The sequence below is a fragment of the Pithys albifrons genome, chromosome 5, assembly GCF_047495875.1.
Source record: "Pithys albifrons albifrons isolate INPA30051 chromosome 5, PitAlb_v1, whole genome shotgun sequence".
In the NCBI taxonomy this organism is placed as follows: domain Eukaryota; kingdom Metazoa; phylum Chordata; class Aves; order Passeriformes; family Thamnophilidae; genus Pithys; species Pithys albifrons.
The window spans coordinates 12350240-12492444 of NC_092462.1; the positions used below are offsets into that span (position 1 = coordinate 12350240).

The 142205-nt window shown below is 42.7% G+C and overlaps 5 protein-coding genes across 9 annotated transcripts; 3 read left to right on the forward strand and 2 right to left on the reverse strand.

Annotated features, from left to right (window-relative positions):
• Positions 1–217: 217 nt before the first annotated feature.
• Positions 218–40023, reverse strand: NAA15 (N-alpha-acetyltransferase 15, NatA auxiliary subunit). The gene is made up of 20 exons (XM_071555724.1): positions 39652–40023; positions 25150–25234; positions 24217–24321; positions 23083–23240; positions 20503–20637; positions 20177–20330; positions 17825–17944; positions 17091–17186; positions 16851–16957; positions 16361–16433; positions 15507–15676; positions 14831–14983; positions 13071–13199; positions 10296–10509; positions 8959–9152; positions 6794–6902; positions 5805–5903; positions 4910–5053; positions 4379–4476; positions 218–1694 (listed from the first exon to the last, which is right to left on the reverse strand). Exons 1-20 carry the CDS (start codon positions 39703–39705, stop codon positions 1494–1496), a joined length of 2598 nt encoding a protein of 865 aa, XP_071411825.1. The 5' UTR covers positions 39706–40023; the 3' UTR covers positions 218–1493.
• A 56-nt stretch (positions 40024–40079) lies between these two features.
• On the forward strand, positions 40080–43407 carry NDUFC1 (NADH:ubiquinone oxidoreductase subunit C1). 2 transcript variants are annotated; one of them, XM_071555725.1, is made up of 4 exons: positions 40083–40359; positions 41462–41565; positions 42456–42538; positions 43246–43407. In XM_071555725.1, coding segments are annotated over exons 1-4 (249 nt in total). In that variant the 5' UTR covers positions 40083–40298; the 3' UTR covers positions 43247–43407. The 2 variants fall into 2 exon arrangements, with proteins under 2 accessions (XP_071411827.1, XP_071411826.1); XM_071555726.1 differs by lacking the exon at positions 43246–43407 and having other exon boundaries at positions 40080–40359; positions 42456–42539.
• A 1025-nt stretch (positions 43408–44432) lies between these two features.
• Positions 44433–73950, forward strand: MGARP (mitochondria localized glutamic acid rich protein). Of its 2 annotated transcripts, XM_071555728.1 has the most exons (7): positions 44433–44629; positions 46169–46272; positions 47326–47428; positions 51902–52207; positions 65738–65896; positions 66602–66650; positions 68507–73950. In XM_071555728.1, exons 1-6 carry the CDS (start codon positions 44545–44547, stop codon positions 66646–66648), a joined length of 804 nt encoding a protein of 267 aa, XP_071411829.1. In that variant the 5' UTR covers positions 44433–44544; the 3' UTR covers positions 66649–66650; positions 68507–73950. The 2 variants fall into 2 exon arrangements, with proteins under 2 accessions (XP_071411829.1, XP_071411828.1); XM_071555727.1 differs by lacking the exon at positions 65738–65896 and having other exon boundaries at positions 44442–44629.
• A 5866-nt stretch (positions 73951–79816) lies between these two features.
• ELF2 (E74 like ETS transcription factor 2) lies at positions 79817–119163 on the forward strand. Of its 3 annotated transcripts, XM_071555730.1 has the most exons (9): positions 79817–79945; positions 87515–87680; positions 88596–88761; positions 110379–110492; positions 111456–111629; positions 112907–112993; positions 115940–116132; positions 116510–116863; positions 117450–119163. In XM_071555730.1, exons 2-9 carry the CDS (start codon positions 87609–87611, stop codon positions 118075–118077), a joined length of 1788 nt encoding a protein of 595 aa, XP_071411831.1. In that variant the 5' UTR covers positions 79817–79945; positions 87515–87608; the 3' UTR covers positions 118078–119163. The 3 variants fall into 3 exon arrangements, with proteins under 3 accessions (XP_071411831.1, XP_071411833.1, XP_071411832.1); XM_071555732.1 differs by lacking the exons at positions 79817–79945; positions 88596–88761 and having other exon boundaries at positions 87596–87680; XM_071555731.1 differs by lacking the exons at positions 79817–79945; positions 87515–87680; positions 88596–88761 and adding an exon at positions 103675–103851.
• A 7323-nt stretch (positions 119164–126486) lies between these two features.
• NOCT (nocturnin) lies at positions 126487–133848 on the reverse strand. Its single transcript, XM_071555733.1, has 3 exons — positions 133572–133848; positions 128291–128560; positions 126487–127427 (listed from the first exon to the last, which is right to left on the reverse strand). The coding sequence occupies exons 1-3, from the start codon at positions 133753–133755 to the stop codon at positions 126592–126594; spliced, it is 1290 nt and encodes a 429-aa protein (XP_071411834.1). The 5' UTR covers positions 133756–133848; the 3' UTR covers positions 126487–126591.
• Between the last annotated feature and the right edge of the window lie 8357 nt (positions 133849–142205).

Below are 142205 nucleotides of genomic sequence, written 5' to 3' on the forward strand. Positions count from 1 at the left end.
GGAACTTAAAAGCCAAGTAGCAAAGCATTCTGTTATAGGACTTCCCAGACATTCAGTATTTACATGTAAAGTATTTGCACTTTATACTTGATGACCACCCATCAGCAGTGACATTGCTAGCGTGACTGGACAGCACAGTAAGCCAACCCTGAGCTGCACTCCAGCAAACCCATTCATTTTCAAAGTACAACACATATTGGTTTAAATATTCACACAATTGTTTTTCAAAACGTTTTATTGCATTATATTTGGTACCTTATGTCTGACAAAGGAAATTACATCTGTAACTGCAGGAATAAGAAGCTGGTCTGTTATTGAAAAAAAATTTTGGGCCCCTTAAAAGTTACAAAGTCTTGGGCTTGCCTGAAACAACTGAGCAAGAAATATATTCTTAGAAATGTAGGGCTTCAAGTATTACAAACCTGTGACACTGTGGAAAAGTTCCAGAGGTATCTAAACTGCAGCACTTTTTTATTTTTTTTTCTGCATAACATGAACAAGGCCTGCTGAGGTTTTAATCTATTAGTCTCTTGATCAGTCAAAATGGTATTCAGGAGTTTTCCTCTTTGCAACTTCAAGCCATAGTATGTTCTCATTTTGTTTTCACTCTACGTGAAAAATGCATGCGATCTTTCTAATTAGTTGGTGCCACATCACAGTGCATAATTTTATTTGGTTCTTGCATTACAGTTTTAAAGTTTGGCCAACCCACACTGACAGGTTCATCTCCAGAACAGCAACCTTGATTCTCCCCTCCCCTCCCCAACCCACAAGTTTAATTCCAAGAGAGACCGTTTTAACTGGTTCCTTCTGTTAAAAACTGTGGTGCAAGAACACCAAACTGATCGTGTACAGTGAGTTTCAGAGACACAACAAGCTTGTTGAACACACTATGTTTCTTAATTCTGCTTGATATCCAATGTCCAAGCACCCTCAACATAACAAGTATGTTGTAGGTTTCTCTGTATATTCTGATTCACATTGCATACTTCCTATGGACACAATCATCCCCCGTATCAAATCAGTCAGATGCTAAAGCCCCATCAACTCTTTGTGCTCAGTGAAAGAATCCAGTGCTAAAACAGCAGTTTTGCTGTCTGAGATAACAGTAATCTCACAAGACAAATTTAAAGTTAATATTTCTGCCACACACCTGCTCTGAGGGCCACATCCCTCCAGGTCTCATATAAATTAGTTTAAAAACATGAGTGGGTGGGTAGGAAAGGAGAAGGCTTGTGTTTTTTTCTTTTTTTTTTTCAATTTTAGCAGCTTTTAATTTTTAAGAAACCGAACAACCTATAACCAGTAATATGTTAGATATTTTATATATATACTTTGTCAGCAGGATAAAAAAAAAAAGTAAAACTATTTGAAGGCAACGGGGTTTTTTTTTCCTTCTGTTCTTTGTGTAAGTTAGAACAATTCAGCAGGTGCGTGACAAAAATATTATACACCAGATATGGTCCAACGTCATTTTTTTCCAATAAAGTTGTTCATATTTCATTGGCCAGTTCTTCAGGTTCTGCAGAGCTATCTCCATTTACTGTGATCTTCATATCCTCTTCATATCCAGGGGGCATGAAAGCCAAAGCATAAGGGAAAAGCTTATGACAATTTGCTCTGTAAGTTTCAGATGCTTCTTTACAGTCTCCAAGGCTACCGTCACATAAAGCTTCTAATACCTCCATACAAGTCTAATTAAAGAGAGAAATAAAGAAGTGTTATGTTTTTTTAAACATTCAGCTGAACACTCACAAACCAGAAACACAGTATTACAAAGAAAACAAACTCCAAGTATTGTTTACAGGTTTCAAACAGAGGTTTTGCTGTCTGAGATAACAGCAGTCTCACAAGACAAAGTTAATATTTCAGCCACACACCTGCTCTGAGGGCTACACACCTCTGTTCAACAAGTGACATTTTAGACACAACATGAGATGCCAGTGTAGTCTAATTTAAAATAATGCAGTTGACATAAGGAGTTGAAAATCAGCTATAAATTTTGACTGAAAAATTAAAGTACTCATTTGTCACCTGTTCCTTATTTTCCTAAAAAAATTTGTTCTCACTAGATGGCAACCACAAACTCCATCAGTCTTGGGATACACTGACCATTTCAGCAATACATAACATACCTTTGAATTTTAGCGTTTTCAAATAAAACACTGAATACAGAACATATACTATTATTTCCTAGTAATGATTTTTGTGAACTGTGAAATGTAACTTAGATATTAAAACAGCATTAGCTGAATAACCATAATTAGATGTGAAAACAATTCTGGTTGGGAACCCCCCCTCATTTTTACATGTTAGGATATGTGACTTACTGAAGTGTGTCTGTAACTAGTGAATTAAACCAAATTACTCTGATATTATCACATCCTTCACATATATGCAGTTTTCTATCCATTTTTGTTCATAATTTAGAAGAGAAAAAGGAAATTTCCTGTGGGTTTTTTTTCAACCTGCATTCCAAACTTGAGAAAGCAACAACCTACTGAGCCTCACTAAAGCCTGGTAGCATTTAATCTCTGCCTGTGCTGTGTGTGCAAGCTTTAGTACAGCAAGTCAAGTCTTTTCCCACTCCTCTGACATTTGGCATAGCTTTTATTTCTTCTGTGTGTTGAGATTAACTGCTCTGTCCTTCTGCTGTGGGGTTATAAAGTTCTCTTCAACAACCCCTTTTCCTCACATTTGCTCTTTGCTGGTCTTTAACTAAAATGAAATGTAATAAATTTGATCTCTTTGCACACAGAAATGCCTTTCAACAAATGCTTAGACTCCTTTAGAGTATCAATTTTTAGGGCACTTTCAATCTGCCATCTAAAAGTTCAGAACTCCAACTCTCACTTTATGTTAGCACTCAGAATTCAACAGTTTCAGCTTTATCACAAAGCAGCAAATAGTATGTTTATACACTGCTGAGTTGGCAAATGCTTCCAGTCCTACCAAGTTAACACCTCCACAACGACCAGGCATTTTTAATTACATTTTAATCCTTCCCCAGATTCCCAGAATCCCAATCCCAGACAAAAATCAGCAAAAATAAGACTCTTGAAGGCAAATTAAATTTTATTCTCTAAACCTACTGAGAGCTTAAGCTCTTTGAGACCACTCAAACAGTCAGAAAAAAAATCCTAACCCAAAAAATAACACAACACAAATTTAAGAAAACTGCTAAGTATGTATTTAGGATATAAAAGACATGAGTTTCTGTCCCATACCACACCAGCTAGAGTAGAGAAAGAATCTGAACTCTTTAACATCCTAAAAAAGTATATAAATCACGGGAATTTGTCTGCTACTGTCTCTTTTTCCCTCCCTCTGTCTAGTCCAAAAATTCTACTACGAACTTAAAATCCTTCACCACTAAAGTTCTATTGAACCCAGTGTATTTCCAAAGAGAGTTTTTCTTTTAGAAAATGCTGATTTTTGCTCAGAGGAGAACAATTTTACAGTAAAGTTCACCAATTTTACTTGCAATAGATCTAAAAGATTCTTGAGTGCAGAGACACAGAGAAGAAAATAAAGAAATATTTTCATAGCCTGCTAAGGAGTCTCTCTAATGAAATGGGCTGGATTCTCTTAAAGTGATGTCAAAGGAAACTGTTTGTCTGAGATACAGGAACAGTTTATAAAAAAAGAGAAAGGACATTTTATTCCTTCTCTGTCAGGTATGGTTCTTTGTCAGGTAAGTATGCAGTCATAGGAAGAAAAAAAGACCATGTTTAGTAATTCTTTATAAGCAGCATTAAAATTACCTTTTTAAAATACTATAAACAGCAAGTCAGAACCAAGAGTCTTCCCAGATGAAGGTGGGGCAGTGGTACAGGTAGATTATCCCGTGACCACCAGAATGGAGCAAAGATGCAGAATTTGGTAAGCTTTTCATTTAACTACATAATAAGGCAAAAATGTGCACATGCACCTTTTATTAAGCTTAAGGTACTTCCCACAGCTTGCAGGAAGTTGACTATGGAAAGCCTTCCCAGTCTGGGCCACTCCTAAGTCAGTCTTTCTCTTGTGAACAGTTGTCTGTGTGATGGCCAGAGCTCACACAGAATACTGTCTTTTCATACTGGGGAGCTTTAGCATCTTTTGCCATGTGAATTATCTCGTATGTAGTAAGTGTTCCCATTACCTGTGGCAATAACATGGTTTCTGCTGCTGCTATTTTCATGTTATCTCAAAACTAAATTAATTTAAACATGCAAAAAGGATAATAAACATTTAAATTCAGATGAACCTGACAGCCCTCTCTCTCGCAACTCCACCTCCTTACCACAAAGCATTTCCAGCTTCCTCTTACCTCCAAAATTTGCATAAAGCTCTCACAGACACACCAGAAATTGTTTAGAACTTATAAATATGTTACCTGAAGATTTCTGTTAATAAGGGATTCATCCAGAGTCATTGCCAGCTCCACTGCCCTTTTCTGACTGGAAGGATCTAAATAGTACATCATTTTGGCAGCTACAGGAGGAAAAATAAGACTCATCACCCAGTGGATGACCAAAAATGTCTTATATACAAACATAAAGTAGATCTAATATGACCAAGCATAGGACTGAACTCTCCAGCAGTAGTTAGAAATGGAATCCCTTGGAACATAAAGCTTGACACCTAGTCAGGCAGATAAAGCACTAAAACAAACATTAAGCAGACATCAGGAATTGTAAGACAGGGCAGAGAGATCCAAACATTTGTATTTCAGCAGCACTAAGAAAATTAAAGGAAACCACAGACAAGCTGGCAGTCATGTTGTCAGAAAAACACAAACCCAGTGAAGAAAAACCTCCTGAGGAAAGAATGATTGTTACATCACTGGGGCTGACACTGAGATAGCACTGCCAGGTAACCACAGAAAATAGAGAAGCAGGGCAGAAGAAGGATAAAGACAAAATACCTGATAACCTATGTGGCAGTGAGTCATAGTTCTTTTTAAGGAAAGCTTCATTGAAGTTCTTTGGATTAGTTGCTCCAAAAAGCCGATTCATTTCTTGGTTTAACACTGTTCTAACAGCATCAGGCAGATCCTTACTTTCAGACACTGCTCAATTGGAAAAGAGACGTTAATTAAGGTAGGCACAGGTAATCACAGTAAAATATACTTCACGTGTTTATTTTAGTATTTTTCATGTTTACATTATTAATGAAATTGGAAAGTGTCTCAGAGGAAGATGAATGAAATTTGAAAAGGTAAATAAAGGTAAATAAGGTAAATTGTGGTTGGAAAAAGCTTAACTGTGACAGTTTTCTGATGCTTAGAAAAAGCCAAAGCTTGTTTACACTAATACAGTCTCTCCCTTACCAATTAAAATTTATTAGGCTCAAAGATTCTTGTCATACAAGCCTGTTCTGTATCATGTTTATAGCCCCCATCAGAAAGGGTGACATTTGGAGCAAGGAGAGAGAATCCTTCCATCCAGCCTTTTACTAACAAAGGATAGAATTCAAAGCCTTCTCCTTGCATGCTGACACAGGCTGCCAGCAGACCAGCCAGGTTCCTCACTCTGCAGTTTCCATTTCTTCACTTTTTCCACTCTTTCAGGCTTCACCATACAATTCACAGTACTGACAAGTCTTACTAATACTTGAGTAACTCCTAAATCCAGCTGCAATCATAATCAACATGCTTAATTTTAGCATGAATCAGTTGCATAAAAAGCTTTCTAATACGTTTATTAAATATTTTGAATTAATTGTGATAACAGTCTCTAAACAAAAAATCCATGACTGCATGTGGGTTCAGCATCACCTGGAAGTGTGTACAGATGAAGTCCTACCAAACAGAAACATACCACTGCTGAAGAGATGAATCATACACTCGTGAAGCCAAGGATGACTAGAATCGATAGCAAAGGCTCTTTTCACAGACTGAAGCATCAGAAGGAACTTCTCTGGAAAAGAAAAACCAAAAAGTATTGGCAAATTAAAAACCTGTGGTGGAAACTCACTAAACTGTGCTGCAGCTGTATTCATGTAATGGTTTGACCCATGGCTTCCTCAGTAACCACTGCATCTAAGGAAGTTACAAGTATTCCACACATGTCTTCCACATAGCAGGTGGGGAATGGTTTAGGTTTTTTTTTTTTGCTTCCTTGGTCGGAGAGCTCGTGGGAGGTGGTTGGAGTCCTGATCCCTCCAGTTGTTGGTGGTTCTCCTGTCCTGGGTGAGATTGTTTCATTCTTGTTCCCCTTCCCTGAGGTTTTTTAATTGTGTTTGTTTTGATTTATTTGGTTTTGTTAGGTTGGGTTTGGGTCTTCCCTATTTTCTGGTTAATCAGTCCCCTTTTTCCCTTCCCCTTTCCCCTGGGGGTGGGATCCTATGTACTGTGTATACAGTGTGGTTTGTGAATGTTAGAAAATATAATTTATTCTTTTTATTCAGTTCAGTTTCTTTAGAGTGCGTTTCTTTTCAGTGGTTTTTTCTTTCCTTTGCTGGAAACGTTCTGGGAGAGGGAAGGGGGGGCCAGTCCAGGGTTGGCAACAGCTACGCCAAACCTGCGACAATTCAGAATCTGAAGTTACAGTAATCACAAGAAATTAAAGCTGAGTGTACTGCAACAGCTACTTTTAGTAACACGTGTGTATTTAACTAGTGAAGTAAATGGATAATTGCCAAGTGTTCAAACTGTGGTTTATCACAGACTGCTCCTGGCTCGGGTGTCAGCCCAGTAAAAATCTGTGTGTCTTCACAGTGACTGGGTCTTTGCATCTCATAAACATTTTTTTAAAGTTTAATACACACCTCTATGAAATCTCTTGCTTTCATCAGTTTTCTCACCTACCTTTTCGAAAATAAATCTCGAAGGCAAAAAGATGCGTCTCTATTTTGTTCTTCACTAAATTTTTCAGGGGTGTTAAAAATTTAATGGCTTCTTCCAAAGGTGCTTCAACCTACAGATTGAAGAAGTGACACACAACTAAGTCAAAGCTTAAACCTAGTGACTCTACAGCAACAAAAATTAGCTACTGCTGTGTCACATCAGAGAGTTACTCTCCTAAGGCAGTGCATAAGATGCTTAGAACCAATTCTGTTACAAATTTTGCATATTTCACTCAGTATTACTGTCTAAACACAGAATACAAAGTCTAACATGAAATTTGCTTTGTGATGGTTACAAATCACATTTTCCTACTGAGATACAAGTCTTTGCCTTCTATCACACATCAGTAGTGAACACAGCTGGAGCCAAATCTGCTCTGAAATGGACAGTAGGACTGCCTATGACAACCTACACACATGGGCCCGAGGTGATGGCAAATGACTAATAAATGACCATGACATTCTGCTGATTCTTCAGACAGGCTCCTGAGAGCTGCCAGGTCATGGAGACATTCTCAGCCAAGATACCAACAACCTTGAAGCAACCAAATATTGACCAAGGTCACCCGGTCTTAGTTAGTGCAAACAAGCAAATGGGCAGCTCTAACACAAATTAATTCTGTGCAAGGATTCTTTATAGACTCGGGATTACTCAATGTCTGTTGTCCTTCACGTTTTTGGTTTTATGAACATAAGCTACTCTCTAACATACAAAACTGCTATATGCTAATAACAGTTTAGTAAAAGTTGAAGCAATACAATTAATTGCAATTAACTGAGTTGAAGACAAGAATGGACACCTTACTGCTAAACATACACTGCAGCACATTCCATAAAAACAACTGCATCTTTTCTGTGTGCACATAAACTATTTGGAACCTACAATAAGCCAGATTTCAAAGCTATGCCTTTAATGCCAAAGCTACACCCCCAAAAAAGTCCAGGGGCAACTGTTTCAGGAAACCTGTTTGCAAGTGACCAACTATATCAGAAATGGTCTTCTGGCACCAGGTACCACCTGCATTTGGAAGTGTCTATATCATGATTCTGATACTGATTTTTGAATATATTATATAGATATCTATATTTTAAACACATAACTAGATTTGCCAAAGGAATGCATTATACAGCTACAACTATTCCCTATAATCTTAGGGACTGCTTAGATTTTTCTGGGCTATCCCATGACATCCCTTTATTCCAGAACTCAATTTCAATACACACCACTGAGACCATTTCAATCTTAACTAGCACTGCAATTAGTTCTGCTTCTTGCAACCAGTGAGCTAAAATATAGAACACCACCAATATTCTTAAATAACTAGTCAAATTTAAGTCACTTCCTTCCTGGCTAGAGTGAAGTTCACTGACTCAACTTCAAGTATCATCTCAAGTGCAAATAATACTCACTGCATGTGTAATGTGAAAATAATGAATACTGTATCAATCAGAACATGGATTCTATACCTAGTCTCTGGATTTTCCTTACCTTTGTCCCACATTTTTCCAGTGTCTTCCTGCTCCTTACAGGTATAATTTCTAGCAAAAGAACAGTGTTCTGGGTCACCTCCCCTTTACATAACTCTACAGTTCTTAATCCAGATCTCAGAATCCTTCTCAGTCTAGTCTACTACTACGTACTACTACAGCTTCTTTATTCCTTTCCCCCTCCCCCATTCAAAACAAATACAGACAAATCCAGCTAAAGCATTCAGTGCTTCAATGGTTCCTCATTCACAGGCTGACTATGCTTAATAAACAAAAAATATTAGGGGACATAAGAGCAAATGATAATCACCTTACATACAGAATAGAAAGACTTCCATCCGAACAACTAGAAATAGGGTACAATCAACAAGTTAGTGCAATATACATGTGAAAATAGTTCCACCTGTAGAATATTTTTGACTTCAATCACTGTCTCGAAATAAAAGCTGTGATTCCCACAATACTGATAGTGTATCTAACAAATTGTCCCTACAAAAGAATGTTTTTCAACATGCTGTCTTGTGAAGATAAACTATACCAAAAAATAAACCGGTTATCTGAATGGCTTTCAGTTTTTATCTGGGCTCACTGCAACTTCTGTAGCAATTTCTATGACATTATTATTACATTAGTAAGCACCTTTGCCAGTTTCTCAGGGATAAGTTCTTCTTTCGGTCCTCCAATTTCTTCATCATCATCATCTTTCTTCTTTTTCTGATTCCTCTGTTGCTTCTCCTTCTCAGCATTCTTCTTCTCCTCCTCCAGCTGTGCTTTCTTCTGCGCTCTTCTCTGCTTATTTCGTAGCTTCTTTAGCTCCTTGTCAGACATATTTGCTGTACACATGCAAAGGGCAAAACCAGATGTTTATGTCTAATATTAACAGTCTCCATCAGCTGTCGGACACCATCATCTTCTTTAAACTATACCTACTAACAAGCAGTGCTGCCATTAGCTTTGTAAATGGTGATTTACCACCAATAATTATTTTACAGTCTATGCTGCTGCTGCTTCACAACTCAAAAATTCCTTAGTGGAATCAGGGAATAGGAAAGAGAACAACAGCATAACATGCTGAAGTGAGATAAGTAATTACTGTGTGACTTCACACATCCGGTGCCAGGAGTAAAAGTGCACACCAATATCCATGGATTTATTCCTGAGGCATTACACCTGTTTAATGCAGTAATTAAATGGCCTAACAAAACCAAGGTGAAATAGCCACACTTTGGCACAGACAGTTACAGCTTCACTTCTGATGCCCTACAGACATCTCGTATTTGATTTATGATCCCCTCTTCCCTCCAATTAGAACACAGAGAATTAATTTCAAACACATCAGAAGTGGCTGCAATGAATTCTATTACACATCCACTTGTCTTAATTTGAACTGGAAGGCCCACAAAATAACTGAGATAAAAAAATATTAAAACTTGACAAATTCTGCTAGAAGGATTCATGAGCCTCTATTTGTACCAGTTGAGGTGCCCCAACCCACTTGAGCTGCTCTCAGAATCAGAGATGAGGGGAAAAAATAAATTGATGGATTTAAAAGTAATTTTTCCATCAGAAACCAGATGGTAAAATTGAAGTTGCTACCTCGTGAATTTTTGCATACTGATAAAATGCTTAGAAAGAGCCACCACCAAGCACATCTGCTTCAATCTGTTATTTCACTGACCAACCACCAGAAGAATTTCATGTTTTCACAGCCACTCCATAACACAAGCACATTTGTACTGAAGAGTTACAACTTGCAATACAAATGCATCGTTGGTTCCCAATAACCAAAATAAAAATATGTATTAGTTTAACTTTCAACAGAACATATACCAGTACATGCATTCAAAGTTACAATTCGCCTACTTTGAGTTGTGTAAAACTGATTTTTGGTGACAACAGCTGACAACCATAAGAATGCTAGATCTTCATAAAATACCCACTTAATGTGAAATTAATAAATCCTGAGTGTTGAATACCTGTATCAGCCTCGTGTTCTTTATTTTCATCTGTTAAGGGATTATCATGAAGTTTCAAATATATCTCTATGGCAATTCGTGCTGCTTTGAAGTAGAAGGGATGCTGTCGAAGCACATCTTCTAGTTTTAACAAGTCCACATAAGACCTAAGGGTGATCTTCCTCATACAGTAAGTGTGAAAGTCAAACTGGTCGTCCGTGATTTCTACAAAATGCTAACACAACGTAACACAACATTATTTAGCCACTATTAACAATCAGGTACTAACCTGGACTTTTTAAATAAGCTTTCCCCAAAGGACTAATTTAGTAAACCCCTGCTGTTTGACAAACCCACCCTAACTAACATTAGAAATGTTAACAAAACCCTCCGAAAACAAAGTCGTGGTGAAAAGAACTGAAGGCATCTCAGGTCAGAATCAAAATTCACCCATTTCACAGTCTCTGAACAGTAACCAACCTCTGAAAATTTGAGGTTTAAGGGGCAAAGGTCCTACATTCATTGTATTTAAATAGCACTTGAAGAGTTTTTCTTCTGTGATCTTTGCTAATTTTTTTCAGTCAAAAGTATAATTTTGACTTCTACTAAATACATGGCAATGAATTCCATGCTTAAATCACTTGTGGCGTGAGAAAGCACTTTCTTTTGTTCAAGCTCTGCTTTCCTGATCATCACCTAGTAATCTCTTTTCATTTCAGAAGTAGTGAAAAGTCATTCCCCTCTAACTTCTCCACATACTTACATCGCACAACTTCATCCTCAACTCAGCTGTTACTTGTCAAAGCGGATGAGGAAACAATAAGCCTGACAATCTAATTAGTCTCCTTGTTTTGAAATTACTCCATGGCCTGTATTTTACCAGCATGTTTTTAAGGAGGTGTGACACTTAGATGTACACAGAATGACAGATTTACGTGACTGCAGAAGTGTCTCTAGTCCCTTAATTCCCCCCACATGTCCTTTAGTCTGCTGCTCCACACCAATAGACAAGTTTTTGCTGCACTGTTTATAGTGGTTTCGGGATTTCCTTCCTGAGCAGGATAATTAATGCAAGACCTTTTAGTACTTATTCATAGGCACAGAATTCTTCTTGCCCCTCACTCACTATGTTGTTGAACATCACATTTCATGGGCCCTTTTTAGTACTAAGACAGTGCAGGTTTTGCCCTTGCTGTGGTAATTTATTGATACATGAAACAATGGAGATTCTACAGAGATGACTTAGTAATCTCTATGATAAATTCCTTCTCTTGCAAAAGTTGATTATTTATTTCTACTTTGTTTTCCAAGCCATTACTCAGCTTGAATTGCACGAGATCAACTTCCCTACTTTCTGAGACAGTTTGGATCCTTTATGGAGCATTGGATGACGTCTAAAGTGTTTCTGAAATCCAGAACACATTTTATGCTACACCTTCAATCAATTAATCAAATAAATAAATTAAACACAGTGACTTAATTCCTTAGAAATTTTTTTTCAGGATGGTCTAGATTAGCACTTCATTTGCTGACCTCTTCTGGTAACCAAGGCAATTTACAAGACTAGTAGTTTCTTACACAAATTCTTTTACAAGAATCTTGTACTAATTTATTTAAAGGGTTTATGTGAACAAAATATGGTCCTGCAAATCACAGAATGGTTTAGGTTGAAAGGGACCTAGAAGTCACACATTTCCAACCCTCTGCCACAGGCAGGGACACCTTTCACTAGGCCAGGTTACTTTGATAATTTGTTCTAACCTGAGAACATTGCACAGGCAAGTCTCTGCAGAAAAGCAGCAGTGCTGCAACCTCCTAAAGTCTGTTTGCAGAGGCACAGTTCCTGTTAAATTCTGCTCTTTCAGTACTTCATTTACACTCTCTGCTGTCTGGTCTTCTTTCTATTCCCTAATGTGCTTTAAAAAACTCAAACCCATTCTTTTTTTTAAAGCTGTGAATCCAAATTTTCTTGTTTGCCTTACTATGGACCTACAACTAATACTGCAAGTATTCCCCATTTTGTAATACAATTTCTACTTCAAGAAGTCTTTATATCTTCAACACCTTCTTTTGAACTGAAGTTTAGTGTTTAGTATAAGAAGATAGCTAAATTTTTGATAGTTTTTTTATGGTTATTGTCTACCACTAAAACAGTTCTTCAACAGTTTTTAAAACGACATCTTTCCTTTAAGGATGGTTTTGACTCCCAGGCACTCAGCAATAGGACAAGGGGGCACAGTCTCAAGCTCTGACAGGGGAAATTTAAGTTGGAGACCAGAAAAAAGTTCTTCAGAGAGAGTAATCAGGCATTGGAATGGTCTGCCCAGAGAGGGGGTGGATTCACCATCCCTGGAGAATTTTAAACTGAGATTGAACATGGCACTGAGTGCCATGATCTGGTAAAGGGACTGGAGTTGGTCCAAGGGTTGGACTTGATGATCTTGGAGGTCTCTTCCAACCCAATCGATTCTATGATTCTCTGACAGCTCAGCCATGTTATTTTTGGACTTAAAATGCACTTGTACCCAAATACCTATTTTTTATGCACACTGGCAAAACTAGATTATTTTTGAAAGTTTTCTTCTCTCTTCAGACTCTTCTAATAACTTCACAATACACAGTTAACAACGGCATTTTTAGGAGGAAATGTAACTTTATCAACTTGCCAGTAACCAACATGAAGCAAAACCTCTCCTGGAGCTACATGAAGTATACTCTTACTGCCCAGTAAAAGAAACATATCAGCACAGTGAAGTCAAGTGTTTCCCAAGGCAGGCAGCTTAACTGGATACGTACTCTCTCGATTTCATGGCATTTTTTAAGTGCTTCTCCGAATTTGTTCATCGCTTTGTACGCTTGGGCACATTCTGTCTGAAACCACATGCACTGCATTTCATTCAAGTTCTCTACTGCAGAGGTTCCTTCCTGAAAGCAAAAACAGCATTATACAAAACAAGTAAGTCTCATTTGATTTGTTGACTGCTATTTCTCTTTATCTTGTCCTTAAGTACAAGTAAAGATGCTATCAAAAGAATGCTAAATCTCAGAGATGGAGTCCTGAAAAATCAGAAATGCCACAGTTAAGATGGACTTTCTTTGTTCATTAATTTAAGAAAAAAATAAAAACCTTTGTTACATTTGTTGGAAGAGTCAGAAAGACATGATGAAAGACAGGCAGTGACCATTTAACTGTGACAGTTGCTCAGCTTTAGGATAGATGAGACCTTCATTCAGCATTTTTAATGCCGTGTGCACACGGATAACACACTGCAGCATGAAAAATATGGCAGGGAAGTCCTACTACAGGCAAGAAACTGACAGCAGCAGGAAATCCTGCAGGAGAATTTTTTGTTTCTTAACTAAAGTTGCCATCTATATCTTCCAGAGAACTGCTGATTCAGCTAAGCATATTAACTGACAGCAGTGGGAGATTATTCCTTATGCCATCAGCACTAGAGAGCAGTGGCAAGGCAAAAGGAACACTGCTAACTCTGACACCTCCTGGTTCAAAAAAGGAGATTACAGTTGCCTTTCAAATCTGTTATCTAGATATACTTGCACAGATCATCCACAGAACTTAGCAATGAAAAAGAGAAAGGCAGTGTTCAAACTAGTCTGATCTAGGCAGCTAAAAATGAGAAAAAAATGTCAGTTCCATTTTCATTATGCTTAATTTAGTGTCCTTTTTTTTAAACTAAGAAGCATGTATTTGAGGACTAGACAAAGTCAAAAGGAGATGAAAAATATCACTTGATGATGGTTTCTCTGTTGTAATACTTTTTTAAGTCCAGTTTTGGCTATCTGGTATACTTGCTCTTTTGACATCACCTTAAAGCTGCTTAAGGCATTGTGGGAGGTCAAATAACCTGAGTTTGTATCAGGTTTGCATTAAAAAACCCTACATAAAATTGTTGTTTTTATAGAACAGGACTTTCCCTCCTCTTATGTTTGCCCACACACATTTGACAGAGATCCTCCAGATTTCCCCTTACAAATTACTGCTCCTCCTCCTCCTCTCAACCTATCCTACTTCAGGTTTCTTCCTCTCTTAAGAAAGAGGAGAAAAATGAGACACAAATAGAAAAGACTTGCAGGTAGATCCCAACACACAGAAAGCCTCTCATCTGGTAGTCACATAAAAATTATGTTCCAAAGTAAGTCTGAATTCTCTAACTTACTACCATTAGACAACAAACTTGTAAGAGACATGGGCAACTTTACCAGATCTTTCAAGCATTCTACAGAATCAACGTCAAACACCCCAAAAATTATTTTCTGAGAAGTTCTCTCTGAAACAGGCATGTTGGATTTTTCCTACCTGGCAAAAATAATTAAATCCAAGCTTTACAGAGTTTTCACCTGATACTATGGAATTATGCTTATCCAAGATTAATTCAAATCTTGCCATGGACTACAAATGAAGCAAGCACTAATAGTTGCTTTGAAACAGAACTTAAATACTACTGTAAAGGTGAGTGCTAAATTAAAACACCAAGTTATTCCACAAGGGATTAGGCCCACATTATCCAAAAGAGCTGAACTTAAATGCAACAAACCCGTGTAAACTTAGAACACATTTCTTCTGCTTCTTTAATGGAGTTTGCTTTCAACATGTATTTTGCACATTTGGAGTTGATAAATCTGTCTGCTGTGTCCAAAGCCTGAGCCTCATCCATCCACCTTGCAGCTTCTTTAATATTTCCAGCATGCTAAAGAGATAGAAATTCAAGTAATATTCAGTGATTATAAAACACACATGTTCTGTGTACTCACAGTTTAATAAAATTGGTTAACTTTTTAGACATTTTTAAATAAATAGCTTTCTTCAAAAGCAACAGATCTTTAAAGAAAAAAAAAGCAGTAGAAATACTTTTCCTCATAGAAATTACTGGTCTTTTATCACTAAATGCTTTTCCTGAAAATGCTTAAAAGATCACTTTGGATAACCCCATTCTGATATAGCATCATAGTGTAGTTGAGAAATTGTATTCAAGCAGTTAAAAAATCCAGTGTAAGAAGAAAGACTTAATCAAATTTATCAGTGTGATTTTTTAACCGAGAATTCCATTTTTCTGTACATTTGTCCTTTATTGACTTAAAAACCTTCAGAGGGGCTTATTCATATACAGCAATAAATCACCAAGTAGCTAAACAATATCCTTATCTAGAAACCCACTAAAATTCACATTCATAACAAATAACCTCTGGTCTCCAAGAATAAACCAAACTTACCTTATAGATTTTTGCCTTCACAAGGAAGAGTTCTATCAAAGTGGGAGTACTTTCTATAGCAGCATTTATATATTCTAGAGCCAGGGATGGCTGTCCAATTTTATCATAATGTTGAGCCAAATAATACTGGACCCAGAGTAAAGTGGTTGGAGGTTCTTCTTTACCATCATCTGGAGGAAGTAGAATGGAGAGAGGGGTTTTTGTTCCGTTTATTAAAACAACGTGCCAGAAGCAGAGTGGTATAACTGCAGCCACTGAAGTCAATTCTGCCTCTGCATCAGACTGCCACACAAGACCTGATTTCAGGTAAGTAAATTAGCTTCTAGGTCTAGGCAAGACCTGAGCAAATACTGTCCCCTTCTCATTCTGTGGTTTTAAAGAAAAGGGAGTTAGTGGGTCAGAGGGGAGCTGCATTTTAATCCAAGCAGTCCCTTACTCAGGGAAGACAGATGTGCAAAACTTTGAAGAACACAAAACCCAGTCTTCACCAAAAGCTTCAAAACTACTTTTCCATGGTGCTACCAGTACATAATCTTTTTTGACAGTCCTGTAATTAAAGATTTGACACAGCTTTCAAATCTCAGTGTCCTGAACAGTGATAAATTCAAGTTCAAAATAGAATAATTGAACTTGAAACTGCAAAGAGATGACCAAGTTCATAGAGCCATCAAAAAAGTTCAGAACAAGTGACTTTACATCTGACAACTACGGTTCAGTTCTGTGTTAGGGGAACAAAGAGAAAAACCCCCACGTAATTTTTATTTCTTCACTCCCTACTATTTTCCCACCTCTGCATGGACACATAATGCTTACACCTGGCATTACTTTCATGAAACAACAGTCTTGACACTCACCATTTGGGTTAAATAACCTGCAGCTTCTTAGAGAGGTTTCATACCCTATCACGAGCTCTTCTATGATTGCCACCTACACACACAAGACAAGACACAAAAAATGGGCCAGATGGTATTTTATTTCAACCTGAGCTACTTGGTGTTACCCAAACTAATTATTTTTGGTAAGAGAATTCTGCAATGTCCTGAATTTCATTACATATGGGAACATACTCAATCTCACCTCTATTTTCAACAGATTAAGACCAAGCCTCCTTTGGTGCATACTTACATAGCTTAAAATTAGTAAATCTTAGTTTTCTACATCTACAAACTAGGTACAAAATTACATATACTTGAGGCATTTATGTACTTAAGTTTTTTACTAGCTATCCCAGGCCATAATATACAGCAGTGCTGATGGAGTGAACACTGAAGAAAAGTTTCCTCCATCTCTGCAATGCACCTCAGCTGTGAGGCAGACCATGCAAGAAGTGGTTAAAACTCTTACCTTCTCCTTGTCTTTATACAATGACCTCAAAGTATTGAAGACTGGTGGGCAACCTTTGCTGAAATTCATCCTTAGAAACTTGTCCAGACATTCCTTAAACTTTTCACCTTGAGAGGAAAAAGACCTGTTGATTTTGTTTTACCAGACATTACTCATCAATTGCAGACTATTCATGCTGTTAAAACAGCATCTCAGAAACACAAGTGTTGATCACTACCTGCTCAGCAAAAATGCACTTACCAGACAAAAAGTTTAATGGTAATCTTCTTGGAACTAGTCCCCTTGGATATTTAGTCCAGGCCTCTTCATAGATCTTTAGCCTCTCCATCATATTAGCTGCAACAGAATTTTACAGTTTACCTTTCCCTTCCTTTTTGGCAAGAAGGGAAAGGGGAGCAAGGAAAGTGATTGGTATCTGGCTAAAAATAGGATCAGAATACAAATATCAGCTAAAGGCTTTATGCTTCCTAAAGAACAACAATTTCCTCCTTAATGTTCTTTAAACTGATTTACTGAATGACTCCAACGTAATCAGTATCTGTAAATTCCTCTTCCTCAGACTAACTGCTTATCTCTCATCTTTCAGGTCCTGCCTCATCACTGTGCTAAAATCTTCAAAGAAAGTTACCCAGTTGTATTAGCTACAGCATAAGATTATGGTAACAGCAAAACAAAAACTCTAAATTAAAACTGTCTTCTAAGAAATAATTCTATTCTTTCAAACACATACACAGACTACTGCAGTTTCTTGATTCTATGATTTTAGATGGGACAAGGTAACAATCCCAGAAATATTTACAGTCTGTCTTTAAAAGAAACCAACATTATCACAGTATGTACACACTACAAGTCGTTACCAAAGTTTTACCTTTTAAAGTAAGTTTCAGCATTTAAAGCAATACAAGTTTTACATAGGTATATGAATTTCAAACATGCAGAAAAAGCTTATTTACTTGAAGATATCAAATCATTACCTGGCTTAAGTGCCTTTTCTAGGCCTTTGTAGTAAGCCCAGTTTTCAGGATTTCTTTCTTGCAGTCCTTTGTACACTTCAACTGCTTCTTCAAGTCTGCCAAGCTGAAGCAGAAGTTCTCCTGTGTGAAATTCAGTAAGTGTTACATTAAGGTAACAAAATACTGAAGCAGCATAAAATTAATCACTCTATGGTAAAAGACCAGATAATCCTTAACTCATGTAGATTCCAATTTCTTAGAAAAAATAACCACAATGGCATTACAAAATAGCTGACAAATATGTTTTGACAACAGGTGCAATTACAGTAAGATTTTACAACCCAGCCCGTAACTCCTGAAATGTACTTGAAAATTTAATGTTAAAGACAAGATGCACATGGGTGTTTTTCTCACTTCCTGAAGTGACTGGTTACTTTAAGAACGGATTTTGCTACAGAAGGCAATTAAAGGCAGTACACTGTATTTAACATCTGAAAACCAACTTGAAATTGCAGAGCTGCAAATAAAAGAATGGTTATTCAGTCTGCTGTTTCATAAAACTAACTTCAGTGGTTTTAATCAAGACACTGATTTGATGAATGAATTCTCAAGACTTTGCAAACAAGTTTCCTTTTAATGATACTTCATTATAAGATAAAACTGTTAAAAGTAAAGTCTAGCTCTAACAACTCTATAAAGCATCTTTGCTATGCTGGAATTGCAGGAGTCAATTTCCCATTTCACAGTGGAAAAAACCCATATTTTACAACATTATGAGACTGGCAAATGTTCGGCACAAACAGATCACACCCAGAGGTGAACAGTATCATTCTAGATTAAGGTTAAGATTTTCTCAAAATGTTTCAAGAGGAAAACTCAAGTCAGCATTACCCCTTTTTGTCCTACATCAGACAACTGACATGCAATTTTGCAAAGAGATTCTTTCCCACAGTTAGGATAACTTGAGGACTACTTGCCCAGGAAAACATCAGTAGTTCACCCACTGAGAAGACAGAATTGGGAAAATAAACCTTAACACTTTCTCCAAGGTAAAAGTTCATTTTTTAATATGCAACAGTAGCAAATGCCAACACAGTGTTTCTCAGCTGTACTTAATCCACAAGGGGTTTTTTTATGTGCACTTACAATTTGCACATAGCACTTATTTACCAGCAGTGGCACACACAGCAGGTAGGCTGGGCCAAAGAATACAGCAGGAGCTGTGCCCCAAAAATTAATCTGTTGCACTCAGTTTAAAGCACACACACTGCAAAGAGTATTTACACTCTGTTTTTATGGTAACTTGCTTGGAGATTTTGTGTTTTGGTTTGGTTTTTCGTGTGGGGTTTTATTTTTTATGAAGTTCTATCTGAAAATCCTGTTTCAGTACCAGCCTTGGACCTTCAAGCACTTAAGAACACAGATTACATGAAAAGATCTTTCAGACAGAAGTCATAAAAAACCACTCCCACCCCCAAAAGTCCTGCTACTGTGTTTCAAAACTGGTCTGTGATAGTGTAATCTCTACATTCATTTCCTATTATTTGCAAACCAATATATTTAGCACCCATGGAGTCACGTGCAAACATTTATCTTGAGGAATTACCACACACCTCCCATAATACCATCACTCCCAGGTTCATTTTGCAGGACAGTGAGATTACCATGAGCAGAAATACATCTATAAGAACAATATTACAGAGCAAAAAGATTTCTTCTGTTTGCTTCAAGCAATCACCCAACTAGAAGTTTCACAGAAAGACTGTACAAGCATGAAGCAGAAGAGGAAGAAAGCATTTTTTAAGAAAGCGCACCTGTTAATAGAGTTCTGAGAATGAAGTTCTATCACTCTGCAATCCAGCTATGGAATATAAGATACACTATCATATTGATCTGCTATAGTATTATACACTAGGTGCATAACAACACAACAGAAGGCTATAGATGGCATCCCAACAAAGAGCCTGTTTCTGTCCTCTGCAAGGGTGACTGAGTACAACTAAAAGCCTCCTACTGTGCCAAAGATGATTCTTCCCCTTCAGCAAGTGCTACATGCCTGTCAGGACCACTATCAAAGCTGTAACAGAATGGGTCTGGGTACCTCAAGACATGAATTCAGGATCATCCACCAGAAATGCTTGTTAGTTTACACGTTTCAGAACAGCATGTCTGTACTCTGCTGATGTCTTACCAGCCTGGGAGAAGAGCATGACAGGGACTAACAGCTGCAAGACAAGCATCCTTTATAAGGGCAAAATGAAATAAATAATCTAAAACCAAATCAAAGCTGAAGTTACAAAAGACAGGAAAAGCTGAGACTACAGACATCCCACTGTATGGCAAGTCTTTAACATTATTTCAAAAAGTAATTACCTTTAGTTTCCTCGACAGCCAGTTTATCACAAATCTGCTTTTCATAGGTACAAAGATGCTCCAAGGCTTCTTTATATAGTCCTGCCTCCCGGAGGACTTGATTTTGATAGAGCAGCAGCTCACTGTACTCATAGTCCACTTTATCAGGTGATGTCTACACGGGTAAGCAAGACACATGACACAGTTCAGCCTTCTCATTCTAGAATTTGGGGTCAAGTTCATTTGACTGAAGAAATTGCATGCAGTTTTCACATCATGAAAGGAAGCAGAGTTTTACATTTAGCTTAAGCAGCAATCAACACAGGAATGTAATGTTCTCCTCTTACCTGCTGTGTCTTCCTGAATTCCTCTAAAATTTTTGCTGCCATTTCATAGTCTTCCAGCAGATGGTAAGCAATAGCATAACCAATCCATGATGCTCGTTGTGCAGGTCGGAGCTGAAGCAACTGGTATCTTGTTTCCTGCAAAAAAGTAGGTACTAATTTTCCTGACTTTATTCTGATACTCTGTACAATCCATATAGGCAATAACCTGTCTTCAGTATTCTAGTATTTAAGGAAGTCACTAAAAGTTAGTTTTCTACATGCATTTTTTTAACCAAAAGAAAGAATCAACTTTCAACTATGATGGTCTTCACTGAACAAAAAAATAAAACAGCACACAAAATAACACATCATGTCTGACCTAATCCAGATGAGTCAGACTGACTTTGTTAATGCATGACACACGTGCTTTTCCTGTCCTGCTGCTTATGAACAGAAGGTAATTAAGGATACTTTGGGTTGTTGAGTTGCAGGAACATTTATTTACTGGTGCTTCAAATTCACCTTGAAAGTATGTATATATTAAATCATTACAAGTTAGGCAACACAGGTCATGCAAACACATCCCTGTTCTTTGGCAAGAAGTTAATTACAGACAGAAAATGCATCAGATTTTCTTGGCATCCGGCAGCTTTAATCTGAGGAAAAAGTTATTACTTCTTTTGTTACAGACTCCTGAAAGGCATCTTCAAGTAATTAAAAACAAAGGAAAGAAGTTACTATCTACAGAAAAAACCAAACTGCCAGAAGTAGGTATTAGAAAAAAGCTAAAACTAGTTACAGCTGTTTGACTAGAATGATGATCAGTCTAAAGTAGGAGAGTGTAGAAGTGAAAGCAAAGAAAAAAACCCAACCTAAACCACAACATTATTCCCAGTTTTGAGAGTAAATTCACATTCTTCAGAAACCAGCATACGATCAGTCATGAATTACTGATTTCTAAGCATCTTAACACTTAATCCTTAATGCATTCTATAACCACGTGTTACTTGTATGTTTAGAGATGATGAAATTTGTATTTACATTTATCCAGAGGCCAAGAGAATGTGCATTTGCAAATGCATTTTGGCACCTATGCTAAGTTTTATCTTGTCTCAACGAGAGAGGAATCCCATTTCCACACTACTAATAAGAAAAAAAAAAATCAGTGACTAAGAATTGTCCTGACTCAGGAGTAAGTTCACTGAGGACCTGTGTTTGCTGATGATTTCACACAGCTCTGAGAACAGAATTTGCTCTTGGGATACCTGTGATATAAATACTAATGTTACCCTAATCTGAATAGGAAATAACCTATGAAGAGACCAACTAATGTTTTAACAACCAGTTTTAGAGGAGCAAATGACACTTGAAAAGATGCAAACTTGAACAAAACAAAAAGATTCAAGGGCTCTCAGATAAAAATCTCAATTTCTTTTTCCCTTTTCAGAGAAAAGGGGATACTACATTACACCAGTCTACCAGACAACTTTTCAGGCACAAAAGTGTAATTTAGGAGGAACTACAGAGGGTTTTTTTCCTGTTTTTTTTAATGCTCGAGTGATCATTGTCATCTTTCCCTGGATGGCACAGTAAGAAACAAACACGTCTTCTACAGTTGCTGTTCTAACCACGTGAGCCACACACTGAGCATGGGCTGGAACCAGAACTCAGCCTGAACCACATCGACATCTCTGCAAAATGCATAACTAAACAGCAGCTGCTAATTTTTTAAGAGTAAGGGTATTGGCACACATCAACTCACAATTCAAGGTGACAGAAAAAAACCACTTGCAACCACATCAGGAATAGCATTTGCATAGGAGAGAAAAGAAAAGTCTGTGTTCTTTACAGAAGTATCACTGCCATGTAAAGGTTGGGTAGCATGAAACAACATCTCACATGGCAAACAAACAACTGACACGAGGCAGCAGATAACTGGGTGCTGCAGTAAAGGCAGGAAAAGGGTTCCAGTCTAAGCTACCAATCTGCATTCAGCTTTACTAGAAAGCAAATAGGATAAAACAAGACAGTAATCTAAGCACTTTGAGAATGAATTGAGAAAGAGGAGGAATTCTCAAGAGTTCTGATCCACAATCTTACAGCTCACAGGAAGCATTCAGACCCAAAGGAGCTGTCAGTAGTACCCAAGCCACCTGGCAAGCAAAGGATGATGTTTCATGCAGCACACTGCTTGCCTTGCATTATCACCCACTGCCAAGAAAAAACTGATGGTCGCTGATTTAAAGGTGGAGTGATATAACTATTAAAAAACACAAACTCCTTTGCCTGAGTAACAGTCATCTTCCGAACACACTGACTTTTACCTGCAGAAATCCTTTCAAGAAAATACTAAAAAGACTGGAGAATGTCTACACTTGGATTATACAGCATCAAAGAAAAAAAACCAAACAATTTTGCACTGAGCTGAAAATACATAATTTAACATGCCATTAAATCCGTATATTTTACAGAAATTGCATTGAGTGGCACATGGTTTCCCCACTCTGGATCTAAAGTATGTATTTTTTAAGTGTCATTAAGGAATCAGACACCTTTGCTGCAGTTCTGTAGATGATGATTAAATGCAGTATGTATACTTACCCTGTAACCTTCAAGATCCCTCATTTGAATCTGCAGCAGAGAAAGATCTCTCAAGATTTGAAGATTGTCTTTGTCCCATTTCAGTGCATTTCTATAGCATTTGATAGCTTCATCATACTTCTTGTCTGACCTCTGAAGAAGGCCATAGACATGCCAACCTAGAAAACTCTGTTAAGGCTTCCACTGAATTTGAGCAGGGAGAAAACAGATCCAACACAGTAGTGACAGAACAGTAGAACAAGCTCTCAAGCTGTTTTATAAATGGACAGGAACATTACAATTCTTTTCATCAGAGAACTTTGACAGCTATATGTATAAGGTTCATACAATGTGCTGTAAAGTTTACTTTTCACATACTGGGAGAGGAAATAAACTAAGAGGATCTCTGAAAATACTGCTAGTTTTACTTGAACTTATTTTCACACAACTGAAATGTCTGCACTTCTTGCACTCTGAGTATGTGTGTGTATGGGCCAGACTTCGTGAACGCAGATTTGGGCAGGGCTCTCCCCATGTGGGTGTGCCCTTCCAGCCTGTGCAGTGGATGTTTTAGGTGAGGCACAGCGTGCGCAGAACTGGCCCCACCGTTTAAGTCCTGAGGTCCATCTGCCACGGCCGAGCGAGCTTGGACAGGGAAGTCCTTGGGACTGTCACAGCACCTGGTACTAACCGGGGCTGACCCTGCTGACGGGATGGGATGGCAGGGAGGCATTGAACTGCCAGGGGACATTCCCCACTGAGACTCGAACTCAGGATCTTGGGATTCAGAGTCCAGAGTGCTCTCCTTTACACCATGGGACTTCCCTGCACTCTGAGTACACGACAAGTCTTTAACAATGTAATGGCAACCACTAAGGTTTTTAGAGCAAATCACATGCTTAAATGACCGGCACAAGTTTAGAGTTGCAGCTTCATGATAAAAAACCACGAAACACAAGCCAGAGTAATATTTGAGCTAACTGTGACTGTAAGGCTGCAAAGCCCTTTGCATAGCTTAAACAAAATATTCACTGGAAACCAATTTGAAAATTCTACACTTCCAGTTTGAAGCTCAGTGGTTCTGGTTACTCTATGAATCAAGTAGTTGTAGAAATAAACCTTTTAAATTCATAAGCCCTATTTTAAAAAGGATACAGACATGGCTCTTCAAGTCATTCCTTAGGCCTCTACGCACAAGTTCATAAGCTTCCTCTTTCTTCCCTAGGCAGTTTAAGGTTAGTCCTTTCATTGCCAAGGTTTCTAAAAAGAAAAAAAAAACAGATGAAATAAGTATCAGTTATTAATTTTCACAGGTTCTAAGCTTAGCAAAGCAACTCTAAATATATTATTGCATTCAGTTATCAGCACCAAGATTTCACAATCTTTTTCTTGTGGAAAACTACACTGTTGGATTATTCATTTAAGTATATCATACTTGATAACCAACTTTATATATAACTTTCCCCAAAACATAACATTTTATTTTAAAAGCACTAAAAACTCTCTGCTCTACAAACATTTGGAGAACTTTTTTTTTACGTAAAGGCATCTTATAGTACTCTAGTATTTATTCACAACCCTGAGACTTCCACACATTCAGCCAAAACAATTCTGAACAGTGAAAACGAAGTTTCAACTCTGTATTAAAAACTAACTAAAAATACACCAAAGGACAAAACCCTTTTTCTTCTTTTAGAATAAGACTATTCCTTCAGAAAAACAGGAGACCACTGAGCTGACAGACATCCCATGCTGAACAATATTCAGCCTCTTCCTTTTGTCCTTCACTTCTTTTTGAGTGAATACCAATTTCTCCTGAAAAGTCATTTAAGCCATATATACTTGTTTTAAGACACTTGCACCATGCTGTAACAACTTCTAGACTTCAGGGTAAAGAATGGCAAGCTATGACTGCTGTTAAGATCAGACTTTAAACATATCTTTCCAATGGTGACTGCTTAATATGCAGGTTTCTGGACCCTTTTAAAGTTTTGTGGGGAAAAGGTTAGCAGCAAGTGCTATAAAAATTTGAAATTATTACTGTACAGTACAGGGCAAAAAGAGAGCACATACCATTTGAAAACTTACCTCCATGTTCTGCAAACTTTGGGTTGGAAAGGATCTGTTTACAGAACTTCAGCCCATTTCTATACTGCTTATGTTCGTAACACCTCTGTTGAAAAAGAAGAAAACATTTATTAAAAAAATTTAGAGTGAAAGCATTTCTGTACCTCTGAGATTAAGCATCAGTGCAGTTAGGGATTTTAGTAAATGTACTAACATTCTAATGAACCCTGTTTAATCATAGAATCATAGAATTGATTGGGTTGGAAAAGACCTCCGAGATCATCAAGTCCAACCCTTGGTCCAACTCCAGTCCCTTTACCAGATCATGGCACTCAGTGCCACGGCCAATCTCACTTTAAAACCCTCCAGAGATGGGGAATCCACCACCTCTCTGGGCAGCCCATTCCAATGCCTGATTACCCTCTCTGGAAAGAATTTTTTTCTGCTCTCCAACTTAAATTTCCCCTGGCAGAGCTTGAGCCCATGCCCCCTTGTCCTATTGCCGAGTGCCTGGGAGAAGAGACCAGCCCCCACCTGGCTAGAACTTCCCTTCAGGTAGTTACAGAGCTCCCTGTGTTTAAAAAGTCTTCCCATTGCCAGAAAAAAAAAAAGAAGAGCATATGTCAGTGAACACCACAAGTTTAAATGTATAACTGAAGACACATCATACAGCAAACTCTCTGGTTAAGACATCACAGGAACCACAAGAGCCTCCAGGGATTCAACCTTTCTTTAACATAAAAGCAACCCTTATGTCGTAAGCATTCAACTCATTTTGACTCAATTATCTCTCATAGTAACCCCACCAGACAACCTCCAACAACCATCCAAGCAGGAAAGAAAGAAACACCATTGCAACTTGGGTTAAACTATCTCTGAAGGCAACACAATCAGCTTGAATATCACGTATATCCCACATACACCCAAACTTTCAGAACTACTATATACCAACATCATCCTGCTGTACTGGAAATTTAAACATTCCTCTACAGTTTTATTAATCCCACTCTAATGACTTGCTTTTCTGTGAGTCTCATTCATCGTGCAAAGTGACTGCAATGCACAATGAATGACTTGCAGCAAGAACTTTCACAACCAGTTTTGGTATTTTACTTTTCTCAATCCGCTTCCTGCACTCATCCTTAAATATAAGCCAAAGAAGGAAGAAATAATGCTACAAACACCAATTCATCCACTTTAAGTCACTTCAACAAAAGCTAGGAATTTCTTACATTTCATTTACTGTAATGAAGTAAACATTTTTAAGTACAGGAGCAAAGGAACACACACTGCTTGAGCAACTGTGGCAATTACAAAGTCATTCATAACAGGACCTCACTGACTCTGATCTGTTCTGGTGGCAGGATGGCTGACAGGGCTGTAAAAATTTGGTACAGCTGACAGCTTCCAAGTCCTCCTAAATAAGTTACTGCTCAGGATTCCACACTTCCTCACACTGCTCCAAAGTAATTATCCAAGAGCATTCATAAGCACATATGGGCACCATTTGTCCTTTAAGAACTCCCATAAAAATTTAGGAGGGGCAGACCCAACAGGCCTTCCCTTCAAGCACAAAGTTCTAAAAATAAAATTTTAGATGCAGGTTAGGGAAATGCTTAAAAAAGAAAATGGCATATTTATAACTTCTCTGTTTTAGGTTGCTTTTCATAATCAAAGGTGCTGTTTAGTGTCCAGTTTTCTCGTTCAAAGCACAGATGGAAACACCAATGATAAACTTCAAAGGAAAACATTAAGTGGATGTATTATTTTCTAAGTACTGAAGTCACATAGCTGAAATAACATGGTTGAAGACCAAGATGCACCACAAACCAAGGATCTTTATTCCCCCTACACTGTCACCACCCTTCGGAGAAAGGCAGTCATGGAAATGGAAAAGGGGGAAGAGAACAAGGAAGATGCTCAAGACAGCAGGCAGGATGTACTCAAAGTGGAACAAAAGAATGGTAGAATGGCTTGGATTGGAGAGGACCTTCAAAGATCATCCAGTTCCAACCCTTTCCACCATGGACATCTTTCACTACATCACATTGTTCAATGCCCCTCCAACCCTGACTTCGAGCACTTCCAAGAGACAACTCCCTCTATTACCACAGACAGGAAAAGGCAGCAGTGCAACCACACAGCAAAGGAACATGAAGGTAGGAGAATATCTGTATAGGCAGCCATTTTTTTTATTAGTATTATTACTAAACTTGACTGGGTATTATACCTTTCAGTCATTACCTGCTTTCACGTAGCTGGCTGAGTCACTGTAATGGGCCGCTGGCCAGAGCTAACAGAGCTCACAGGTGGCAACACCACAGGATCCAGCCCCCCCCTCCCCCCCCTTTTTTTTTAATTGAAACCATCAGTCATAAAAGTTACACCCAAGCCTCCTCCCTGAAAAGTAGAGCTGCCATTTGCCCCCACCCAGGTAGTTGTGAAAGCAGCAAAACCTGTCACAGATGTGGTGCAGCCACAGGAACTGAGGAAAGTGTCTCCAGTGCAACTGAGGCACTGCCACCAGCACAAGGGGCACTGTGGGGTTGGCAGTTTGGTTTTAAGAACAACTGTTCAGATGCTGGCTATGAATACAAAATCTTAATCTGTGAGTGATTTCATTTAACATACTCCAACAACCAGCCTTTCAAGTTTAAGCAAAGTCATCCAAGAGGAGATATATGCTAGAGACAGGAAATATTTAGACCTAAAATTTTCTCGGGGTGATACAGAACTTAGGACAGAAAGTAGCTTATAACAGAGCCAACTCACTGGGAAGTCCAACAAATTCTTTCCTTAGGCTTCACTATGCAAAAATTCACAAGTTTATATCCATTACATCTTCAGAAAGGTTCCCATTAGCCCAGAGAACACATGGATAGGACCAAGAAATTACCAGGAACTGATCATACACTTGCATCTCCTGAATCACAGACTATTCTGAGTTGGAAGGGACCTACAAGGACCATTGAGTCCAACTCTTAAGTCAATGGCCCACACAGGGGATTGAACCCAGGACCTTGGCATTATTGCAACCAAGTTTTAACCAACTGAGGTAATCTCAGGGTCACAAGTACCAAATGAAAAACTAGCCACAGGTGTGTATATTCCTCAGTGAAGCATCACAGGTCTCCATTTTCAGGTATTTCTAGATCAAGACAAGTTGGAGTGATTTCCTGGATACAATTTCTCCAACCTTTCAAGTTCATACTTCAAGGCTATTCCACTGGAAATGTTTCAATGGAAATATTTCTAATTGTGTCATTTTATGACTTGCTTTATTCTATGCATGTATTCCATGTACACACTGTATGTTTTGACAGTGGAAAGAGGACAACAAATGAAACTGAGGTCATATTCCATCGTTCTTTAGAAGAGACAGGTTGCTCAAAGTGGGCCCAACAGCATCACTGAGACTCCACTACTTGAAGCCACACATATAAACTCATTCTCTGAAGAGATTACAGTCTAAGAAGCTTAAACGAAGCTGTGAATGAGAAGGAAGCCAGGAAAGCAGCATATCCAACCATGGCTGGTACAAGCCTCGCTGAACCTGTGGTTTCAAGGAATAAAAATCTTTCAAGAAAAAGGAGACAGAAAATATTGAAAGGCAGAACAGAAGAACAGAAAGAATAACACAAGGAAAAATGAGTGTGAGTAATACACAGCCTGGGAGAGAAAATCTTTAAAGTCAGTAGTCTTTAAATAAGAGGAGAAAAAAGAACCAGCAGTTTAAACTGATGAAAAAAATCACAAAAGAGGGAATGGTGACATCTTAAGTATTCTTGGGACATAAAAAGACACAGGCTGCAGGAAACATACTCATCTGGGTAGTTTGTTTCCTCACACATGAATAGTTTGTAGCAGTCATTCCCATGCCTTCAACCCTTACTTTGGGACAGCTGTTCTGCAGAAGCCACATATTTCTCTGTTCCAGAGATGACTAAAAGAGCACAGTTGCCTCCAGTAAGCTGAATTCTGGCACAGATAAACTACCAAAGCCAGCAGTCAGAGCCTGCTTATGATGCTGAACAGACAAGTGCTGCAGCCACAGATTGTGACATCATGCAATGAGAAAACATAAAAGCTAAACTTCTAAAAAAGTGAGGTTAAGGATAATGTGTTAGAAAACAGAATCTGACTCACTGTCAGTACTGAATCTATTACACATTTGCTGTCCTTCTAAGTTTTTCTTTTAGTAAGTTACCAGACTTTATAAGGTATCTAACCAGCTTTTCTATGCATGCTGTGGAAAGAATTACAACCTATTCTAAACGCATCAAGATTTCTATCTACACCCCTGAACTAATTTTCTTTATAGCCAGGAAATAACATTTACTTTAATGCAATTCTACAAAGAATTAATAAGATGAGGCAGGCAAAGTATGACTCCTTCAAAATCACGCAAGAGCATAGCAGGTAGGAGAGAATTTTTATTTGCACTGCTTCCCCCACCACCAACTATTTGTTTGATGAATCTGAATGCATAGCAATTACCAGACAGACAGTGACTGCAACAAGGCTGGTGAAGGGACTGGAGCACAAGTTCTGTGGGGAGAGGCTGAGGGAGCTGGGGTTCTTTAGCCTGGAGAAGAGGAAGATCAGAGGTGACCTCAGCATTGTCTAGAACTACCTGAAGGGAAATTCTAGCCAGGTGGGGGTTGGTCTCTTCTCCCAGGCACTCAGCAATAGGACAAGGGGGCATGGGCTCAAGCTCTGACAGGGGAAATTTAAGTTGGAGATCAGAAAAAAATTCTTTGCAGAGAGAGTAATCAGGCATTGGAATGGGCTGCCCAGAGAGGGGGTGGATTCCCCATCCCTGGAGGTTTTTAAACTGAAATTGGATGTGGCGCTGAGTGCCATGATCTGGTAAAGGGACTGGAGTTGGACCAAGGGTTGGACTCGATGATCTTGGAGGTCTTTTCCAACCCAATTGATTCTGTGATTCTATAATTACAAGGAACAGAGGAAGCCCATATTCTCCAGAATCCCAAGTCTGAGGTGTAAGGAGGCATTTCAGATCTCTAAGTTGTATTAAGGCATCTGGCAGAGTCAGTCTCTGGCCAGCAGATGCCTTGGACACACACACAGCTCACTGTGCCATGTGTGAATGAATCCCTCCCCATTTCTTCCTTGATGGCTGCCATGAAGAAAGGTGAAAAGACTCCATTACTTACGGCTTACCTACACCCAGACAGCTAACTGTTGTATGGAGTTTGTCATCCCCCTTGAACTAGTTTTCCAGTTTTGAATCTTCCTCCCATCTACTCTCTAAATCTTGTCACCAATTCTACAGTTGGTGAGTAAGACTGACATGGATTCTTGGAACTACTCCAGGCACCCATAAGGTTATGAACAAGGGCCATGCTACTGATTATAGTAGCACTAAGAGCTGCTGATAATGACAGAGTTAAACTTAATTCAACACTGTTTTCTTTATATACCAACCAACACAGTGTCACAAGTGCACTTGAGAAATTTTACATTTTTGCAATATACACAACTAAGCTCTTTACTTGTTTGCTACCTGTAAGCAGTCAGCACATTTTACCTCTCAAATAATTCTTCCCTCTCAAAATAGAGATTTTAATGGTCAAATATATGTTTTCAACTAAAAACCATGGATAAAAGTCAAGTGCATGACTTTGACATACAGGTAGGTACCTCAGCATCAAATACACAGCACATGGCAGACCAGACTGTCATTACACATGAAATGCTTTGCTCATATTCACATCCAGGGGTGCAAATCCCCTTTATCACAAAGCATTCTTCACATCCTGCAAGCATTTAATAACTAAGCAAAATAATTTAATAGCCATCCCAACTTAAATGTGTTATTTGTAAGACATTTTTAATAAGTACTCTGCAGATTAAAGTGTCTTGTATGGTCAGTAACATCAACAGTTAACAACAGCTCTTACTCAGAACAATGCCAGGAGTTACCAGAGGTCTTATTAGAAGCTTCATAGTGAATTTACACTCCCACCAAGTATAACTCAAGCTATGCAAAGAATCACCTGAACCACAACACTGAAAGCAGAGAATTGCCTTTCATTGCCTTTCCAGCAGGGACACTTCAGAAAACACGTATGTTCCATCTGACTGATTCAAGGGTTTTAAAACCTGTTCTGCAACAATAAAACGAAGAAGGCTCATAATAATCCATCCAGGCTGGATTTTGCAGCTGATTAAGCAGATGAGAAGCAGACCCAGAAGCGTTTCATGAGTAAGGTGAAGATAGTCAAAGGAAACCAACATAAATGAGAAGCTGCTTTTTGGCTTGTCAGCTGGAAGCACACAAAACTGAAGGGTTTCCCTCCAGAATAAAAAACAAAGCAAAGAGGGTACTGTATTCTCCTCAAGCTCACAAGTGGGAACACTGGGGTGTTATTGACTGCTTTCTTTTTACTCTTACTTGGACGAGCAGAGCTGGTTGTAAGAGCAGGGTGAGCCTTAAAAGGATATAGCAGACCCAGGTGGGTGGGATGGGATCACATTCCAAATAGTTATGCCCTTTGGAAACTGAACAGGAATAAACCAATAGTGTATAATTTCTATTAAAAAGACAGAATTTTACAAAAAACCAGATAGAAGAACTTCTAACTGTTTTCTCTTCTAAGACTCTGTATTTTCCCAGGTCAGACTTTTAATTCCAACTTAACACCATTATTTTTAAATTCCCGTATCTGCAAATTAACTGCAGTAACATGAATGCAAAACACCTAATGCCCTAATACTTAAAAAAACAACCAATCCAAACCAACCAACCAAAACCCCCACAGGAAATCACTTATCACTCACAAAAGGCTGCAAAAGCAAGTACCCTAATTTAGGCAATGCTATAATAGACTACCTAAATAATATTATTTTTTTTCACTGATAAGTGCCAAAATTGGATTCAGATCCAAAACACAGCAGAACTGCAAACTTAACTTCTTGTTACGGGTCCACTGTACTCTCTCCCTCAGCAGTGCCATTGTAAGAGGCAACACAGTGCAGACTATTCCCCATCATAAACAAGAGATACCAGGACAGCTGATCTACACATGGGCACAGGTGAATGTATTTCACTTGCATCTGAAAGCCCCCAGGAGGAAGTACAATGGGGAATGGGCTCCTAAGCCAGAACAATTCATGGATTTGACACTGTTACTCTCTTCCCTAAGGGTCTGTAAGGTTAGGGCAGAACCAACATGGACAAGGAGTTGGACTAGATGACCTTTAAAGGTCCCTTCCAACCCAAAGTATTAAATGACTCTACGACAGATCCTTTCAACTACAGCAGGGTGCTCCTTAGGGGACTCCAGTCTCTCCCAGTAGCAGTCACGGACACACTTGTGGCATCACACAGCAATGCTGGCAACTACAATGCCAGAAAACCTTCGGCAGCAGAAAGTGTCGGCATCCTTGGCCTTCACATAAGCCAAGGCTGCACTTCCAGCACGACATGCACGTCTGCCACTCACAGCCCATTTATTTCTTCCAGTGCAGTTCAGATCCAGCACTTAAAAGACAGCAAGTCCAGGTGCTGTGCAGCTCAAGGCTGTTTTCTAGCACAATTACTCTCTCTACAGCTGGACTAGATCAGGTCAAGTCACTAAGGTGCACTAATTCAAGCTAAATGTAGTAAAGAAGATTCTGAAAGCTGGAAGCATTAGGAGCTACTACTCACCATGAATTTTAGTGGGTCTTCTGAGCACTAACCATATCAAAGAGCTCAGCAGCTCCAGGCAAAAGCTTCCACCACACTGATTTCAGTTTCATGACAAATGTAAGATGTATAAACCCACAGACTGGCAAAATCCACATAAACCTTACAGACACTTTAATGATGAAAAACTCTGGAGCAAACTTGCACAATTTTTTTGCTGTCAAACTGAAATCAACTATCCTCTTCACTGCTCTGTGGTGTTAATTAACTGAACTGTTCTGTGTAAGAAGCAGCTTCAGCAATTGCCTAGTTCAAAGGACTAAGAAATGCTCCTCAATACAGGATGGCTTACTTTTTTGCAAATGACTGATACCTTCCTAACTAGCAGTGCTTGGTAGAACAGAACCAGAGGAATAGAACAAGTTTTAACTCAAAATGGTTAGGAAGGAGGCAAGAAACATGTGCACCTTTTAATCCAACACTGAGTCAGAAAAAAACCCCCAAACCTATGCTATGTCTACACTTCTGATTGATCTCATTCCTTTATTTAACAAATCCAATTGGAAATGGGGGCAGACAGATAGTTACAGCTCTTCTAGAAGACCAGAAATTCCCACTTACTGAAGATAAACTTGCTTGAAAACCCATTACTCAACATCAGTTCTGGAGGCCAGTACTTGGCTTACTTTAATCTCTTCTTTTTGGGGAGAATTACCATGAATCTGGCCATATGAATTAAAATCAGCTGATTTCTGTGCATGACCCTGGAACCCCTATGTTAAGGCTTCACTAGAACTCATCAAGACTGTACCTCAGAAGAGATCCAGCATGCACAGGATATGTTTTGTTTTTAAAGATCACCTGAAACAACAAGTATATAAATTCAAATTCCAGGATACAGCATGAAACAGACTGAAGGAGCTCAGGTTGTTCTGGAGTCAGAGCTGAGTTGAAATGTGTGTGTATCTCATGAAACAGTTCAAGGTACATGGTGAGGCTACAGACATTTTCTGCCCCTGTAATGTGTTCAGAGCACTCTCTACCCTCAGCACTGAGGGATGGGACATGTAGTCTGAGCCATTGCGAAATAGTTAAATGTGTCTATTAAGATAAGAAAGGTTGTTCTTCAGCATTACAAGGTTTGCTGACTTGACTGTGTGGGATCACAGAAGGAAACTGAAATCCTTGTAACACATCTCACTGACCTCAGTTTTAAGGGTGGCAACGAATAATTGTTGATTTCCTCTAAATTCCCCATCAGCAAAAGCAGAAAATACGCAATTCCTTATCTTATCCCCCCTCCTGCTGCATTGACACAGGGCTGCTGTGGACAAGATTTAAACTTGGGATGCCCAGAAAGGGCCATCAGCAAAAGTTTATCAAGAAAACCTTTCCAGAACAGGAATAAACATGACTTGATCAAATTTTAAGCAAAATAAAGGTAGTACCATATAAACAGAATTAACTCCACTGCTCTAATTAAGATGAGTTTCAAACCATTATAAAAACCATTTTGGGTTAAGAGTATCTACAGCCGTAACAATGCAAGACTGGCTATAATCTTAAAACTGTGAAGAAATTAGGACGTGTTTCTGTTAATAAGTCTTATTTTCACCACTGAAACAGGAAAAATTATGCTGCTTCTCATGAATTTACAGCTGGGAATCATGTTCTTATGATTTCTGACAGTCCTGATGACAACAAATAGCCTAGTTTGGTGAACAGCAGTATTGCCCAAGTGAATCCTTAATGGCATCCTAAAGTCTCAAGCAGTAATTAATTTCTTTAGCAAGTTTGAGAAATAGTTCTGAAAAACAAGATCCGTGATTCTGCTTAAAGGAGAAGGTCTCTTCTTTACTTCCATTCCAGTGTTTCAACCAAGACAGAATTTTTACTTTTACTACTGGCCAAGCAGGGTATTCCTCTTGGCAATGAAAAACCAAGGGACTGACATCCCAATAGCCAAGATATTGGACAAGTCTTGTTAGGAATTCCATATTTCAACTGAGAGGCAGGACATGGCAAAATTCCAGTGGTGAGCACACTTCATTACTGTACTGTCAAGCAAATGCAACAATGATTGCAAACAAAATGTACTAATTTAAGTGATTACTGGTAAAAGTGAAATTCTGGATATTAAGTATTTAATCTTGAATGAAGATCACTTATGAGATTTCCAAGTCAGCACCTGAACTTCTACAGACAGAACATTATTTTTAAAGGACTGGTGCTGGTGAAAGTGTTAGTAAGGGAGAAGCACTGGTCTGTCTAGTTTGAAAGTGGAGGGACAGGGAGCAGATTCTGGGATGAAGAAAGAGGAAGATGTCCCAACAGGAGGGACTTGGCATATTTACAGTTGAGACATGGAAGAAATGCTGTTCAACAGACTTTTTTTATCATTAGGAAGTTCCTGTATCTTCTAGTAGGACACTTGTCAAAGCCAAAATGGAAAGGAAGACCACCAGCTCAAGGGCAATACCCTCAAGCACAGCAGTGTAAAGGTAAAAATGATCATCTAAAGGTGCAATTCAAATGCTCCTCCACTGCACAGACACCCTGGATATTCTAATGCCCACTGGAGAACACAGGCTCTGGCCATGCCAAATCAAGCCTGTCTAGCACATAAGGTAACCAGTACAGACATGAACGATGCACAGCTCTCCATGCACATTGTGAGGACCACTGATATTCCCCAGTCCTGAACAGAAACTGTGATCTCCATACAGTGCAATATAGAATCATAGAATCGACTGGGTTGGAAAAGACCTCCGAGATCATCAAGTCCAACCCTTGGTCCAACTCCAGTCCCTTTACCAGACCATGGCACTCAGAGCCACGTCCAGTCTCAGTTTAAAAACCTCCAGGGATGGGGAATCCACCCCCTCTCTGGGCAGCCCATTCCAATGCCTGATTACTCTCTCTGCAAAGAATTTTTTTCTGCTCTCCAACTTAAATTTCCCCTGCCAGAGCTTGAGCCCATGCCCCCTTGTCCTATTGCTGAGTGCCTGGGAGAAGAGACCAGCCCCCACCTGGCTAGAACTTCCCTTCAGGTAGTTCTAGGCAGTGATGAGGTCACCTCTGAGCCTCCTCTTCTCACAAGCTCAGACCAGCAAGGCATCTTGCTTCCTCAGCAGGCTACTTCTAGAGCATGTACTAGAGCTATAAATCAGTAACATTGTTTAAACAAGGTCTGAACACACTTAGTTCCACTCTTGAATTGCTTGTTTCCAACAGAAATATTTCTCTTCTTAAATACCTGGACTTTTTTCTCTTTGCTCCAATCATATTCAATTAGGGGTTAAACCCATCAGCTCTGGTGAGAGGTATTTGCATCACCTTACTTTGCTAGAAAATCATGACTCCAAGAACTTTATCCTCTGTTGCTTAAAGGGACTGAAAAACTCTTCCACACAATATATGTGGCATCTCTAATAGCTTGGTATTTGGTATTCCTTCAATACATTTTCAACATATGTAAATAAAAGTTAATTGAATATGATCTTTGGGATTTGTGAAATAAAACTGAACACCATAAAACTTGGTTGCAATAATACCAAGGTCATGGGTTCAATCCCCTGTGTGGGCCATTGACTTAAGAGTTGGACTCAATGATCCTTGTGGGTCCCTTCCAACTCAGAACAGTCTGTGACTCTGTTATAACTTGAATCATTGATGAATTGTACCTGAATGATTTGGCAAAATGCCAGGAATATTCACCTGTTTATACTTAACAACAAAAAAAGAAAAATCAGTCAATTTTACTTCCTACAGCTACTAGTCCTGGACGTGACAGCAAGGAGGGTTGAAATGGAGCAAACTACTTTTCCCATTACTCCATAGTGCATTCAGCCTTCTGTGTACCAAAAAGCCAACTTCTTCATTACTTTGCTGTGTTTACTACTCTGCCCCTTCTTCTGTCTCCACTAGAATTCTGCTCCAGTAATTTCTGGACTGTCTGGAAATTATGTGTTTTCAAAAGAATCATATGGACTCAATTATTTCGAAAGTTCAAATGTTGAGATCCACTTTTCTTCTGAGTTCCTCAGAACCTCTGAGCAGAAGAACCGGAACATCTACCTGTAGATTTAACAGCAAACAGTTAAAATTAGAAAAACTACATAAGCAAGACACTTTCTTCAAATGGAAGTGCAAGTTTAAGTAGAACAGTGATTCCTAATCCTGTGGGTGGTTTTTTTATTCAAACTCATCACACAGATCCCCTTCCCGTTGTACTACAGGAGCTCTACATTGTAAAATGCCTTTCAAATGGAAAAATGTTTCTATCAGAAACTCCACATACCTGTAAAGTGACTAGAAGAGGTTAGTCTAGTTACAGTGTGTTGGAACATGCAAAGGCAAAGTGCACACGCTCCTGAACTCAGAATTTGTCAGTTAAGTGGAAATGCTGCCTTGTGAGCAAATCCATGGGCATAAGAAATGTCCTGATCATGCAGGATGTTTACTACTAAACAAAAAGAAAGCCAAACTCTGAAAGTCAATGACTGCCCTTTGCTATGGGAAGCTGGGCAGCAGTTTGGTGAAGAACTTAACCTGAAATGTTTGTGTTACAGGTATATTTCTTAAAAACACCACAGAAATAAGGCTTCAGGAACTGAAAACACAATCAAAAATCAGGTTGCTTTTTTCAATTTTATGCTTGTTGCAAAAATGTAAGGCTGCTACCTGCTTAACTCATGTTCATGAAAATCAGAATGTGAATGGTTTTATACTTCTTATTAACAACTTGTGTACCAGTACCTATCCATCTGAAGGGTAATGCACCCTTTCAGTAACACCTGGACTGATTCCCAAAGCATCTGGTGAACAAAACCCTCATCCAGGCGTGCTCAACAGAACATGTGTCAGCCCGGGACAGGAGGCAGCACGTGCTGAGCCAGACACAGGAGGCAGCAGCACCAAGCCAGGGACAGGCAGTCAGACCCCCTCAGGAGCTTGCAGGGATGGCTCAGAGATGCCCAGGCAGAATTCAGCTCCTCCTGCTGCTGTTCAGCCGGCCATGGGAAGAGGGGAGAGAGGATGAAGCGTTACAGTGTCCAGAGAACAAGGTGCAGAGCAAGGAGAGGCTGCAGGAAGAGAGAGGTGGAGAGCAGCACAGGAGTAGGGAAGTAATTTTTCCTAGGGCCTGAACTGATAAGTGGGACTTCCTGGAAGACCCACTTACTAATTAAAGTCAAACATGTAAACCAAAGTTCACAAAGAAGGGTCATTATCCATAACAAGGCAGGCAAGCAGCTCATTAGCCAAATTTTCAGTGTGATGAACCCCAGCTAGAAGCATTTTCTATTCACCACGTGTTATGAAGGCATCTCATCATAGAACAGTCTTAAATACCAGACTAAACATGACAGGCTCATTCCTGCAAGATACAAGTAAATATCAGAACAACAGAACAGCTTTTAGCCTGTTCAGTACCTTAAACCCTTGTATTAAAGATTTTCAGTTAAAAGAAATAGAGAGAGTATAAAGAAATCTGCTTGTACTGGGACACACCTTTCTCTTTTCTAATCTGAACCAAATGAGGAAGCTCCATCTCACTCACCGGTGCTGAGCCAGCACTCTTTCCAAAGACACTCTGCCTGTTCCTGCCCTCCACACAAACACCCAGACACGCACCAAGCCCAGGGAAAATCGAGGAGAAAAAAAAGGAAAGAATAAACACCAAAACCAGTCAGATTTAAACACAGACAAGCTTCTTGATTCAGTCTGTCCTGTAACCACTCAAGCCATCACCAATGCAAAGGAAGATGGGCCAATCAGCAACAAGGCTACTTAATTTCCCAGCCTGTATACTTAAAAAACCCTACATATTTAGTACGTCACACCAACACTCAGGGCTGAATCTTTCGAAACAGAAATAAACTTTATAGGTCGTTGTATTTACTTTTTAACCCTAAATGTCTAATGATGAGATGCCTATGCATAGGAATTTCTAGTGCTGCACATGTCATTTTCCCAAAATATTTTGAAAAGAGAGGTGACAAAAGATTGTGCACAAGTTACCACTTCAGTGGGAGATACTTACAGAGCCCTAAGAGTCCAAAAGGACAGCAGTACTCAAAATAATAGTGTAAGTCTCTTTGAAAGAGAACATAAGATTTTCGACAAAATTGCCTTTTTCTGAGAGAAAACAATGTATGCTTGACCTAGATAACAGAATCTTCTAAGCAAATCTACAGAAGTTGCTCATTAAACAAAATCCTGACATTTCCAATTCACCCCAAGTCCTTAGAAACAGAATCTTCCTGCGGTGCCACATCAAATCTGAAACAGGTTCCTTAAGATGCACCTGAACTGGATTTCCCTGGTATTTAGACTGAATCCTGCCTTAAATTCATTCTAAAAATCGGATTTATTCCCTAAATCCCGCTGAATTTCCTTTCACCCACACGCCAGTGGACACCCAGAAGAAAAAGAATCCGACTGTCAAACTTTTCCACAGAAGTTGTCCACAAGTTAGAACTTGGGCAAGACTTCCAAAAAAACCCCAAAACCTTCATCCTTCCTCCGCTTCCTTCCCCGAAAACCATCTTTTCCCACCGACCAAAATCGCACTTACAAGAGAAAGCAAACACAAAAAAAACAAAACGAAAAAAAGGGAGAGAGAGCAGCAGAGCACAGCCCAGGCAGGGCGGCGGCTGCGGGCGATGAATGAGGCGGCCCGGGGGTGTTCGGGGTGCGGGGCTCGGTGCGGGGCAGCCGCGGCTTCCCCAGCCCGGGCGGGTCGGGCCAGGAGCGGCCCCGGGCAGGAGGAGCCGCCAGGCCCAACACGGCGGTGTGACCGGATCCCGCTCCCCGCGGGCCGGGGCACGGCCCGGGGCCTCCCCGCGGCCTCCCGCCCCGCCACTCACCAGGATGCGCTTGAAGAGCGCGTTCTCCTTGGGCGGCAAGCTCACGGACGGCATCCTCCCCGCCGCTCCCGCCGCGGGCTCCGGCGCCGCCGAGGCGCTCCGGGGAGAGGGGGGTGGGCGGGCAGGCCGCGTCCCGTCCCCGCTCGCCGCTCGGCCGCCGCAGTCGGGAGCCTCCTCGCCGAAGCACGGCTGCTGCTGCTGCTACCGCCGCGCCGCCTCGCCTGGCCTGGCCTGCCCGCCCCCCGGGCGCTGCCGCGGGCGCGGCCCCTCCCGGCCCGTCCCGGCCGCCGAGCAGCGCCGGGCCCGCCGCGCCAGCCCCGCTCACGTGGTCCCGACCGGGCCGCGGAGCCGCCGCCAAAATGGCTCCGCTGCGCTTCCCCAGCCGGGTCACGGCGCACCCGCGCATGCGCCGCGGCCCCGCGGCAGCCCCGCCCCGGCAGGTGTGTCGGTGCGGCCCCCCCGCCCCGGCCTGGGCCCGGTGTGGGCCCGGGAGGCTCCGCCCGAGACTGGCAGCGGGAGGGGAAAGGCGAAGGGGCTGCCGCAACTCGCCGGGACTCGCACGGCGGAGAGCATCGCCCGCGGCCCCCGGGCACGGGAGGGGCGGGGCGGGGCCGCCCCCGCGGGCGGAGCCGGGCCCGACCGACAAGATGGCGGCGGCGCTGAGGGCGGGCACGGCCTGGGGGCTGCGGGCGGCGGTGCCCGAGCTCGGTGAGGGGCACGGCGGGACTCGGGCGGGGCAGGCGAAGGGCTCTGTGCCCCGGGACTGGCCCAGCGCCCGCGGGAGATCCGCTGCCTGCGCGGGGAGCGGCGGCGGCCCCGAGAGGTGGAGCTGGAGGCGGTTAGAGCAATCCCCGTGGTGGCAGCTTCTCTCGTTATTTTTAATGAAAGCCAATTTCTGCCTTAAGAAAATTGATTAAGAAATTGGTGCTTCTTCCGTGTGGGGGGCAGGGCCCACCGTGCCCCGGCGCTGCTGTGGCAGCGGTGCCCAGAGCGCCCTCGGCGAGGGGCGAGGCCCGGCACGGGGGGTCGGGGAGGACACAGCGCGACCGGCTCGGTGGGCAGGGAAGGCGGGACAGGCTCGGATTTGCGGCGGAGAAAGGGCACAAGGGGCTGCTCGGCGCGGTTGTAGCGCCCTGTCGCCTCTACCGCGGGTTCGGGGTGTGTGCTGCGGTATAACCACAAAGGGATCACCTATAGCATAGAATCATAGAAACAATTGGGTTGGAAAAGACCTCCGAGATCATCAAGTCCAACCCTTGGTCCAACTCCAGTCCCTTTACCAGATCATGGCACCAGCGCCACGGCCAATCTCCGTTTAAAATCTTCCAGGGATGGGGAATCCACCATCTCTCTGGGCAGCCCATTCCAATGCCTGATTACTCTCTCTAGAAAGAATTTTTTTCTGATCTCCAGCTTAAATTTCCCCTGTCAGAGCTTAAGCCCGTGCCCCCTTGTCCTATTGCTGAGTGCCTGGGAGAAGAGACCAGCCCCCACCTGGCTAGAACTTCCCTTCAGGTAGTTCTAGACAGTGCTGAGGTCACCTCTGAGCCTCCTCTTCTCCAGGCTAAACACCCCCAGCTCCCTCAGCCTCTCCCCACAGGACTTGTGCTCCAGTCCCTTCACCAGCCTTGTTGCTCTTCTCTGGGCCCGCTCCAGCCCCTCAGTATCTTTATCTATAGCGCTGTTGGGGGCACCGCTCCATAATGGCGTTTGTGTAGGTGTTTTTTTGTTTTGTTTGTTTTATTCCTGATTGCATGAGTGTCTCTAATGAGTTGGTTTATATTTATTTATAATCCTCTGCCTTTTTTAGCTTTCACTCGTTCTGCATTTGTTGCAAGAAAACCTAATTATGCCAAACCAAACTGGCTGGGAGTTGCCTTGGCGTTTGGCACCTCTGCTGCCTTGTGGGCTCTTGTAAGTGTTTTTCATTTTGTTGTGTTTGAACTTAACTATTGCCAAAAAATCAAAATAGTGGTAAGAACGTAGTGACTACAGCCCGTGGACTTAATTGGGGTGATCTGTTGCCTAAAATGGAGGAAAAACCTTCCAAACAATATTAGGTCATAGCAGGTGTCAAGATTGAAGCATAATCATGTTGACATTTACATTTTCCCAGCTTTATGTTGTGCTTTTCTTTATAAAAATGAACAATTTACTAAGGCTCTCTTTCAAACTTAAAACAGTCATAACAGAAGAATTAATTCTTCAAGCCTGCGGGTTTAGTGATTGGACATTATTTTCCCAATAGATCTTAAAAAAATCCACAAAACAATAAACGAACAAAAAAACAACCTAGGGATTTGCCCCAATAATGTCTTTATCAGACTACTACTGCATTCTCTTCTCATTTTTCTGCTGATTAAGGTTGTTGTTAGCCAATTTCAGTAGATGAAGACCCCTTTTTTCTTGAGCAAAATGCAAGATACTCCCCATTTCAGAGAACTCAACAGGCTTGATGTTGTTAAACAAGTGGGGTGTAGTAGCTCTCAGAAGGAAATGTGCACTCCGATGATGAAAGTGTTTTCAGGGTGGAGTGGATTCCCCTTGGGGTTTTCCCCTCTTTGGGGAGTGGTGAGTTGATTGACAGTACAAGCTCCCCGCCCCCAGTTGGTCAGTTTATTCAGTGAGGCATTTTTTCTGCAGGTTTTTCAACTGATAATTTATAGATGATTTATTCTGTATTGTCCTAGTTACATACTGGTTTGCATTCCAAAATAGGAGTTTTATATTCTGTGGAAATCTTGTTGTTCTCTGGATCCAGCTGTGAGTTGTGTAGCTGTTTATTGTATATTGCTATTTTACAGCTTATCAAGCAGCACAATGAAGATGTGATGGAATACGAAAGAAGACAACAAGGGAGGCAGCACAAATGTACAGGATGTTCATAGTAAGTGTCCACATACAGATTGTTTTGACTTAAATTCTGAAGATCTTTGTCATCTGTTGGGAGTCATGATATCAGACTGACTTACATTCTTCCCTTATTATTTTCCTTAATTCTTTATGTCTTGGCCTCTGCTGTTCTAACTCATTCAAACTTTAAAATAATAAGGTGACTGATCTTTATTGTCACGTGTTTGCTGTTGGCTTTCTGTCTTGAACATCTGAATTTTTGGACAATAACATCTCTTACAGTGTCTATAATGAATAAAGGTTGTAAATTGAATACCTTACAAAGGGCTCAAGGAGATCAGAGTGACTAAAAATAGCTTTATCTTTACATCTTGTTATTTATTTTAACATGTCTACAGTGGAAAATGTTCTTCTCAGTTTCACTTCTATATTACACATAAAAATGATGGAAAGTCGATGCCCATTGATGTGCATTATAGGGCAGACTGATCATTGTCCTTTTCAGTGTGAAAAACGTAATTGTGTGTCTGCCAGCTAAGAAATCTTTTTGAGATTGTGGCCTCAGAGCAATTAACACACTAAATGAAAAAATTCCTTATCCTAGATAGAGAAAAACTTGTGGTGCTGTGGTTATTTTTCACTGTGTACGTTCCTCCTCAGAGGAAAGTACGGGATGTCATGTTTTTGTGTTCATTCCATCTGTTTTTCTTGTTGCTAAGAGTTTTTTCCCCTCTTTTTTAGGTTGATATGCTCAGTAAGAGGTAACGTGATCACTGGTTGTCCTACAAGTAAATGAGCACAGCAAGAGTACAAAGTTATGTAATTACTTGTATGTTCATACATTTCATGTGCATAAATATGGAATAAATTATAAAGTCTAGAAGACACTTTCAAGGACTTTTATTGGCATTAATATTTCATTCTGCTGGTCTTGAAGTTGTTTCATGCTGCATTTGCATTTCACAATTTCTCAATCTTATTTTAAAAGTTCTGTTATTCTGGAAGGTATATTACAAAATCGGGCATCAGTTCAGAGGAAGTTCAGCAAATATTCCAGAATTCAAGTGTATTCTTACACTGCCATCATTTGCACTGCTAAATTGATAAAATAATCAAGAATAGGATCTGTGGGAAACCTCATAAAACTACTCTGCAGAAATGCCAAAATGTGCGTTTTCCTGTGTGCATTTTGGGAATTGCTTGTGCCTGGGAGTGCCTACAGTGCTGACATTGACCGTGGCTGTGCAGAGTAACTGTCTCCGGTGTGAGCACCGCCCTCTCTTCATGCATCAAGGTCAGTCAAGGACAAAGGCTGGAAAAATGGGAGTCGGCAAAATTAGGCATTAAATAATCAGAGGGACCACCAAAGGTCTGTATAGAGACGGGATGAGAAACAGGGGCAACTGCCCAGCAATGTCGGGAGGAGAGGAGCAGCTGCACAGCTCTGCCCCCAGGACGCCCATGGCCGTGACAGTCCACATGATCCCCCATCGGCGCTTCACTTCAGTGTTTTACTGCCAGCGCTGGGCGGCTGTGTCGCCGTGTGTAACCTGAGTGACCTTGGCCGTGGATTTGGTTGATTTCACCATTTTTCTTTTTCCTCCCATGAACTGTTAGCAAAGGAGCGCTCTTGGAGTACGCCCTATTGTAGTAAAACAGTAGTTTGTTCCTCACTGCCTTCCCCCTCTTGCTAAACGCAATCTCTCCTATCCTGGGTCTGTTGAGCAGGGAGCTGTGTTTAATTTCCCAGCTCATGCTTCAGCACCGTGTCCGGCGGCGCTCGGCCAGGGCTGTCCGCCCTTGCGTTCCGGGAAGGCTCTTCCCGTTGTTCCCGGCACGGCTCCTGTCGCTGCCCGGCGCGTCCCCGCCGTGCCCGGTCACCCCCAGCCTGTCCAGGTGCGCTGGCGCGGGGCGGGGCCGCGGCCCGTTCCGCCCCCGCGGCTCGGCGGGGCGGGGACCGGTGTCTGTCGCTGCCGCCCCGCTCCGACGGGCAGCCGAGTGCCCGTTCAGCTCCGCGCCGCTCCCGGCACCGCCGCCACCATGTCCCTCTGCAGGGCCGCCTCGCAGGCGCTGGCGTTCCGCCTGGGCAGGGCTCCCGCCGCCGCCGGCCGCCTCAAGCAGCGCGGTACGAGCTCCACCCGAGGCCGGTGGAGGTCACCGGGACGGTGACAGGGACGGGACGGGGCGGGCCGGGCCGGGTAGGGCGGAGGGGACGCGCGAAAGTCGCGGGGCCGGGGCAGGGGCAGGTGCGGCGGGGGCTGTTCCGGGTCTCCGTGCTGGACACCCCCGACCGCAGGGACCGGCTGTCCCGGGTCTCCGTGCTGGGCACCCCCGGCCGCAGGGACCGGCTGTCCCGGGTCTCCGTGCTGGGCACCCCCGGCCGCAGGGACCGGCTGTCTCGGGGCTCCGTGCTGGGCACCCCCGGCCGCAGGGACCGGCTGTCCCCGGGCTCCGTGCTGGGCACCCCCGGCCGGCCGGGACCCCCTCCCTCTGCCCAGGGCAATGAAAAGAGGGGGCCGCTGCTGCCTTCCCTTCGGCCCCCAATACAAGGAACAGCAAGGTACAAATGCCTCTGTCTGCCGGCCCCGGGAGCTGCGGGGAACACCCGGCGCGCCGCAGCCAAGGCTTTTGGCGCATCAGGGTTGTGTAACCAATGGCAAAAAAAAATGTGCCAGCCGTGTTGGGCGATGGCAGCTCGCTGAGACACTCCGGCTATAGCCGGCAGCCTCGGAGATGAGGGTTGGCGAGAAACTGCTGCGGAACGAAAATGTAAATGTACGGAAATCCATTAGGATGCCTGGCTATTGAAGAGGAGTCTGAGAAGTGTGTCATGAGACAGATGATGCTAAACATAATCTGGCACACGATATGAACGTTTTGAGATTGCGACTATTTTTGCAGCTGCCAATAGCAATGCTCAGAGCCATTTTATCTTTCCTGAGCCCTCTTTCAATGAGGCGTTTCTCATCTGGGATCAAGTCAGGAAATTCGGCTGAAAGCTTTGTTAACCAAGAGAATGACGTGTGTTTTTCGTGGGTCTCTTTTTGAGATGTACAGATGGATCCCAGCCTATAGAAAGCATCAAAGCTACAGAAACAGTGAAGACAAATGAAACGTGTGGCACTGCTGTTAGAGTCAATATGTACCCAATCAGTAAAATTGTGTAATCCTACCTATATGCCCTGTTGGCCAGTGCGTGAGGTTGAGGGTATGTGTTGAAATGTCAGCAGTCTGTTTGGGAATGAAAGAACGTGAATTCAAAGGAAAAGGCTTTTTTTAAAGTTCTCTGTTATTAACTGAAGAGAATTTGTTACCTTTGCTGATCATAAGGAAAAAGGACAGATTCATTCTTTTACATACTTCAGTCAGTAATATTTTTTTTACATTCCTTGGTCCATATGGACTGTATCCAGTACTTGGCAGCTGATGGCAGACAGCACAGTTCCCAGAAAACCTTCCCGTCTTAGGAAGAGCTCAGCCATCAACCTTGTTCTGTTGAGCACCACACCCTGTCTTGCTCGTTGTAGGGAACGTCACTAAGCTGTACCTCTCTGTTACATCTTTTTGAATCAACCTATCCCAAACAGTGTTCAGATTCCATAATTCTATTTTGTGATCATATTTTAGCAGCACTTGACATCAATTTGCTTGATGGTTTTTATAGCACCTCTTCGCCAGATGTCATCTGGGAGTGTTCCTGGCTCTTCTGGAGAGAATATGATTGTCTATCTTCTTGCTGGTGTTGCTGCTTTTGGTGGTTTATTTTATGTAAGTGTTTGGGGATTGGAGCTGTGTGTGCTCTCTGAGTTGGCATGGATGGTATAGGGTGTATTTTGGGTTAAAGAATATGGTCAAGATGGACACCAGATATGGTGGCTGAATACAGCCTACCTTAAAAACCATCTCAGGAGAACTAGTGAAACAGAATGCCTGTTGTTTGCCTGTTTTACTGTTACTTTCATAACTAGTGCTGGGTCATTCTCACTGGAAAGCATATTTAAAACTATGTGAAATGAATGTGTCCAAAGATGGAGCAAGGCACCTGCCTCTAACCTTGTGCCTCTTCTTATCAACCACAAACATTAGGAATATCTCCAAACAGGCCAGACAGATGTGAAATAAGCTGTCTGAAGCTGCAGCGGGAAGATTATGAACCTTGTTAATTTGTGCACAAAAAGAAAGATAAGAATAGTAGTTAATTTGAAAAAGCATGTTAAAGTTTTGTAAACATGTGCTTTTGTTAAACTTTTTGGTAACCATTCTCTTCCCTGCTTCTAAATATGTCAGAGTCTGTGCTTCACATCCCTGAATCCTCCATTTGATAGCTTAAATCCACCCCTCTTCCCCAAGACCTGAGATAGTGATTAGCACATCCCAGAGAGGTACATATTTCCCTGCCCTTCAAAATAATCCTCTTTAATGGTAAGTATCTATTTGTTCAAAATATCAGACTTGTTTGATTACGTATCCAAAGGAGGAACAACTTCTCTTGCTGTCACGTGTTTACCACATTAGAAAAAAATAATGATCTTATTGTAATTATCTTTTAAAACACTATTTTGAGTTCCTGAAACACAGCAGCACTTCCAAAGCTGCCCAGTATATTGTATTTGCTTTCTTACAATGGAGAAGTATGAAATGCATAAATATGTTAGTATAGCAGGTTGTTGCTTTTTTTAACCTTGCTTAGCATAAATTGTATATGCCTTTTAAGATGGGCAGTAGCACTTGCTTAAAAATCCTTCTTTCTCCCTCTTCCCTCTTTGTGTTTGGTAACTTTGTAGGGATGTAGCAATAAGTTCAGGTGTAATTTCCTTTCAGGCCTACAGAGTAGTCAGTTCATCCCGCAGCAGGTACATTGACCATATGAATGTTCTTCATGAGAGAGCTGAAGGGCGGAAAGGCAATCCCTGGTCAAGGAAGGGTGAGTTGAGCTCTTCTCTCTTCTTCCCTGGGTACATGAGTATCTGGAACAGATTTCTGGATTGTCTAATCAGGCCTTAACACCGTCCAAGTCCTTGTCTGAACTGTGTGTGTGGGAGTAAAAACAAAGGTGGTTGTGCAGTGTTGATCTTTTACAAAGCTACTGCTGTGCAAATTTTGGGAATGGTGTTAAAATGTTCAGGCAGTGAATCTGGCCTGTGATCCACCTGTGAGAGTCTCTGTGGATGGAAAGAGTTGATGTGTGAACCATTAATTGTACAGTGGATATTTGATTTACTGGAAGCTTAATGAAACTTGACTAAAAGCATAATGCTGTCAATATCAGTTTTGGTTTTTTGTTTGTTGGAGAGAGAATATCTTTTCCTCAATCAACAGGTTGGGTCCAGACCACATGCCATCAGAAAACACAGTTCAATAGTTTAAAAAAAGCCCATACATTTTAAAAAATATTCTAAATTGGACCAATTTTTGTCCCAAAACTTTGATTTTGCCCTTTTTAATTTAGGGTTAAATGAAAAGCAGGAACTACATAAATATATGGCAGATCCCTACTTGGCTCTTCGTGCTTGAATAATTAGACCATGTTAGTTCAAATACTTGTAATGGAATGTTGTCTCTGTCTGCATCAATTAGTGTTACGGTGCCATTAATGTAAAAGATAAAACTTTGGCAAGCATGGCCTTGCTAGGAAAAGCAACTAGAAAAATTACTTAAGGATCTTTATATATTTTTATTTAGTTATTATTAAAAAAGCAACTATTGAAGCCAGAACACTTGAAGCTCTTCCTTATTTTTTCTGATGCTGACATCTAGGGAATTGATTTAATACATTTGCATGCACACAAAGGATAGATTTGGATAAAGTATGCTGAGTTTAAATTTTGTTTTTCAGTGTGAGAACATGATTTGAATTGTCTGCCTCTGTAATTATTTCTTTTGAAGTTGTTAGCCCTGAAGTTCCATAACACATCCTTTAGTTTTAGAACTTTAAAATTACAGATTTTAAAACCTAATTTCCTTTTCCTTAAGCAGCTGGAAGCAATACAGTTTTTCAACTCCATTCATTAAATACTGAGAATTCAGCTACAGTTTTAATGCAATTCTTCCTTGTCCCTAAAGTAAAAAATCTAACCAGGGCCAAATTGGGTAGTTTTTCCCAGTGACCTGGTCTGCTGCTGCTCAGGGCAGGAGTGAGGGTTACCCTTGTTGCATTCTGACTGCCACAGTCAGAAGAACACAGTAGATGTGGAAGCAGTAAGCAAACCTCCCACTGCACTCCCAATGGCATCAGTGTGTTCTCTCTTTTCTCTTAAGGTTCCCTTCTGCAAGGTACTGAGTTTTAGGCCTACCAAAATGTTGGAGCAGGATACCCGCAGGGTCAGTGGGGCTGTTGGGCCACTGAAGGCTAAGCCTGTGTTGCCCGAGGCTGGGGTAAGAGTACTCAGTGCTCTGCAACTTACCTGGTTGTGAATTTGGGTACTCTCGAGACACCCCACAATCTGATCCTATGTGCTGCTTAGTAACTTAATATAAATACCACAACCAGTGGCAGATGATTGCTGCCTCCCTTTCTATTGACAGGAAGAGGTCCATCAGAAGTCCAAAATGTTTCTAAGGCCATTCAGTGAACGCAGTTGAAACTTGTTTCCTGTATAATTTTCAGTACTGGACTTCTGAACAAATGCTCAGCCTGGAATTTTTAATTGGACTTCTGGGTAGCTAATTCCAATTCACAATACAAAGCTACAGTTGAATCAGCTGTTTTTAAAAATCCTTCTTCATTCCCAACTGTGGATTCCCAAAAGAGGTTTCTGTTCTAACTTTTCCTATGGAATCCTCTGTGTGCCTTCTCAAAAAAGTTAACATCCCTCTTCCTCCCCTTTTTTTCCCTGCTCCCTGCATAGTCATGTATTTGTGTGTATCTTGTCACAGAGTGTTACTTGCCATAGTTTTGCTTTTCCCAGAAGGGCCACTGCAGCTTCCTTTCCTGTGTGTTCTTTGGAGTCAGTCCTTACACTGTTTCACAGCAACCATTGCTGATAAGAGCAATTGAAAATTCCCTTCTCAAAGTAATCTGATATTTTTTTAGGGCCACGTTAAACCAAGCTTAAAATAAGCTCTAAAACAGGGCTGGTAACCATATGAAGTGGTGAGGAGAACAGCAACATGCCCAACAGAACATTCATGGCGTATTTGCTGCATGTCCTGTCATAACTGAAGAACTTTCTAGGTGGAAGAACTTAATACTGGGGAGCAGCTGATCAGAGAGAGTCTTTGGACAGGATTTTTGTGGTTTCTCCTCCAGGGGAAAATTCTCCCCTTTGTGTCTGAACCCAAAATGTCTTTTACAGAGAACTGTACATAGCAAACAAATCTCTCAAAACAAGAGAAACAACCAAATCCTTTTCTAGGTTTGTTTGTTTATTAGAGGGTTGAAATTATATTTAATAGTATTTTAATTAATGCTATCATCGGACTTAACAAAAGATCCAATAGCAAATCTCCTGTAGCTCTTTTGAATGGAAAGCTACTCTCAAATTTTGGGAGGGATATAAAAAGCCCCTGGGAGAAGCCTGACTTGAAGTAGGAGTAGGAAATCTGGGACATCATTTGAACTGTAAAATGATGTTTGGCTTGCAGGACCTTCTAGTTGCTTATTTAGCAAATACTGGGCTTTGTCTTCCATTTGTGTGTGTATCCTTTGCACTTGTTCCTGATTTCCTTCTTTTTTAGCTATGACTTTTCTTTTTTAACATGATGCAAGCTGATTCAATCTTTCTAATCTATACTCTGCTTTTACACTTTCCAGACTAAAATACAAGGGAAATCCCTTTCCAAACCTGAGGAAGTTAAATACAAACAAAGGACAGTCGTTCACCATTGCAGCCTACCTTGGGATGACTTTGTACCTTCTATTGTAAAACTCCACACTTGTGAGACTTAAAAGAACTACCTGTGTTTGCAAGGCCAAACCATATTGAGCTTATTACTGAATCTGCTTTGTAGAAGGCAGTTCTGAGATGGAGAAGCTGGCTGTTCTGAATGAATGCACTCTATACTTGACTGTCCAATAAAGTGTACTGAATGCTGAGCTTGGCTGTTAGTCTGTTCTTTGTGTAATGAATTTAGTTGTTTTTTTAAATATAGTGTTTTCTTAAAGGGACATGATCAGATTGTATAATGCAAAGCTTTGGTTTTTAGTGAGCAATGAATGGACTTGTCTTTGAACACAAAAAGGTAGGCTTGCTCTAGCATAAGAAAACCAAGAAGTAAAATCAATCTGTTTAGTTTATAAACAGATATAAAAGAATAAAACAAATTCTGACTATGTCTCTTTAAGCTCTTTTGTTTACACTGTATTACAAACTTTATTTCCAGTTCTATTTTTTCACATGGTGAGTTGGTTCTAGTGGTGAACTTGAGATGAACACTTGGTATATAACTTTCTTTTGTTAACTTATGTTAGTGCATGTTTGCATGGTGGTTGTGCATCTTTGTTGCTTTGTGCTCTTGGTTTTTCATGACTTGTCTCAGCTGAGGCTGAAGTAATGCATGACTGAGGAACACTGTCTTTTTCAGGTCCTAAAGAGCCCGACCCACAGCGTGTAGGCAAGTCTTTCAAAGGGAATTGGTACTTCTAAGAAGCAAATAGTTATAAGTGGTCATACCTCTAAGAAAGTGAATGCTGACCACTTAAAATTATATACACCTCTAAGGGTTTTATTCAGCCCTGCAGACTGCCTTGCCTTCCTTTCTTGAGCACCGTGGTTCTCACAAAGGTCACAGGGCATTCAGTACAGCTTTAGAGAAAGCAGGGGGAATAGGGATGACAGAATACCCGTGGCTAAGAGAAGGCCCAAAACCCATCTGAAAACTGCTAACTCGTTGGGTTCACCATTATTGGAGCTGTTGGCAGCCAAGTCAGCCACCTTGAAAATAGCCCTGTGCTAACTGGGGGCACACCTTGGCTTGCAGTGCCTCCAAGCATGGTAGCAAATGTCTTATTCCCAGTGTGGTAATTCCAGGGCTGGGTGCAAACAGGACAGGAGTCATGCTCGCTGTGTCACCTGTAAGTGTACCATCACTGGCCCTTTCAGCACAGTGGCTTTGAAGCAACACTTGGCAAAGTCCTTTTTATCCCTCCCTGCACTCCCACCCTTTAGAGTCACTTGCTTTAAGCCACAATTTCTTTTTTTATTCCACTGAAGCAGTTAAAAAACTCGGTAATTAAGAATATGGTTTCCTCATCTTGTAAACATCTTTTGTTTGGTGTCACATTAGACAGTGTGGGGGGATTAATAATTGATTTTTGTGTGGGTTTTTGTGAATTCTGATCCCCAGGCTTAGCTTCCCATTTTCAATTTAAATGCGGATGGTGGTAAAAAGTAGTTGATGAAATTTTTTGTTGCATGCATGCACTTTACTCTCTTTATTGTATTAAATAAATCCTTAGAAGGTGATGAAGAGACAGATGAAGTCACTGAAGCAGAGAAAGCCACAGAAGAGGCTGATGCAGCAGATGCTGCTGGACCCGCAGCACAGGAGGAGAGTGCTGGACCCGCAGCACAGGAGGAGAGTGCAGGATCGGAAGCACAGGAGGAGAGCTCTGGGGAATCCCCAGAGGCTATTGGGGAGAACATCTTACTGGCTCCAGAGGCATCCCCTGTTGTGGAGGAAGCACAGCAGGAAGCTGCTGCTAATTCAGAAGCTGCTGCTAATTTGGAAGTTGCTGCTAATTCAGAAGCTGCTGCAGTGCAAGGTTAACTTATTAATGTGGTTTTTGAGTGTGTGTGTTGTGCCTCCTACAGAACGTTAATGTTCCTAATGGAGTTTGTCCTGCAGTGAAAACTAATTTAGGTGTTAACTTGACATATATCATGGGCATAAAGTAATTAAGTTTATTAAATCAGTGTCTCTGAAAGCATCCTGCCTCTGGCACCCGAATTAGTGTCTCAAACGAGTAGAGTGAAACCTTTATTTTATTACCCCATTGTATTTCTCTTTCTTAAGATCTTATATTACGTTGACCATGTAATTAGTTAAACAGTTATTTTAGTGACCTAGTTCTTAAGAGTTTGTTAAAGAATCCAAACACTTGATTTCACTGGCCATTCCAAAGATAATCACACTAAATAATAATATGTGTTGTGTCAATGCAACTTCAATAGAATCTTGCATAGCAGCAAAAATGCTGTCATGGTCTCAGTTTTAAGGATATACTAGACTAAAATTTGAAAATGCAGTAAAATATCAAGTTGGGGTGAGACACTAATTTGATTGGTGGAAACATACTCAGTATTTTGAACTGTCAGGGTGTTTGAAATGTTTTGGCTTACCGTGCTTCTAAAAAAATCGTAATAATACAAATACAAATCTATCCATGATTTGCACAAGATACAGGATTATAATTTTGGGGTTTTATAGCACTCTTTTTTTTTTTTTGCTACTAACTTTGAGAGGATATATCTAAAACACTGGTCAAAATGGGATTAAAAGTATTATGTCTGCTAGTCCACGGTAAGTTGTCACAGTACCTTAAAAGGTGTTAGCAGAGCCTGGAATTATTCTCCCCTTTTTCCTTTGTGACTCCAGTGAGGGATGGATGCAACTTAATTGCCTTTTTACCAAATGAACTTGAGAAATGGTGCAGCACTTCCAATGCCTTTGTGAAAGGTCTAGGTATGAATGACATTTTAATTCAAGTGTGAATAGTTCCTGTGCTTGTCCATAAAACAATCCACTGCAAATAACTTTTTAAAACAATACTTGGTCGGATCTACTGTACGTGATACAGCTAGTAGAAAACAGAAGTAAGTACCTTGCTAGTGATTATCACTGCTTATATGTAAAAATATTTACAAGGTAATAGTTAAAATATCTAGAACATTAAAAATTTCCATTTCTATGAAATATTTAGACCACTTCATTTAGAAAGGAAACAGTCTGGTGTATGCTAATGTTAGTGAATTAGACCTGTTATAAAAGATATGTTTTAAAATGTCTTCCAGTGTTTGCTCTACAGAGCAATTGCAAAATTTCAGTTTGATTTCATAAGCACTTGCTTGTGTTTGGAAGTGGTTGTATATTCCTTTCCCAGTACTTATCTAGGAATAACTGTTAATTGTTGGATAGGGTGGGATCTTCTGTTGGTAAATATTTCTGCCATTTTATTGAAGAAGAAGCAGCTATGAGATTTTCCAGGAGAAACATTGTGCATAAGTTAAATAGATCTTGGGAGGAAAATCTTTCCTGTGAGGAAAGTGAGTCACTGGAACAGGTTGCCCAGAAAAGTTGTGAATGCCCCATCCTTGGAAGTGTTCAAGGCCAGGCTGGATGAGGCTTTGAGCAACCTGGTCTAGGGAAATGTGTTCCTGCCCGTGGCAGGGTGGTTGGAACAAGATGATATTTAAGGTCCTTTCCAACCCAAACTATTCTATGGTGATTTTGTGATTAAGTCTGAGGATCTCATTCTGAACATGGTGATTACATGTACTTACTGATTATTGTTTGATAAGAAGAAATGTGTTTTGTTACTTGTCTTAGTTACTTGCTGGTGTTTTCTGGAAGTGGAGAAGCTATCTAGAAATTACTGATTTCTTAAATCTATTTTCTCTGGCAACATGCTGAGGAAAACAGCACTAGAGCCACACTTTGTTATGCTAAGATTTACAGGGGAGTCTGAGGGTCATCTCAGGTGTCCTCTGTCAAACCTTGCTGCAGTGGTTATTCTGTGCTGTGTGCTGGCAGAAACGAGACCTGTGGGGTCCACAACTGTTCAGAAACTAAAGCAAGGGAGTGTTCTCCCCAGTGTAGCACTGCCTGGTGTGTTTGATGTTCCTGGGATGTTAAAACCTGCTCCTGAGCTCAGTTCCTGTGTGCCACTGGTCCCCAGGGAGGATTGCTCTGAACAGCTGCTGGTGACAGGTGTGTCCAGCCAAGGGTGAGCCCTGAGGACCTTGCCGTGGGTTCACATGAGGTCACCCCTGGGGCACCCTGTAACCAGAGTCCTGTCCCGGGAAGCTGGAGAGGCTCCTGCTGCCAGGCCACCTTAGCACTCACCGCTCCCCTCATCCCAGTCCTGTGTGCAGAACAGCATGGCCCCTGGAGCAGTTCTTCCAAGAAATTCCTGCCCACGAGAAGGAAGGTCGCAGGCAGCACATGGTCTAACACACAGGCTTAAACTGGTATCCCTCTAAGCTGTGTAAAAGCTAGTTTCCATTGGCATCATACTTTACAAGAAGGTGGGGGTTTATTTCAAAAGTTTTCTGCTTTCTCTGTTCCTCTTTGCTCAGTGTCTCCCTGCAGACAACAGATACTGTGTTTAAAAAACCCCAACATTGCGAATTAAAATCCTTCTGGATATACCTTACAGTTTTGTGTTTAACCATCTTTATAATTTGTGTTATCTCCATTTAGATGGGGGTGAAAGTGTATTTCCACTTTTACTGAGGTAGAGAAGGTATTTTTTGTTGAAAACTTTGGGTAAAAGTACTTATTTAAGTAACTTACTAATTTGTTGGAGGCTTGACGTTACTTCTGTGGATGAAGGTGCAAGGATTTTTATTGTTACCAGTAAACCTCTGCTTTTTCAAATGCAATTGTTTCTTTTAATCTGTAAGTTCTTCTGTAATGTTTGGAAGTGCAGGGTGCCAATGGACACTTGTCTCCAGCTCCAGTATAAGTACTTATGTATATACCTATGGTATGTATACAGGTAATATGAATGTGTGATTATACATGGATGTGCAGAAGAAAACCCACCCAAACCAAAACAAATATCAAACAAACAAACAGTAAAACTTCCCAACCCAGCCTTGGAGGTAGATGCTTAATACTTAATCAGGGTAATTTCCATTTCAGACAGTTAATTACAATTGTAACTTCCTGGAATTTTCTCCTCACTCAATTTAAGCAATTTACAATCCACTACCGGTATCTTGAATTCTGTGAAATATTGTAGCCAAAAAAAAGTACTGTGCTATGTTACTCTCTTCCCCAAATTTTAGTTTCCTCGAAATTCTAATTTTCTCTCCCTTTTTATTGCTTCACCTGTCACTCTTGGTTACTGCCTGATGGTGTTAAAGTTCCTACTGTTCTAATGTACTCTGTGTCTGGGGACCATAAATTAAGACGATTTTTTCTTTCTATAGAACAAATGCTATGAAGTGCACAGATTGGCACGCCGCTGTTTGGATTAGCCAGGGTTGTGACTTTTAGTTTTTGGATTACCACTGTAAACTTTTCTCCAGCTCTGGTACTGAGGCTTGAAGTTTTGGCATTATCAACTGAAATAACAGAAGCCATTAGCCCCAGTCCGTACTTGCTTGGACTCCTGACTTCTGTAGCAAGGGTCTTTCTAATTTTCAACGTACTGAAGGACAGGGTCTCTTCTCTGTTTGTTATCTCAAATGCCATTTGGGTGAGTGACTTGATTTGGGGAGGATTAGCACATGAATGTGCCAGTGTTTTCCATGTTAAGCTTCAAATGGCATTACAATGCCAGTTGTCTGCAGCCTAGAGAAACAAATAGAGGCTGCTCTGGGCAGGAGTTGCTGCTTTCAGGACAGGACTTTTGCTGACCCAATCATACAATGATGCCAAGCAGACAAAAACCCTGACATGATCAGTGCATGTTGTTTTTCTTGGTAAACTACCAAATTCTGGGTGTGCTGACACAGGAAGTACTCTGAAAATGGCCCAAGAGTCCTCAGAGTTCTGTGCAATTGCTCATACTTACTCAGAGACCTTCAGAATTATATTCCTCAGTAGGACAGACATGTCCTTCTAAGCATTTGTTTATGTGAGATGGAGAAATGAGGATCTTTTTATTTTTCATTGGTTGTGGTAGACTAATCTAGCTGAATTAGGCCCTAGAAAGTTGAATTATGTGAATATAATCCTACTGGGGAAGTATCCATATCTGTGGAACTTCTGTTGGGTATTTCTGTTTCACATTTTATCACTTCATTTATCTGTCTCTTGGACTGCTTACCTTTTATCTCTGATTGCCATACACTGGTTTTTTCTCTCTTCCTCCTGTTTTTCCTTAATGAAACTAAGCTTGTAGATGAGTCATCATAGGAAAACTGGAAAATCCCTGTGGCAAGGAAGTGAACAATATTTAGAAAAGACTTCTGTAAAAGTTGTGAGCATCTGAAGACCCACGTTGGTAAATGGGAAGACTGTTTAGTTTTGACCAGCTTAGCTGAAAAGAGAATTTTACAGCATATGCTGGGCTGAGGAAGATGATTTTGATGAAATGGAAAAACCCCTAGAGCTTCCCAGCTAAGAGTAGAAACAAATAAATGGGGGAGACTATTTGTTGTTGAACAAGGGGACAAGTAACTTCTCAAGAAAAGATTAAAGCTAGTAAAAGGACATAGAGTGAATAATGCCTAAATGATTGTAACTATTAAGGACAAAATAGACTTACTGCTTCTACTAATATTTGTAGCTCATTGTCAAGACTTAAAGGGAATCCTGAAATATGTATGTATTCAAATTGGAAAGCAAGAACTCACTCTGGACAACAAAAACTGTTAGGTTTTACTTTACCTTAAGTAGTATTACCTGTGTTTGAAAATTTCCTATAAATACATCACCCACAGGAATACTATTAGTGTCCTGCTTTAGAAGAAAAATGGCAACAGGGACTCCTTTCTGCTCTCCTGTGGTGGCAGTTCAAACCACAATGGTTTGGTGTTAATTTTTGGGCAATGTTCCTCATCGCAGAGAAAAACATCCTTTTCAAAAAACAACATGCTGAACTTCGCTCCTTTGAAAACAGAGTAAAATTTGGTGTATTACTTTGTATAGGGAATGTTAAAGGAAATGTCTACCTTAATTAGAAGTGTTTTTAGAACATACATCAAATTAATGGTGCATTTTCATATACACTCTTTATATTAACTTTTACTAGTTTTCCTCCTGATCCATTCCAATCAATGAGTAGAAATGATTCTATGTTTAAAGCAAACAAACATGAGTTGTTTCTCATTGCTACAAATCCGATGTTACAGAATATAAAACAATATACTTGAAATTATATGAGGTATTATAAACTATTCTGTATTAATGTGACATGCACTTTTATGCTTTATTCTGAACATTACAGGCTTGTCTGAAGCTTTTAAAAATCCATTTAATTTTTCATCCATTGTAGAATAAGCTCTCTTGAAGTGAGTCTTCTGGTCATTAGTATGAACTAATGAGGCTTTTTTTGGGAACTAGTGACCTACATCAGGCACAAAAAACCTGTGACATGTTTGGTTGATTGAACTTGTTTCTCTTCTTTCTGTATGGAGTGAAGAAAAGTATTAGTCTTAAAAACATGCTTCATCATGCCATGGTTTAGGCCCTCAGCTGGACCTCATGGATTTTTATCTGGATTACTTATGGATGGCTTGAAAAAAGGAAAAGCTGTCATATTTTTGTAGTTGAGGGATTGTAAGAAATCCCGGCCTTCCTCTGTTCATCAGTTTTCTGAGAACCCTGGGCTCTGAGCCTCTCATTCAGGTTTTTCGTATGGAATAGCTGAAATGCCAAAGGGAGAAAACTGCTGCCCATGGGCTCTAGTGGGGCATTGCAAGGTGGGAAGGGTGGGAACGTTGACGCTGCCTTCGTGCTGTGTCCAAACATCGGCATGGTCAGGCCAGGGCAGTCCCACCAACAGTATCTTGGCACAGTGTGGGCTTCAGCAGTGCCAGCCACTAGTTCCTATCCTGTGCATCCAGGGAACTGATCAGACTGAAAAACAGTCGTGCTTTTCTAAATAATTGTTCTTTCCCTGACTCTGTTTAGAACCTAGAACTGAGAGGTTTATTTTTCCCTGTGGGGCCCAAGTGCTGATTTCACAGTGTCATTGGTCTGTGGTTAACCACCCAGTACATTTTTTCCCCTTTAAGTCAAATGTTTAGGTGTCAAGAGTTTTTCCTTTCCAAAGAGTGAGTTGGATAACTTGGTATAGCTGCTTAGAATCCTAAATGTTCACTGAATAAAATGCCAATGAGCAGAGAACATTTCAGGTGGTCCTTAGCGATGTTCGTGGTGGGGGGGATGTTCTTGGTGGGCATCTACAAGCCCTCCATGCTGACCATCTCCCTGTATCTTCTTGGCCAAAGACACCTGAACCACTTGGTCACATTCCAGGGACAGATGCACAGTTTTGCCTATTTTATCCTAAACTGCCTTGGTGATTATTATATCCCTCTGTTCCTTTTGCTGATGTGACTGACAGTGGTTTGAGCCCCCATGAGCAGAGGGAGGAGGTGCTGAACCCAAGTCAGCTGTTCCTGAGGTAGTAGGTGGCTTCTGGTGGAAGAATGGAAGGGGACCTTGATTGTCACTACCACCTCAGGAATTGGATCAAAAGCCATTGTTGAATGAACTTCTTTCCGTTTTCCCTAAAGCTGATGATGAAACCAAAATATGTGAAGTTGGTCTTAAAGGGAATCACAGTTTCTTACTGCTATTGCTGTCTTGCTCCTTGGACTAGATCTGAGGTAGCCAAGCACCTGCATTTCCTGCACTCTATTTTGCAGCTTCTCTCAAATACATTCTCAAATTACTTTTCAAATGTGGCAGAATTTGACTTTTTAAAAGTCAATTCTACTCCACTGCCAGTTACCCAAAAGCAGGTCTTTAAACTATGAAAAGGAACTGGGAATATTTTGCTCTGCTTATCCTAACATTTCAGGGGACATCCTGAGACCCTCAATGGACCTGGCTGAGGAAACTTTACCTAAACAAAAGCACCACCTTTTAATATAAATAGGTCTCTAAAAGCTGTAAGTAAAATACGGTTTCTGTTTTCACAGTTAAATTTTACTTTCCCCACCCCCCTTTGGAATTAATGTGTGGCACTGGTTGTGTTATAGGCAGCTTGAAATATCAAAGCCTTGTTTTGTACACCGGCTTTGGTTTGTCCGCTCCAGGCGGATTCCATTTGTATTATGCTGGCTAACTTTTATTATTTTAGATTTATAAAGCCAAATTCTTCTGCAAAGAAAATTTTTTAAAGTAATTGGACCTGGTGTTCTGCATTACAAATACCAATCTCATTTTGACTGCTTAGGAAAAAAAAAAGGATGATATGCAAAATACTAATTTTAGTGAAATACTACACTCAGAAAAGCATATTTTTAAATATCTTTAAAAATTGCAGGAAACCTGTGCCTGCTCAAATCTTTTTGTTATTGTTTCTAACTGAAAATATCACATATAAATGAATTAAAACATTAGGATTAGAACCAAAATATGGTAGTTTTAAATACACTGGTAGGGAAATGCAAAACTGAGGGAAAAAATAGTCTGTACTTCTGAGAAGGCTGTGGTTATCTTGTATGGTCTTATAAAACTTCTGTCAAGCAGGAAGGAATCCCCACCTCTTTCCAAGGAAGGAAAAAATTGAATATATCTTTAATATTAAAATCAGGAGCAGGAATCTTCTCCATTTGTATTGTAAATAAGGAAAACTTACATTTACAAAGCCAAGGTAAAAGCTTAAAATTTAAAAATACAAGTTACTTCAATTAGCCCTACAGGCTATTTGTATTGGTCCTCTATAATTTGGTATCAATAGACAGTAAAAATAAGTTATTTCTATATGTAAATAAGTTTTGCTTGTTTATTTTCTTAACTGGTTGCTGACTAGCTGCTAATTCAGTCCAAGTGGAAAGTCTCGACCCTCACATTAACATGGCTGCAGTTTTTCTGAAGGGCTGCTCGAAGCTTTAGAGCAGTGGTTCAAATTGGCACTCAAGAAACCTCAGTGTTGTAGCAAAGGGAAGGAACTTTGATCCCAGAGTAGTCCAGGCTTGTTTGGACAGAGGAACATAACTCCTCCCTCTGGACTCGAGCTCACTCCTCTTGGCAATGCTGATGTAGATGTGTAGAGTAAGTAAAGAAGTCAACTCGGTTTCTTCTCCTTGATCTCATGGATCCTGTCACTTTCTTCAGGAAAATGAAAGAGGCCAGTGGAAAGCTGGTGTATGAATTAGTATGTACTGGGGCACTGGTAGTTGGCTTTGTTAGCCTTCATGTGTGGTGTGTGGGATGAAACACAGCTTGAAAAATCCAGCTTTATGGACACTGAACACACTAAAGCCTGACAATATATGCCCTGTAGAAATGCTGGCAGAAACATGTTCTACAAAAATTCTTGCAAGAACCAAGTTTGGGGTAGATTTCAGATTCCACTTCCCATCGTCAGTGCCAAGTGGATTCTCTCCATATATCCCTTCCACCTCCCTGCTTCAAGGTCATCCCATAGCATGTTGTTTACCAGGTGGTAGGATGTGTCTGCCACTGTGAGCTGGCTTAATTTTGCACTAGAGCTTTGCATCACAGACAAGAATCCAGGCTGGTTCTGCCTAAAAGTTGCAAATCTTGTTTTAAAAGCTTGAAAGCTTTGTGGGGAAGATGCTATGCAAGCAGTAGGATCTGGCTTCTAGAAGTCAGTACATGTGCATGGGGTTTTCTTTATTGACAGGGGAAAGTCAATCTGTGTGTGTTATTTTTTATTACCAGCTGGTGCAAAGATGAGTCAATCACATACGTCATGAAAGTCCCTGCTTATCTTGCCTCTCTGTTCTGCTGGGGGAATGCTGAGCTCATTGATATTCACACAATTCAGTTGACCATCATGAGGATTCAGAATCACCCTGGATTTGGCCTGTTTTCAGTTCTGCTGTGAATGCACAGAAATGTACAATCCTGTGCTCACTCTCAGGGCTGAAACTGTAGCACTTGTAATAGTAGGATTTGTCTTTAAAGACTACAGGAATAACTGCTTGACACAGGAAGCAGATTTTGGTGGGGTTTGTTTTTTCTTTTCACTGAAATGGTAGGGATAGTTTCCTAAAAATTACTTTTCTAAGTGGAGCTATATGATGGATATTGTGCTAATAAGCTACTGGAGCTTCCTAATGCTGCTGTGTTGTTTAAAAATCCCCAACGAAACACAAGCTTTCAAAACAAAAACACAATTTCCTTTTGTCTGTACAATCAATTTCCTTTTCTGTATTTACTCAACTCAAACCAGATGTATTTTCACAACAGAACTGGTTTGGTATTGCTTTTGGTGCATGTGCAATGTGCCCAGTCATGTTCTCTTCCTGCATATGCAATTTGGAAGGATGTATTTCTTCTCAGAATGGTTATCTCCTGAAGCAGAGGAGCTAAAGACCTCTTGGGAGTGTGTGTAGCTATCCTGGGCAGAAGCAGGTGGTGTTTTGGTGAGGGTTCACTGTTACATGTAAGCAATGAATATAACACAGATGGTTGCATTGTGAGTATATGTTGGGGCTCTAACTCACCTTGAGGTTGTTAGTCATCAAAGTCCTCAGTATGTTCAAATTCCTTTGAATGCTTTGGCAACAGCTGCTGATGCAATATGCAAAGCCCAGCCCCTTGCCTACAGTTAGTAAACATGATTAGTTTGATTTCTCTGAGGCTTGAAGTTCCTTTATATTGTCATTTGCTGAAATCACAAGGAAGTTGAGCTCCTAATTCAGATCTGTAAGTGCTACAGTATACATAAATGCCTAGCAAAATTGAGGAAAGCTGTAGCCAGAGATACTGGGATATAGCTACTTATCCTAGGGGAAAACTTAAAATTGAAAAATACATGAGAAAAAAAAATCCAATTTTCCGAAAAAATAGCTAGTATTATACACAGAGTCTGAGACTGAGATTTTTACTGCCAATATAATACCTTGTGTGAAACTATGAACTATACTTTCTCTATACCTTCTGTAGAGTAATACATTCTACTAAGATGGGCAGGAACATGACACACCAAACACTCTATGAAACAGGAAAATTATGAAGACATTTAACTCCAGTGCTATTGATGAATTGTTATGTGTATGTCTGGGAGTTCACTCTACAGAATTAAGAAAAAGCTCAATGAACACATTTTTTGTGAATGTAAAAGGAAAGTAAAACCCAAGAACATTCTCTTTTTTGGGAGGTTTTAAATTGTGTGGATCAGGGTGGAATCATCACTTGACTGAGACCCATTCGACAGGAATGCTGCAGGTGGGTGTGTTGGTAAAGATGTTAAAGAGCTGGAGTAGTATTGTACTACATGGATAATAAAGCAGCTGGGCATTTAGTGGAAAGCATCATATGAACAGCACTTAAATACTACGTGTCCTCATTGCAGAGAAGCAGTTACACAATGCAGATTATTTTGTTTAGTTACAGCCTGTAGAAATTGTAAAAAAAACTGGCATAAATAGACAAAATGAGTCATAGTCATCACTACACAAGGAAATAGAGGGACTTCAGATTTTCAAACTGATCATCATTCAGGAAACAAACAGAACTAGTTAAGGTGCTATAACTCCTCTACAACTATTTTGAAAAAATAAAGAAGCCTAAATTTTTAGTATTTGAACAAACCAGAGTTAGAAGTGATTTAAGTTACATCTTTTAATTGCTGCAGAGTTTCATGACAGGCAATAACTGAACAGACAGGAGAGTAAAATCCTTCATCTAAGGAGTCACCATTGTACCAGGCGTAGATTAAAATATCTTGTATGAAATAGGGCGTTACTGCAGGATTTTACATGGAACAACTGCAAGAGATTAAACTGGATTGAAAAAATGTGAAATGCATGCAGATTTAAAAGAAAATAAAAAAGAGGGGGTGGTGAAAGAGCACTGAGGTTAAATTTAATATCCAGGGACACAAAAAGGAGAAATTTCTAAACTTTGTCATGCTTTGTGCTACCAGCTGGTCAGTAGGAGAGGTTTCAAGGGACTCAGGCACTATGTCTGGCTCGTCACGTCAAAGGGCCCATATGGCAGTCCCAAATCTGAAATAAGCAGGGGACTCATTCTGAGCTTGCCAGTTCATCATTGATCTGCTGTTGCCCTGGGATCACAGCAATTCGCTTGGACAGAGAAAAGTGTTGGCTTTGTGAGTGGGATACAGAGCTTTTGTTCCAAGGCATTTACAGGCCACCAAAAAATATGCTCAGATTTGTTTTGGTGTTGATTGAATCCTCAGGATAGCCTTCGTGAGGTTATAGACTGCTACTTAATGCCATGGTGCCCAAAGCACCACGAGACACTTGGATAGCTTGCTGTAACTGCAATGGGACAAAAGAACTGATGCCAAAATGATCTATGTCAGCCAGTCTGAATCTTTGCTGGAGATAATGGGCATGGATGATGACCCAGTACAAGGTGCCCTGCCTGGTGCTGCCGTGAGCACATGCACTGGGACCACCAGCTACTGCATCTTTCTCTTCTCCAAAAGAGCCCTTCAGCTGTGGCACCAGGAAGGTGGCTCCTATGGAACTCCAGCTCAAGGAACAGAAGGGAAAGCCACTTCCATAAAAGTACCAGCTGGGGATTTCTGCACTAGCCATGGACAATTTCTTATATAAACATAGTACACTCATAATACAAACACAGATTTTCAAAATGCAATGCCTGTCACAACAAGTCCCTTTGTATTTTAGGGAGTGATGGCCACTCCACAGAAACCTGGATAGACACACTGGGAGGAATCCATATTTTGTTGCAGTAGATTGTCTCTCTGATAACCATAAAGAACAATTCAGACCAGAGACAAATTTTTCAGTACAAGTGGTATAAATGTTAATGTTAGGTATAAGTGTTAATGTTAGGTTTTCAAGGTAGGTGTCCCTATAGGTGACAAATAAGCACAATTCCCAGCCAAAGGAAATGAGGTTTTATTAAAAAGCAGGGAAGACCATGCTGCTCCCTCTACTTGCTTCCTGATCTAGTTCTTAGTGCAAGAAAAATCAAAACACAAGAGAAAAAGAAAAAAAAGTCAATACTGTCAGACAGAGCGTGAGTTTTTGGTAATAAAAGCTGACCATTGATGATACACACTCAAACCCAGCAGCTTCTTACCGCAGGAGATGTATGGAATTACATCAAGTACTGCTTGCTATAAAATGTATAGAGTTCCAAATTTCAAATGTACTATTTTCATTGCACAGCTATTCCTTGTAGAGACAAAGGTAGCAATTCCTGAATATTTCTTTCTCTATTGCTTCTTCAAAATGCAGTCACTATTCTGAAAAGTGCAACAGTTGATGTTCAGAATATGCTGCATTTAACTGGTTGCAAGATAATATTTGGAAAAAGGTGTGGGATGTAGAACTCTTATTTACTGGATTTATTGAACTTGTGATGAAGGTGTTCAGTTGCCTGTATTTAACAGACATGTAGCTTAATATGGGATGTAACAAGAAAGTTTCTGCAAACCTTATCCTGCCAAGCAGTTGAGGTGTGTGATGATGGAGACCTCTGATAGGCAGGTTAGAAGAACGTGATAAGAGAGAATTTCATCATCATCATCATGGATAGGCTTCGTGAATGAAGATTTGGGAAGGGCTCTCCCTGCGTGGGTGTGCCCTTCCAGCCTGCACTGTGGATTTTTTAGGTGAGGCACAGTGTGTGCAGAACTGGCACCACCGTTTCAGTCCTAAGGTCCATCTGCCATGGCCAAGTGAGTTTGGATGGTGACAATGAAGTCCTCAGGACTAGAACCTACAGCCCCCGGTATTCCCAGGAGGTCTCCCATCCAAGTCCTAACTGGGCCTGACCCTGCTGAGCTTCTGAGATCTGATAGGATCGGGTGTCAGAGTGGCATTTAAGGGAGAATTTACTCAAGCAAAATTTAACATGCAACTGCTGGATGATGTGTTCAGTCTCCCTGCAGAGTGCATCTCTAAACATATATTTGCTATTAGAGACTTTTTATGCAGATAGATTGCTTTATGCTTAAAGGAGTATTTAAAAATTGCTAATTGGCTTTTATGGAATTGCTACCTGAACCTTCAGCCTGATGTAAGGATATCTCTACATTAAAACTACCCATAGTTATGTGGACTATATACATAATGCCCTGTGGTGATGATCTGACTAGATGTATCTCCGTGGAAACTTTACCGTTAGCCTCTTGCATGTCATTAGTAATTTGACCGAAATCAGAAAATAAAACAACAGTATCTGCAAAAGAGGTACATGTTAGAGAATACTTGTCTATGTCTGAATACATGAAAATAGCTCAGGTTTATAGTTTTCTGCCCCAGGGTTGAAAAGAGTTAGACTTTCCTTGGAATTCCACTTTCAAAGTTTTATTTGCATGATAGAATTTAATCGTTTGGTAGATCTTGTTATCTTCAGTTACTTCAAGGATATGTGCTAGGTGGGTACTTCATGCTTTGTCAGCCTTGACTGCTCACCCTCATTTACGATGATGAATGGAAAGAGAAGACAATTATCTCTCTAATTTGATTCGTAGAATCTGTGAGTGAAGTCTTGGATGTTACAGCTTCTTCTGCCCATGAAGAAAACTTAGACAGTGGCAAGGAAGGAGTAGCCTCAGCTGCTCAAGAGCTTTCTGACACAGCCTCTGAGAGCCAGGACGCAGCTGCTGAGGAGTCGTGGCAAACTGCAGAAGGTGCAGGAGGACAGTTGGGTCTGAAATGAAGTGTTTTGTCTCTGGCTGTGTGCACTGAACTAGCTGCAAGAGCATGCAGAGCTCAAGTGCTGCAGTGTGGCTGCCTGTGATGGCTGTGTTTGGCATCGTAGTGTTGGCGGAAATCTAATTCTGAAATTATGTGCTATGCAGTAGAAATAGGTTGTTGCTGAGTTGGATCGTGGTGATGTGTTGAACTCAGTGCCCTGCTAAATAAGTGGCTAGATGTGAACTTCATTAAGAACAAGAAATTCTCCTTGTGCTGCATGTAACACATTTTTCCAACATCTGACTTAATTTGAAAGATAGAATTTTCTTAAATTACACTGGTGTAAAGAAAAATGTAGCACATGTGGTATTAATAAACCTTGCAGTGCTTTGATGAAGCAATAAACAATCTTATTGCTACTAAAGTTGAATGATGTAACTGAATGCAAAGAAAAATATGTGTTAAAGTCATCACTGCGGAGATTTTCAAAGGAGTTTAGAAGTTTGGCCTCTAAACTCCTTTAAAATTGGAATTAAAAAGCTAAAAGGAAAGATGTCTGTATACCTAACATGACTTTGTAAATTGTATCCCTTTAGTCCAAGAATACTTTGGACTAAAGGGAAACAACTTACTTGACTATTTGTTCTTGAATAAGTTGTTTCCAATGTTTCTCATTGGTGTTTTGTCTCCAATTTCAGTTTCTGAGGAGGGGAAGACACCTGAAGAACTTGCTAAAGATCCCTAAAGGTACACAGTACAGTTGCAGCATGTGGTTTCCTGCTCTTCACCTATTTTTTTTCTCAATTAGTGGCAATTGCAGCATGTGGTAAGTCTGCACATGCACTGAGATGGTGAATTTGTATTTCTGCTCCCAACAACAAAAGAACTTTCTTGAAGTATTCCTTATTTTTTGGGAACTATTGCTGACATCTTTTAGAGGCTAAGGAGCAAAACATTCTCATATCAATTGTTATGCTGGGTATTTATTTATAGCTTTATCTTAGTCCCATGAAAACAGGATAAAGACATGAGTGTTGTAGCTTTTTCTAGGCAAAAAATATTCTTTTGGCTTTTGGTTTAAATTACATAGCTACTGAACTTCTGAATTGTTGTAAAGCCATAGCCTTCTGGACTGTTTTACTTTAAATACACTTTTTCATGTTTAGCCTGTCTGCACTTCTAGTTTGTGCTAATGGAAAGAACTGAATACAATACCCATTCTGTTTTGCTAATGTCTTTGTCAGCTGGCTTTGGCTTTTTATTGTCAGAGAAGTTGTGCCTCTCAAGGTTGTTATTTTTGCTCAAAGTGAAAGCTAAGGGTACCTGAGGGTATCACATCAGAAAACCAAGTTACCAAGAAATTCTCTCCATTCTGGAACATATAAATGCAGTGATATAGAGTAAGAAATTGAGTTAGGAATATTTTTTTTCCATGTAAACATCTGGCAACCCTACAGATTGTTGCATTGCTATTCCAGATTTTCATTTAGACAACAAATACCCAATACAGCCAATTCAATTAATGAAGGCATGGACAGTAACTGGAAATGATGGGAGTGGCAGGGAAGGCAAGCTGTAGGAAGCATCTTTGATGGAACAAATTGAAAATACGTGAGAAAATAGATTAATGTGCCACCAGAATACAGGCCCACTGAATTGGACTGTTTTTGACAAAAAAAATTACTTTTTATGAGTATAGCATTACAAGCTTACAAAAGGGTCTCTTACTGAGTTCCAATTTGATCTTGTGTGGGGGCGGGGAAAGAGATTTATGAAATGTTTTACTACTTAGTGCTGGAAGATTACTGGCTGTCATTTCACAAATGTACAAGTCATAAACCATATTGCATTCACAGTCAGGAAAGACTCCTTTCTTCCTGTTTTTTTCTTGTGTGTGTGTGTTTCTTTTGTTTGTAAGCACTTTGGAGTATGGAACTTAACTTTTTCATTAAAAACATTATACTTTATGAGGAATTCAAGGCAAACAAGAACCAAAAAGAATGCTGATGTGAGAATCAAATCACTGTCCAGTGACTATCCACTATCCACTAACTTTTCAAAAAAATGGTAATTATTTGGTTAAGGGATAGAAGTAGTAGTAATGGATTAAATCCTCAGATAAAGCCTTAGGTTGATGCTGAAAGCATGCCTGAGTAGGGATATACAGTTCTACTGTGTGTGGCTGCTGGCCCCAAACTGGCACTGCTGTGAAGCTACTTAGATCAGTAATCTCAGCAAACACAATTGGTTTACTTTGTGCTTAAAGTTAAGCAAGTAGCTATTTGTAGAAGCAAGACTTAGTGGAGTGTGTCCAGCCTGCAGAGGAATTTACTTATACCTGAGCAATGCAGATGAAGGGAAGGGAACCCTTGAAACTGGGCTTTGGTGCTGATAACAGAGCTAGTTTTCACAAGCCATCAGACAAGCCTGATTTATAGACCAGTAGTGGTTATATGCTGTAATCCACTTAAACCACAGTCAAATTTACAATGTGCTTGGAATGTTTGCAAAGAAAGAGACCTGATGAATGGTGTTTGTTGCTAAACATTGTTTCCTGTTGCTTCCTCTAAACCAGATTCTCTTTTCTCTTTCTCAATAAGCAGTGCTGAAGCCTTTGGGAAGTTTAACGGAAGTATTTGTGGCAATCAACCAGCTGATTCCTGTGTGAAACCTCATACTCTTCCTTGGAGACATAAAAGAAACTGTGTGGTTTGTCATACCACACACTGCTCATTAGGACCAGTGTTCAGTGCTGCAACAGATGATTTAAGTTGCTTAGAGGGACGCTTCTGTGTTTAACATCTCTGCTGTAGGAAGTAGCATCCAGTCAAACTGTGAAAGCATCACTCAACATGTCCTAAATACATGTGCTAAGAGAAGCAGTAGACTTAACTAAACCATGCCAGCTGAACTCCTTCTAGGTCTTTGTTGTCTCGTTATGTACATTGATTTCTTACTTTTGGTGCAAACTGTTGTGCATTATCATACCATTGTAACATTCCATGCTAAAATGTAAGTAAAAGGTTTTAAAATCAAGTAAAAATATTTTAAAACTTACCTGTTAGCATTTTAAAATTGGATTACAGGGAAAATAGCAACCTGTTTGCTCCCAAGTTTGGATTTCTGTAATAATGCCAAGGTCATGGGTTCAGTCCCCTATGTGGGCCATTGACTTGATGATCCTCGTGGGTCCCTTCCAACTCAGAATACTCTGTGAAACTCTGTGACATCTGGCTGTATAAGACCTAATTTTCCCCTGCATAAACATTTCAGATGCTACCCTTCCTTGCACAATAATATCTAGGACTAAATATTTTTAAGGGTCCTGCTTTGGGAAGAAAACCTGTTTGCAAGTAGTATCAATGGGTACTTTATAGCATGACAATCAAAATAACACCAGTTGATGTTGTCATCATGGATAGAAGTGGTGGTTCCTGCCTTGGGGGTGCTGGGCTCTGCTCCTATCAAAGCTCATCCAGCTTGCTGTCATCTTTCTGTGCTGTTCTGTATTAGCAGTAGTGTGACAACATGGAGGTTTGGGAAAACACTTTTGTACAGATCACGAGCCATTTAGGCTGTGGTAAAGCTCTCCCCCAAGCACTTGCAGATGGCCAACAAAATCCCCATGGAGGGCTATGCAACAGGTGTTCAAATGCACAAGGATTCTTGGAAACTAAGAAAGAACAGAATAGCTAAATAATCTTATTTTCTTAGTATTGACTTCATAAAGAATACATCTGTTAGAATAATGGATTTGTATGACACTGTTCTCCTAACCCTCCATTGTGCTGTTTGCATGAGTGTGCATCTCAGGCAAAATACTGAGACCCATTACAGCCATCACAGAATGTCAATAATTCTAAACCAGGGCCAAATAAGGTATGTAATATACTATTTATATAGAAAGGATGCTCTCTAAGGTGTATCTTCCTCTTTTCTCTTCAAGCAGAGCTCTGGAAAATGTTGCAAGGGAAATGATAGCGTTATGACATTCCTACCCATGACACAAAGCAACAAGTGCTGATTTCCCCATCATAAAGCAAATTGTAATAGTGTCCCAACAAAAATAGAGCCTGTTGCCCCTGGACCTGCTTAGGAATAACTGGAAATGCAGAGGCAAAAGCAGGCTCCTGAGCTTCAAGAAGACATACGACAGCCTTCTGCTTAAAGGATAAAGCTGCTGTGATTAAAAGCAATTTTTGTAGACAAAGCTACTGGAATAAAAGTCTTAGACTGACATTTTGTTGGATAAGAGTCTATCTTTATCTGGTAGATTAAACATCCTGTAATGGATGCATACTCTTAAATGTTCTATTTCTTCATTTTCACTAATTCCCAGTGAAAGAAGCTGGTTTTACTGCAGCAAGCAGTAGGGTTTCTGAAATTGTAGGCCTTGCTGTCTAGCCCTTTATCTCTGAAACTGCTCTGGTACATAGCAAAATATGTTAGCCCTTTGGAACAGCTGCCTGAAGGATTGAATCACAAACTATGGGGAGCTTTCCAAAGCTTTTAATCCCTTCAATTAAAAAAAAAAAAGAGCCCCAGGATAGCTCTATGTCAGAGATCTTCTGTTTGTTTGTTTTATTTGGGCTTTTTAATAAAAAAAAAAAAAAAGAAAAAAAGACACTACTCCTGAAGGCCAGAGAAACTAGGAATATATTATGAACTTCGCTGTGATGACATGTAGCACAGCAGGGTCTGCTTCAGCATTTGATTATCCTAGATTAAACCCAGATATTTTGCAATTCACAGAGGTCTGGCCATTGTTGATTGTTTTTATCAGTCTTGCTAGTATGGAGTGTAATTATCACATTAATGAATAATTTTCTGTCCTTCACCTTCAAAACTGAATTTTTGAGCTGCTACACAAAGGTGGTGGTGAACCATAGGAAATGTTGAAAGGGTATTGTTGAAGTGGATCATTAAGGAGAGCAAGGCCACAGCAAATAGCAGAAGTAGCACAAGACTAAAGGAGATGGGAGAAAAGGTTTGTTCTTGAGAATACACATCAAACGCCAGAGTAAAACTTGAGATTCACGAATTTGTCCAAATTGCACTTTGCTCCTTTGCTGTCAGCAAGTATCTGAAAACAGCTGGCAAAGCATTTCACCTCCCTTTAGCACTAGTGTACAGCTTGTTGCTGCTGGGAGCTATTCCAATGGCTGAAAATTCTGGAGACAGATGAAGTCCCCCTAACAGTTTCAGGTTTACTCTTTGCCTGTGTTGATGTAAGTATAGAATTTCCATTCTATATTCATTTGCTTCTTCAAAACATAAGACAATTACTCAAAAATATAATTCAAGCTGCAAGTTGGAACACTTGGAAATCTGAGAGTGAGATACTTCAGTCAAGATTTGTTGTGCCTGTGCAGTAAACTTTGATGATGTGATAAGCTACTACTTTTTATCTGTTTTTCTGGGAAAAAACCCAAGCCAACCCAAACTGAAAAAACCAAAGAAAGACAAAACCCCAATGAACTCCAAACAAGCCAAGAATAGGCTGTGATTTTTTCCCTCACCTGTTGGCCTCTCTCCCTCAAAAACTTTGAACTAACTAACCAGCCCAACTTCTGTTTTGCCAACAGGGGTGAGAGACATAAGGCTCCTACCAGCTAAGTGATGAGTGAGGAGATCAGTAGCTAAAATAAGTTACTTGTGTTTTCAGCAGATAAGCAAATATAGGATGCACCTCTGTAGCACTGGCTATGATTAGCTGCTGTAGGTCCCATTTTCTCCCTGCAAGTGGTGAAAGACTGACCCTGCAGCTCTGCAGGAGAGAGCTGAGAGGCTACAGGCACATATGGGATGAGGGAAGACCAGCAGGGACAAAAGGAATTTTGTGTGAAAGGACATGGGAGCTCACTTTGTTTGCAGCACGTTGGTTAGCTCATTTCCATGGAGTGCCATCCCTGTTCCCACATAGACAATTCTGCTCTTAGGAAAGGTATTTCTTGACTGTGTGTTTTTCTTTCTTGTCCTGCTTACCTGCTGCAGAAGATGGAAGGTGTGAAGGTTGATGGAAATGAATTCCATCCCACAGTGACAGACATCAAACATCACTGTGGGTAACTGGATTCTCCTGTATTTTGGGCTTTACTCCTTTGGAATGCTGCAGAAGGTGTTGCTTCCTCCAATTTTATTGGTGGAGGGAGAAGGGCTAAAACTGGAGGTATCTATGCTGGAGTTATTTCTACTATTTGCTCGAACGACAGGTTGCAGAAACAACATGATTTGCCTGTATTTCAGCTATCTACAGATTTCCTGCACTTCCTCTTGACATTGTACCAAACTCCAACAATTGCTTTAGCAAGCTCTGAAAGGCTGTTTGCAATTAGTGCTTAAGAGCTCCTGCATAACAAACAAACGAAAAGCTTCTGAGGAATAGAAGACTGTTCTTAATGTGGTTCATTAATTATTTGTATATGCTTCATGTGCAGATCTAGTCTCTTAATTACCCAAAAATCTTGTTAGCTTAGTGATAGTTTTCCTTATTTTAAAACCTGCATGACTTTAGTGATCTTCCAAAAGATGTATGTGTAAGCTCTGCTTTTCCCTTAGGAAAAGTGTTCTACATTGCTCTAGTTTCTGTGTTTCATCTCAGAAAGTTTAGTTCCCTGTTCCTTTTCTTCTCAGTTCAGCAGTGACAGTGGTATGCAAACCAATTAAATTAAAGGGGGAAATATAGAGAATAAGTGGAAGACAAGAGACAGTAATATGTATCCAGATCAGATTTCCTCTTTCTTTTTCTATCTCTCAAATTAACTTACTGAGGTCCATGGAGATTCATTGATCAACTTTCCATAATGTGATTTTTTTTTCCTGGCGTCCTTCTTCCTGCATACTACTTCTTTCTCAGTAGTTAGTGGGAAATTTTATTCTCCAGTGAGAGCTAATTGAGAATAATTAACCATTGGACAACGTGCACTGACATTATCAAACAGAAGAGGGCAGTAAACCAAAGCCAGTATGATTACTAAAACCTGGAACAGAGAAAGAATCCTCCATCCCCATAAGCCAGACCTGAAAAATACAGGAATAAATGAGTAATGTATGCTTTTGTCCACTGCAGAAAATTGTCTTGAGTTGTTTTTAATGGTGGTTTGGAGAACATCCAAATCTTACAGATACTTTTCATTCCACTGTTTTAGTAAGTGATTAATTTCCAATGCAAAGCATTTGGTGCTGAGGCTCTTAAAATGCGAAAGGAGCCAAACCTGGAGTAAATGCTTAAGGCTTGACAGTTCTTGCCAATGGGAACACAATGAGGTGGGACGTGAATGACTTTGTTCCCATTTAAATTATTAATGAAGTTCTATAAAATCAAAATCACTGCAGTCTCACCCCTTTTCACGTACTACAAGTACTGGCAGCAGAAGGAAGTTACACAAAGTATTCAGTCCTAGTTACAAACAAAGACAGAAGGACCGAACTGTCTAAATTGTTACCTTATGAGAAAAACTCTAGTGGCTTGATTTCCACGCCCTGTTCATTCCCTTTGAGTATGTCTCTTCTGAGAATCTTGTGTTCTGTACCAGTTCTGAGATACCCTCACTCAGCGCTGCCCATATGAAGACTCTGCTAATTGCAGAGCTTGGCTGTTCCTAAATGAAAAGTAGTTTTCAGTGCTGAAATATTATGCTGTGAAAAGACAAATATGCCTTTGAACACATTTTATTTTTTATTTTTTCTTTAAAACAAATTAAAACAAACTAGTTCATCTCTGTAAGGAATTTCTTCTTGTAAAACACCACAATTTCCAAAGGGTTTCTCTGTATAAGAGTGGTCCCTTGTGAGCATTCTGTTTTCTGCTATGTCTTAACTGAGAAAACACATATGCCATGTACATTTCATATAATTTTTGAGTGAAAAATGTGGTAAAGTCCTCTTTCACACTTACTCTTTTTGTTTTCTAAATTATTGCAACTGCTGTATTTCAAAGTCTATCTAATATGCAGCAACAAACCACTTCTTCCTTTATTTCTATGTAATTCTTTATTTCTTAAAAGCAAGACAAATTTATTCAAGAATAAAGTCCTGCCTGAAACAGGCTTGTTTCAGCACTGCATCATTTCCATGCTCTAATCACAACTCCCACGTAATTACTGGTGTTACAACTCCTGCTGAGGAACAGAACCTTCTCATGCTTACCTGCTTTACCAGCAAAGTAGCATTGTAGCTTTAAGAAGAGGAGAGTCTGTGGGGTTTTTTGTTTAGTTGGTTGGGTTTGGGTTTAGGTTATATTTTAATATATTTTAATTTATTTTATTCTAACTTGTGTGCCATTAAGGGAAAATTATAAAGGCGATGGAATGAATTAAGAGAAGATTAGGCTTAGACATGTTATTTAAAGGCCTTTACTGTAAAATACAAGCTGCTTTAGTAGTCTACCATATGAATAAAATCAAGGGGGGTAGGTGGGAAGTTTAAGTAAATTTGTATTTATCTGACATCAGTCATGTGTCTTTGCAGCACAGAAACCTTGAAACAAGTCTGAAATTTTGCCTTAATTCTGTTGGATCTGGAACTCTTCACAGATGGAGCCTTTATTTATTTGGCATTTATCCTTGGCAAAAGAAATATGTGAATCAACAGAACTATAGACTCAAATTAGGTCCCATATCCCTGCAAAAATAACTCCAAAAGCTAATTGGAAGTAGACAATCTTTAATGACCCTTCCAACTCAAGCCATTGTATGATTCTATGACGTTTGTCCCTTTGTCATATTTGAAACAGATATCCAGCGGCCCATTCTGGACTCAGAGTTTGCAGTGTTGCCTGGGACTGGTATTAAAGATCTATTCCATTTATCAGTAGTGTGTCAAAACAGCCACCTCCATTTGGGATCTGTCCAACTTGTTCCATTACAAAAAAACCCCTTTCTGCACTGGGGTACAGCAACTCAAGAATAGGACCTGTCCAGATTTCTCCTGTTTCTTACCATTCTGAGTGTTATTTTTCCACCAGCAATAATCTTTGAGCTCTCAGCTCACAATGATTTTTTTTTCCCCTATGAGGTTGGTAGGGTCTTAGGCATCATCTTTTATAAAAGCAAGACCACTCAAGTGTTTCAGAGTTGTACTGCTGAAGTGATCACTTTTGTGACAAACACTTGCAACACAACATCCATCTCTAACAGCCCATCCATGACTTCCTGCTGGCAGAGACAGCTCCAGAAATATGCCAATCAGTAGCTGGTTATGTCCTTTGGCAACCAAACAGAGAGTGGAGAAAATCGAAGAGGACTGTACAGGCCAAGTGGCAGGAAGATGAACAACACCAGCTTTACAGAAGGGACCACTTACAGTGTGTTTTCAGAGCACCCCTAAGTGATGACCTTGTCAGCACAATGAGTCCATGGAGGAACTACTGAGATGTGCAAAGCAGCTTTGGTTTATATGGCTTTTGTTCAGCTGGCAGTGGGTTTTGAAAGCAGCTATCTGCTCTTCCCCATGAAAAGGATCATGGCAAAAGGTTTTCTTCTTTTTCTGCGTTTTAACTTGGACCCGTGGAAAGAAGAATATGAAGGAAAATATATTTATATTATATTTAATATATTTATATTTATATATTTATATTTAAATATATATATATTTATATTTGCCAGAACAAACCCAACAAACCCAAAAGAGTGAGCACATTAAGTCAGAACTAATTAAGCACTAAAGATGAAACTGGCAGTACTTAGGCCTGCCAGGCTGCAAGAAAATTGTTGTTGAGGGCTAAAACTCCCACCCAGCTGGACATATTTCCAGTCTATAACAAGGCAATTTTTGCCAGGAACATTTCTAATCTTTTCCTCCCAATACCTCACCATTTTCTTGACTTATTCTTTACTTCCATTTATTTTATATTATCATCTGCTATCTCAGATCTAAGCCCAAGGCCTAATAAATGTGAACTTCCATCATCCATTGTTAGTGAGATTTTAACTTTACACCTTCATTACATTTTTAATACAATTTGTATGATTAAAATAATTACAGTTTCTACTGTGCAAACACTGAACATTATTCTATAATTTCTATCAGCAACATGGATGTCAGCTACATTGTTAATACCTGAGAACTTTTTTCCCCATGTAGTTTGAGTCTTGATTTTAAAGGCAAACAAAAGATCTAAAAGTGTTACCTCTTATCTCTTACAGAGCAGACATAAAACTGAAATGTCATATTGGTTCATGTAAACTAGTAGCAAAATCTATAACTGATGACATCCAAGTGTATGCCTTATTACATGTCTGGCAGGCTTAGTGTGTAGTAAAAGCTCAATTTTGCTGTGATGTGTGCTTCACAAAGTGACAGCTAATTTAAATTTACACCTCAGTAGTGGCCACTTACATAAGAGACTTCTGGTTGCATCATCTATTATTAGTAATGCCTGACATGTTTTTGGAAAGAAAGAATCACCAATGTTTTTATGCTTCAGGACACAGGACTGATATTTTTAGTGCTACCTTTATTGTCAGGAGATGTTCAGACCATCTCTGAGGAAAATAGCTGCCCACGTTATATATCCTAGAAAACTCAAATTGAATGTAACCTGTAAAATTCAGTCAGGTTCCAGGGCCTAAAGACCCCTGAAAGATCTTATTTCCTTAGGAATGGAGCTGCATCCAGCTGGCGGCCGGTCACTAGTGGTGTTCCCCATGGGACAGTATTGGGTCCAGTCCTGTTTAACATCTTTATTGATGATTTAGATGAGGGGCTTGAGTCCATCATCAGCAAATTTGCTGATGACACCAAGTTGAGAGGGAGTGTCGACCTGCTGGAAGGCAGGAGGGCTCTGCCAAGGGATCTTGAGAGATGGGCTGATTCCAATGGGATGAAGTTCAATAAGGCCAAGTGCCGGGTCCTGCACTTTGGCCACAACAACCCCCTGCAGCGCTACAGGCTGGGCACAGAGTGGCTGGAAAGCAGCCAGGCAGAAAGGGACCTTGGAGTACTAATTGACAGGAAGCTCAACATGAGCCAACAGTGTGCCCAGGTGGCCAAGAAGACCAATGGGATCCTGGCCTGTATCAAAAATAGCATGGCCAGCAGGACCAGGGCAGTGATCCTTCCCCTGTACTCTGCGTTGGTGAGGCCACACCTTGAGTATTGTGTTCAGTTCTGGGCCCCTCAGTTCAGGAAAGATATTGAGGGGCTGGAGCGAGTCCAGAGAAGAGCAACAAGGCTGGTGAAGGGACTGGAGCACAAGTCCTATGGGGAGAGGCTGAGGGAGCTGGGGGTGTTTAGCCTGGAGAAGAGGAGGCTCAGAGGTGACCTCAGCACTGTCTAGAACTACCTGAAAGGAAGTTCCAGCCAGGTGGGGGCTGGTCTCTTCTCCCAGACACTCAGCAATAGGACAAGGGGGCACGGGCTTAAGCTCTGCCAGGGGAAATTTAAGTTGGAGATCAGAAAAAAATTCTTTGCAGAGAGAGTAATCAGGCATTGGAATGGGCTGCCCAGAGAGGTGGTGGATTCCTCATCCCTGGAGATTTTTAAACTGAGTTTGGCCGTGGCACTGAGTGCCATGATCTGGTAAAAGGACTGGAGTTGGACCAAGGGTTGGACTCGATGATCTCGGAGGTCTTTTCCAACCCAATCAATTCTATGGTTCTATGATTTAGAAGTCCTTAAGACTTTTTTGATAACAACAAATGTCTATTTTATAAGCTCACAGAATATTTCTAAAGACTGAGCATCCTGCTCAAACTCAACCCAATTGATTCTATGATTATATGGAAGGAAACTAATGCCCTGAAAATGCAGAGGAAAGAAATATTCAGGTCAGGTCAAGTCAAGTGCACAAGGAAATGGAGCCAGAGCTCTGGAGCAGTGGGTGGTAACATGCCTAAGGCAGAAACTGAAGACTGGAAATCAGAGTTGTTGGAGGAGGAGATGCACTGCAGTGTCAAGGGAGATGTTGGTGGTCAGATGGAAACTGAGATGTAGCAGAGCTTGCACACAAATGCAGGTAAGGAGCACGTGTATGGGACTGTAGTGCCTGTGTGCACTGCTCAGGGCCCAGCGCTCCTGTTAGGAGGAGTGTGTCAGACTCTTCCAACGTACGGGGGCCTGAACCAGTCTGAAGAGAAACCTTCACTCTAGAGTGCCTTTTAGCAAGTAGCTTTGCACTGCAAAGTCTCCTTGGCAATGAGTGTTTTTTATACCCGTAATGAAAATGCAATGCCTTCTCTTCAGCTAAAGCTCTTCTATTTATTTCTGTGAAATGTAGAGAAGGGCATAATGGTTAAAGACCAATATTTGCAGAGGAGACCAATTCTGCTCAAACCTTCAGACCAGGCTAAAGCAAGACAGTTTTAATAAGTACTTGCTTTGTGAGCAGAGTCTGATAGTGTGTCTCATACTGTCAAGGGGACAACAAAAGCTGCATGCTGAACTTGCTGGCTTCAAAACCCTGAGCTCCAGAAGGCAGCTGTGACAGGGTAAAACTGAGAGCCAACACTTCAGCATTGCCCTGACAGGTCACAGCCTGAAACTGGTTCTGTGCGCCTGAGGCTCCACAGCTGATCATGTTGCAAAATGTGGAATATGTAAAAAAATTTCTTAAGAAAGGATGTTCGTTGATGATCTTTGTACACTTGCAAGCCTAGTCAACAAGAAGTGAGATTTAATCTGTGAAACAGAGAGCAGCTAGCGAGCTCTGAGTGATGTCCGTGTGTTAGAAAAACAAATTACTTGTTAAGGGAATCGCTTTGTTAAAGTTTAGGGCTGGACATGCTTCAATGCTCTCACCCCGGGGGAGGGTCACAAAGCTTGGGAAAAACGATGGACCGCGGATAGTGGATACAAAGACGCAGAATTTACGGTCCATCTGTCAGAGCTTCCAAGATAAGGCAGAAACTAATAAACCCAACTCAGCAACTGTGCTGGAATCAGCTCCGACTGCGTAAAAGGTAATTCTGGCAGGGGAAGGTGGAACCACCGACTCATGGACCACCGACCCAAGAAACCCACTGACCCAAGAGAACAGAACGACCCAGCATGTGAACTAATTAGGATGAGAAGAGAGAATCATTAACCAATAGAAGACAGAATACTAATTAATAAGAGAACTATGTAACTTGTAGCCAATGAACGCTAATTCCTTTGTCTGCTAAAATGTACACACAGTAAAAGCTTTGGCTAGTTGGGGATGCTCGCTTTGTGGCACCTCCTCCTCGCACCCTGAGCAGCGCAAACGTCTCCGTCCTATACCAGACTCTGCTCAGAGAGCTCCCGAAACCGGCAGCAGCCCGACACACGGACAGCTCGTTCTGTCTGTGGGGAGACCCCCGCGGGGCTGGGACCGAGCTGTGGGCGCAGGGACAGGCACCTGCTCCGGGGCTGTGCTGAGCGGGAACCCCCGGGCTGCGGCTCTCCACGCCGCTCCGCATCGCCCTCCGCGGTCCGGGGCAGCGCAGGGGAAGGGGGCAGAGAGAAGGGGTAGGGGCAAGGGAGAAGGGGTAGGGGCAAGGGGCAGGGCAGGGGGAAAGGGCAGGGACAAGGCCACGTGGGTAGGGGTAGGGGCAGGGAGCAGGGGCAATGGGCAGGCGGAAGGGAGCAGGGACAATGCGCAGGGGGATAGGGGCAATGGGCAGGGCAGGGGGAAAGGGCAGGGGAAAGGGGCAGGTACAAGGACAGGTGCGTAGGGGCAGGGATCAGTGGCAATGGACAGGGCCAAGGGGAAGGAGCAATGGGCAGAGGCAGGGGGGAGGGGCAGGGGCAATGGGCAGGGGGCAATGGGCAGGGGGCAATGGGCAGGGGGCAATGGGCAGGGACAGGCCGGGCCCGGGGGCCGCTCCCGGACCCGCCGCTCCCGCGGAGCGCCCCGGCCGTGGAGGGCCCTGCGCAGGCGCGGAGCGTTCCCGCGTGCCCGCAGCGCCCCCGCGCGCCCGGCGGCGGGGGGGGCCGGGCCGGGCCGGGCAGGTCGCGCCGTTGCGCCCCCGCCCCTCCCGCCCCGGCCCGGCCCCGGCCCCGGCTCTGCCCGGGCGGCGCCGCCGCCTCCCGCTCCCGGCCTGCACGGCAGAACAGATGCGGCCTCCGCTCGCACGGCCACGGTAAGGGCGCGGCGCTGGCTCCTGCGCCTGCTGCCGCGGCGGGCGGGCGGGCGCTGACAGGCGGCCCTGCGCGGGGGCCGTGAGGGGCGGCCGGGCGTGTGGGGCGGCCTCGGGGCGGCGGGGCCGGGGGTCGCCCCGGCGGCTTCTCCCACCCCCCCTGCCTGCCCTGCCCTGCCCTGCCGCGCTCTCGGTTCCGCGCGGGGCCACGGCCACTCCGCTACCCTCGCCCGGTCCCCCCGCCCCGCGGGTCCGCGCCCGGCGGCAGGGCCGCCCCTCCGGCCGAGCGGGCGGTGCCCGCGGGCTGTCAGTGTAAACAGCGCCCGGGGGGGCAGCGGCCTGCCCGGCCGGGCTGCGCGCGGGTGGGCGCGCGGGAGGGAGGCGGCGGGGACAGCGGCGGGGGCAGCGCGTTGTTTACACGGGCGCCGGCGGAACATGGCAGCGCGGGCGGGCCGCTCGCTGTCAGCCGTGCGGCCCCTCCCGGCCTCGGCCGCGCCGGGCCCCCGCACCGCACCCTGCGTGACGGGCCAGAGGCTGCCGTGGTTCGCATTATACCGTGGCTGAGGAGCGCTGCGCTGGGTGAGCCCAGTGCGTGTTTATCTCTTAGCCTTTTTGGCCGTGTTCCCTCTTGTCTCTCTTTCGCCACTTACTCTTTGCCCTGCGTGCTCTGTCCCTTACGGCTGGGCACTGTCATTTTCCTTGTCACTGTCCTGTAATCATTTAACTTCTCTTGCAAAGACAGCAAAACCTTACCTTAGACACGGCCAATTTGTAAGGGGGGTTCTGAGTATGATCCAAATTCCTCTTCCTCCTAGTTTCCCTCCATCCCTGACAGTGTCACTCCATCCGTGCCAGTGGACAGGATCAGTTGCTTTAGGACAGGTTCTGGGAACAGGATGGTTGTTTTGTGTGGTACTGTCAGTGACATACTCTTTCCGTCTCTCAGGTTTTCACCTGGTTCAGAAGCTCCCTAAACTTTATACTGTTCCGCGCGTCTTTGTGTTCGACAGTCTCATAAGCCCTTCAGGAGCTTTACCTTTATAAAGCTGCTAGACTGAAATCTTACAAGTTTTTTGACCTCAAGAATATCCTATGACAGCTAATTATGCAATGTGCACGCACTGCTTCCTTTTAGTCTGTGTATTGGGGGGTTTTTTTGTTGTTTTTTAAACCCACATCCTCACAATTTCATTTAATCGTCTCCTTTATTATGTAAAACGATGAATAATTCCTCCCTCCTCTGCCTTGTAGGGGAGTGGAAATGGTTGTTAAGGACCAACAAACGACTCGAAGTGCGGGTACTAAGTAAGGGTATGTATGTGTGTGAGATTTCTGCCCGAGGGAAGAGAAGGTTTCAGGCTGTCTTTAAATAGAGAGCAGTGGGAAGAGCGCCTGCTAAGAGGATGAAATACGGGAAGGTCCAGGAGCCTGCTGAAGCCACAGAGGTTTTTGCAGAACGTTAATAGTTTCTAAGTGATTATAAGCTTATATGTTTTGGAGCTCATCAGCTTTAGCTGTTGAGGTTTCAGTAGAAATTTCAGGTGTTCAGATCATCATGCGTGGGAGGAGTTCTTCTAATTTCTTACTGGATTTGATGCATCGTTAATTTGATCCAGCGAAATAATTTCTGTGTACGCAGCAATAAAATTATTCCTTTGTTTTATGGAAACTTGTGAAGTGTGGTGTGGTCAGGACTACTTTGCCAATACCCTATTTTGATTGCCTTTTCTGTAGTATTTATTGATTGGTGTACTGTGTAAGGTACTATAAATTGCATGGATTGTCTGTTTTTTCCCCCTGGCCTTGTGGATGTAAAGATTTACTTTGTATTCTGTTTATGAGTTTACACCGGGATTCTTTAGCAACAAATTTAAATTTCTTTTTACACGCAGCCAGTTTTCCCAGTAACTTAATTTTTCAGTTCTTAGACACGTTCTGAGTCTCAAAAAAAAAAAAAGCACTGATTCTCCGTTTCTTCTGCATATGCCAGTGGGAATCAGTTAGCCAGAGCTGTAAAAAATTGTCTGGGAAAACGTCTGAAAGAAAACCTTTCAGTTGACACACATTTGTTTTACAGAGCATGCTGTGGTTTAGAGTGATCGTGGCCTTTACTGGTGTATTTGAGGTGCTGCCCATGAAGGACCACCTTAGAAAGCCTTGCTGCTGTTCATGGCATTCTGCAGTGATCTTGGCAAGTGTATTTCTGCACCTATAACTAAATTCGTTTTCAAGCCAACTTTCTTAACTTTTTTTTTCTTTTTGATTAAACCAAAAAAGGCCTTTTTGAGGAAAAAAAAAAAAAGCTGTGTGTGATGCTACTGCTGACTGCAGTCCTGCTCTTAGGGGTGCATCGGTGGAGGTATCTGCATGAGTCTCTCCTCAGATTTGGGATCCAGCTGAATAAAAGCGGGACATTGTTCCAAGTATCTTCTGGTGGTTCTGAGTGCTGTGGGAGCAGCTGCCTCTGGGCACTCCTGCCCAGACTTCTGCATGTTTGCCTTATTTTCATGTGTGGGCACCTTTTTTTTTTGAAGCATTGGTTTGTTGGTTTGGGGTTTTTTTGTTTGTTTGTTTTGTAATTAAAATGAAAGTGTACTAAAACTATTTGGGGATTTATATTTAGAGTTTTGTTTTGAAGCCAGTTCTTAATAACTTCACTTGGAGTCTGGCCTGGTAGAGGTGATGATGCTCTGCCATCCTTTCCACACTGGTTTTCAATTATTATTTGTAATTCTTTTGAGCTGCAGGTTTGCTTCTGTTAACTTGATAGATGGTTATGAACAAGGGGATCAACTTAAGGTACTGTTTTTTGGTGTGTTCCTCACAGTTGTGATTGGCAGTGCTTTTAAACTTTCTGCTGAAAACACAAGAACCATTTCAGTTTCCTGTGGGCAAACACTTGGATGCACAGTGTAGGTCATAAAAATGTACTATTCAATATATGAAGGAGCTGTTTAGCATTTTGCAGCCTTTATAACAAGTCCCTTGGAGCCTCTGAAGATGTACATGCTCTAACTGGTTGCTGTCAGCAGAAAATTACCAAAAATTTGAGTCTTTTATAGTGGGAAACAGTTACAAACTTCTCGCTGTTGAGGCAAAGAATTCAAAGTTTAGATTTTTTAGTTTGATTTGGTTTTTATTAGTTTATTTGGGGATAGAAGCACCTACACTTACTTTCGTTTTCCCATGAGATGTATAAAAATAGCAGATGATGCAGGAAAGCTGTTTTTGTGGTTGTAGGAGTTACTCCAAATGTTTCAAAACTAGTTTTTCTCTGCATTTTCCATTACCAGGAGGAACAGGAGCTGATGTCAGAACTGTAACAAAATGATTTGGTAATTTCTTTTGGAAATGTAACATTTGATTTTTTTTCTCTCTCTGATGTATTTCATATTTTGCTTTGTTTTAACTATTTATCTAGAGAGGAATTAAATTTGTAGTGTGTGGTTTTTGTTTTTAGTTTTGATCTTCTTGTGTGTTGTTCTGTAATTCAAGAAACCCTAGTTGTCCCTTGAACCAGCTCCTGTGCTGGCTGGTTGTGTCGCTGGGGACAGACTGATCTCCTACAAACCTGAATCATCTCTTGCTTTAAGAATCTGAGCCTAAAATTGTCTTTTGGCCTTTTCGTCTCAGCCTTTGCAAATGTGAATTTCTGAACTGATTCTGAAAGTGGCCAGGGAGACTTTTCGTTTCACAGGAGTCAAATGAGTTGTGACTTGCTGGGGAGAGGAGGGGGAATGGATTCAGTGAGCTACTGAAATCTGAGGGAGAAGCAAAAGGTCTTCCCCAGAGACACGGCTTAGGGAAAGGAAAGGGGTCAAATGGTTCAATCCAAAAGGGATGTGTCTCACATACTTGTGGGTGTGGGTGGGTGTTTGTGCATTTGCTTTAACTTAGAACTTCTAAACCAGACTGAACTAAAGCTGTTTTACCTTCCCACTTGCTGACCAGTGGAAATGCTGTTATATGACCAGTTCAAATGCTGTTCTATAAAGACTTTGGGTCTCACCTGGACTGTTCCATACATGCAGTCTGAAGACCATCCTTCTAATGAATGCTGAGGGTTTAGTGTTACACATTCTCCTCTGGACCTTCCCCTGTAAGATTCTTACTATGAATTTCTGCTGGAACTGGAAAATGAGGATTATCATTTATGTTCCTGCATTGCCCTGTCTTCATTTCTACAGGTAGCTGGTAATTCATGTCGAGATAAATCAGCACAAAAGTAACCTAAACTTCTTGTAACCTGGGAGACATAAATGGCATATTTTTGAGATAACTTGATGGTGAATCCAGCCAGTTTTCAGTTGCTACACTTTGGCAGTTATTTGGCCACCTGTGGGATTATAGTACATAAAATATAAATACACAGTAGATGTGACCTCGTATATGACTGTTCATTTGCATGAATATTCTGCATGAGAATGAAAACAGCTTTGTGACATGCTTAGGCAAAGGTGTTCTGTGAAGCACTTCATGTTCTTGTGTAGCTACAAGTCTGAGTTGCAGGAATGACACTGATTTTGAAACTCTTTGGAAGTTTCCTTTCTTTGGACTTCTCCTTTGGGTTATGATTGCTTAGTGGTATTTCTAGCATGGATGTAAATGAAAAACTGCAGAGGAGGAAAAAGGTAGAGGAGAAAAATTTTTGCAATAAAATTGATGTTTTAATTTTTCCTCCTGATTGGTTATTTTAGTGCATTCATAAAGAGCTAGTTTTCTGCTTTGCATATTTCTCATTTTAAAGGCTTTTGGAATACTTGATAGGCAGGTAAGAAGCTGGATTTTTGTGCTAAAAGCCTGGAGGGTGACAGGTATAAATAGCTCCAAGGGATGCCTGTTAAAGGCTTTCCAACTTGAGTCTTGTTTGGGGAACAGAGGAGGTCTTGGCTTTCTTTTTCCTCCCCAAAATGTTGATAATCAAAAGGTGCTGCTCGCTTTATAAACGAAACAATGAAAAATCAGGTATTAATAGAGGCTTTTTTGTACTTTTAGAAATGAGATATTGTTAGGTATGAATTGTGCTCTGTCATGTGAAGTTGACTGCCTATGTGAGCAAAGAAAGCTTTTTTTATTCTAAATTGCATGTATTTTTCTTTTCTTTTGAAATGTACATTGTGCTTATTGTGCTGCTACTATGATTGTGACAACATGATTTCCTGTTGTTTGGTTTTATTTTTGTGAGGATTAATTCTCAAGAAAGCTTGTATCAGAATTTATTCTCCTTTTGGTATGTAAGGGTGAAAAATAAGGATATCTTGCTCTGTTGTGTCAGGGGTTTTTTTGGTTTGGTGTGTTGTTTGGCTTTTTGCTTGGGTTTTTGTGTGTTTTTGTAGTAAAGATATTGAAAAATATGGAAGGATATTGAGGGGCTGGAGCGGGTCCAGAGAAGAGCAACAAGGCTGGTGAAGGGACTGGAGCACAAGTCCTATGGGGAGAGGCTGAGGGAGCTGGGCTTATTTAGCCTGGAGAAGAGGAGGCTCAGAGGTGACCTCATCACTGTCTAGAACTACCTGAAGGGAAGTTCTGGCCAGGTGAGGGTTGGTCTCTTCTCCCAGGCACTCAGCAATAGGACAAGGGGGCACGGGCTCAAGCTCTGCCAGGGGAAATTTTAAGTTGGAGATCAGAAAAAAATTCTTCACAGAGTAATCAGGCATTGGAATGGGCTGCCCAGAGAGGTGGTGAATTCCCCATCCCTGGAGGTTTTTAAACTGAGATTGGACATGGCACTGAGTGCCATGATCTGTTAAATGGACTGGAGTTGGACCAAGGATTGGACTTGATGATCTCGGAGGTCTTTTCCTACCCAATCCATTCTGTGATTCTAACCTGCCATGCCTGGTGTGGCAACTGATTTTGTGCAATGTTGGTACAGCAATACAAATGATGCTTTTCTGAGCATGTTTTTATAGCAGGCTGAAGGATCCCTAATACCTTGATAAATTTAAGCTTTAAAATAATTTTTGCATAGTATTTTTGTTGACCTTCTTGCTTAGTTGACATCTGGGTGGGGAGATCAGCAGTTGCAGTTGGTGGTGGTGGTGTACCTAAGCTGTCAGGCCCCTGGGAAGTCCAGTTACTCCGTGTGAGTCCAAACTGGCTTTCCCATATATGGGCAAGATTAATTTGGTTCAAGCCTGGTACTGAAAAACAGACTCATTGAGTTTGCCCATTGGAGTATTGATTATAATGTATGTATGGCCAGACTTTGTGAACGCAGATTTGGGCAGGGCTCTCCCCACGTGCCCTTCCAGCCTGCACAGTGCATTTTTTAGGTGAGGCACAGTCTGCACAGAACTGGCCCCACCGTGTCAGTCCTGAGGTCCATTTGCCACGGCCAAGCGAGCTTGGACAGTGACAGGGAAGTCCTCAGGACTGTCACAGCACCTGGTACTAACCGGGGCTGACCCTGCTGAGCATCTGAGATGTGACGGGATGGGATGGCAGAGAGGCATTGAACTGCCAGGGGACAGTCCCCACTAAGACTTGGACTCAGGTCCTTGGGATTCAGAGTCCAGAGTGCTCTCCTTTACACCACGGGACCGCCCTATTGATTATAATACTTCAGTGTGTATTAGAGGATCCTGTGTCCTTGCAGAGCTCAGTGATCATGGATGGATTTTTCTAAATGGATGGATTTTATTAAAAATGTTGGGCTGGATTCTGGCTCCTGTTAAAAAGCATTGATCTCAGTGGAATTACTTGCAAAGGTAATTGATAACAGATCGGGTTCTTGTGCCTCACATGGGACATGGGCTTTCTGTTGTACAACCAAGGAGCCTTAGTTGCACCTTGAAGTAGTAAACTCCTCACGACCCAAAGTTTATGAGATTATTTGACTCTTTCAAAGGCAGGGTATGGGTAATGGCAGTTGGTCAGAAACAAAGCACTGCTGTTAATATAGTTTTAAAAAAATTCACAAAGATGAAAGTTGTGTATCTGTAAGTTCAGTGAGTCTGAGCTACACCCAAATTGAAGCATTATGATGTGGAACTACATTTTTAGGCTCAAAAGAATTTCTTCTATAGGGGAAAAAAAAGGTGAACTCCTAGAATGCATTATATTTGAAAGAAAACTCCACATTAGAGATTAGGTATGTGTTTGAGATGTGTAATAAATATGCATTGCTTTAAAAAGGCAGTATGTTTGAAAGTGTTATGAGACTTTATGAAACTACTATGAAACCAGTAGAGCAAAGAAAAAAATGTACCTAAAAATAGTCTGATAGTTTAACATGAAAGCAATAACTTTAGAAAAGCTGCAGTAACTCAAAAATGATGTCTCAAAAAATAGGTTAATATTTTACCTCATTGAGAAATTAACGATTCTGGCTGAAATTGCAAAGAACCAAACATCAGTTTTGTTCTCTGAGTATTAGAGGCTGGTGTGGCACTTGTGTTGTATGGCAGCCTTCACTGTAAACTTCACAGGGTCAGCACATTCTGTCCCATCTGGTGTGTTTGCTGATGCCCCATTTTGATGTACAGATACAGCATGCAACAGGTTTCATAAACATTGGAAGACTTTGGGGTATAAATTATGCAAATAACCTAAAATTACTTTGTGTTTCAGCAACCTCTGCCTAGCTGTTCAACAGCAGTGGATTGTGAATTCAGGCCTTTGATCTCCTGGTAACAGCTCTCGAAGGATCTTCAGGGGATGCACCATGACATCAGCAGTGATTGACACTGTAGGCCCTGGCCTGGAGTTCGACAGCAATGGAAGCAAAAACCAAAAGGTTAGAAAAATAAATAGCATTTATTTCCTGTAAAACTTCACACCTTTTATCTTAATTTGAAAGGAAAATTAAATATAAACTTGCTGGAAAAAACAAATGAAATGGATTTCAGATTGCTGTGTAAGGAGGAAAGAGAACAGCCATTTTTCAAAGATGTTTTCGTAGAAGATTTTGTTCTCACAGACAAATGGGAGCAGTAAGTTTTGGTGTCTGCAGTACCACTGCAGACTTGGTTTACAACATTATATTCTACACTAAGCATTTCTTTCAAGATCTCAGGCATGTCTTGAGGTATAGAACAAGTTGAGCAGAACACTGTAAGAACCTCTTTTAAAGCTGGTCAACACAACATACTTGGTTGCATTTTGCATTCTTACCAACAAACAATAAATAAATTCTACTGTCCTGTAGCTTGTAATAAACAGAAACTGGCAGGGTTCCACTTCTGTAGTAGTAGAAGTAGTCAGTTCTTCTGGGATAGCTTATGTACTTAATCCAGAACATGGGAGTCCATGAGATACAGGTCAGATGTGGGTATCTTGCAGTACACACTAAAAGCCTTGATTGCATTTCATGAAGCAGAGGGAGAAGAAACACTTCCCACAAATGAATGACTTCATTAGAAAGCTCTTTTCCAATATCTTCGAGCTGTCTGTCTGATGCATTAAATTTTAAGTGCTTAAAACCAGGAAAATATCTTTGAGATTGAGCAAGGTCCCTTTGATGGCTGATAGGCTTTTATTCTTTTAATCTCTTGCTTTAGAAGAAAACTTTCTTTAAAAATCTTTAAAATTATTATCATTATTCCATAAAATATGTAAGAGCATAAGAGGAAAATATTGATGTAGAGTTCAATAGTGCAGTATTTAGAGCATTTTTTTCCTTTTCTTTCCTTTTTTTTTTCCCTTTCTATAGGAAAATGAGCCAGTCTCTGAATTCCCAGCAGTGATTGTGGAGCCAGTTCCTAGTGCCAGACTAGAACAGGGTTATGCTGCTCAGGTCCTGGTTTATGATGACGAGACTTACCTGATGCAAGATGTAGCAGAGGAACAAGAAATTGAGACTGAAACTGTGGAAACAGGTAGACTTAATTTTTTTCTTCCATGAGGTTTTAGTACTTTTAGAAGTCCCCAAGTAATGTGACATTGTATTCACCCATGGGATGGAGATCCTGCCCTGGGTTCACATCTCTTCCCTCTGAACTTGCCTTTGCTTAGCTCGAGTGGTGACAGGATTCCCTTGGCAGATAAAAATGTCACCTGATGTTCAGGATGCTGCAAACTGTACCCTCATGAGCAGGCAGATTGTCATCTATGACTTTGCTCCTCGTGCAGGGAGTTAGTTAGACAGCTAATCCTGGAGGTTTTAAACATCAGCTGAGCCAGGAAGCGGGTTAGAATTCAGTTTTATAATGTGTCTGAGCCAAGCAGTTGGAGAGGAGCTGGCAGTATGGACTGTGTGGCTCTATTCACCCTGTCTTTCTGTCCATCCCTTGCCATCCCCCCTTTTTGATCCAAGAGTGGTTTTACTGCTGGTTTGATGGCAGGAGTGTGGGGCTAGAGGGGATGGTGTTGGACTGTCCTTTCATGGGCAAAAAGCCTAATAGATGGACATGAACTCACGTCTCTGGTGGAGTATCAAGTTAGGAATGAAGCAAGGAGTAGAGCTCTGATGTTAAAGGCTGAGCTGTTCAATGACAAACACATCTCTTTCCGTACACCCTGTATCCAAAGAGCACCACTTGGAGGTTTGCACTTCCTGAGGGGCACTGAAGTCTGTTAAAAGTGTCTCAGGAAACAAAAGTTGTGCTGCTATCCCAGTCTAATTTGCACCTGCCTTCTGGGCTGCTGCTGGGCTGTGACTGAGAATCACAGAATATGCTGAGTTGGAAGGGACCTACCAAGATCATTGAGTCCACTTTGTCCTGCACAGGACCATCCCCAAGGGTCACACCATGTGCCTGAGGGTATCATCCAAGTATCTCTTGAACTCTGTCAGGCTTGGTGCTGTGACCACTTCCCTGGGAAGCTGTTCCAGCACCCAACCAGCCTCTGGGTGAAGAACCTTTTTTAATATCCAACCTAAACCTGCCCTAAAACAACTTCAGGCCATTGACGTGGGTCCTGTCACTGCTTACCAGAGGGAAGAGGCCAATGCCTGTCCCTCCTCTTTCTTTCTTGTGTTGCTTCTCATACTTGTTGAACTTCTTCAGCCATTTCTGTATGCTGAGTTTACAAGAAAAAGTAGTAAGGAGACTTTCAGGTGTTCTGTATTTTTGCTGGGTTAAATTTCTGCTGGATTGGCAGAGTGTTGTGGGGGGCAGTACGTCGGACTGCAGCCAAAGGGAGTTCAGGTTCTCTTGGGCACTCCACACTGAACTGGTGAGACCCACTGCACATGGAGAGCACACATTCCTGTCCTGGGGCTGCCCAGGGCAGAGCTGGATTTAACTTGATGACATCAGGCCAGCAAAACAATGGTGAGAAGCTCCTTTTCTCTCAGCTGCTCACCTTGGCAGCCCAGTAAGTCAAGTCATTCCCATCAGATCAGGTAAATTTCAGTGCAGATTCCTCTGTAAACAGTGGGTGCAATTGCTCATAATCCTTCTGAATTTGGATGTTATCCAGGTGTTTGCACTGCAGCAAAAATCACATGCATCAGCTTCCTAAGATGTGCATGAACTAATGATTCAGATTTTGGGACAATACTTACAATTCCAGTTTATTCAAATGTGTTTTGAACGAAATATGCTAATTGAAGTTGAACAAATTAATGTAAAGAAAAGTTACGTATTTTTTAATTCAGTTTTTGACTATGGTAATGACTTTTTAAGGTAAGTGATAAGTGAGGATGTTCTTCCCAAACTCAGCTTTACAACTTAAACTTTTATTTGAAAACCTTTAAGAGCTTATAATTTGAAGGTTTTTGTATTCAGAAGTTGTTTTTTAAAAATAAAATACACAGTTGCTTGTAAGAATTTTTTCTGTTAGCCATTAGATTAATGGCTAACAGAACAGTTCTTTTAGGATAAAGAGCTACTGCCAATGAACTCTTTATGTATTTAAGTATAATTTTATGCCCGTAATTAATTGGTGGAAGTGACAATTAAAAACTCGTAGCTCTTCTGTAGCAATATTTTTATTTAAGCTGCTGTCCAAAGAAAGAGACATGTGGGTGCTTCCAAGCCTTGATATTTGAAAGGAGTCTTAAAATTTATAGGGCAGTTGATGTGATAATTTGGTGAGTTTGTTGATAGAGATGTTAAAAAATGTATCTTGACTGTATGTTTGTTGGTGTTTTCTGTGGTTATTTTCTTTTTAATTTCACAGTTTGGCATCAGTTATGTCCTTAAAAGTTTAGTATGATAACCTAATGAAATACTAGAATAGCTCAAATAGTTAAAACTTGGTTTTAATAGTTTTGATCTAAGAATTAATGGGCACTAAAGAGCCAGTTTACAGTGGAGGAGAAATTAAAATTAATTAAGATAAAAAAAATTGTGAATGCACACTGGGTCCCATACTCCAACTTTTCATTCTTATCTGCACATACACCATTAGTGCAGTGCATTTTTCGTGGTGTAATTACACATGACAGTGAGTTCTTGCACAGAACTTGTATCCACTGTTGGTGACTGAAGCGTTTGGTTTGGACTGTTCTGAGGGAGGCGGCCCCGGGGGCATTGTTTGGACAAACGTGTCCTGACACAGCAGGGAGTGTTTCTGAATTCATTGCTCATACAGGGAGGTGAGATGGGTGGAGAGAAAGTATTAGAACCCCAAGAAACATTCATTTTGGCGAGGCATCATTATTAGCAGTGAATTACAGGAAAGTGAATCTGAGTTGTTTAATTTTGTGGGATAAGAGGTACTGACTGGGCTGTGGGTAGGAAGCAATTTAATGCAGGAGAGGTGGCAACAGGTGCCATAGTAATTGTTAATGAGAAGGCTGAGGCAGTAAATAAGGTATAATGTTTTTTGAAGAGCATCATTTTAGGGTGTTAATTTTCTGAAGTACATCCCTGTATTATGCTAATGATCCTAATTTGGAAAGAGGTGCAACAATTTGATTTCTGCGCATCTTAGAAAAGAATTCTGTTACTGCTAAACTTGTCTCAATAGATTCTGCTTCATAAATGACAGAATTAATTGCTACAAAATTTTCATATTATTTGGTAAATGTACCACTGCACCAAGAATGAGTAGACTTAACGCTCCTAGACTCTACAGACAGCATGGTAAATACTAAAAACCCATCTTAAAAAGGTCTTGGCAGTATTTGTAAAGGATACCTATTCTCATAACATAATACACCTCCCCCTTTGTCAGTATCTTTACTGGACGTGGACCTGATTTTTTTTCCTTTTCTTGTGACAGTTCATTGGCAATTCAAATGACTACTGATTTACATGCTTTATAGCTTACAAAGTATTGTATGTACAGCACAGTCCAAGAGCCTCCAGCTACTCTGCAGTTAGTCTGAGGCTTTGTAATTTAAAATGTAGAGTTATTCTGGCTTTCAGAGATAGGGATCATACCTTGAGTGTTGTGTTCAGTTCTGGGCCCCTCAGTTCAGGAAAGATGTTGAGGGGCTGGAGCGAGTCCAGAGAAGAGCAACAAGGCTGGTGAAGGGACTGGAGCACAAGCCCTATGGGGAGAGGCTGAGGGAGCTGGGCTTGTTTAGCCTGGAGAAGAGGAGGCTCAGAGGTGACCTCAGCACTGTCTAGAACTATCTGAAGGGAAGTTCTAGCCAGGTGGGGATTGGTCTCTTCTCCCAGACACTCAGCAATAGGACAAGGGGGCACAAGCTCAAGCTCTGACAGGGGAAATTGAAGTTGGATATCAGAAAAAAATTCTTTGCAGAGAGAGTGCTCAGGCATTGGAATGGGCTGCCCAGAGAGGTGGTGGATTCACCATCCCTGGAGGTTTTTAAACTGAGATTGGCCAGGGCACTGAGTGCCATGATCTGGTAGAGGGACCGGAGTTGGACCAAGGGTTGGACTTGATGATCTCGGAGGTCTTTTCCAACCCAATTGATTCTATGATTCTATGATACCTTTTGTGAAGAATGTAGTGCGATAAGTGCACAGGACACTGAAGACATGACTTGTGCTCTGCCTGGAATGGTTCTATTTCTGGTTTGCTATTCTATGAATGGATCTGGGTCTGTGGACTGTAAGGACAGTCCATGCTGAGCCAAGGGCAGAATCAGGAATTATGATGTTGTTTTGTATTAAAAAACTTCTTGCATTTATGAAACCACAGTTCAAATAAAATATGCTTTATGATCATTATAAATACTGATGAATTTTTAGCTAATTCTAGTGGAGTATAGGCTGTTTTGCCTATCAGACAACTCCTTCCAGCCTGTTTCCCACTAATCTGTCTTGATTAATTAATCAAGGATCGTCAATTATAGTTAATACTTTAAATGATTATCTATAAAAGTAAAATCCAAGAGTCTTTTAGCAAACCAGAAAGAATTAATGGTTCAAGTTTTGTTTTTATCCTAGAAGAAAAAAATGCCTATCTGCTTGGAATAGAAAAACATCATGACAGAGTTTTCTAGAAAAAACAAAATGTAGGAAACTTGGTCTTTTCAGGTGACCTTCTGACATTTTTTGTGGAAGTAGTGAGTGCCTTTTGTAATGATTGAAAGGGAAAATATAAGCTTTAGACTGACACAATGATTAAATTTCTTTCCTTGTTTGTATGATCTTCTTGGAAGTGACACCTTTAGATTATTGAGGGCTGAGTTACAGCCTTAAAATGTGGTTTACTGCAACAGTGAAAGTGTTTGTATCGTAAAAGAGACATCTTTTTTAACAAGTTTTTAATAGTATCCAAATTTTATTGGCTTTCATCTCCTAAGTAGTTTTCTCTCCTTATAGTAAATAGTCCCTGAAGATTGGGATTTATTTAGCAAAACCTTTGTAATTTACAGCAGAAGGTGCTGTCTTTATAGAAGCAGTAATTGTGAAATTAAGAATTGCTACAGTTCTGTTTATTTGTCATGACACAGAGCCCATAACCTGGATGTGCAGCTATGATAACGGGGGAATCTCATATTTGGATTTTCCATATGAGCAGTACAGAAGGGAACACAGTCATGTTCTGCAGATCTTAGACATGAGTGATGTCCAGTGTTCTTGTCAAATAAAACATTAGATGAGCATTTAGAATCATAGAATCAATTGGGTTGGAAAAGACCTTCGAGATCATCAAGTCCAACCCTTGGTCCAACTCTGGTCCCTCTACCAGATCATGGCACTCAGTGCCCTGGCCAGTCTCAGTTTAAAAACCTCCAGGGATGGTGAATCCACCACCTCTCTGGGCAGCCTATTCCAATACCTGATTACTCTCTCTGCAAAGAATTTTTTTCTGCTCTCCAACTTCAGTTTCCCCTGTCAGAGCTTGAGCTCGTGCCCCCTTGTCCTATTGCTGAGTGCCTGAGAGAAGAGACCAACCCCCACCTGGCTAGAACTTCCCTTCAGGTAGTTCTAGACAGTGCTGAGGTCACCTCTGAGCCTCCTCTTCTCCAGGCTAAACAAGCCCAGCTCCCTCAGCCTCTCCCCATAGGGCTTGTGCTCCAGTCCCTTCACCAGCCTTGTTGCTCTTCTCTGGACCCGCTCCAGCCCCTCAATATCTTTCCTGAACTGAGGGGCCCAGAACTGAACACAACACTCAAAGTGTGGCCTCATCAAGGCAGAGTACAGGGGAAGGATCACTGCCCTGGGCCTGCTGGCTATGCTATTTTTGATACAGGACAGGATCCCATTGGTCTTCTTGGCCACCTGGGCACACTGTTGGCTCATGTTGAGCTTCCTGTCAATTAGTACCCCAAGGTCCCTTTCTGCCTGGCTGCTTTCCAGCCACTCTGTGCCCAGCCTGTAGCGCTGCAGGGGTTTGTTGTGGCCAAAGTGCAGGACCCGGCACTTGGCCTTATTGAACTTCATCCCATTGGAATCAGCCCATCTCTCATCTCATTTAAGCAGGCTAATATTGTTTTAAAAATGTCAAGTTATCTGGAACATGCCATTAAAATGGGTTATTACTTTCTGAACTCCCTTCTTACTGATCTTATATCAGCGCTGGTAATAGTTTTCTCTTATGCTACCTCACTTAAGATGAATTTGCAAACCCAGTGTTTGTTTACAGATGTTGTTGAACAGTGGCAGCTCTGAAGGCAATGTTGCTGTAAGTGCAGTAAGGCTTGATCCCTGTGACAGGTGTTCCAATATGATGGAATTGATTTAGTAAATCTAACATCTTAAAAGAATTATTTTTCCCCTTATTTTTTATTAATCATTAAAGCAATAAGTACAGGTTTGGAATTTTTTTTTTTTGTCACAGCTTTAAGAGGAAACAAACCTACTGTTTTCAAAAAGATGTAATATCATTCAATTTGTGAACTGTCACCAGATTTTCTAATTTGATGTTCCATCAGAAAACCTCCTTGTCGTTCAAATTGAAAGTTTGTTTTAATTCTATAAATGTTACTGGCACAGGGAGGTGAAGGATCTGCATGAAAATAATGGGGATCTGAAAATGACCCTTTCCAGGATTATGATCTGATGGAAAAATATTGGGCTATAAAGACCAGGAAGTTCACTTGAAACTATCATGTAAATTGATAGCCAATAGGGAGTTTAGGCTGAATTCCTTCCCTGCTTTATACAAATGGATGAATAAAATACATATTTAAGGAAAATCTTTCAGAGAGGAAATTTCAGATTGTTGCTTACACAGTTATCACTATGGGAATGAACTTTACATATCTAGGGCCAGTCTTTAGTTCTTACCTGTTCTTTGTTCTGCCTTTATGTCTTCTCTTATAATTAAAAGTGCTTCCTTTTAATGTCTTTTATGTGAATTTGAGCCTGTGAACTCAGATAAGTTTTCATCAGTTAAGTATCATATACTAAGAACTGGTTAGAATCTTGCCTTTGATGATGGCATGTGTATATAAGGGATAAACAAAACAGTGTTATAATTCATTCTGTCCAGACATGATTTAACTGCTCCTTATGAAAAATGAGTTAACACAGGCATGTGCTGTACATTCTGTTAGTGCTGACACACCCTGTTGACTGAACTTCATTTTCTGACACCGACAGGTGGGTGAGTATTTGACATGCAGAGAGGCAGCAGTTTGCTTTAGAGGGCCATGCTGACTACAGAAAAAAAAAGTTTGGACATTCTAACAAATTGATTGAACTCTCATCTTCCTCAAAGTGCTAGGATGGAGCCTATTAGCTAGACAAAAGCCAGGTAAAACTTTTGCTGGCTCCACTGCAAGAATTAGATGTCTCTAACACATGAATGGGTTAAGAGTTTGTCCTTTGAATGTGAGCTAATTTTATTTTTCACACCATGCTGCTGCTCCATCCCTGTGAATCCTCACTCTGCCAAGAAATCTACTGCATTTTTGCCAGTTAAATGCTGATGACAGTGAGACAAAATAAGTCCCCTCTTTCTGCATGTGCTGTTGTATAGTACTTGCAGCAGTTGTGCTAAGGGCATATGCATCTGTTTTCTCAGTAACATTCTTAATTCAGAAACAAAATTTAACTGCAACTTAAATTTTATGTCATCTTTGCTGGTGTTTTCTTTTCTGAGAAGTTAAGGGAAAGAGCTCTACAGCTACTCTATGGATGATTTGTGCTGGTTTTAAGGTAAACTGGCAAGAGAAATGAACCCAGCTCAGGAGAGAGATTGTAAGTCAGAGTTAGAATTTAATAAAAATATTACAATAAATACAGTGACACAAAGAGAAATTGCTTTTAACCCACAAAACCCAGTAGTATAACCCAGTGCCCTGGGGCACAAACATGCAGGGGTTTGTTAGCCCCTGGTCCGAGCCCCACGTGGTTCCCCCAAGACCAAAGCAAAAGGAGGTAGAAAACCTGTTGGTGCAGATGATGGTTTCAGTCTAGTGCAGAGTGGTGTTCACAGTCTGATTGAGAGTGGTGGTCTCCTCCTGTTGAGGTTCTGCTCCTCCTCTGGGTCGGACAAGTGGTTTCAAGTCCCCAAACCCCCAAGATTATATCCCCTCAGGTTCAGCTGGGACCACCCAGTACCTCCCGCAGGGCAGGGAGTACACCATGGGTGATCTCGCTCTGTGAGTCAGGGGGTATTTGGAATCATTGGTGGCCCATTAGCAGACATGACACCTCAGGCTGGGTGTGAAGGTGCCAACGACTCCCCGGAGGGGAGTTATCACAGCTCTTATCTCACAGGTGTCTGTCACACCCAGTTCACATCCCTGAGGAGTCAGGTGTGCCCTGGGCAGCTGCTGCAAATGGTCCATTGTTAACAGTTCATGGGAAATGAATAAGGGGTGTGGAATACACAGCTTTGGTCACACACACACAGGGATAAACTGGTCCCACCTGCTGAACTAGGACATGATGGTATCTTAATGTAAGTGTAACAGCCTGGTTGTGGAGTCCAGTTCTTTCAAGACTGCAGGTTTCTGCCTTACTGTGTTCAGTGGTCCATTCATACCAAAAGAAGGCTGCAAGACTAAATATTTTCTAATAAAGCTTAATTTAACTACACATTTCAGGATTAATTTTGATTTTGTGAGGCTAATTCAATGGCTTGCTAGTGTGGAGCATAATGGGTTAGACTTCAGAAGTGCAGATGCATTTTCCTCCAAACTGCCAACTCCAGTTGCAACTGTGAGTGAGAATTTGTAGGCTGTTACTATGAAGGCTCAGCCATAAGATTTTACCAATGCAGGCTGAAAAATTTTGTGGTTTCAACCTTGAAGTTAGAATGCAATATGGCATGCCAGACCCATTGTGGTGTGAGTCCTGGTGTTTATTGATCAAAAATACAGTGCCAGACTTGAAAGTAATAATTTTTAAAGGTGATCTGCATATTAAAAGAGATTGTAGTTGACAATTAACTTCAGGATGACAGTAAAGCCATATGAGTTTGAACAGGATGCTCAGTCTTTAGAAATATTCTTTGAGCTTATAAAATAGACATTTGTTGTTATCAGAAAAGTCTTAAGGACTTCTAAATCATAGAATCATAGAATTGATTGGGTTGGAAAAGATCTCCGAGATCATCAAGTCCAACCCTTGGTCCAACTCCAGTCCCTTTACCCGATCATGGCACTCAGTGCCACGGCCAATCTCAGTTGAAAAACCTCCAGGGATGGTGAATCCACCCTCTCTCTGGGCAGCCATTTCCAATGCCTGATTACTCTCTCTGGAAAGAATTTTTTTCTGCTCTCCAACTTCCATTTCCCCTGGCAGAGCTTGAGCTCGTGCCCCCTTGTCCTATTGCTGAGTGCCTGGGAGAAGAGACCAGCCCCCACCTGGCTAGAACTTCCCTTCAGGTAGTTCTAGACAGTGATGAGGTCACCTCTGAGCCTCCTCTTCTCCAGGCTAAACACCCTCAGCTCCCTCAGCCTCTCCCCACAGGACTTGTGCTCCAGTCCCTTCACCAGCCTTGTTGCTCTTCTCTGGACTCGCTCCAGCCCCTCAATATCTTTCCTGAACTGAGGGGCCCAGAACTGAACACAATACTCAAAGTGTGGCCTCACCAATGCAGAGTACAGGGGAAGGATCACTTCCCTGGTCCTGCTGGCCATGCTATTTTTGATACAGGCCAGGATCCCATTGGCCTTCTTGGCCACCTGGGCACACTGTTGGCTCATGTTGAGCTTCCTGTCAATTAGTACCCCCAGGTCCCTTTCTGCCTGGCTGCTTTCCAGCCACTCTGTGCCCAGCCTGTAGTGCTGCAGGGGGTTGTTGTGGCCAAAGTGCAGGACCCGGCACTTGGCCTTATTGAACTTCATCCCATTGGAATCAGCCCATCTCTCAAGTCTATCCAGATCCCTCGGCAGAGCCCTCCTGCCTTCCAGCAGGTCGACACTCCCTCTCAACTTGGTGTCATCAGCAAATTTGCTGATGATGGACTCAATCCCCTCATCTAAACCATCAATAAAGATGTTAAACAGGACTGGACCCAACACAGACCCCTGGGGAACACCACTGGTGACCAGCCGCCAGCTGGATGCAGCTCCGTTCACCAGCACTCTCTGGGCCCGACCCTTCAGGCAGCTCCTAATCCAGGAGATATGTCTTGAACAGGCAAATTGCTCAGTAGTGCAGAGTTTATATGCCAGCCTATTACCAGTCTCAAATACTGTCAGTTTTGTAAAATCATGTAGTGTGCCATGCAAAGACCTAGTTTATAGTTGTCTAATAGACTGCCCTGAAAATAAAGGATTTCATTATAAGGTGAGGAAGTGCACATATTGATTGATTGTGTGTTGGTGGTTTTCTTTTTTTCAAGACAGCAAAGTTTTTCTTACTCTGCACGCACAAGTAACAATGCTGGAATGTAGACACTTGCTGTTTTGATTAACTGCTTTTCTGTTTGTCAAAGGTAGTATCAAATCCTGAGAATAGATTCCTTTTCTGTTTGGAATCACTGATTGCTGCATGAATGGTAACACCAGGATCGTGAGTCCACTCAAAGGTGCAGATGGTGACAGAGTTGTGCCTTTGGTCTTGTCAGACTTCACATGGTGTAGTCAAGAAGATAAGCTTGGTATAGTCATGGACCCCTTTCCTCAATATTTCCATAGTTCCCCCAGGGACATTCAGTGGCTATTTTGCAATTTGGAAATTTTCTACTGTGGAATCCACAGTGGATCGTAATCATAATGTTGATGTGCTGATAAAGGAGACACTGCGTTTTCATGTATGTTTTCTGGAATTTAACAATTTTAACATTGTTAAAAATGTTTCTCTGTATTATTACCCTTGCAATGCAGTTACAGCTATCAGCAGTTTCATAGCCTGCAGTTGAGGACAGCAACTACTTCTGTAATTATTAGATGTGAATTTCTTGAGGTTCCTGGGAAAAACTGACCTTTCTGTAACTTTAAAATTTGTGGGTGATTTGGGCTCTCGGGACAGGACATGCCTGGACTTCTGAGCTACTTGAAGCTTTTTAAGAGTGGTTGGCATTTAAGCATTGTTACCCTGTTACCACTTGCTCTTTCTCATGTAGACTGCAAATACTGTCCTCAGACAGATTGCCATCCACCCTGGAGTACTTAAAAGAAGTCAAACAAATCACCTCTGTAAGAATAAGCAACTGTTTTATAATAATTGCCTTTTCCCAGGGTAGCTTTGTCTTATTAAAATGCAACAGGAAGCCTCTGTGGCTAAAAGTAATTAAATGTGCACAGCTTTTTTTCTTGTTAATAATTTGCTCTCAGTGGAGGAAAAAGGTGCCATTGGAAGGTTTTAGTGTTTCAAGTCACAATACTTGTGAAGTAGTTTTCCAAGAGAAACTGCAGTCTGTTATCAGAGAATGTTTTCATCATACTTGTGAGAATTGTGGGAAAGGCAACTTTGCATAGGAGACTATGGGAGTGGAGACTGACAATTCCTCTGTAACCATGGAGTGCTGTATTAGTTTTGAGGACTGCTCAAGATAATTGATGATCCTGTTCCCATCCACTTCTGAAAATCTGCTGAAACCTATCAGTTTTTCATGTTTTGAATTTGCATCTGCCGTCTTAGATGCAATTAATCACATCCAGCTGCTTTTCTTCAGTTTTCTTTCACTTTTTCAAAATAATCAGAATGAGGTTTAACTTGTTTATATTGCAAAAAAGTGATATATTTCCTTTAATGTGAGCAAAGTTGTCCATATCCCTTAAACCAGAGCACACTGAGCTGAGAGATACTTTCCTCCCGTGTTTTTATACAAATATGGAGATACTATTCACTTGTCTTGAAATTACTTAAGACTTAGGACAAACAGGAATGTAGTAGCTGTAACCATAGTTTTGAGTGGGAGCTTTCCAGCAGCTTAAACGTTTTGACTTTGGGTCTTTTTTCTGGCAGCTGGTAAATGTAGATGTGATGAGCATGTGGGTCTACCTGGCTATCTTGGTAGCTGAGCTTGTGGTTTAACAAATTACAATAAAGCTCACTCTCTGTATACTCTAACAGTAAAACAAACAAACCAACAAAACCCTGGGTTAATACATTTCTGTCTGCCCAAGACTGATGCTGTTGGGGATCTGTCAGTCCGTATTTTTTTTGCTACTTTTTTCATGCCAGAGAAACATAAGTACATCTGCAATTTCCTGTGGTCCTGTTCTGTTACAGTAAATATTTCTTGCTTCCTTGGGCCAACCACTGAGTAGATTTTGTGGCCCTCTTTGTTACCCTTCTGCCTAGAAAGGAGGCTTTAAAATAGATTAAAAAATTAAATGCATGTTTCCTTTTTTCCTTGTTTTTTTCCCTGAAGTAATATTCTATTAGCATGACAAATCAATTAGCATGAAATATGAGTAATCATATCATTTAAACAGATGAAACTGCAGAACTTCTGGAGAAAGTCATGTTCCTCCTTAAAGACCTGTATGTCTCTCTCTCTATAGGTGTGTGTGTATATATCTATATATCTCTCTCTATATGTGTGTGTGTGTATATATATATATATATATAAATACTATATAAGGGGTTCTCAAATCAAAATGAGCACTGCAGAGGTTTGTTGTAGTTTTTTACATACTAATCTTGGAAATGCCTGGCCTTGGACTCTTTTCAACTGATTGGAATCCCTCAGGCATCCAGTGATATTCTCCCTATGTATGATCAGAGAGAGTGAAGAGTCAGAGTAGAATACTGTGCAGCTGTTCAAGTCCATTTCATGTGAATTGGCAAACACTGTGCTAAGTCTGTGCTCTCAGTAATGAATAAATGCTGCCTGGAATACTGGCACGAAACCAAGAGCTTGACGTTTTATATTTCTTTTTTCTTTCATTTTGAACACATGGTGTTTGTCAAAAGTCATGTAGTGCAGATTACTTGAATGCACTTACTGAAGGAGTCCACATATCATAAGCAAAACTTCATAGGATATGAGTCAAACACTTCAGTTTGTGACTGAAAGTTGCCATCAGTAAAGAATCCTCACTGAATTACATAGTGATCAATAAAGGAGAAAACTATGAACACACCTTTTCCAAAGTATGGAAGTGTGAACTCCTATTGACACAGGTCTGGATCTTCAAGGGTATTTAGTGTCTCAGAGCACCTCTTGATCTGGATAGAAACAGGAAAGCTTTTACACTGTATTTTATTGCTGTAGTTCTCATGGCTTGAAGTGTGGGTCAGTGACAGTTTCTGACAGCAGTAGATACACGGCACGAAGTGATGGGAGCACACGGTTATTGCAGTACTCTCTGTGCGCTGAATCTGCGGTGGTGCTGAACTACACTGGGTGAGGTTTCCACTTCAATTTGAGGATGTTTTAATGAAGGACTATTAAGTTTTATTGCACATTTAAGTGTGCGCCTAATTAAAATGCCTTTCCATGTCCTTGGGCTTGTCTTGGCTAGGAAAATTTCTTCTGGGGAATACAGCAGAGTCCCCTAGTGGAAATATGCTGACGGCAGGAATTCTCGTTAGCGCTGCTGCTGCACCTCTGAATAACAAAAGCTGACAGGAGCACTCTGCTGTTGGCAAAGCTGGATCTGCATGAGAGCTTTTTGCCGTCACAGCTGGCTAGTTGCCTTTTTTGTCCATGCTTCTGCTTGGAAAGAGCTCGGCTGGCAAAACTTTAGCACAGACCTACCCTTAGATAGGTCTTTAAAGTGAGAATGAATGATCTCGCTTGGAGGTCTGGCTCATTATCTGATGAGGTGATGAACGAATTTAATTCCTTACAGCCAGGAGCGGATGACTGGTCTACAAAATCCCTGAATTTTTATTTGTGCATTATGAATATTATATATAAATACAGTCATTAAAATGTATTCCTAAAAAGTCTTGAGAGTTGTAGTGTAGGGGTATGATTTGTCAAAAGTTTAAAGCACTGAATTTGCCAGCTGGAGGTGATGTGTGCTGGATTATATTTTGTGATTTCTGTGCTGGGTAAAAAATGCTTCAGAATTGCTGCTTGTGATTACTAAAACTTGAGAGGGGAAGAGATTCTATATTATCAGTTTGCAGCTGATGCCTTTCTCCTTCGATAGATCTGTGAAGCTGTTTTGTACAAGGAGGAAGGAAGTCTCTTTAGGCAGATGTTTGTGTGCTCCTTGGCTCAACAAAGTAGCCCTAGTCAGGTGTGTGTGTGTGTGTTAATGAAGGAATTCCTACGTGTAATCTCCATGCATAGCTCCGTGTAGGTCATGCTTGTCTTTTCTTGAGGTGGCTGCTGCTCGCCTGCGGCTCTGAAGTTCTACCCTGGCGCGATGGGCGCAGGGACTGGACGGGAAGCGCGGAGTGTGTTCCTGCCTGGTGTCTGTCCAGCCGTAGCGCTCCAGGGGCCTGGCAGGGAATGCTGTGGTGTTACTGAAGCAGCTGCTCTTTAGATGTGAGAGGACACAACCCTAAAAAGCGGTGGTAGTGTCCTTTTAATTTACTTTTTAATTAAGAAAGCAATGAAACTTTCCCCATCACCGCTCTGCCCCGAGGCCGGCTTTCACGAAGGATGAACGGGGCCTCAAGTTAACTGGAAAAGGCACCTAAAGCTCCCTTGGGATTGGCCCTGCCGCTGTTAAGGAGACGAGGTGGATTGTGTAGTCAAGGAGGATTGAGGTTTTCTGGCGAATTGCTACTAACGTAGGGACTTGCCAAGGAGAAAACTTGTTAATACGTCGGTGAGGACTGTCAGGCTTAGCCTGGTTCCCGGGGCACGTCGGTGCCGGTAGCTGCGGGGAGCCAGAGGGAATGGCGCCCGGGGCAGCGCCGGGACGGGCTGCGCTGTGCTCTGTCCCTGCCCGCGGGTGCCTCCGGCGCCGGGCAGCCCTCGGGCCGGGGCGGGCGGGCAGGCGCTTCCCGGGGCCCGTGCCGGTCGTCGGTGCCCGGGGGCTCCCCCGCCCGCGGCGGCCCCGACTCTGCTGCTGCTGCTGCTGCTGCGGCGGGAGCCGGCGCGGCACTTCCTGTCTGGGGCGGGCGGCGGAAGGATCGCGCGCGCGCCGCCCCGCAGGAAGCGCTCCCGCCGCCGCCGCGCGCCGTGGCGGTGACCGCTCCGCCCGCCGCGCGCCGCCCGCGGGAGCGCGCCCCGCCGCCCCCCGCGCGCGCCCGCCCGCCCGTCAATGTGAAGCCGCTCCGGCAGCGTAAACATGGCGGCGTCCGTGCATGAGGGGCCCACGAACCAGCTCGACCTCCTCATCCGGGCCGGTGAGCAGCGCCGCGCCGGCGGGAGGGGGCTGGGCAGCAGCGGGGACGGGCGCGGGGGCAGCGGCGGCGCACGGCGCGCGCCGGCGGCGGGCGGGCGGCAATGGAGGGCAATCAGGAAGTGATCACCTTGGCAGCGGCCGGCCCGGCGTGCGGCCGCCCCGCGGCACCGGCGCCGCCACCGCGCCGGGAGTTGCGGCGGGGCGCGCGGAGGAGTTTTGCGGAGCTTTGGCGGCCGGGGCGAGAACCAGGAAGTGCGCGAGGTTGTTGTCCTCCCGCCTCCGCCGGCCCTCCCCTCGCTCCGAGCGCCGCCGCCACGCTGTCTGAGCGCACAGGCCGAGGCCGCGGCCCGACCTCCCCGGGCTCCGCGCACCTCTCCCCCCTCCGTAATTCCGCTGCTGCCCTCCCCGCGCCCTGTTAAACGGTGCTGCGGGCGGAGGCGCCGGCGGGGCCGCGGCCCCACGTGTGCGTGTGTGTGTCTGTGTGTGTCCATGTGTGCGTGTGTCTGTCTGTCTGTGTGTCTGTCTGTGTGTGGGCGGGGGGCGGCGGCGCCCCCTCCCCCACGCGCGCTGCGTAGCGGAAGCGCCGCGCGCCCCCGGGGCCCCCGCGCGCGGGGGAGGGGCCGCGGGGGGCGGTGGCCGCCAATGGGCGCGCGGCGGGCGCGGGAGGGGCGGTGGCTCGCGGGGCGCGCGCGGGACCGGAGGTAAACACGGAAGTGGCGCCGCCGCCGCACGTGGCCGCACCTGCCTGCGGGCGCCCCCGGCGGGCGGGGGAAGACGCCGCCTCTCCGGCCGGGACGAGGAACCCCGAGGGCGCGGGATTGCCGTGCGCTGCCGCCGGCCCGTGCGGATGCCGCGCTCCTCCTGCTCCGCTCCTTCGCACCGACAGACCGAGAATCGTCCCGGGCCCAGCCGCTGCCGGGACAAGGGCCGTTTACCCGAGCTCTAGCACTTCGTCGGGGTTGTGTTCAGGATCAGGCAAGGTTCAGCCTCTTGTGGTTTTATTAAATGTGTCTGAAAACAAGACATCCCACTGATCCCAGGATTTTTCTTAAACTGTGGTAGAGCCCTGCAGAAAACAGAAGCAAGGTTACAATTGACTAAACCCACAAAAGCAATGTCCAGCATTCATTTCTCCACAGAAGTCGTACCAACTTTGATTTTATTTTTATCTTTACAATGTGGACAGCCCTTCCCAAATCTTCGTTCAGCGAAGCTGAGCCACACACACACACAATGTGGAGCTCAACTTTTAAAACTAGTTCTTGAAACCAGTGCGGTGCAGTTTAGAGCAGCAGAATTAATGAACTGTGCAGTTACCACCCAGATGGGAACCAGTGGACAGTAAAGCTTTGTGCTGGTGTTGCATGGCCATGGCAGTGGGTTTGTACGGGGGTGAACATGTGCTAGAGGTAAATGCTCTGTCATGTACCAGTGTATTAAGATACCTTTTCAAAAAAGAGGGCCAAGTAATGTAATCTTTATAATGCTTTATTTTATTTAATGTGGAAAAAACACCCAGGTTTTTCTGGAGGAGGGTGGCAAACCCCAGACACACAAACCCTCTCTACAAAGCAGCGAAGAACTTTTCTGTGCAGAATGGAAGTGGAGCAGGTCATAAGCGTTTGGAGGTAGCACAGGTAGCTTCACTTTGCCAGTGGAGCACATCTCCGATTCCTGCAGGGCTCCTGCTGCAGGCTGCACTTAGTTGTTTTTTAACTTCGGATTGTCAATGAATAGAGAACGTTTAAGTGGTTGGTTATTGTGTCAAGACCTTCTTAAGTCACTGTAACTCGATTCCTGGTGAGCCAACTCTTAGGTAACTAACAAATGACCTTTGCATTGCTCTTTCTGATGTCCTTAGCCCAGACAACGTAATTTTTTTTTGTCGTTATATTTGCATTGCAGTGAGTGATAGAGATACCTGCGCAGGTGTAGTATTCCCATCATCATACTGTCAGGATACCATATCTGTTTACTTACTGTTGTATGTAGATGCTATCGTGTATTTAAGTGAGGAATTCTTATCCTGAGGGATTATAATAATGACGTGTTGACTTTTCCCGTGGCTCTTGGTTTCAGTGTTGACAAAACTTCAGTGTTGATAACCGCGGGAAGTATGAGGGACTGAAATTGTTGCTGCTTAGCGCTATCTTAATTGCCAGTTGTAAGAGCAACTCCTAAATGACTTTACAAAGACATGTTTTGTCTCGGTAGCTAATATTTATGTCAATATCAGACTGGTAACATATGGCTCACAGTGAAACAAGTGTTTTGGGATGATCTCTCTCATCTTCATTATTGATTGCCTTTATGCATCATCCTTAAATTGTGTGCAGCTGAGTCTTTTGAACGAACAGAGCCAGGCTTAGGGAAATACTGAAAAACCCAAGGAATTGTTCTTCAGTTTCTGAACAAATGTCTGCCATTAAACAAGCAGTAAACTGAAAATGCTTTCTGTTGCATACAGAAAGATTTCTGGGTATTGCCTATATGGGCAATTCAACTGCTTTTAATTAAACTGTGGCTTAAGCGCTGTTACAGCTTCCACTGCTGTTTGCTGTGGTCTTTCAAGCGCTGAGATAAAATAAGCATGTGAGCACCAGTAAACTTTAATGAGGCTTGTTAGTGTATGTGTAGTCACTCTTGACTGAGTTCCATGCTTGGAATCGTGAGTTCTTCATTACAGTGTTGCTCTGGTTGCCTGATAGTGTTAAAGGATAAGCTATTGCAGATGCATGCAGTTAAGTGTTGGCCTCGTAAACGCAGGTATTGATAGCCCTTCAGATAAAGAGTGGGGGGAGCTGTATTGCAGTGCCAAAACCCACCATTTTGAAGATTCCAGTACCATTTTTTTCCCCTCATCAGTTGCATTTATTAATTTTGTTAGTCGTATGTTAAAACAGAGGACATTATTGCCAAATGGATATGTTGCCACTGTTTTCTCCTGCAAAGCTGAAGTACAGCCCTGTCAGACTCAATTACTTAGTTTAGTGTTTTATAACAGCTGTTGAGAAGCTTGAATAATCTACTGTACATGCTGTTTGCTTAGAAAGTGGAGCTGGAAGACTTTAGGTCAACAGTGAAGATCGTCATCAACTAGTCTGGTCAACTGTTTACATTTTAAGATTTGAAATTGTTTTCTAAGAGGATTTTTCTTTTTATGCAAACAGACCAGAAAATTTTTAATTAAGCATTTTAAAATAAAGTGCCAAGGACTCAGATTTCTTTATAAAAGCAGTAAGACAAGGTTTGTTTTAAAAGAATGGAAGATAAGTGATAGTGTTAGCTCTGATGTGTTCTAGATCAGTAAATGACAGTTCTCATGTTACTCAGTTACCAAAGTCTGGAAGATTTACTTTCCTGCACATAAACTACCTTGTTTTATTTGGACAAGTGACAGTTCTTGCTGAGATGATTAAATAATAGCAGACTTACACCTTACATTGTTTACTCGAGCAATACGGTCTGTTTTAGCTTTGAGGTCCTGTGTAAGTGCATGGTGGGACCATAGTTGGTGGCATAACTATAATACAAATAAAATTGGGTATTTGTAAAGAAACAGGTGATCCACTTCATTCTTTGATTAGAAATGTTTCTGTCCATTGCGATACTGTGCTTGTGCATCAAAGCTTTGGAAAGTTGTCTTTATTACAGAATCCTACTCCCTTGGTTTGTTTTTCCCCATCTTTTTTGTGAGAAGTGTTACCAAGAGTTGTCATAAAAGTGTAGTTTAGTTGATGACACTTGATCCAGTAATCTGAAAGAACAGCCACTTGTTTTTCCTTGTCCCACCCCCTCTCTGAGAGAGCCTGTTCTCCACTTCCATCTTTTGGGATATCTTTTTTAGCTGTATTTTTCATTGGTATCATGTCTCCTGACTGAGCACTCTGACATGCTGACTTCTGTTATATATTTTCCAGGATGTCAAAAAGATACTTTACATAAAACTTGTGCTGAGATACAAATTTGTACTTCTTTCCTCCCACTGTCAGTGCAGTAACGTTGCCTGTGTGCAAATGAAAGCTCCTGATGCTCAGTGGGCGTAGACAAACACAAACGCTTCTGAGGCTAAACCCACGTGCTGCTGGTTAAAGGAGAATGAGCTACCTGAGAAGATTTGAAACTTAGTAATAGCAGTCAGTTTAGTTAAGTGTTTCAATGGCTTTCTTTTTGGCAACATAAGGTTAGTTTGTTGGCTGTCATGATAGACAGGCAGCATGTGTGTTCCAGCCATAGCCAGAAGTGTTACTATTTTTTGCTTGATATTTTTTAAGTGGCAATTTTAGCGGAGTCCTGAGTAACTCAGGTTGGAACAACATTTGTGAAGTGTGTGTTTTCAAATGTCAGAGGCTTTTGAGGAGTAGATTGTGCTATTTTTATTGGAAATGGAAGGGTTACTTAGGGCAGAGTGATTCCTTTGCTCTGCTGTTATGCTTTTGGATCATTAGTCCCTAATGCCGAGGAGGTTGTGTCTCCTCTCCCTCCCCTCCAGCCCCTCAGTAGAATGCCCCAGAAATGGACAAGTACAAAGATGGCTTTCTGCTCTTTTTGCCTGGTTCCTGCCCTCTGCTAAGTACCTATCTGCACAGAAACAGCTGACTAGTTGTCCCAAAAATGGTGACCAGCAGAAACAGAAATGAAAACTGCACAGCTCTTTCCTGCAGGGGAGGCAGAGGGGTTGGTGGAGAAGCTTTGCTGACATGCTTTAAATCTTACTTCATGCTTTAGAATAACAAAATATTCATACTAATTTGGACTTTGTAGTTTCAGTAGTGTTATAGAATGGATACATTTATGATGACTATCTGAACATTCTTCTTGTATTCTGATGTTCAGTGGAAAGCTTTATCAGGTAGATGAGGGGAAACTTAACCAGTTTCTGTACAGCTGAAGCTTTCCTTTAGAGAGAGGAATGTTTAAGCAGAGGATTTCAAGCAGGGCCACTCTTGTTACAGTGCAGGTGCTCGGCCTCTGACTTGGGATACCCCAAAACTGCTGCATGGGAAGGAAAGAGCTTGGCCAGGCATGGGAAGCACCGAGGACTTGGAGCTGGGGAAAGGATTTAGGGTGCAAAACTCTTGCTGATTGCCACTGGTTATCCAAGGGACAGACATGCAGTAGAGACCTTTTCCTGGTTTTCCTCTGCTCTTTTATTGTTCCCAGCCTTGGGTGAAGCCGTGGTGGAATGTCAGCTTTTTCAGGCATCTACTGTTCAAAAGGTAAAGCCCTCTCTAAATAGCACCCCAGGCTGGAGCTGATGGGCTGTAGTGGGAATTCCATCACCCAGCCAGCGAGTGGGCGGCAGGCGAGTTCAGCAAGACATTTCAGGAACCCAAAATTTTGGATTTGGGCATCTTCCAGATTTTGTTCAGTTTCTGGTGTATGAGTTCAGTCTTCTGGCTAGTAGGTATTTGAAGTTTTTAATCCCTGCATTTGAATGAACTGCAATTTGCTGGAAGGCTTTTACCCCCATGTGTGCCCTCAGGAATCTTTGTGTATCCAGTGTTTTCTTAAGTCAGAAGCAAGTCCAATGTTGTTTTCCCTGCTTTTCATTAAACAAACCTCGATCCTTTCCCTGGTCCTTTCCAGTAACAGGAGAGGTGCCTTGAAGTTTTCATGGAGAATTACTCCCCAATCCTCTTTAGCTGTGACACTGGAGACAGGTGACCCTGTCTATGCTAAAGATAGATCTCCTGGTTCCGGCTGCCTGGCCGGAGTGGCTCAGCTTGGAGCAGATGGCCATAAATGGAAAGAGCAACTGGAGAGAGGCTGCCCTACCTTAGCCAGAGTGTGGATGGTGGGCAGCAGGTGTTTCTGCAGTCACTACTTCTAAAAACCTTTGCAAGGGTGAGGAATTTAGAGTTGGTTGTGAGTAGAATTGTAGTTTTAGCTGATACTTTGGGTGTTTTTTAGTGTTGCTGCTGTGTTCAAGTTGCCATGATCTGCACTGTATCAAACTTAAATGTGGTCTCTTGAAGTTACATTATTTTTCATTAATTACTTAGTTTTCCATTCAGGACTTGAAAAAAGAGCTATTTTTACATTTTTCTCTTAATTGTTTCACTGAAAAACCCCACCCTACATACTGTTTGTTATGCTTTGTGGTTTTTTACAACCAAGCCTGCTAGACTCAACTCAGTTATTCTTAACGTCAGAAATCAAAACAGGATAATTGCTGGAGATGGTACTACTTCTCTGTTCTCTGTTCTACTGTGTTAATTTATAACCATCCTCATCACAATCTCATTTGTTCTGGTTAATTGGAAGGCAGAATACAAATCTCAGAGTCTGCTGCTGGAAGTCAAGAGCTTGGTTGGGAACCAGAAATCCAATCAAAGTAGTGACAGTGTCGGTTCTGCTTGTCTTGTGTCTTCCCTAAATGTTTCTGTTGACAGGAAGGTATAAAAGGTGTGAATACACACAAAAATTTTGTGATTTTCATGTTAAAGATTGAGAAGTACAGTCGTACAGATACACGTGGACTTTTATAAGTAATCTGTTCTCATTCATTTTTTGTATCCTTTACAGTGGAAGCATCAGTGCATGGAAGTAACGTGCACTGCATGGATAAGACAATTGAAGCTGCAGAGGCCTTGCTTCATATGGAGTCTCCTACCTGCCTGAGAGATGCCAGGAGTCCTGGTATGTCAGCCACAGTTGCTGCCCTGGCAGCCATTTCCCCTTCTACTAATTAATAAAACAAGCAAAATGGGAAGCTTGTTTCTGTGGAGAGCTGTATGGTGTTTAAAACATTTGCTTGCTTATTTCAAAAGTACTGTTTTGATTTTTTACATTATTTCTCTACCCTGTAATGGGTATGCTTTACAGAGTATAGAATTTATCTGAGAGAGGTTGTTGGGTAGAGATATTTTAGTAATTACACATTTAAAATTAACTTCTCCACCTGAACACCAGGAAATGCTTTTCCCAGTGTGTCTGGCAGAGCCCTGGCACAGATTGCCCAGGGAGGCCATGGAGTCTCCATCCTTGGAGTTACTAAAAAGTACATGATCCTTGGCAACTGGTTCCAGGTGGCTCAGCTTGATCAAGGAGTTGGACCAGGTGCCCTTCTAACCTCAACCATTCTGTGGTTCTGTGAATTTGACATTTTAAATTTCTAAAATAAAGACTTACTTTGAAAAAAAAAGTATTTGTATTCATCGTTCCATTTTCGAAGGAGTGCCTGAATAAAATGTGTTGCAAAGTTTTTCCAGTTTAAAAACCAAAACTGAATGTCAGTGATTACTTTAACTGATATTCCTTCTGAAGTTACTTGATATATGGGGGATGAAGTGATGGTCAAACTGAAATGCAAAAACTACAAAATAGGAAATGGAGATCAGAATCATGATCAAAGATTAAGCTCTAATTCATTTTATTTAAAGTTGAGTTTAGTTCTAAAGAATGTTGGTGTGATACTTGTGTTCTGCCTAAAAATACTGACAAGTGTGCATGTTGTGGGGAGTTGGATTGATTTTCTAGGTGACAAGTTACTGGAGCAGAAACTTGCTACACTGTTGAATATGCTTTGTTTAAAGTCATTTTATGTATTAAAATAGTCAGGTAGAAACTTCATCAGATACTCTTTTTTTTCTTCTCTTATAGTGGAAGTTTTTGTCCCTCCTTGTGTGTCAACCCCAGAGTTCATCCATGCAGCCATGAGACCCGATGTGATCACAGAAACTGTGGTAGAAGTATCAACAGAGGAATCTGAGTCAATGGATGTATCTCCTGTTCCAACTTCCCCTGATATCCATGAACCAATGAAAAAGAAAAAAGGTATGTATGGCAATCTCAAAATACACTTCTGCTGTGGATGGGGCAGTTGGTAAGGGGGAGGTAGATCAGATGATCTGATATATTTGCTCATATAAACAGACTGATTGCAGTCTTAGAAAATGAGTTCTTAGAACATGAGTCTATGACAAGAAAGAAGAAGGACCAAGAGAATGGGCTTTACCAAACCGTGAAGACAAACAACGCCCTGCATCGCTACAGGCTGGGCACAGAGTGGCTGGAGAGCAGCCAGGCAGAAAGGGACCTGCGGTACTAATTGACAGGAAGCTCAACATGAGCCAACAGTGTGCCCAGGTGGCCAAGAAGGCCAATGGGATCCTGTCCTGTATCAAAAATACTGTGGCCAGCAGGCCCAGGGCAGTGATCCTTCCCCTGTACTCTGCATTGGTGAGGCCACACCTTGAGTGTTGTGTTCAGTTCTGGGCCCCTCAAGTTCAGGAACGATATTGAGGTGCTGGAGCAGGTGCAGAGAAGAGCAACAAGGCTGGTGAAGGGACTGGAGCACAAGCCCTATGGGGAGAGGCTGAGTGAGCTGGGGTTGTTTAGCCTGGAGAAGAGGAGGCTCAGAGGTGACCTCATCACTGTCTAGAACTACCTGAAGGGAAGTTCTAGCCAGGTGGGGGTTGGTCTCTTCTCCCAGGCACTCAGCAATAGGACAAGGGGGCACGGGCTTAAGCTCTGACAGGGGAAATTTAAGTGGGATATCAGGAAAAAATTCTTTCCAGAGAGAATGCTCGGGCATTGGAATGGACTGCCCAGAGAGGTGGTGGATTCCCCATCCCTGGAGGTTTTTAAACTGAGATTGGACGTGGCACATGATCTGGTAAAGGGACTGGAGTTGGACCAAGGGTTGGACTTGATGATCTCGGAGGTCTTTTCCAACCCAATTCATTGTATGATTCCAGGATTCTATGAAACAGTTTCTCTGTTGTTGTCGTTTTAACACCAAGTGGAGGAAGGATAGAGGTTCAAAGAGGACTTCAGTGGTGTGTAACTACTGCTGTCTGAAATGTGGTGCTTACTTGACCTGCCATTAACTTACCTGAAAATTAGGTAAATCTGCCTGTGAAGTCAGCAACCAAATGATTGATTAAACTGGTGGTGCAGTAGTTATCTAACAATTTAAGTTTATCCATATCTTTAGCAAGGAAAAAGCAGGGGGAAAATATGTGAGCTGCTGCTTTCAGCAAAGTAAAACTATAAAACACTTTCACTGTGCATGTGACTAATACTTCTTTTTTCCATGTTTTAATGTGCAGCTGGCCGTAAACCCAAGACCCAACAGTCGGCTCTAGCTGATGGGTCTCCAGATCTGGGTATAAAGAAGAAACCTAGAGAAGGCAAAGGTATATTTTTCCATTTATCAAGTCTTTTTTAAAAACTATGCAGTGTATGTGCAGGGCACCTGTGACAGGAAATACATCTTTAAAGATTTGGTGGACAAGTTTGTACTGACTTTATTAGAGTTTTATTTGATATCTTCAAATTTGTTTGTACAAGATCTAGCACAAGGATGTGTGCTGGAAGTGCCCTGTAGTACCCTCTGCAGTTAATGAGCTTTCTCAGTTTATTTGCTTTGCTTTGTATTTATTGACTTGGGATGTCTTTTGTGCTGTGTGTCAGTTAGTGCTACACACATAATTTATTAAGCTACTACTTGTTCTCAGGTAGTGGCAGCACGTGAGCATTCGGAATGGTGATGACGTTCCCATCATATGTTAGATGATTCACAAACTAATGGGAATATATTCTTTGACTAGTAGGTTCAGTTTGGTTTAAGGGGAAAACTAAATGATGGTGTGTTTCTGTACTGGTTGAGTGAGGCATTTTGTGCTGGAGAGTCCTACTTTCCTGATGTTTCCCCTGATAAATAGTGGGTTTTTTTCTTGGATTCCAAGACTCAGCAGGGAGACAGATTGGGACATTTGCTCACAGGTTGTCTTTGAGTTGGTGTGCAGTGTGTTAGCTCTTCCCCTGGTTATAGATGAAAACTCTGGATCTCTTTCCCACTTAACTGCACTGCAAGTTGTTTGGAGGTTTTGCTATGGCTGGGAATAACCAAGTTTAGTGACTTGGAGTGGCAGCATACCAGCTGAAAGAGTGTGCCGTGGTCAGCTCCACTATTATTTTGAGATTTGTTTGAAAGCAAGGTCTCTGCTGTTTACATAATTCCTTATCTGGCTGCAGCTCCTGAGTCACCGCACTTGTCAGTAGGGCAAAGAAGAATGGGACTGACATCCTGCAGATGTTAGCTCATGGAAACCAGTGCAAACAGGAATTGAACTTCCCTGCAATGCCCACTGTTGCTGTCTCTGGATTTGGTGTAGGAGTGGACTTGAGTGAAGATCACAGATTTTGTATCTGCTATATTTAAAAGTATATCTTGTTTAATTCTCTAAATTGTTCTTAGCTTTCTTTCTGAATCAGATTTTACTATTACGGCTTTCCATTACCTGAAGAGCACATGTAAATTGTCCCAGGTCCTGGTTTGCTGCACAAATAGCTTTGAAAGAGGAGGCCTGTGTTTCTGTCTCTTCTAGTTTTTGTACTGGTGATTTTACTCTCTAGCTGTTTACCAAGTGGGAAATAGTACTGCTTTCTGGTTTTGAGAGGATTTTTTTGCCTTTTTCTTTTTTTTAAAATTAATTGTGTTTCCATGGACCCTCATAACGACCTACTTATGTCTTTTGTTTTCACAAGTGTCTCATTCCATATATTACACTACTGCTGGAATAAAGTAATTTTTTTTCTTAATACAGTCTCATTTGATGTCCTGCAAAACATTTTGTTACTGGATTTAATTTTTGTCACTTACTTAAAAAAATTACTTGCAAATATGGGCTATTTCGTCTGCAGTGGGTTTTTGGAAAACCAGAATTTATTCTAGAGTTCAGTATTGTCAGAGTGCAGGGCAGTCCCGTGGTGTAAAGGAGAGCACTCTGGACTCTGAATCCCAAGGTCGTGAGTTCGAGTCTCAGTGGGACCGTCCCCTGGCAGTTCAATGCCTCCCTGCCATCCCATCCCGTCACATCTCAGATGCTCAGCAGGGTCAGCCCCGGTTAGTACCGGGTGCTGTGACAGTCCTGAAGACTTCCCTGTCACTGTCCAAGCTCGCTCGGCCGTGGCAGATGGACCTTGGGACTTAAACGGTAGGGCCAGTTCTGCACACACTGTGAGAGTTCCTGAAGTCTGTGGCAGTGGTCCTGAAGCTGCCTTAATGTATTTCAGTTGTCTTCAGCATGGTATAACAAGTTCTATGCTAGGCCACTAAATCTCAGGAATTAAAGATGTTTTTTCATATACGGACACGCAAAACTTGGTCCCTGTCACTCCCTGGAAGTGAAGAATTGGGATTAATGTTCTGAGGTTATTATTGTAGATCGGTTGTAGTTCTCCCTGCTCAGAAATGTGAGGGGTCTTCTCCAGCTGTACAAGTTGGGAGGTGATCTGCTTTTTTCTTTTGCTTCCCTTAGCCTTTGCCTGGATGCAGCTGGTCTAGTCAGAGTGCAGAAAATCCCCATGTTATGTTCTGTGCCATCCTGATAGTCACTGTCATAAACCCTGTCTTGGGACTTGTCCAAGTGGAAGTGGTTACATCTCTTCAATACCTGAGAAGTGTGTTAAATTTTTCTTTAGACTGGCTTCATTTTACATCCCCCTAACTACAGAAAGGTATATGGGATTTCTGCCATGTGAATACTTGCTGTGAAGAAGTTGGACCAGCTTTGCGTCTAGAAGGATGTTGGTCACTTTGCACCATATATTTGGGAAGAGTCAGGACTTGGGGCTGTCACTCATCAGTGTGAGAGCTCCAGATTGTGGATAAACTTCACCACAGTTGAAGTGGTTTGTTACTGCAGGTTGTGTGCCTTTTGAAAATTACTTATGTCCTCCTGTCTTTCAGTGTCATAAAATATACTGGCATTTTCATGCCCTGTTTAATCAAATATGAGAAGAAAATTATGAGCTCTCGTCCTGTTGAACAGATTGTAGGTTTCAGTGACTTGGAACACCCTCCCACGCTTCTTTTCAAAAACTGAGAATGAATATGGGATTGAACAGGCTCCTCTTCTGTATAGCGGATCACTTGGTTTAGCTCCTTTGAGAATGTAAATATTTATGGAAGCTTTACTAAACTTAAGGGAATGAATGAGTATGTGCAGGTGACATTACATGCCATCCTCTGTGTAACGTTCCTTGTAGTGCACGTCACTCAGAGTTATCTAAATATGGAGAACTTTCTGTTGTCTTTAAAAATGATGTTCTAATGTTTAAATGATTTCTGATTATAGGAAATACAACGTACTTATGGGAGTTCCTTCTGGACCTTCTCCAGGACAAAAACACTTGTCCTCGATACATTAAATGGACTCAGCGAGAGAAGGGAATCTTTAAACTTGTGGACTCAAAAGCTGTGTCCAAACTCTGGGGAAAACACAAAAACAAACCTGACATGAACTATGAGACTATGGGAAGAGCTCTGAGGTAAAAATTCTTAGATCCTTGTTGCCTACTATAATTTGAAATCTGGTTCTTAATTTTGCCTTTAGAAATAGAACAGTTCTGAAATTTAAAAGCTTTGCCCTCTTGCTGACTTAGCCTTCAGTCTTGCAGTCCCTGTTGCTTTTTGTGTTTCTGTCTGATTTGCAATTTAATTCCTAAAGCATGCATTTAAAAGATCAGATATTTTTTTCAGGTAGATCCTTCAGATCCTTTGCCAGTGTGTTCTGCCAGCTTCTTTCCACACTTCTTCACACTGGTTTTTACTGTAGTTGCTTCAGGCTTTCTTGTTAATACAAAATGAGGTTTTCCTTAAAATCTGTCACTGCGTTGCTTACTACTTGGTTGTACTTTTCTTGCAGGTACTACTATCAGAGAGGAATCCTGGCAAAAGTGGAGGGACAGAGGCTTGTGTATCAGTTTAAGGAGATGCCAAAAAACATCGTTGTCATAGATGATGACAAGAGTGAGTCCTGCAATGAAGATTTGTCAATGCCTGCAGATGAAAAGTCATTGGAAAGAGTGTCTTTATCTGCAGAAAACCTTTTAAAAGCAGCAAGCTCTGCACGTGGGGGGAAAAATTCCTCTCAGTTAAGCTGTACCAGAGCAGAAAAAGCAGTCACCAGAGTCGTGAATGTGGCCTCACCAGCGCATGATACATCCTCATCTCGGCCCTCAACCACCACTACTACTGTCCCAGCAACGACAACTCCCAGGTGTGTATTGGTGTGGCTGGGGCTTGTCATTTCTTAAGCAGGATTTTTGTTAGGAAGCAGTCTTCTAGGTTTTTTTCTTTATATTTTGAATGTTGGAAATAGTTTCTGATCTGCAAGTAGCAGTGTAACATATAAACTCATGGAATGGTTTGGGTTGGATGGGCCTAAAAAGCATATAGTTCCAACCCCTCTCCATGGGCAGGAGCACCTTCCACTAGACCATGCTAGAATCCTATGAAAGTCTGGTTTATGAGATCAGAGCCAACTGGCAATATGCTTGCCCTCGTGCATGTTTTAAAATGATGTAGATAGAGGGAGGGGAAAAAAGACGAATGCTGCGAAATTTCCAAAGTCCTACTGCTGTGTGTACAAAAGGTTTGGACTTGGGTTTTTTGTTTGCTCATTTGTGGGGTGGGGGTTTTTTTGGTTTCTTTGTTGTTTTGTTTTTTTTTTTACCTTTGGGGTTTTTTTTTTTTTTTCAAAACCAATGAAAAATCTGTATATTCTAGATTTTTCTGTCTCTGTTGTCACCTGTAATGGTGCCCTGTGTTTTGGCGTAAACACACCATCTTCCTTTATTTTGTAGGACTGTTCGTGTGGCGATGCAAGTGCCTGTTGTCATGACCCCTCTGGGACAGAAAATCTCAACCGTGGCAGTGCAGTCAGTAAACACAGGGTCACCATTAGTGACCAGCGCAAGTCCAACAACAGCAACAACTCCAAAGGTAGTAATCCAGACAATCCCTACTGTGATGCCAAGCTCTGCTGAAAATGGAGACAAAATCACAATGCAGCCTGCCAAAATCATTACAATCCCTGCCACGCAACTTACGCAGTGTCAGTTACAAACAAAAACGGGCCTGTCTGGATCAGGAAGTATTAACATTGTGGGAGCCCCACTGGCTGTTAGAGCACTAACCCCGGTGTCTATAGCTCATGGGACACCAGTAATGAGACTATCAGTGCCTGCTCAGCAGGCCTCTGGCCAGACTCCTCCCAGGGTGATTAGTGCAGTTCTAAAAAGTCCAGAAGTTCAATCAGACACAACAGCTTCAAAACAGGAATGTGAAGTGAAACCACTGCAGCTGGTAAAAGAAGAGAAGCCGGCAGATGGAAGCAAGACTGTGACCCACGTAGTAGTAGTTAGCACACCCTCAGCTATTGCCCTTCCTGTAACAATACAAACAGAAGGAATCATAACGTGTGAGAAATGAAGAATAGGCTGCTTCCAGCATGGACCTAGACTGTAACGGTTTTGAATATGCTGACATAATTGGGGGAGGGATGTGAATGCCACTACCAATCAAAAAGGAGAGTTTTGGAATGTTAATAAACATGCATATGTTGAAGACTTACTGGAAAAACAGAATTATTTTCCCGTGTTTCAGTGGGAATTGAACCACATTGATATGCTGACAAAACCTGCCTCTTCCAGTTGGGAAACAGCTGAACCTATGGAGAAGGAAAGATAGAGGGACTGAAAAGGGACCAAACTATTCACTACGCTACTGGTTACCAAGTTACACTAAGACCTGGAACACTAAAAGAGCTGTGTGAGAGGTTTGCCTGGGTTTTTAGTTTTCAAGGGGAGAGGAAAGTCTCATTGTTACACAAATGGCAAATTTGATGCAGTTTATGTGCATACCAGCGATTACTACTGTGCCCACAGTACTCAACTGGTGCTATGTGAAAAACTCAGCTATACTAGGCATTGTAGAAAGTGAAATAAAGGAGATTAAAGAGCTTCTAAAAGAAGACAGAGACCTAGAGGGATTTTTGTATCATACAGCTTAAGCAGATTCAAAAATGAAAGCCTTAGACTGATTTTCTGTTATCTTTCTTGAAATAAGCTAATGGCTTGTTTGTGTAAAGCTTTTTTATTAAAACAAATTTTTTAAAAACCTTGTACGTAGCACAGTATTGTTATAGAATGACATGTAACATATTTTGTATGGTAGTTAAAAGTCTGTCTAAATTTCTTAATCATGGACAAACTAGCAGCAGGTTTTCTGCCTTCTGCTTTAACATGCCTGTGTCTCTCACTTAGCCTTGACATCTGTGCATACATTTCAGTTTCAGCTCTACTCTGTCACTTGAAAGGTCACGCCCAGCATGAGCTTTTGTCAGGTAGTTCTAAACCTGTAAATTTTTTTTAGTTGAAGTTAAGAGGGAAGTACCAGTGTTCAGAACGAACTATAATAGTTTGTATATTCAACATTTGAAGTATATTCTATTTTGTTGTACTCTTGTTTCAAAGTGTATTCAAGTAGGTTTTACTGAAATACAGAAACAAAATTTAATGGTGTTTGGTCTGCTTTTTATTTTTTACTTTTTCCTTTCAACCTATTAACCTTCTTTTCTGCTTAATTGAAATCTTCCAGGCATTCAGCCTAAGATAGGTGATATAGCATGAAATTATGGAACTCCTCACTACTCTGAATGGGTGACCAGCTCTCTCACACAGTACACTGAAATGGTTTTTTGTTAAAATATCTGTGAAGCTTATGGTAGCTGGTGAGGTGACTTCTGACAGAGGTTTAGTTCTCTTACACTTTTCAGGGTGGTGAGCATACACATGAGCTCTCTGAGTGACCCAGCTGCCCCTCCAGCTACACCTGTTTTCTAAGGTTGCACTGCAAAGGATGGGTGGAAATGAGCAGTGTACTAATCTGTGATGATCTCATAGAAGCAGGCTGAAAGTACTGGTAGGTAGAAACTGCTGATTCTTCTGATGTTGTTGCCATTGACATTTTCAACTTGGTGGCTTAAACTCAACTACATGACTTTTTTGTCGGAATGAAGGAAGTCCTGAATAGGTTTTCCACTTAGCATTGCACTGAAGTTACATGTATCATCATACATTGCTACAGGATAAAGCTGGTGTGAGAACACACAGTGCAGGGATATTTGCTCCATGTTTGCAGTCCACATGCATGGCTTAAAATAGATGCAGGGGAGCTTTCCCTGTTTTCATGGGAACCACACTGGCACATCAGCTTGTGGGTAGCCAGGTGCCCAGTGGAGCCCCACTTCCTAGGGATATGCCCTGGAAAGTGTTCAGAGCAGGAACACTGGTAATCTTGAAATGGTTGAAGTACAAATGACCATCTAAGAACTTCATGCCTGACGGAGCAATTGCAACAGATAGCTGGAACTGAGGTCTTGATAAAGCAGACCAGAATGAAATGCTTACATGTGAAAACCAAGTTAGTTGTAGAGTCCTAGCAGTAAGCCCAGTTCTTTCCTTAAGAAATGTGGGACTAGCTCCATACAGGCAGGCCAGCACATGGGGAACTTTGGAAGTCTTTGGGAAAACGTATTCTTTTTCATAATTTAAGCAGGGAAGTGGAGTTAAAGGAATGAAGAAGTGAAGCTGGTAAAGCGTGGCATAGAAGACAGCCAATCTCTCCCACCAGCTGCAACCTAAAGAAGCAAAGGTGGTTACACCTGAGCTGTGTTTCTGGCCTGAGGTAGAAGACAAAGACCCCCTCAGAGGAGGAAATGTAGGAGAAAGAAGAGAGCTTTTGTTGCTTAGGAAGGAGTAGGACAGAAAGGGAAAGTTGGGCAATGGCTCAATTAATTTGGTAGACTGGGAGGCATTAATGTTCTAGGTAAGAAATGGAGCAGTGTGCGGAGAGGCGGGTGGAACAAATCAGAGCCAAAAGATGAGAGAAAAGTAATAGTGTTTTTAAACCTACATTTGTCAGTCTTGTCTATAAGAAATCCTTTTCTAAATGGCTGTTACTTGATCATGCGTGAAAGAGATGCTGCATCTCAGAGTGTGAAATGTCTGCCTTGAGTATTTGTAATTAAAACCTTTCCAAAACCAAATTTAGATACAGTGGAAGTCAAATGGGGACAAACTATTTTCCTGGAAATGGATAAAGAGCTCCAGCCAATGACCACCTTCTCTTAAGTTAGAGCCAAGACTTCATTGCATCATGGCAAAAATGAAAGGAATGGCGGCACACCTCTCTACTACTCGTGGGATAGTCAGCTCAGAGCTGTCCTCAGAGGCATTTTTGCTGTCAGTGCTGTGTCTTGCCATGGAACTGGTGATGATCCTTTGGCTCTCTCCCCTGGCTGCCCAGGGGGGAGCATATAATACCGGCTGCCAGAGGACATTTAACAGAAGTTGGTGAGAACCTCAGTCTGTATGAGGGTGTGCCATAACTGAAATGGAAAGGGAACTTAACCTGACTTCAAACAGTGAAGATTTTGTCAACCTTTCCATGTATGCCTTTGTACTCATGTTTTTAAATGTAGCTGCTGGCTACAAGTCATGGCCAGGCTTTGCAAACAAAGATTTGGGAAGGGCTCTCCCCACGTGGGTGTGCCCTTCCAGCCTGCACAGTGGATTTTTTAGGTGAGGCACAGCATGCACAGAACTGGCCCCACCGTTTAAAGTCCTAAGGTCCGTCTGCCACAGCCGAGTGAGCTTGGACAGTGGCAGTGAAGTCCTCAGGACTAGAACTACAGCCCCCAGTATTCCCAGGAGGTCTCCCATCCAAGCACTAACAGGAGCTGACCCTGGCTTAGCTTCCAAGATATGACAGGATTGGGTGTCAGGGTGGCATGGCCATAGCTAGAAGTACAGTGGGCTTTTTGTCACAGGTAGTGATTTCAGTGTATCTGCTTAAGCACAGCCCTTCAGCACTGCTTTGTGTGTGTGTGGTACCTCAGTTGTTCTGAGATCTGGTTTTCTTCAGAGCTGGTGTGTAATCTAGGTAGCTGTGCCTCTTACAAGAGGCAGCCTTTCCCTGGGGATTCCTACAGCCAAGTGTCAGAGGGTCGAGAGTCCCACCTGTAACTGAAAGTCTCAGAGGGTTCTCTAGGTCTTTGCAACTTCACTCTTGAATGTGCAGCTTTACATCAGGAAGGAGTTCTTCACTGTGGCAATAGTGAGGCACTGGCACAGGTTGCTTAGAGAGGTTGTGGGTGCCCCATCCCTGGAAGTGTTCAAGGCCAGGTTGGATGGGGCTTTGAGCAAGGGAGTGTAGCAGAAGGTTGGTGTAGCAGGGGAGTTGAAACAAATTTAGGGTCCCTTCCAAACCAAACCATTCTATGTTTCTATGATTCTATGAATTAATTAGAATGTTCTTACTGGTGTTGGAGAATGTGACCTTAGGATGAAGGAGCTTTGGTCAGCTTTGTAAGATCTGAAACAAATAAAGGAACACCAGAATATTGAAAAAGTCAGTAACTAGCTGTACTCGCAGACTTTTGCAATCCCATTGAAAAACCTGTTATTTTGTACCTGTGTGAAAGCAGGACTCACTTTTACATCTGAAGCTGGTTGCTCACATAGAAAAGTCCAGGCTTAATGATCCTTGGCAAGTAGTAACTTCTAGATGTGGGGAGTATAATGAAACTCATGTGAAGTGAGCATGCTTTATACAGCAGTTATTGAGACATACACAGTCATGGTATCACTGATTTTACAGATAAATAAACATTTTTGTCATTTTCAAATAACTACTGTTGTAAGCTATAGGATGAAAAGGTTGGTGCTGTCTAATCCATAGGGAAAAAAAGTCTCAGTTGCAACTCAGAATGAAGATCTGGGTATCAAAATTTTTGGGTCATGACAAGAAGGGTTGAAAGGGGAATCCCATACCGGAGACCACTGTTTTTGTTAACTTTCTCCTGGACATTTTGCTTAGTGAAGGGTTCTGGGCCTTGATATAACTCAAGTTGTCCAAGTAAAGCCTGTTGAAAAGAAGGCTGAGCTCTTGGGATCCTCTGCTGATCGATTTCATCACTTTTAGGGCTTTGGAGAATTACATCTGAGGTGATGAAGGATGAGTGAGCCAGTAGCAGTCAGGAGTTGATTAGAAAACGAAGAGGTGCCTGAAGGCTCAGTTTGCACTCGCTGTGACACGTGCAGCAGGGATCCTGGCTACCTGAGAAGATTGTCACTGCCAGAACAAGCAAAGTTCAATTCTGCCTTATAGAGACAGTTCAAACAGCAGGTGTTAAGCTTATTAAGTGAAGAAGATTCAAGTCACACAATCTACTTGCGATCTAATTGTTCTCCAAGGGAGATAGTGTTTTAATAAGCTTGCAACAGCTTCTGCCTTTCAGCAAATTAAACAAGTGGGTCATTTCTTCCTTCATCTCGCTTGAGGGTGAGGGAAAAGTGTCACTGATAAAGCTAATGCAGCTTTTGTTCAAGATCAGAGCAAGGGATCTGTTGAGACTTTTTTTAGCCTTGCTGTGCTTATAAGGCAGACAGCCACAAGAAGAGCTTTGAAGGCATTTTTACTGTAAGTCATTCTGCTACCTAAGAAAAAAATTAAAAACCTTTCTGCTTTTTCCTATGAAAAACATTTAGTATATTGATATTTCTAGCTGGCAAAAGCATTTCAGTGCTGCAGGCCTGCCTATTGCTGCAGAAAACAAAGCAAGAGCAATATTTCATTTAAGTCTTTAAAAGTCTGCAAAATAAATTTTTTGGCAAGTACTGGAATAACAGGGTGAAGCTGTCTGCGAAGTTACTAGTTAATTTCTGTGCTTAATCTTCCTTTTATTTAAATGCAGCAAAAAGGGCTCACTGTTGTGTTACAGCAGGGATGTGTGATTTTCTGAGTATGACAATATTAAGAATTGCCTTGAGACGGGGAGAGTCCCCAGCCTTTTCTAATATTCCACCCTCCCCTTGCCTTCAAAATTGCCCTTTAAGGAGATGAAGCAGTGAACATCTACTGTCACGTGTCCAGGGGTGAAGAAAGAATCCCAGCCCTTTCCACTTCAGAAAGGGTCTGCAGTCGTGGCAGTATCAAACAAATGATGCTGTTCCTCCACAGTTTGGTGTCTTTTGTAGGAGAGTTAGCATTGGGTCTGAGTTAAAATGTCATAAGAATTGCCCAGATGCCAAATAATCACACTGTGAGTGCTGGTGAGAATTTTGCAGCTGTGACAGTTTAGCTCCTGCTGTTAAACACAGACTTCCATAATTGGTGCTGTGGCTGTGCCCTGGCAGTGGTGGAGCTGCCACACTGATTGACTCCTCAACTGGCCTTAGGAAAATGGAGCTGCTTACACAAGAGTGAAATGAAATTAAGGGCATTTTGGCTGGTATAGTGGAGGTTTTGGTTATGCTTTAGTTTGTTTTTAGAAACAGATCTAACTACAGTATTACCCTTGTTCTCAAGTCAGGGCTTTCCACCACAAGTGTAGTTCCTTCTAGAAATTGCCAAGAGTCTGGATGGAAAATCTGGCTTTTTAGTGTGACATTTGTGGTACATGAGCAAGGTTTTGACTTATTAAAGGTATCACCTTGTGTGTCCACATTTTGGTGTTGCTTTTAGAAGTGTTTAGCTACAGATAATTACAGACCTCCATTAATGGGCACTTGTATTATTTCTCTTCCTTGCAAGACTATTTGAGGGAAGATCCTAAGAGAAGATAATCCTGAAGGAAAAGCACAACATTTAACTCGCTCCAAGAACAATTGAGGGAAGCCAGCACCATAAAAAAGAAGTTGTTGCAGTCTAGTTGTGAAATGCTCATGGCAGAGATGTCCAGAGGTCTGCCTTCCTGTGGAGTGTTAGGACCATTGCATCTCTGGCCCAAAATCTCCCCCAAAACAGCCACCCCTTGTGGTTTCCAGGGACACATTTGCTCTTCCTGAAGTTCCAGCTGGCATGTTGCACCTGCCTGGTAAGAGTATTTACCAAGGACATTGTCTCCTTGGGGGAATTTCAAATCCACATAAATCCCAGGCTGGTTAAAGGGGCCTCTGCTTGGAAGCAGATCATTGCCCTCATCCTGCAAAGGTCAGGAACATGTGCAGAGTGTTTACAACTGTGCAACAGCACTTCATTTGTTTGGCTGACAAGGGAGCATGTTTGTGTGAAAATTTGGGACTTCCAGTTGCCAGACACTGTATTTCACTTGCCAGCAATCTAAGCACAGTAATTTATGGGCTGTGTAAAGCACATAGCTGTGGCATTTCCTGCTATTTCAAAACCTGATTTGAATAAAGTGAGAAATTCAGCTGCCTGTTACGGGCACCCAGCCCAGCTACGCATGCTTAGCAGCCCTCAGGGTGGAACACTTGCACCCTACTTTGCAGTACTGGCCAGGTTTGGAGCTCCACACAACTGTTGGAAACAGTAATATTTACAGTAATGGAGTGTAGGCTTCATCCCTAACTAGGGGAGAGAACAGCCTAACAGTTAGAGGTAACTCCCTTCCCTACAGACTTGCTGTGGAATTTGGGCATTTCAAGTCTGAGGAAGAGCACTTGCTGGGAAGGCAAAGCAGCTGTGCCACCTTTTGAGATCAGGACTGCAGTGGGGGAAAGAGGTCTGGAATGAGAAGCAGCACCACTAACTTGAAGCTCAAACTAGTTGAGACTTATCACTTAGGAACAGGAACTTGGGACAGGGAAATGAGAAAGACTGCAGAAGAGACATTACTTTTTTTCCAAAGACTTTTATTAATAAACAGATGAAACACTTAAGAGTTACTATGTGCCCTACTTTACATGGAAGTACTAATTTATTTGTCCTGACTCATCTTTCTAACTATCTAAATGTCAGCCCAATCCAACTGTTGTCCCTGTTCCCTCCTCTCTCCCTATGGCATTTTCCAGTGTAGTGGCATGTTTACAATCCTTATGTGCAATTCCTATGTCATACCAATGAGCATCACATGAGTTACTTTACTAACACAGCTCTATTGTAGCCCAGGTACTTCGCCAGAGTTCCTCTGGGCCACAGCAAGAGGCTCCTGAACACTGTTGCTGCAGGATTTCAAATCAAATTCAGGATCACCAACTTCTCTCAATAAATAAATGTTATAACAGGTTCCAGTGTAGCTTTAGATTCTGAAGATAAATAAAATCTTTCAACATTAAGATTGGCCCTTTACTGAAACAGCAAGATTGACAAGACTATAAATTTAAACCACATAGGAAAGTAATACTTGAAGCAGAGGAAGAAACACTCCCTGGTTAGCTGTGCCCTCCAGAGGGAAACAGAAGAAACAAAGGTAAGAGTTACTGTGTGCACATACCTACAGGCTGTATGTGTATAAGAGACACATGCATATTCTTCTCGAAAAGTGGGGGAATTAGTCTAGGTCACAGTCAGTCTCTGTTTCCTGATCTGCTCTTACTGGAGGGAGCCTTCCCCACACTGCACCACTATCCATTCACTTTTAATGAATCCATCATAACAGGTTGTGAAAATGAGAAGACCACAGTAGTATGAGCTTAAATTTGTGTCTAAACTGCATTAAACTTCCTTCCTATTGCAACAGAAAAATATTAAGAGAATCTCACAGGGCAGTTGAACCTCATTCCCTTTGGTTCTTGCAAAAGCTTAACATGAAATAAATAAAATTAGCATGCAGTCAGGGCAAGTTGTTTAACAAACACAAGTGTTTTGATTTAAGTACTAAGGCCTCCACATTCATTAGAGGATTAAATCCTTAAACAGGGGACTTAGAGAAAGGATAAAGCTTATTTGCCTTCTGGTTTTCAAACTCTGACATGGAAAGAAGACCATGATGGGAACACTGGCTTCTTTCTTCCTCCCTCAAAGGCTCGACATTAATGAGGGCTGAACGGCAAATGTAACTCCAAACAAACGCCTGAAATGATGTTTTAGTCAACAGTGTTTCCTCATCTTTCAACAGCTTTCAGCTTCAAAAGTTGTCTTTCTCTAAAATAAAATAGTGGTGAGTTCAGACACTGCAATACCAGGTGGCATTCCAACACCTTACAGCAGTCTGTCAGGGTCTTGATTAAAACTAAAGTCACACACCAGGGACAGGTGATCAGAAGGGTAATTGAATGATGGCAGCCTGTTGGGCCCAATTTGCTCTTCAGTCAGCAAGCCCAGGGCTGAGTTCACATTCAAGGCATGCTGGGAATACCAGATATAATCCAGCGTGTGCCGGCACTCTCCTGAGGGCCGGATCTTCCAGGTGGTGTACGGGGGCTCCGACTGTCCATCGGGGCTCAGCAGCTTGTACGCGCTGTTCAGATTGAGGCTGGAGTTGGAGAATTCCCTGTAGACCTCCTCGGTTGGCTCCGCATTGAAGTCTCCGCAGATGATCAGAGGGATATTTGCACCTTGGGTGATGTTCTTCAGGTTCTGGAGAAGGTCGCAGCCCTGTGCAGACCGAAACCTCTCCCAGCCGGTGCGGGCTTTGAGGTGAGTGACGGCGATGCAGAACAGCCTTCCCGTCTCGTTGCACTTCAGCGTCTGGGCTATGGCCACCTGGTTGGTCTTCAGCTTCATGGCAGTCAGGCGGATGTTAACGCTGTTGATGAGCTCGAAACGATCCTTGAGGAAGAACAAGGCGCAGCCATCTGGCCCGTTGTTCCGCTCCACATCCAGGCACGGGGACCATGGCTTCGGGAAGAAAGTGCACTGGTAGCCCAGTCGGCTGAGGAGTGGCTCAAAGGTGTCGAAGTAGTGGTCAACTTCTTGTAGGCACAAGATGTCGGGCTTATATGCGAGGATTTCCTCCAGGATGAGGCACTTCCTCTCCTCCCATTTCAGAGCTTCCATGGGGCACTGAACAAAGTTGTCTTTGCCTTCCCCGAGAGCTGAAATTAGCAGGGAAGGGGAGAAAACAAAAACGTTACTGATAGCAGCAACAGGCTGCCCTCCAGGTAGGGCAGAGGCCACAGTTCACATCATCAGTTCACATGCAGGTCACGGGTGTTTCGGGAGTAGCTGGTGACTTTAAGGGTGTCAGGTTTGCCAGAGGGTGTGAGAACCCATTCTCAAACCACTGGAGTCACTCCAAAAAAAAAAAAAATGAAGTACCCTTTACAGACACAAGACTTCCTTCCCCTTTCCCTCCTACACTGTGGAAAGTACTTTCACATGTGGCTGCCACAGCCTAAGCCTAAAAATAAAATGCAGTGAGATAGGAATGACTTAACTGCAGATTGTTAAGGTAACCCCTCCTATGGGAGGGCCTTCCCATCCCAAAACATTTTAAGATGAGGCTGTTGCACAAGTCAATTTACAGCCTTGATTCAAAAATATCAGTCAAAATTGTTTTGAAGAATTCAGAATTCCGATAGGAAATCTGAATTCCTGGATAATTCACCAATAAACTAATCAGAAAACTGTAGAGAAGCTTTACAAAGAATAAAATTTGGGGAAGGATGAGACTGTTCTGGGTGTTAACAAACATCTAAAACTGATGGGTTTTGAATACACTGTGTTTAGCTAGAACAGGAATTCAGGGCTACCTTTGGCATCCCAGCTGTAAGGAGAGACCTTTTTTCCTCTCTTCGAGGACAGAAGGAAAGCCACTACTTCAAGTGCTCAAAATACTCCCCTCAGCCCTCAGTCAGTTGAATCCCATTTAGTTCACCTCTCTCCCTTTGTTCAGCCAGGGTTTTCTTTGCTGCACTTGGTCTCAAGGTCATACCTTGAGCTTAGAAGCAACTCCTACCTTGGGCAAGGATGTTCCACTGCATGACCCGAATGGGGCGGTGGTTGCTAGCCGTGTTCTTCTTCAGGTTCACAAAGTGCCGCTGATACCGGGGTGGCCGTTTCTGTAGAACGATCTGACATTCCTCCAGCAAATCCTTGGGGTCTATGGGATCTAGCCGTGCTGGGTCTAGCTGCTCCAGGCAGTCCTGGTGCTGGGACACAGCACCGCTGCTCAGCGTCTTGGCAAGCACGCTGTAGAGCCGGCTGGTGCTGTTTCCCATGGAACACACTGCAAGGGAAAAACTGGTGTTAAGAGATGTCTACCGTGACTCTGCTCACCACTTGGGTGCCCTGTTACAGTGCCAGCAATTTGTGGTTTGGGCAGGAGCCTGCTCCTGAAGCTGAGAAAAAAGAAGGATGCAGAGACAGGCTTAGTCCTGTCCAGCCTCATCATGTTTTGCCTGTCATCAGGGGCCTGGTTTGAGATATCGTGCTGGTGACTTCTAAGGGAAGAAATGGGTCTTTCATCCAGAATAGTAGGGCAAAGACTAACTGCACACATTGTAGGAAACAGAATACAGCACACTTTTTCCCCTGCTCAGAGAGAGTCCAGCAGGTAACCAAATGCTGCCCACTCCTTATTTCATGTGCAGCATTTGTCTGTGATGGAGATGGCACTGTGTACGACCTGGTACCTTGTGCCTATCTGGGACACCTGCAGGCTCCTGCCTGCAGAACTGCAAGCAGGGTGGCTCATTCCCTTGGGTTAATATTTACTAGGAATGTCTGATCACAGCTTCATTTATCCCCAAATCAGCAACGTTTTCATGAGCATGAAGCAGCCAGATGCTTCTGCTGGCTTAGACCTTGGGATGTGGAATGGAGAAGGTGGTCTGCCCAGCTCTCCCTCTAGGGCAATTAGCCTTCACCCAGCCCTGTTGTCTCCTGCAGGGAGGTCCCCCCATCCCATGTGGGGTCACAGCTGCCACAGGAAGGGTGTGTGTGGGTTCCTACTCTGTTTTGTCCTTTGGCCTTACAGAATCATAGAATTGATTGGGTTGGAAAAGATCTCCAAGATTATCAAGTCCAACCCTTGGTCCAGCTCTGTTTAAAAGCCCATGCACAGGAGGTGGCTCAGCCCTCTTCCCTTAGCAGGGTCAAGCAGCAGAGCCATTCTCTCCTTTCAGCCAGCAGCCCCCATACCTGCTGTGCTATTAAATACCTTCTTCTTCCACTTCCCTAGAGCACAAGCAGTACCACTGCACAGCCATCAACACCCCCAGGCTTGCTTACTGCAAACACACATGGGACAGTGTTAAGGGCTGGGCTTCAGGGGAGCTGTGGGGGAGCTTGCACAGTTTGTGACATTCCTACACTGTGAACATCCCAAGAGCTCTCCAACCCTTTCTCAGGAGGAGCTCTTGAACTGAGGCTGTGTTTGCACTTTTCCATGCTCAGCACTCTGCCCAAGTGTGCCAGGACACTTGGCTTCCCTTCAAACATGGGCAGGAGGGGCAGTGCTTGCACCACAGCAACTTGTACAAGAGGCAGTGCCAAACGAGTTTTGTTGTTGTCTCAGCTTATTTACTCTGTGTGCATTTTGCAACGGTAATCTTGGGCAAAAGGACTTCAGTGTTGCATTGCTGTTAGCCCACAGTGGTTTCAAAGTAAGGTTAGTGGTATCTTTGAGTTACTTAAAAGAGGAAGAAGAAGAGAACTGTCATGCACTCACATCTTGTGACAGATTTGGGGTGCTGCTCAACACACTTGCTTGTTCAGACTGAACTACAGCATTACCAATTTTAAGAGTTGGTGACAAATATCCAGTGATGACAGGCTAGAGGAGCAGGCAGGAAGATGGAATCCCTAATAGTTCAATGAACATTATCAGAAGGAGTAATAGCAAGACTCTGCAGTAGAAGCCTCCTGTCCCTATATTTAGGAAAATTAATACGTTTAAAGATACTAAAAAATACTTACTGTGTGTTTTGTATGTGCAAGCCCATGAAATAATTCTAAAAAGGTTCTAAATTGGGACTTTAGACTGAATATAGAACATTTCTCCTCATCTCCATCCTTTTAGTTACAGTTTAAAGCACCAGGAGTTTCTCCAACTGAGATGTGAGCCTGGGCTCCCAGGCATGAATGTCTTTCTAGGGAAATTGTGTGCAAAATGTTTCAGTTGCTGCAGGCTGTCTCAGCTTATAATTCTATTCAGAAAGGAAAGTACCATTGAAGTAGAAGAAATGCTACTCAGCAGTGAGACAAACACAAAATCCCTAAGCACAGGACTCAGACATGGCATGCTCTGTGCTGCTTACAGAGGGGTCCAGCTTACACACTACCAGGGCTGCCAGGCAGCCACGCAGAAACCCAAAGAAATCAACAGGGCTTTTAATAGAAGCTCCACAGGGAGCCACTCACCTATTTTTAGGGTAGGTATAACCCATAGCTCAGTGCTGCAACTGGTGATAAGCACACAGTGTTTTCTGCTCCATCAGGGATGCCCTCAGCAGTTGGGAACAGCCACGAGCCCTACATCCCACACACCCTGACAGTCCCTGCCAAGCCAGGGATGAATATGACCCATGCTGGGCTCTCCAAAGGAATACTGGGGAGTTAATACTCCCAGAAGCCATTAGCAAGAGCTTAGACTGCTTGTGGCTTGACCTGAATCAGAAGGATGATGTTGAAAGAGACAAGGTAGGTGTGACGCAGCTGGAGCCAAAGGTCTACTGGCAAAGGCCTGAGCAGCTTACACCTGTTACAGCAGGATGAGGGCCAAGTTCAGCCATCCACCTGCCAAGCTGTAAACAACGCCAGAGTGTTGTCTAAATCTCATCATCCCTGGGATCATGGGGTATCCAGCTCTTTATGGGGCATAAGGCACAGCCCAACCTGCAAAGGATGTGCTACAGCCCAGGTGCAGCACAGATCTGATAGCTTTTAAAGTCAGGCAGACCTCAGGCAGGAAAAAGAGCTTTGGTCTTCTTTTGAGGGCCCAGGGAAGATTGAGTGAAAGGGGGTCTGGACTGTAAATCAAACACTTTTAGTCCTGGCATAGGTGGCTTGAGAGTTCTTAGCTGAAGGGGGCTCCTGTGGGAAGACTCCAGCTTAAGATGACTGCTGATCTGCACAAGTTCTTTGTCCCCAGTGTGCTGAAACCATCACAGCATGGACTGATCTGTTCTGCAGAACAGGAGCCAAACCAGCAACCCAAACATGGAAACTCCGGACACAAAATCCATTTTGTTATTTCTGCAATGCTGAACATGTCCATGGCAGTCAGACAAGTACAAGGTCAACATTCTAAAATCCTACAGTCCAAGTTAAGTGACCTGTAACTTTATGGGATAATGTGTGCTTGTCACTGCTGGGACACCCTGGTGCTGGTGCGTGCAGAGGAACAAGCAGACTCCTGAACTTGCACTACAGCAGTGGGAAGTCAACATTCACGCGAGTCTCTTGGTGTGGTGTAATAGAGAACATCAGCTCAGCAATTACTTTGAAAGGTGCTTAAAAATCAAGAAGTCCCTTCCTCTCAGCACAGTAAGGACAAAGGAAGAATTCAAACTGTTCATTAAACCTAAGAACAGGGTGTAAAGTTGAAGGCTTCTTGCATTATCCAGCACAGAAGAGATGAACTTCTAGAATCTCAGGCAATGAGCCATCAGAGACTGCATTTTAAGGACTCTGCTTCAGAGATGAGGGCTGCAGAGGGGTATTAGAACCAGAACCTGACCTTTTGGGTAAGGTGAACAACATTCTTACTTCCTCTCATCTCCTGCCTCCTAGCACTGCTTTTCACAAAAAGCCCCAACTTATCTACCACCTGGATTTCACTCTCAGGTGAATGGTTCCACTAGATCTGCAGCCTGGCCTGTGGCTCCATCAGCCTCCATGGCCAAGGAAGGTGGCAGCAGCCAGAGATGCCCCCCCTGAAGCCCCAGTTCTAGGAAAACTTGACAGGTGCCATCCCCATGTGACAAATCCTATGCTTCAGGGTATCATACTACATATGTACAGCCTTGTCTGGGACAGCAATGAGAGCTCATCACAGCAAGGGAGGTGCTGCCTGTTGTCAACATGCAATACCAGAAAAAAAGGGGAACTTCAAATCCTGCCTCCAGTAATATACAGAATCAGTACTTGGCACAAGCTCTGAAAACCTTTTTCCTCATGAATGCTTTAATCATGAGCTCGATCCTGCCAGCCCTCAGCCACATATGCTCCTCTTCCCAGTAGTGTCATGAAGCTTCAATCCTGCCATATGGTATCCTGGCCTGGTTTCAACAGGAAGAATAGGAACAACCTGCCCCAGCCTGGCTTTGACACCCCTCCTGTAACAGCAGTGACAGGGAATGTACACAGTTCACCCTAACCCCAGCTGAGGGCAGTAGGAAAAAGTGGATCTCCAGCACAGCAGGTATGCAGTACAGCCTCAGATATTACAAACATGTTGCCCAGAAAAGCTGTGGCTGCCCCACCCCTCGTAGTGTTCAAGACCAGGCTGGATGGGGCTTTAAGCAACCTTGTCTAGTGAGAGGTGTCCCTGTCCATGGGGGCTGGAATTAGATGACCTTTAAGGTGCCTCCCAACAGACATGGCTTAGGGCTGAATCCGAACTGCAGGACTCCAGCGAGTGCGTCACTGCCCTGCCCGAGTCTGGCCACGGGTCAGCGAGCAGAGGGCAGGGAGTGGGGTGCGTGCCAAGGTGTTGTCCTCACGGGCACCCAAGGACACGTGGGCACTTTCCAAGTCCTGATGAGGGAATGAGGAATACGGCGCAATTATTTAACGCCACAGGCAAGTAGGAACCTGATGGGCCAGCATCGCCGCCGCTGCCTCCAGGGAGTAACCCGGGCTCTTCCCACACACCGTCTCCAGTAAAAAAAAAATTCACTGTGAGTCAAGCTCATCCTACACAAAGCGCAACAATGGGAGAGAACAGCCCAGCTGTCCGGCAGCGGCACATGGACACTGGGTCGGGTCACCAGGAGTGATCCCACCGCTCCCTGGGTGCGCCCGGAGGGTGCCCTGTCACCCAGCTGGGTGACACCGAGCCAGAGCCCCCTGCGGCACCGGCGGCGCCTGTCGCGATGCTGCGGGATGTCACACCGAGTGAGCAAACGCCACAGCCTCCGCCTCGGAGCCGCCTCAGTGCCCCCAGAGGCGAAGGGACAAGAGCACGCGCTGGGTGTGTCGCGGCAGGAGAGCCCAGACACGCCTGTCCCGACAGCAGCGGCCGCCCGGCTGTGAGAGCCCCCACGGTTCCCGCACCCTCCCCGCCCGGTACCCACCTGTGCGGGGCGGCGCCCCCGGGGCGGGCGGGCCGCCCGCTGCTGCCCGCGGGGCGGCGGGGCCAAGGGGCGGCGGGGCGCGGGGCCGCGGCGGCAGCGGCAGGCGGGAGGCCGATGCGGCGGCGGGGGCGCAGCAGAGGGCGGGCAGCGCCGAGCAGAGGCAGCGCGCAGAGCTCTGGAACATGCTCCCGGCGGGACTGGGGCGGCACCGGCGGGGCTCGGACGGGACCGGCGCGGCGGCAGCTCCCGCGCCCGCCCGGCGCCCGCGCTTATAGGGGCGGCGGCGCCGCGCGCGGCCGGCACGTCCGGCACATACCACCCGCGACAGGGGCGGGGGGACACACACACCACGCAAACACGCACCGCCGGCGCCACCGCCCACACCGAGCCCGCCCACGCAGAGCGGCGCGGCGGCGCTTTCCGCGGCCATTCCGCGGCTCTCGGTGCCGCGGCGGGCCCTGCGTAGGCAGGGCCAATCCCCCCGTACCTCACCTCCCCCCCCATGGCCGCAGAGTGGTGCGGTCCGACGGAGGTTCGCACGTCACGATGGCCCCGCCCCGCCCGCGCAGGCGGTGACACCGGGAACGGGAGAGCGGGGAGCGGGGAGCGGGGAGCGGGGACGGGGGACGGGGGACGGGGGACGGGGGACGGGGAACAGGGAACAGGGGACAGGGACTCCGCCGGGGATGTCCTGCTCCTTCGCGTCCTCTGGGTCTCCCCCTCGTTTCTAGAGCTATGTTAGTGGCTTCTCTACAGCTCCATCATGAGGGGAAGACGAGGGACAGGCACTGAGCTCTACTCTGTGGTGACCAGTGGCAGGACCCAAGGGAATGACCTGAAGTTGTGTCAGGGCCGGTTTAGGTTCCGTATCAGGGAAAGGTTCTTCACCCAGAGCGTGGTTGGGCACTGGAACAGCTCCCCAGGGCAGTGGTCACAGCACCAAACCTGCCAGAGTTCAAGAAGTGTTTGGACAACACTCTCAGGCACATGTGGGATGCTTGGGGATGGTCCTGTGCAGGGATAAGGATTGGACTCAATGATCCTTGTGTTCCAACTCAGCATATTCTGTGATTCTTGTACCCTTTGATGCTTTGAACCCTCTTAGCTCTTGACTGATCTCACTCCGATTTCACCCCTGAAGACTTGTGCTAATTCTGTAGTGGCCCATCTGTAATTTTACCTTTGTACCCCATTGCTCTTTTGATTATCAAAGCATAGATAGTGGTAGTCTCACAAGCCTTCTACTGACAGTGTTCTCTCTATGCTGCTTTTTTATTCAAAAAGAGTAAGCTGGCACATGTATAGAACAGCTGCAGTTGCACAGGTGGGTTCTTGGGGCTTGAAAGTGTGCCTGGCTGTGTGGGTATGCTCATCTAGCCCTCCCTAAGCAAAATTCTGGAATGATTAAATGCTTTTAAGTGAAGTAAAAATCCAAGAAAGATAATCAAACTATAGGTAGGTAATTCGTAGCCTGCTAACTTCTTCAGTTTTGTTTTCTGTGAAATGAAGCAGCTGTGCTGCTTGCCCTCAATGGGGCACACTGGGAGTGTGGGAGAGGCAATTGGAGAGCCTTCTAGGGAAAGGCTGGAGCTTGGATTTATCTGCTTTCAGACACACGGACCACACCTTGAAGATCTGTGTACTCTGATTCATATCCTCGCTGCACAGAAGAGACTTGATAGCCATGCAAAACTGGATCCCTGGTTCCTTGCTAACCAGCCTCTGCACCTGACTGGGCACCAAAAGGGCAGCCTGTGATTAAGAGTTTATTGCCATGGTTCATCTTTGTGATCATCTGTAACCAGCTTTCCCCTCCCCTTTCTAGAAGGAAAGACACTTCTAGAAGGAAAGAGTGGTTGGTGATCCATGAGCTAGTCTAATGGCCCTGCCATTTCTGGTGGGATTTGGCAAAGAAAATACCTATCAACAGTGGCCTAAGGGATTGTAGCCTGGGTTTTGTTGCATTATCTGCCACACTTCGCTGTCAGATTAGAGACTTTGTGACAGGGAAGCTGGTGGGTTTGTGAGTCCGTCTCTGAGCTCCAAGTCCTCAGCTCCTGTCAGGTATTTGCTGGCATTCAGGTGCCTTTTAGCCTGATGGCTCTTCATTCTGCTCTCCTGTCCCATGGGAAAACCCTTGCGTTTTGCCCAGAGCTGGCTGCTTGTCCTCCTCACTTCCAGTTCCAGCAGATTTCCCGGAGCTGCTCATCGCCCAGAGAGCTCAGCAGTCCTTAAGTAACTAATGACTGCTGGTACAATATGTTTGTTACTCACTTTATTTCTCTGATGACTCAAGTACCTGGGTTTAGGCCAAACCAGCTCCTCATGTGAACTCCAAGGAGGAAAGACAGAAGGTTTTCTGCTTCCCGCTGTACTGAATGTGCTTTTCCCTGTTCTTTTGAGTCCTGGCTTTCCTTAGCCATGGGTGACCAAACTAGTGTGACAATAACAAAGGCGGATGTGAAAGAAACAAAAGTTCCTGATGATGCACAAAGCTGTTTTTCAGGCATAGTGCTCTGTTCCTGGGATTTGGGAAGAGCGGTGATTTAGCTCCCAAGTGTGAGTCATTGTTTGCTTGGCATCCCCTGGGGTGATTCAGAAATCCTAGTAGCCTTCCATGGAAAATAAAATCCTTTTGAAAACACACAGAAAATGCAATTAATTTTAGGTGTGTGTGACTTAGAGAAAAGAGAGAAGTTTCTTTGGGAAATGATCTTAGTTATCCCATGTGCATCTGACTGATGTTTTCACTAGCTGGGAACAGTGAGCAAATGGAGAGAAGGAGTCCAGGTCAAAGGGTGCATAGACTGAGAAATGCTTTTTTCTTAGTTTTTTGACCTGTTCTTACCCTGGAGATGCTGATGTTTCAAACATCCTGGACAGACTGTTAATCCTTTTTCAATTCTGTGGAAATTCCGGGGCCAGCAGAGTGTTACTAAAAAAATACAGCTGTGACTGGAGTTTTTCCAGCATGTAGTAAGAACAATGATTTCCATGAACTCCACTTCCTTGGGATTAGTAATGGTCTGAGAATAATAATCCTTACACCTCCTTGGTCAGTCAGCTCCTCCCAGCTGGTCATTCCTACGTCAGGAAAGTGTTTTTGCCATGTTTGGTGCTGCTGTTCTAGCTGCCAGCATTTTCATCATGGAAAAGCAAGCTCTAAAAGGAAACTACCATCAGGGATGTTGGACAGTAGTCACTGAAGTGTCACAGTGGATTAACAGGAAAAAACCTGTGGTGGTTTGACTGCAGCACAGATGGCAATGAGCGCGGTGGTTTTGAACTTCATAGTGGACACACATCCCAATACCTTCTTACTTCTCCCATGAGCAATGCCATCACCTGGGCTGTTGGCTGCATTCCCATGGGATGCTTTGCACCCCTAGAATGCTCTTTTTCCCTGTCACATCACCAGGAGCTCTTCACCTCCCCACCATCACCCTGCTGTGGGTCTTACTTCCTCCCTGAGCAGTGGGGCTGGGACTGCTTACCTGCGTTCCCCTCCCTGCCTCACCTTGGGTTTGGGTGCCTGGGAGGAAGCTAAGAGCCAGAACTTGGTGGCAGATGTGGGCATCACAGAGTGTTTGAGGGAGGCTGCCCAAAACAGGTTCACCTCAGGTGACGGTATGGTGGAGATTTGGGTGTTTAAAACAGGCAGCCTTGCTGTAGTTAACTGAGCTTTCCAAAGCACTCAGCTCTGATTTTTCAAGCATTTCAGTTACTAAAGCATCTCAGAAAGTGGAGCTTTGTCACTTGAACCAAATATCTGTCTCACTGAGAAATGAGTAGCATTAAGTCTGGGCGGCAGATGGTAAAGTTTTCCACATGGCTAAGGAAGAGAGACGGAATCATAGTGACACTTCTGACATCTTGTTAAAGAAACATGTATGTATATTCATCTCAGATACAAATGTACATTACAGCACAGATGATTAAATAGAGTACTTCATATTTAGAAGTAGATGTCTATCTAAGACGCATCTGCCTGTGGAATCAAAATTTTCAAGATTTCTACATGCAGCAGCCAGCCTTTGGCTTGACTTGCTCAGTACCTCTCTGAATCTACTTTCTGACACCCAGTAACTTTTGGAATAATTATTTATGCTCTGAAGACCCGCTACCTGCATTCTGGGGGCAAAGCTGTTTTCATTTCCTTCTATTTGTGCTAGCAATGTTAAAGGGAACCAGTGCATGAATAGCTCTTCTTGGAGCCACTGCAGCCACCAGTGCTTCAGTGCTTGCTTGTATCAAAGAAGGAGAGGATTGTTCATTTCCGTTTAGCACATTTAGCAAATATTTCCATTCAACCTTTATTCTGCTTTCTGAGGGACAGAAATAGGCACTTTTTCCATTTAGGATGTCAGTGTGACCTGGCTGTAGCCTCTGAGCTGTTATCAGATACTGACATGATTTTCAGGGGTCTTTAGAAAGGTCAGGCTCTGTGATGCCTGACAGGGCTGCCATTTCCTGGTCTGCTGGAAAGAACTGGAACACTTAGAGATGCAGGAGTGGTTTTGCCTGCCTCTACTGAGAGTCCGAGGCAAACAAGAGGCAGGTGGAGTGAGCACCATTTTAAAACCTGGGATTTGCACAGCTTTCCTAAAACCTAAATCAGTGGGAGTGCTGCTTGTGTGGAGCTTCTGGTGATGATGCAGTTCCTGGCACACAGGCATGTAGAGGCAGCAGGAATGGGTCTGGGGCTGCCACTATTCATTGCTGCTGGTCCTTCCGGCTGCACATTCAGAGGTGGTCTGCAAGTGCTGTCCTCTGCCACATGCTACAGGGGGCTAAAGACTCATCCACCTTCCCAATGACTTAGGCTAAGGTAAGGACAGTCTTCTTGGCATAAGCATAATTTTTCCTTCATTCATTCTTTCCTTCCCCTTCAAGGTGTGAATAGAGCTCTCTTGGGAGGAGATTGGTTTAGTGTCTTGAAGGAAGCAGTTTTTGGGGACAGATTGTGTAGAAGACTCCTTCTCTCCCTCTTCTCTTTTCCTGTCCCAGGAAGGACTGGCTGGGATCCACTCTTCCTTTCAGCAGATTACAAAATAATGTTTGATTCCTGCACCAACAAAACAACCTCCAAGCAGGCTCTGAAATTCCAGCTTGCCAGAATGATGAGCCTGAGCTGGGAGGAGAGGGGAAGAGCGAAGAAGGGCCATTCTAGAGAGCTTTAACTCTAGTTTTGTACACTTCTGAGTTATTTTGTTATAGAACCTCACCCTGGCATTACTAAGGAACAGTGAAGGAGCTTCCTGGGATCCTCTCCTTTGTACATTGGGTAGCTGTGGTCTGGGATGGAGAACATCTGCCTGGCTTTAAAGGTGAGGATCTTTGCCAGCTGCCTGTGGTATGGCCTGCAACACACTGGAGTACCAGGTAACTGGCGTGTGTGCTGCTTCTGCAAGTTGTGTTACTCCTTTGCAGGCTTGAGACTGAGAGGTGGAGTATAACAGCGACCACCTGGGGACCAACCCTCCCCCCACCTGAGCGCTGTAGCCCTTGGAACCATCCAGTGTCCTCCTTTCAAACACACTTTACAAAGCTCAGTGGTTTTTCCAGGGAAATGAATGCAATAGTTATACCCTGCATATCTAAACAGTTATATATTGGAGTCCCAGAATTTTCCTATCTGTCTAACTGTAGTTTGGAAGCTGCTCTGCAAATCACATGTGTGGGATATTTATGACCTAAGCTACATTGCTTTTCAAGAGGTGGCCAAGCAGTAGCAAAGTGATGGGTACTGATGGAGAACTATGATCTTTGATGTAGAGATGCTGAGAATCCTTGGCTGTGCACTGCACTCCTCAGGTAAAATCACGCTAATGTTCATCTTTGGAAATAAATGAAACTTCTGTTTTTCAAGCTCTGTTACCCTGGTTTCATGGTACGTTGGGTGCCTCAGTAAAGAAACCTGCCAGTCATCACTTTTCAGCCTGTAAATTTGTAATTGCCGAGAGACTGGAACGGCAGAGCTGGCAGCCACGCCCAGGACTGGACTTTCCCCCGGGGGTGTGCTCGCTCGTAGTGCAGTGGTTGGGCTGCCTGGAGGCAGGGCTGCGGGCCGCTCCCACCTTTGGTCGGCATCCAGCCCTGGCCAGCATCCAGCTCTGCCCTGCGTCACTGGCCCTGCTGGTTGTGCAAGCGCCCCTGCGCCGGACGTGCCCCCAGTGGTTTCGTAACCGTGCCATGCTGGCAAGGATCTGGCAGCGGGGGGTGCTTTGCCCTCCACCCCACCAGGCCCCCTGGGATTCCCCAGCATGAAGGCTTTGCTCAGCTCTGACTGGCCTCAGCAGGTATGGGAAGGCCCGAAATTCAGGCTGAGAAGCTGTTGGTGCTACTGGACACACTAAGTTGGAAGCTCCTTTTGGGGTGTCTGGTGAAACTTTGGGCTTCTCGTTCTTTCTGCCGCCACCCTGACCCCAAGGCACTGTGGCGCGTGTGGCTGAGCAGCCCCTGACCTTTCTGCCCTGAGTCTACGCAGGTGAGTTGGCAAAGCCTAAGGTTTTGCTAACCCCCAGCCAGGAGGGCCAGAGTTGGTAGCTGGCTGCTTCCCAGGAGTCTGGCTGGGCTGTCTCTTCTCCCTGGCTGTGTGCCAGAGGGGCTGCTTTGCCAAGCAAACAGGTCATGGCAAAGGCCACTTGGGCTGTTCTAGAATAGCCTTCACACTCTGCAAATATGTTCTGCTTATTCAACAGCAAATTCCTCCGTGAGTTCCCTACTTGTAATGCATCAAATGTAGATTTAATTATGAATATATTTTTGTCCTTCCAGGGCAGCTTTAGGAGATGTGGAAAGCTACTCTTTCCTCTGTGGTTGCACGCTGAATTTTGGATGAACCTGCTGTTCTCCTCAGAGAACAGCTGAACTTTCTGCATTCATTGTGTTCTAGTTTGTTTTTTTTTTTTTGAAAGAAGTCCTAGTTTCACCTCTGTATCCCAGAGATATCAGGGGATTGATGCAGGCTGTCCCTAATAGACTTTCAGTAGCTCTACGTCCAGAAGACAATTTGTAGAGAAAGTCGTGGTCAGAAGCTGATCCCTGAAGGATGAAAGCAGTGCTCTGTCTGGCACGGCTGTCTTCAGGGAGCTGTCAGGGCTGTCTTTGTAATCCTTTCACTGCCATATGTCTGTCTCTCCTGACTTCTCTTCAGCTTTGGTGCTTTACCACCCTGAGGTTCAGTGTGTCACCACTGCTCAGACCTGGCTTTTGGAGCTGGTGCCACCTCCATCTCCTGCTCCTGGATGTACAACATGGAGCAGGCAGCCTGTGACTTATGGGGCTGGCTGATGCCAAGAGGTGCTCCAAGGTGCAGTCATCTGAGACAGTGCTGGTTTTATTATCTCTTGACTGCTCGGTGAATTTCCCAGGACACTTTTGAACTCTTGCTTGAAGGGACGTGTTTAAGGGATATTTCATTTTCAGCTTCTCTATATGAAGTAGGGATGAACTCAGTGACTGACAAGGTGAGGGGCAGTGAAATAGTAATGCAATCGATCCAAGAATATGATATTAAGATACTTTGGGGGTGATTTCATGATTTCTGTCAGGGCAGAGGGCAGTTTTGAACTACTTGTCCTTTGCGAGGGAGCAGAGGCTGCTATGTGAAAGACCCTTCACCTCACGAAAATTAAGACCTTGTTCACCACTAAATCCATTTCCCCTCCACTGAGCTGGGTCCAGGACAGGAGCAAATTCCTCCTTAAATGGACAACAAGCCCCAGGCACTAAAGCTCATGGTGAGGGGACTATCCAGGCAACTTGGAGGCAGCCCAGTGAGCTGGTCCTGCAGAGACACAGCACAGAGCAAACCAGTGAAATGAAAAATGTGCTTGCAAGTGCAGTGAAGCCAGGGTGGTTGATCATTAGTGACTCCAGTGAGGCTTGAACTTGTGTCCTGGAGGGGAAAGACTGTTTTGCCACCCGTGACCAAACCGAGAATCCCTCCTGTGTGTGCCATTCAAGATCCAGTCTAGCAAAGTATAAGTCTGATTTTTACTCCAACTCAGGATTTTTAATGCACTGTCAAAGGATTGCAGCCTGGTCTAGTGTCAGGATTTAGCAATCCTGGCAGCACTTATTCTTTGTATAATGCAGACATATGCAAGAAGGAAGACCCACTCACCAAAACTGACTGAAAGCCCATCTGGCTGCTGGTGGTACCCAAGTTCATGTTGTCCCCAAACCTTTTGCAATTGCTGTACTGACTTTTTCTGTAAAAGTGGGAAATTACCATTTGATTATGCTCATGAAAAAGCATGGTTGTACCACTCTCAGTTGTGCTGGCCTCTCTCCTCTTGAAGTAAACCTTACAATCTGTGCCGTCCAGCTCCATTTGTAGATTCTGAGATGTCGTGGTTTAGGAATGGTATTCCCCAATTTAGTGTTCTTGCTGAAACACCCCAGACGACGTGCCACTCACTCACTTTCCTCCCTCTCCCCCTGTGGCGGGATGGAGAGGAGAATTGAACACACAAAAAGGTAAAGGTCACAGGTTGAAATAAGAACAATCTACTAGAAATATCAATGAAATAAGAAAATGAACAGTAACAGCAACAATACTAAAACCAGAGTGTACAAGAGAGGCAAACATTTTACACACAGTTGCACACACACAGAACCCAGGGCCAC

What these genes read in the sequence shown, in the direction of transcription:
- NOCT (XM_071555733.1), bottom strand. Translation starts at nt 133,755, where the DNA reads ATGTTCCAGAGCTCTGCGCGCTGCCTCTGCTCGGCGCTGCCCGCCCTC. An exon ending in GGGGGCGCCGCCCCGCACAG is followed by an intron (nt 128,561 to 133,571) that starts GTGGGTACCGGG and finishes TTTCCCTTGCAG; the next exon opens with TGTGTTCCATGGGAAACAGC. An exon ending in GTGGAACATCCTTGCCCAAG is followed by an intron (nt 127,428 to 128,290) that starts GTAGGAGTTGCT and finishes TGCTAATTTCAG; the next exon opens with CTCTCGGGGAAGGCAAAGAC.
- ELF2 (XM_071555730.1), top strand. Translation starts at nt 87,609, where the DNA reads ATGACATCAGCAGTGATTGACACTGTAGGCCCTGGCCTGGAGTTCGAC. An exon ending in ATGGAAGCAAAAACCAAAAG is followed by an intron (nt 87,681 to 88,595) that starts GTTAGAAAAATA and finishes CCCTTTCTATAG; the next exon opens with GAAAATGAGCCAGTCTCTGA. An exon ending in GAAACCTAGAGAAGGCAAAG is followed by an intron (nt 112,994 to 115,939) that starts GTATATTTTTCC and finishes TTCTGATTATAG; the next exon opens with GAAATACAACGTACTTATGG.
- NAA15 (XM_071555724.1), bottom strand. Translation starts at nt 39,705, where the DNA reads ATGCCGTCCGTGAGCTTGCCGCCCAAGGAGAACGCGCTCTTCAAGCGC. An exon ending in AGAAAAGGCACTTAAGCCAG is followed by an intron (nt 17,187 to 17,824) that starts GTAATGATTTGA and finishes ATTCTGTTGCAG; the next exon opens with CTAATATGATGGAGAGGCTA. An exon ending in GATTCATCTCTTCAGCAGTG is followed by an intron (nt 5,054 to 5,804) that starts GTATGTTTCTGT and finishes CCAATTGAGCAG; the next exon opens with TGTCTGAAAGTAAGGATCTG.
- NDUFC1 (XM_071555726.1), top strand. Translation starts at nt 40,299, where the DNA reads ATGGCGGCGGCGCTGAGGGCGGGCACGGCCTGGGGGCTGCGGGCGGCG. An exon ending in GGCGGCGGTGCCCGAGCTCG is followed by an intron (nt 40,360 to 41,461) that starts GTGAGGGGCACG and finishes TGCCTTTTTTAG; the next exon opens with CTTTCACTCGTTCTGCATTT. An exon ending in CTGCTGCCTTGTGGGCTCTT is followed by an intron (nt 41,566 to 42,455) that starts GTAAGTGTTTTT and finishes GCTATTTTACAG; the next exon opens with CTTATCAAGCAGCACAATGA.
- MGARP (XM_071555728.1), top strand. Translation starts at nt 44,545, where the DNA reads ATGTCCCTCTGCAGGGCCGCCTCGCAGGCGCTGGCGTTCCGCCTGGGC. An exon ending in CAATCCCTGGTCAAGGAAGG is followed by an intron (nt 47,429 to 51,901) that starts GTGAGTTGAGCT and finishes ATAAATCCTTAG; the next exon opens with AAGGTGATGAAGAGACAGAT. An exon ending in AGAAGCTGCTGCAGTGCAAG is followed by an intron (nt 52,208 to 65,737) that starts GTTAACTTATTA and finishes TTTGATTCGTAG; the next exon opens with AATCTGTGAGTGAAGTCTTG.